Consider the following 107,714-nt stretch of genomic DNA (forward strand, 5'->3'; position numbering starts at 1 on the left):
TGGGCTTCCCCTCTCAGAGTTGTGCTGGTTACGTAAAACAATCTCTGAAAGCCCTATGCACGTTTTCTTAAAATCGCCGGCTTTACAAAGGCAGAACTAGTGAGGGTGCTGACTCTTGCTGATAAAATGACATGTTGAAATATTTACATAAAGCATTCTTGCAAATTATTCTTCCCTGAAGTCTCCAAGGAGATGCTATTGCCCATATCTTGTGTAGAATATGCTAGAATGGCTGAATTGAAGAATCTTGGTCCTTGACAATGTTGTAGGTAAACAGCTCGTTCATTCATCATATATTTACTTATTGTGACTTGGATGTTTAAATAGAAATTACTATTCATTATCGGTCAAGAAAACATTTTGGGGTTGGGGATTTAGCTCAATGGTAGAGCGCTAGCAAGTGCAAGGCCCTAGGTTTGGTCCTCAGCTGGGTGGGGGACGGGGGACGGTGGGGGGGGGGACGGTGCGGCGGCGGGGGGGGGGGGGGGGGACTGGGACGGACGACGACGACGACGACACACATTTCAAGTTCAAGAATTTGATAAGTACACATACCCAGGAAATGAAATATTCTCGCTAAAGCAGTAAGTTTTTAGACTGTTTTGTGTAAGAATGCAAACTGAAATAACATTCACTTTAAAACCTCAGTAATTCTTGATGACCTATACTTAGAGATGCGACATGGCCTTGCTATATCACTTTGAAATTGATCTGGTTGACATTTTCAACAAGAAAATAGCTGACTGGTAAAGTTAGCCTCCAATGAAATGTCTTGAGTCTGTTATTAAATTATTTTGTAATGCTGGGCCGCTTAGGCTCAGGGATAGACAGGACCTGGGTTAACTCCCCAGCATGTGTGTGTGTGTGTGTGTGTGTGTGTGTATGCATATTGTGTAGAGGTGTATGTGTGTGCAGGTACACCTGTACATGTGTGTGTATGTAAGTGTAGAGTCCAGAGGTTGATGTCACGTGCCTCTCTTCACCTTATATAGTGAACCCGGAGCTTGGTAATTCAGCTAGCCTAGCTAACAAGCTTGCTCTGGGGATCCCCTGTCCTGAGCAGTGGGATTACAGGCAGACTACCACATGTTCCCCCTCCCAGCGGTTACATGGAGGCTAGAGATCCAAACCTAAGTCCTCATGCTTTCCTGGCAAGCTCTTTGTCTACTGAGCCATCTCCCCAGACATATTTATTTATTTATTTATTTGTTTATTTATTTATTTATTTATTTATTTATTTATTTATTTATTTATTTATTGTTTTTTCAAGACAGGGTTTTTCTATGTAATTTTGGTGCCTGTCCTGGATCTCGCTCTGTAGACCAGGCTGGCCTTGAACTCCCAGAGATATGCCTGGCTTTGCCTCCTGAGTGCTGGCATTGAAGTCCATTATACCTGGCTTGCCCAGATATTTATTTATTTATTTATTGGTTTTTCGAGACAGGGTTTTTCTGTGTAGCTTTGGGGCCTGTCCTGGAACTCACTCTGTAGACCAGGGTGGTCTCGAACTCACAGAGATCCGCCTGGTCCTGTCTCCTGAGTGCTGGGATTAAAGGCGTGTGCCACCACCACCCGGTTCATGAGAGCTGGCAAGATGGCTCAGTGGGTAAAAACACTTACTGAAGAAGCCTATCAAGCTGGGTTTACTCACCAGAACCCACATAAAGGTGGAAAGTGATTACTGGCTCCAGAGTTGCCCCCTTACCTCTGCATACCTACTGTGTGACATGCTTCCTTCCTCAGTAATAATAAACATATTTTAAAGTGTAAATCATGAGCTGGGGAGATGGTTCAGGGGGTAAGAGCACTTATGCAAGCATAAGAACCTGAGTTCAAATCCCCCCACTCCCAGATAATAATTGAGCATGGTCACACATATGCCTACAACCCTAAAGCTGTCTAATGTGGAGATAGAAGGATTGATAAAGCTTGTTGGCTGCTAACCTAGCCTCCAGGTTCAGTAAAATATCCTGTCTCTTGATGGGAATTGAAACCAAGTCTTCCCGAATGTTAGACAAGCACTTTACCAGCTGAGCTGTATCCCAGCCCTATCTCTCTCCCCATCTTTTTGTGTTGTGTTTTTAGACAGAGTCTTGCCATGTTGCCCTGGCTGGCCCTGGTACTTGGCTATAGAGCTCAGGCTGGCCTCAAACTCACAGTAATCACATGTGTTGGCTAAATTTGATTATCAACTTAATGGGCTTTAAATTCAGTGTGTAAACACATATCTGGGCCTGTCTGTGAGGGATTATAAAGATTATGTTAATTAAAGTAGGAAAACCCACCCTAACTGTGAGTGGTGCCAGTCCTTGGGCTGGGATCCTGGACTGAATCAGAAAGGAAGAAGCCAGCTGAGCACAGCCTGTCACTGCTGTCTGCTCCCTAACCACAGATGCAAAACAACCAGGTCCTTGATGCTTCTGTCTCCATGACCAAGGGATTCACTTCACAGCCAAAGCAGTTCAGTAGGAACTTTGGAAGATGGTAGGCTGGTAGGCAGGCTTATGCTCAGCTAGCTTTCTGATGCAGTTCAGGACCACCTGCCTAGGGAATGGTGCCACCATCTATTAACAATCAATACAATCCCCCACAGACATGCCCACGGTTCAATGTCTTCTAAACAATTTGTTCATTGAGATTCTCTCAGATAATTCTACATTATGTCAAGTTAATATCTAAAACCAACCACAGCAAGCAACTTAATACATTCAGCTTCAGTTTCCTGAGGTCTGGGATTACAAGTGTGTGCCACTGTGCCCTGAGTTGTCTTTTTATTTTATTTGTGTGTGTATGGGTGTTTTGTTTGCATGTATATCTATGCATCATGTGCATGCCTGGTACCCACGGCATCGGATCCCCTGGAACTGGAGTAACAGATGGTTGTGTGCCACCATGTGGGTGCAGAGAATTCAACCCAGGTCCTCTAGAAGAGCAGCCAGTGCTCTTAAGGCAGAATCACCTCTCCAGCTCTCCACCTCTTTTTTTTTTAAAGTTGTGTTGTAATAGTTTTTTTTAATGTATTCTGGATACTAGACCCTTATCAAACAAGTGATTTCCAACACTTTCCCTCCTCTTGTGTGTGCTGTCTTTTTACGTTATAAATAGTGCCGTTCAAAGGAGAAAAGGTTCTCTTATTTTTTTTTTTTTGTTTTTTGTTTTTTGTTTTTCGAGACAGGGTTTCTCTGTGTAGCTTTGCGCCTCTCCTGGAACTCACTTAGTAGCCCAGGCTGGCCTCGAACTCACAGAGATCCGCCTGGCTCTGCCTCCGGAGTGCTGGGATTAAAGGCGTGCTCCACCACCGCCCGGCAAGGTTCTCTTATTTACACAAAGCCCGTTTCTTTGCTTTGGTTATTGTGATTTGTATATCTAAGAAACTGTCACCAAGTGATGGAAATAATACCTTAACGTCTTTAAAGAATTTTTATAACTTTAGCTCTTATGTTTAGATACTTGGTCCATTCTGAATTAGTGTTTGCATAGTGTAAGGCAGGAAGATCCAGTTTCATTCTTTGCATGTCATTATCTAACTATTTTCCGGCACAAATTAGGTGTGGTGCTGCAGGCCTGTAACTCCAGCACTCAGAAGCGGAGGCAGAAGGATCTTGAGCTAAATTTGATTGTCAACTTAATGGGCTTTAAATTCAGTGTGTAAACACATATCTGGGCCTGTCTGTGAGGGATTATAAAGATTATGTTAATTAAAGTAGGAAAACCCACCCTAACTGTGAGTGGTGGCAGTCCTTGGGCTGGGGTCCTGGACTGAATCAGAAAGGAAGAAGCCAGCTGAGCACAGCCTGTCACTGCTCTCTGGGCTACAAAGACAGACTCTGTGTCTAAAAATCCAAAACAATTTTGCTAGGACAATTTTATTTATTTATTTATTTGTTTATTCATTTATTCATTTATTATTTATTTTTTATTTATTTATTTATTTATTTATTTATTTATTTATTTATTTATTTATTTATTTATTTATTTTTGAACCAGGGTCTGTGTAACCTTGGCTGACCTGGAACTTGATATGTAGACTAGACTGACCTGGAACTAACAGCAATTCACTTGCCTCTGCCTCCCAAATTCTGGGACTAAGGGCATGTGCCACCATGTCCAGTTGGGATAACTTTTGGAAAAGACTTCTTCCTGCATTGAATTTTGTTGATATCCTTGTTTAGCAACAATTGGCCATAAAGCACATGGGTTTATCTCTGGACTTTCAGTTCTATTCCATTAATCAATATGTCTATGCCAGCCTCATATATTCACAACAAGAATCTCACATTAAAAAAATCAAATGTGGGCTATGGTAGCACACCCCTTTAATCCCAGAACTCGGGAGGCAGAGGCAGGCGGATCTCTGTGAGTTCAAGAACAGTCTGGTCTACAGAGTGAGTTCCAGGACAGCCAGGGCTACACAGAGAAATCCTATCTTGAAAAACCAAAAAACAGGGGTTGGTGATTTACCTCAGTGGTAGAGCGCTTGCCTAGCAAGTGCAAGGCCCTGGGTTTGGTCCTCAGCTCCAGAAAAACAAAAAACAAAAAACAAAAAAACAAAACCAAAACAAACAAACAAACAAACAAAAAACCAAAAAACCACAACAGCAAAAGAAAGCTGGTGGTGGCACACACCTTTGATCCCAGCACTCAGGAGGCAGAGGCAGTGGTCTCTGCGTTCCAGGCCAGCCTGGTCTACAGAGTGAGTTCCAGGACAGTCAGAGTTACACAGGCAAATCCTGTCTCAAAAAAACAAAACAAGCAAACAAAAACCCTGAATGTGTTTAGTATATAATGTGTTCATGTGGTTACACATGTGTGCATGTATGTGGTATAGTTGTGTGTATGTGCTCATGGGTGCACATGAGTACATGTGTATGTGGAGGTCAGTGGCTGGCATCAGATGTTTTCTCTAGTTGTTCCCTGCTTTATTTTATGTGCATGAGTATTTTGCCTGCATTACATACATCTGTCTGGTGCTCACAGAGGTCAGAGAGAGTGTGGATCCCCTGGAACTGGAATTACAGGTAGTTGTGAGCTGCCGTATAGGTGCTGGAAACAGAACCTGGGTCTGCAAGGCAACCAGTGCGATTATCCACTGAGCCACCTCTCCAGCTCCCAACTTTATCTTTTTTGGAGACAGGATCTCCCCCTGAACATAGTGCTCACTAATTGGCTAACCTGGGTTGGGCAGTGATCTCCAGCTCTGCTCTGGTCTCTGTTCCTTGCTACCTAGGATTACAGACATAGGTGACTTACACTAGCATTTGACATGGGTGCCAGAGGTCTGAACTCAGCTCCTCATGTCTGTAATCCAGCACTTGGGAGGAGGCAGCAGGAAGAGCAGAATTCGGGGTCATCTTTAGTTACATATTATATTTGAGGCCAGCCTAGGTTACATGAGACTGTCTTAAAGCAACAACAAAACAAACACAAACAAGAAAGCCAATGCAGTTAACTGTGACATCATCTTTCTCTTATATAATGTGTAATACTTTTATTGCATGAGTTAGCAAATGTTTTCTGTAAAGGACCCAGTAGTAAATATTTCAAGCTTTGTGGGACAGTAAGGTCAGTGCCTCATATCCCTGCTACCACCCTTTCCCAACCTCTTAACAATGTAAAAAGCGGGCTGGAGAGATGGCTCAGCCGTTAAAGGCTAGGCTCACAACCAAAAATATAAGAGTTCGGTTCCCAGCACCCACGGCTGTCTCTCCAGCCACCTAAAATTTTTTTTTCTTTTTTTTTTTTTTTTTTTTTTTTTTGGTTTTTCGAGACAGGGTTTCTCTGTGTAGCTTTGCGCCTCTCCTGGAACTCACTTGGTAGCCCAGGCTGGCCTCGAACTCACAGAGATCCGCCTGGCTCTGCCTCCCAAAGTGCTGGGATTAAAGGCGTGCGCCACCACCGCCCGGCTTCCAGCCACCTAAAATTAAAAAAAAAAAAAAAAAAAAAAACCAATGTAAAAAGCCAGTCACAGCTGGAAGGGTTCTTCAAAAACAGGTCTGACAGGTTTATTCATTACTTATTTATTTACTTTACAACTGGCCTGTTAGTGAGAAATTAATTTTATTGAGTTCACACTGCGTTAGATTTTAGTTACAGCCACTAGTTATAAGGATTTACCTAAAAAAAAAAATACATGGCTAACCAACTAAATCTTAAATGTTAATTTCTGTCCCCTAACAAAACCAGATTTTCAAGTGAAAGCGTATGCCACTTTACTTTTGATTATTGATAGCTCCTGAGTGAAACTGGTCTGTTGAGCTCGGGACAGAGCTATTGCACCCCACCTCCATCCCCAGGTAGTGTCTGAATAACTTGACTGCTTATAGTACAATTTGTAACTGAGGTACTGTAGTGTTTTTAACATTAGACTGGTGGGTTTTGTTAAAACCTAAACTAGCCGGGCGGTGGTGGCGCACGCCTTTAATCCCAGCACTTGGGAGGCAGAGGCAGGCGGATCTCTGTGAGTTCGAGGCCAGCCTGGTCTACAGAGCGAGATCCAGGAAAGGTGCAAAGCTACACAGAGAAACCCTGTCTCGAAAAACCAAAAATAAATAAATAAATAAATAAAACCTAAACTAAAGGCAATGAGTACTGAATCTAAACTCTCAAATAGGAAGTAATTTTTCTAAATAAATTCTGACACTAGGCTGGAGCTTAATGACATTTTTAGTAGCTGACTGGCTTCAAATATGCTGTGTAGGGAGGATGACCTTGAACTGCTGGCCTTCACGCCTCCAGCTTGCAATTATTTTTGAGACTGGGTTTTACACTGTAGCACATGCTGACATTGAACTCATGGCAATCCTCTTGCCTCAGCTTCTTGAGTGTTGGGATTACAGGTTCCAATAAAAATATCTATTTATAGGCTGCAGCGATGGTTCAGAGGTTAAGAGCACTGCCTGTTCTTCCAGAGGTTCTGAGTTCAATTCCTAGCAACCACATGGTGGCTCACAACTATCTATAATGAGATCTGATACCTTCTTCTGGTATGCGTGCAGATAGAACACTGTATACATAATAAATAAATTCATCTTTGAAGGAATCTATTTACTTCTTGGGTTTGATCAAGGTTACTATGATGTCAAGGATCCTAAAAGTTATCCTAATATATACTGTGCAGCTGTGGGCATGGGGAGATAGAAATTTTCATGCTCTGGTGTTAGTGGTGTAAACTGATATTTCTATGAAAGGTGTTAGGCAATATTTATTAGAATAAAAACATACCTACTCTTTGACCCAGTTCTTTTGTTTCTGGGAATTTACCGTGTAAGTACAGTTCAAGCAGTAAACATCTAGTCTGCATTGTTCACAAGCAAAATACTGGAAATAACCTAAATGCCCATCAGTAGAGCTCTGATTAAATAATTATGATCAAACCAGGTGTGGTGGTGCATGCCTGTAATTTCAACACTCAGGAAAAAACCAAACCCAAACAAAAAAAGGATAGGGAGTTGGAAGACAGAATGGGCTGCATAGCAAACCCAGTCTCAAAGAAAAATTATGGTTCACATATAATATATATTTCTTTAAAAGCATGAGAATTAATTCAGAATCATTTAAAACAAAACAAAACTGGGTCATATATAGCCCAGGTTGGCCTTGAACTCACAATGTAATTAAGAATGACCTTGAACTACTGACCTTCCTGCCTCTACCTCCAAATGCTGGGATTACAGGACTGCAGCATCATTCCTGGTGGGATTTTTTTCCTTTTTATTTTTAAATTTTATAAACTTTATTATTAAAAAGTCTTTCAAATAAGTCCTTGCTGTCCTAGAGCTCTCTGTGTAGACCAGGCTGGCCTCAAATTCACAGAGGTCCTCCTGGCTGTGTCTCTCCAGTGCTGGGGTTAAAGGTGTGTGCTGCTACACCCAGCAAATGTATTCCTACTTTTTGGTTAATGACTCTGAACATCTTTTAAACATTATTTTAAAAATTATATGACTGTGTCTCTGCATGTGAAGGCAGGTGTCCAAGGAGGCCAGAAGAGGGGCATCAGATCCCCTGGGATTGGAATTAGGTGGTCGTGAGCCACCTGTCACAGGTGTTGGGAACCAAATTTTGGTCCTCTAGAAGAGCAGTATGTGCACTCTTAACCACTGAGCCATTTCTCCAGCCTGACTCCAGACATCTTAAAACAGTGACAACACTCAGTACTCAACGGCATCACATTAAACCATTATTGACTTTTTTTTTTTGGCTGCTCTTTTACCTTTATATTCATAGGCATTTTTTTTTACATTAAAAGATGTCTCCATACAAAATAAGAAAGTAATACTTGTTATCACCTAGTCCATAATCTAATGTCCCCCTTTGTCTCAAAAAAAACCCACCGTCATTTATAATTGGTTAATTTGAAACTGTATCTAAACAAGGTCCACGAACATTTGCACCTTTGGTTTGGTGTCTCTAGCACCTTAAATCTGAGCAGTGGCCCTTTTAAAAGAAGTGATTTTTTTTTAAATGTTGTGGTACTGTATTATTCTTGGAGCCAAACAACAGCCACCTTCAGGAATTTAACTGTGCTCACAGGCAAAGATCCTCCCTGGATAGAAAGGGGGTCAGGAGGGTCTTGGAACCCTTACTTGGGTATCCGGGTACTCACCTAATCTGCATGTGGCCTGGAGAGGGTCTAGGGACCGTTACGGTTGTGGACTTCATCTGTGCAGGAAGCCTTCATTCCTGCTGGGTAAAGACTTCCCAGTGCAACCTTATTTGGGGGAGAGTGATCACACACAGGAGTGCAGGGTGACCTGTCACCATGTTCTGTAAATAAGCCCAATAAACTAATTTGTGTTTCAGGGAGAACTTCCACAGCATTGTACCTCGTTGAGACTTGGGGGACGGAGTCGTTCCGTCTCTGTCAGAGAAGGGATTTTTAGCAACAAATGCCATGATCTTGTTGCAGTACAATTCATATATGCACATATTTACTGTGGGAAAGAGCCGAACATTTTTTTTTTTTTTTTTTTTTTTTGGTTTATTCGAGACAGGGTTTCTCTGTGTAGCTTTGCGCCTTTCCTGGAACTCACTTGGTAGCCCAGGCTGGCCTCGAACTCACAGAGATCCGCCTGCCTCTGCCTCCCGAGTGCTGGGATTAAAGGCGTGCGCCACCACCGCCCGGCCGAGCCGAACATTTTAAGGGAACCGAATATTGTGTGTTCTGAGGTCCTGGAACCCTGGAGCTTTGAAATAAAGCGCATGTTTACAAGCCAGTTATTTTCAAATCCATACAATCCTCGTCGTACAGTAACCCTCAGTTTTACTACTGACTCAAGACAAGCCACAAATTTGGTCTTTGTAGCTGTGGCCTCTATAGCAGGGCCAAGAACAAGAGTACTGGAAGAAGGCTCTTTTACTCAAATCCCAGAAAAGTTTCCTCCGAATACGGAGAGAGGTAAGAGCAAGTGGCAGGGGAGGTGGATCGGAGAGAGCATTAGTGAAGGTGAAGGCCGGAGAGAGCGTGGTAAGGCAGGAATCAGACTCGGTGTGGGAGTGGAAGGGAGGACCGGCGTCGGTCGGTAGACAGAAGCAGAGAGGCTGTGGAAGATAGTTGGCTCAACGGCGCTGAATCCCGATAGTTGGCTCAACGGCGCTGAATCCCGCCTAGCTGCTCCTCAAAGGCAGGAGCCCCAGGGCCAACCCACCCGCGAGCGGGGCTGGCACGGAACCGGGGACGTTTGCGAGGCAGTCTGCAGCCGGTTCTTCCAGGGGCTGGAACAATCTAGGACAAGGGTACCGGGGACGGACTCCAGGAACAGACTCCACTAGCCTCACTGTGCCCCGGGCAAATTGCAAGGCGCGCCCCTAGCAGAGTGACTCAACCCCCGCGTGACGTGCCACAAGTCAAGTCCCGCGCCTCCGCCGTGGGAAATAGTCCTCAGCCCGTCCGGCTCGAGTGGGTGGGAACCGCTGGGCTCTCGGAGCGACGCTTCCCAGTGCTGTGCGCGCAGCCAATCCCTGCGAGGTAGGGCGTGGCTAACGCGCCCGGTGGATTCCTCCGCTCGAGTTCGCGGTGGTGAGGTCCGGGGAGTCGCCATTTTTGCTGCTGAGCTGCTAGTCGGAAGTCCGTCTGTTCCGTTTTCACGTCCGAATTCCTCCAGGTGAGCTTGCCCTCCGTAGCCATGGCAGCTTTGTCTACCTCTCCGTTCTACCCCGCTGCATTTACCAGACCCCAGCAGTCGTTAGGACTGTGGGGTCAAGCCGTCGGTGCCGTGTCAGCGGGGAAGAAAGGGAAAGCCCTGGCAGTCGGGGTCAGGCCTGAGGTCGGTCTCTGGCCGCGGGAGGAGGTGGGACCGCTGAGACAAGTGCTGGCTTCGCTGTCCCGGCGCCTCTTCCCCCAGGCATGGCCTGGGCTCTGAGGAGACACCCCCCTGCCGTGTCGTCGGGTCGAGACACTGAGGCAGGCCTTGTCTCCCGCCGCGGTCGCTGCGGAGTGAGTCAGACATCAGTAGCCGGTGTTCACCGAGCTCCTCTTCCGGGTGCTGGGGCCAGGCGTAGCAATCGGTATCTTGAACTTGGACCTGGAATGCGCTTCTCGCTCGGGACTAGGACTGTAAGCCGACGGCAGAGGGTGGTTCTGGCTGCTTTCTGTCTCTGCTTTGTCTGATGTTGAACGGCTCCCAAAGGAGATTGTAATTTGTTTCTTTGTTGTTATGCTTTCGTGTTTAGTTTTTTATTACGAGAACAAAGCAGTAAACTCCTCCATGAAACCTGAAAAACAATCAACTATGCCATCTTGTTTCAGTCATGCTTTTCCTTATGCATATCGTTCTCCAGCTTAATGAAACCTTAGGTGACACATTTATTAACGACCACACCCCCATACCCCTCAAGTTCGTGGGGGAACTTCACAGCGTCCTTGTTTTTAAGTCATGCAGCTTCTTCACATTCTCACTTGATAAAAATACTGCCCCACCCCCCAGATGACTTTGTAGCCCTTCTCTTTTCTTCCTGTGCCTCTGGTTTCTACACGACCTGCACTTCTAGAATCCTTAAGTAGTCTCTGGTCCCCTTAACTTAAGCTCTAATCATTATCAAGTCCCACTTATATGTAGCTTGTTGTGGTTTAAAGTAAAACTGCAAAACAAAGTGTAGTCAGTCTAAGTCATTTCAAACACAGGAAAAGTAATGCGCATTCCAGCATTCTTGCTATGGTACAAATGTCAAAAGAGTAGACAATTAGTATGAAAATTGTTACACACTCATACAAATAAGGTTTTTGTAATGTGATGGGATTGTAAATGGTAAAAGGATAATGGTGCATAGTCCCCACCTACAACATAAAATGTCTTAAGAACTTTGGGTGGTTGTGACAGGCCTGTTACCCCAGAGCTTGGAGGCTGAGGCGGGAGGATTACCTGAGTTTGAGGCCAGCCCAGGTTAGAGTGAACTCTTGTTTTAGAAAAAGCAAAGCAATCCAGTAAAAGCCAACCAAAGATGTACATCCTGAGAGTTTTCTGCGATGTGTTACATTTTAATAAAAAGTTAAAGATACTTTATAATGCCTCTTCATTGCAGTATTGATGACTCCTTCCAGAAACTGATAGTGCTTGAACGCCGAAGCCTAGTGTTTGTTGTGAATTTCACACATCATTGCTGGTTGTGTGATTCCTTCATTGAAATTTCAGTCTTTTTTTGTTGTTACTGTTTTTTTGTTTTCGAGACAGAGTTTGTCTGTGCAGTCCTGGGTGTCCTGGAACTCACTCAGAAGACCAGGCTGGCCTCGAATTCGGATATCCTCTTGCCTCTGCCTCCCGAGTGCTGGGACTAAAAGTGTGCACTACCACTCCTCGGCTCGGAAGTTTCAGTCTTGATTGGTTTGATTATACTACGTAGTATGAAAGTAAACTTGCCAGCAAACTGTACAAACAGTACTTGGAAGGGAGTTGAATTATGTTGTTTTCAGAAAGGCATCCTAGCTTCTCAGCGTGTTCTGCCACTGTGTGGCATCTCATTTTCCTCTTTCGGTTCTTTGCAGCTATGGACTCTAACACTGGTTGACTAGGATGTTCTGTGTGTTATAGTGGAGGTTTCACAGTAACTGTCGTTTCAGTGTTTGGGGGAGCAGTTCTGGACACAGCAGTCTGTTTTCCTCCCTTACATTACCTTAAGTTCCTCTATTTACACCTCTTACTAAGAATGAAGATTTATACAGATACAGAGGCTCCAAGGAACTGGGTGGTGAGAAACTAAGTTTTGTGTTGAAGATTTGAGTAAAATGAGGAATTGACAGGTGCTTAGAATGCTAAGTGAGGCTGATGATCCATGTGTGACACTAATAAAAGTATAAATAGCAGCACAGAATCACAGTAGGGTCTTTCTGTGTAAACAGGATAGAAAACTGAAAGTTGGGATTGCAGTTGCTAGTTCATGATTCATTCATTAGGCTTCGTGTTTTGATTGTTCATTGTTTAGTGTGGATTAGATTGTGAATTCCTAAGCTAGTGTCAGCTTTCATTGAAATGTCTCTTGTTCAGCTGGAATCTAGCTCAGTGCAGAACATGTAACCTAGCATATATGACCCCTGAGTATCATCATCCCAACATAGAAAAAAAAGGTGTGAATTAGCCGGGCGGTGGTGGCGCACGCCTTTAATCCCAGCACTCGGGAGGCAGAGCCAGGCGGATCTCTGTGAATTCGAGGCCAGCCTGGTCTCCAAAGCGAGTTCCAGGAAAGGCGCAAAGCTACACAGAGAAACCCTGTCTCGAAAAACCAAAAAAAAAAAAAAAAAAAAAAAGGTGTGAATTGTTAAACTAGGAAAATTATATTTAGTTCAGTTTCCTAATAATTAATCATCATAACAAATAGTAGCGTTTGTGCAAGATGCCATGCCATGCCGTGCTATGTATGCTCTTTGGTTGTTCGTGCGAGTCACTGGCGCCAAAGAAACAGTTGAAGGTCTGGGAAGGCTCAGTTGGTAAAGTGCTTGAGGTGGTAGTGGCAGCGTGTGCCTAATCTCGGCGCTGGGGAGATAGGAACGAGAGGATTTTTGGGGCCCACTGGCCAGCTAGTCTCTCCAGCCAGTGAGAGACCCTGTCTTGGAAATAACGTTGAAGGAGACACCTGAAGTTGATCTCTGGCCTCCAAACACGTGCTAGCATACACATAATTTTATAAAACTAGTTGAAGGTGGGCATCATGCACACCTGTAATCCTAACACTTGGAAGGGTGAGGCAGAAGGATTGTAGTGAGTTTGAGGGCAACTTGTGTGCAGAGTGAGGGCCTGTTTCACCTCACCTCCCCCAAAATGGAATTTAGAGGCTAGGGGTATATTACTATATTTTCTATTGTAACTCGTGTAGCTCATTTGGAGAGAACTTTCCTAGAATCTGCCTCTCTCTCTCAAATGCTGGGAATCCAGGTACGTACCACTGTTTCTTTTCTTTTCTTCTTCTTTTTTTAATGTGTATGAATGTTTTGCCTGCATGTATGTCTGTGTATCACGTGCATATGTGGTACTCTCCTAGGCCAAAAAGAAGGCACCTAGGAATGGAGTTAACAGAGAGTTGTGAGCTACCATGTAGGTGCAGGGAATCAACCCAGGATTGTCTATAAGAGTAGCCAGTGAATGCTCTTAACTGATGAGCCATCTGACCCACCCACATGTGGCATACACAACATACACAGATATGTGCATACACCTGAATAAAAATAAAAAATATTAAAGTATGTTAAAGTGTGTGTGTGTGTGTGTGTGTGTGTGTGTGTGTGTGTGTTTACTGTTTTTAGAGTTAATGTTTTTCCACTTGTGGTAGATGTAGAAATCTTACCATTATATTGGTTGTTTCACCTTCCTTCCCTTAAGTAATGGTTTTCTTTTTTGATTTTTTTTTTTTTTTTTTTTTTTTTGAGACAGAGTTTCTCTGTGTTGTTTTGGTGCCTGTCCTGGAACTCACTCTATAGACCAGGCTGGCCTCGAACTCACAGAGATCTGCTTGGCTAAGTAATGTTTTTCTTAAGTATTACATTTATGTAGATTGAAAATCCCATAAAAAAACTGATATTGTTCTGAACTGTCAAGTGTAACAGAGTTGAGAGAAGCAATCTACTAAATTTATTCATACAAATTTGTCATTTTTGTATCTTTACATGTGTTGGAGGGGGTGATGTGTGTGATGCTGTTCAGGTCAGAGGATAACTGGAGTTGGTTTTCTTCTTCCACCTTCTTGTGAGTTCTGGGGCTTGAACCCAGATCACTGGGCTTGCCAGCAAGCCCTTTCACACTGAGCTATCTCATTGGCCCTTTCCTTGGCAGTTCTGCTGAGGACAAAACTTCTTTTTCATTTTCCCTCATGTGATTATGTCTCGTTTCACCTTTAATTCTGAGGGATATTTTGCCGGATGTAAGGTTTCTGGATTGATGGTTTCTTTTTTCATTATTTTGAAAATGACTTTCTCTTTTGGTTTCCATGATCTTAGGTGAGTTTTATAGCCTGTCCTCTCCTTTCTGGTTTTGGGTTCTTGGTTGTGTTGCTGTGTTGGACACAGGTGATCCTCTCTTCTCATTCCATGTAGCTGGGGCAATAGGTTCATACTGAAATCTTTGGTCATTTGAATAGATATACTATAGATAATAGGTTATATATTGCTTTTATCTGGTTTCATTCAGTATTTAAAAAAATTATCTATGGCCGAGTGTGGTGACACACCTTTAATCCCAGAGTTTGGGGAGGCAGAGATAGGTGGATCTCTGAGTTGGAGCCCAGCCTGGTCTACAGAGTGAGTTCCAGGACAGCCAGGGCTACACAGAGAAACCCTGTCTTGGGGTGCAGGGGACACTGATTCTGATTTCAGCAGTTTGATTATGATGAGATGGGGCATAAATCTCTGGGTTGTGTTGTGTTTGGAGTTGAGTCTCTGTGTGTATATGTGTTAAGTTAGAGGAATTTCTAGCTAGTATCTTTTCAAGTAGCTTTTTTTTTGCACAGTGCAAAGCTCAAATCTAGGGCATATTGCAAATGGTTTAGCATTGAGATATATTCCCAGCCCCTCTGGAATTTGATACAAATGTTAGGCTCTTCTGTTGTCTTGCTAATATTTGAGGCTTTGTTCATTAAATTTTTCTTGAGATTATAATTTAATTACATTTCCCCCTTTCCTTTCTTCTTTCCAAGCCCTCCTGTATACCCTTCCCTGCTGTCCTTCAAATTAATGGCCTTTTTTTTTCATACTTTGTTCTTCCCTGCCCCCCCAATAGAGTTTCTCTGTGTAGCTCTGGCTGTCCTGGAACTCTGTAGACCAGGCTGGCCTGGAACTCAGAGACCCACCTGCCTCTGCCTCCCAAGTGCTGGGATTAAAGGCATGTGCCACCACTGCCTGGTGTACTTTGTTCATTTTTATTTGTGTGTGTTTATGAGTTTGGTATGTGTGTGTTTAGTGTATAATGGACATGTATGTGCAAGTGCCCACACCTGTTTTCTTGCATGGAATCCAGAAGTGGGTGTCTGTGTCCTCTGTCTTTTTTTTTTTTTTTTTTTTTTTGAGGCAGGGTGTCTCTGTGAACCTGAGACTTGAGTTTTCTTGGTGAGGCTGGAAGCCAGCAAGCTTCAGGGAGCCTGGCTCCACTTACATCAGTATTAAGGTTACAGGCATATGTGGGGTGTCTGGCTTGTTACATGCTTGCTGGGATGCAGACTTCCATGCTCATGACTGTGCAACAAGTACGTTTAACCACTGGACTGTCTCCAGTTACGGGTTTATTCATTTTTGTCAGTAGATTTTTTTAAAATCAATAATAGTTCTCTTTTTCTAATTGGTGAGTTTTATCTCTCTCTCAAGTGCACTGGCTCTTTCTTCTGTCATTTTCCATTCTATTGTTGATCCTTTACATCAGTCAAGTTTCTTACTCTTCTAAGATTTCTGTTTGTTTTTAATTATTCTTTTTGTATTTTTTACATGTAGGTAAGTGCACTATGAGCACAGTTGTGAAAGTCAGAAAAGGGAACCATATTCCCTGGAACTGGAGTTATGGAGACAGTTGTAAGTGACTATATTGGTGCTGAGAATCAAACCCAGTGCTACTTAAGAACCACAGAAATCATCGCGCCCCCTCCCCCTCCCCCCTCCCCAGGGTTTCTCTGTGTAGCTTTATGCCTTTCCTGCAACTCACTCTGTTTCCCAGGCTGGCCTCAGACTCACAGAGATCTGCCTACCTCTGCCTCCCGAGTGCTGGGATTAAAGGTATGTGCCACCACCGCCTGGCTAAGAACCACAGAAATCTTGACATTTCCCCCCAACTTAAAACTGCATTATGCCCCAATTTTATTATTTTTTGCCTTTGTAACAGTTTCCAAACAGGTGGCTGACAAGGTTGTAGGCCTTGCACTAAATTCTATAACACCATTTATTTCTTTGAATCACTGGTGACAGTTATTTTAATTAGTGATATGAGACATTTCTCTGAGTTATAGAGTCCACAGGGCAGTAACTTTTTTCTTTTTAGATTTATTTATGTGTATGAGTGTTTTGGTCAAATGTATGTCTGTGTACCATGTACATGCCTAGTATCTAGGTAGGCCAGAAGAAGGCATTGGATCTGTAACTGGAGTTACAGATGGTTATGACTGGTGCTGACAGTTGAATCCAGGTCTCCAGCATGAAGTGCTCTTAACCACTGAGCTGTCTCTCCAGCCCATTTTTCCTAACTAGTGCATCTCTAGACTGTTGTAATATAGAAGGCGTTCCGTGCATACATGTTTTAGACAGTATTTGAGCATGTAGAGCCCAGAGGTGAACCACCAGTGTTGGTCCTCAGGAGCTGTGGAACAGTTCTGGCTGTGCTGGAACTCCCTTTGTAAACCAGGCTGGCCTTGAATTCAGAGAGTTCTGCCTGCCTCTGCCTTCCAAGTGCTGGGATTAAAGGTGGGCACCACCACTGCCCATCTCTGAGACTGGAGCTCACCTAGTAAGCTAGGCTGGCTGGCTAATGATTTAGGGATCTGCCTCTCTCTACATCCCTAGCACTGGGATTACAAGTATGTGCCATCATGCCAGCTTTTTATATAGTTACTGGGGATTGAACTTGGGTTGTTAGGCTTGAGCAGCAAGTGCTTTGGCAGCTAAGCTGTCTCTGCAGTCCCCCTGCTGCCCATACCCCCATTTTCATTTAGGCCTTGCTGTACATGTGATCTGAGCTCTATTACAGTTTATAGTGCAATGTAAAGGACTCAGTAGTACATGATATAGATTTTTTACCTGGGGTTTAGTTTCTGGAGCATTTAGGTTTTAGTTTGGTGAGTCTCCTTATATTGCCCAGGCTGGAACTCTTTTTTTTTCTCCTTTTTATATTCTTTGTGTCTTTTACATCATCCATCTCCATCTCATTCATTTTCCTGTCCCTTCATATCCACCCACCTCCCTTGCAACCTCCCCCCCAAAATAAAGTAAAATAAATTTTAAGAAAAAAAAAAGGAGGAAAAACATCAGTCTGGTCATGGAAGCTGCAGTGTGACACAGTGAGTCACACAGTAAACCCCTTTGTCCGTATATCTGTACTTGGAAGTGTTCATTGCAGAGTCATTGGTCTGGTCTAGGCCCCTGGTTTCTACTGCACTGTTGATGCTGGGCCCTCACTGGAATGCCTCTTGGTTATCCTGCTGTTGTCCTGTGTTGTGGAAACCCTGTAGCTTTGGGTCTGCAGGACTGGTCCCTTCACATGCTCCAGCAGATCATAGATGGGGGGATGTTGGGGTGGGCCAACACATAACCCAGGTTCTGGGCCTGGGTAGTTGCAGAGTAGTCTACCCAAGCTGGAACTCTTAAGACTCAAGGAATCTTTCCACCTCTTTCTTCAGAATTTAGGGCTACAGATGCCACTCATGGCTTCCGTTAAAGTTTTATTCTTAGTTCTACCCGTAGTTGCTGGCTGTTTTGGTATAGGTGACTAGAAAGTAAATGATAGTAGTTATTAATGCTTTTCTTTTTTTCTTACTTCCTGTCCCTCTCTGCTTATGAGTGCCTGAGAATATGGATGCTGTTTGAATCTGTCAACACATAGTCTGCTAGAGTATTGGTAGTCTAACTCTCAGAAACCTTGTTCTCTGGAACCTGGGCTTTTACACATACAACTCCCTGGGCTTGGGAGGTTTTTGGTTTGAGACAGGGTCTTGACTTGTCAATGTGTACCACTACATCAGGCTTACACTCCCCCTTTACAAGTGTCTGGTTTGTTCTTTAGGACACAGCTTAGGCTTTGCTATCTGGAGAACCTTCCATTATGTAGCATGAATCTTAAAAGTTCTTATTAATAAAATCAAACCCAGAGGCCAGTTATTGGGGTAAATGCTGGAAGGTCAGAGTACCAGAACAAGCCACAGCTATCTCACCTTGCCAGTTCCTCTCAGCTGGTCCTGTTTCCTCAGACTGGAAGCTTCTGTATCCTCATCCCAATGGCTCTCTGCTCAACTGCTGCTCGAAGCCCGAATGCTTAACCAGCCAAAATGCTTAACCAGCCAAAATGCTTAACCAGCCAAAATGCTTAACCAGGCCAAATGCTTAACCAGGCCAAATGTTTAACCAGCCAAATGCTTAACCAGGCCAAATGCTGCTAGTTTCTGGTTCTCACGCCTTATAAACCTTTCTGCTTTCTACTACCACTCCCTGGGATTAAAGGATGCTTTCTGGGATTAAGGACGTGATGAGTCACCATGCCTGGCTGTTTCCAATGCGGCCTTGAACTCACAGAGATCCACAGGGATTTCTGTCTCTGGAATGCTCGGATTAAAGGCGTGTGCTAACATTTTCTAGCCTAAGTATCTTGTGGCTTTTCTGTTCTCTGACCCCAGATAAGTTTATTAAGGTACACAATATTTTGGGGAACACAATACCACCACAATTGTCCTAAGATGTTGGGTCATTTATTTACAATAGGTTTCTCAGTCTTAGTTCTGTTGGGGTTTTGGGCAGATGTTGTAAGGACACTGTCTTGTTCATTCTTACATGTCTAATGGCATCCTAGGCTTCTAAGCACTAGTTGGCAATAGCTTCCCCTCCGGTTATGACAATGCAAGATGTCTGTAGTCACTCCCAAGTGAGACTCTAGAATTATAGTCCTTTTCAAACACTATTATAGCTTCCTGGATTTTAACTATTTTTTTTCTTTGATAGAATATAATTTTCTTGTGAGAGGCAGAGGCTGTACTTATACTCGTTATTTTCCAGCATTTAGCTAGAGTCTGACACGTAATCAATAAATAACTTGTTGGATGGATTAAACATAATTCAGCATAATAGATGAAAGTTATTTGTGACATACAAGTTATCCAATGTAGTATGAAGGTTTCTTGAGGCAATTTCACAAAAGGAAGTATATCCTGTTATCTTCTGAAAGTGCTTTTTACACAGGCAAATACTAGTCCTAGTGTTTGTACATTTTGTGTGTTTTCTTTGTCTCTTCCTTGGTTACTTTGTCAGATCTAGCTTCTACTCGGATATTACATTGTTTTAAAGTTTTGAGTCCAGAAATAAAACTGAGAAGTAGAAATTGTACTGTCTTGAGATAGAATATACAGTGTTCAGTGCACAGTTGACATCCTTGGTGGTCGTGTTGACTGTTACGGCTGTCAGTGCAGTTCTTGGTAAATAGTGCTCTCTTGTAGAATTCCATAGAGCAGTTCCTGCTTGTGTTCCTCACCTCCCTTGTAGAAAGAACTCTCTGTGCCTGAGTAGATGTAATGGTATTTTTGTGATACTAGACAGTAATTTTTCTCAAAGGCTCAAATTTAGTAGCAATATTTGAGAAGTTAACATATATTGAATTTGGCTCTAACTTTGTCAGTCTTTTTAAAAAGATCACCATTTTTGAGAGTTTTTCTTTTCTTTCTTTTTTTAAATAGGAGTACTTCCTGCCTCTTTGTTTTGATGTTGTTGTTTTTTGGGGTTTTTGTTTTTTGATACAGTTTGTCTCTGTAGCCGTGGCTGTCATGGAACTCATGTACACCAAGCTGGCTTTAAACTCACAGAGATCTGCCTGCCTTGGCTTCCTGAGTGTTGGGACTGAAGGAGTGTGTCACCATGCCTGGCCTCCTTGTCTTTTTAATCACCCTATTTCTGTGGCCAATACCTACACACTAATTTTATCTGTCACCAGATTCTTTCAGATTTTATATCCACTTATTCCTATTGAGTCAGTTCTTTGAACAATGGTAAAATGATATGTAAACAAGATGTTTAGATCATGTCATTGTATTAGAAAAACCCTAGGGGCAGGGGATAGCTGAGTGGTAGAGATGTGCTTAGCGTGCGCATGGCCCTGCTTCAATCCCCAGCACTAAAAAGAAAAAAGGAAGGAAGCCACTCTGGTTTGTGTTACTAGTCCACCTCTAAGCAGTGCTGTTTCCTGAACTAATCTGGACTCTTCATGGTGCTGCTACTTTTTCCAGGAGGAGCAGGACAGCATGCTGGGCTCTGGCTTCAAAGCTGAGCGCTTACGAGTCAATTTGAGATTAGTCATAAATCGTCTTAAACTGTTGGAGAAAAAAAAAAGTGAGTACTGTGTCCTGTTGTGTCTCCCCTCCTCCACACCCACCCCTACTTTTATTATTTTTTTTAAAACCAGCTACCAGCATCCCAAGCTGGATCTTTCAGGCTAGTCCTATGGAGTCTTTCTCATAGCTTTGCATTTAGGATACATGTCTGCCTCTTGTATATAGTTAAATTGAAACACTTTGTTGCAGTTAGGGTTTCTATTGCAGTGAAGAGACACCATGACCACAGCAACTCTTATGAAGAAAAGTGTTTAATTGGGTGGTTAAAGTTCAGAGGTTCCGTCCATTGTCATCATGGAGAGACATGGCAGTGTGAGCAGACATGGTGCTGCAGAGGCAGCTGAGAGTCCTACTTCTTGATAGGCAGCAGGAGGTGGTCTGTCTCACTAGGCATGGCTTGAGAATAGGAGACCTCAGAGCCTGCCTCCATAGTGACTCACTTCCTTCAGCAAGGCCACACCTCCTAATAGTATCACTTTGTTTGGAGGCCATTTCCTTTCAAACCATCACAGAAGGGGATGTAATGTTGACCCCTCTGTATTTATAATCTCTGCAGCCATGGGTTCCACATCTGTGCATTCAAACAAATGCTGATCAGAAATATTTAGAGAGAAAAATGCATATGTATTGAGTATGTACAAACTTCTTGTCATTATTCCGAAATAATACATTGTAACAGCCATTTACATAGCACTTATATTATGCTGTATAAGTAATCTAGATGTGGTTTAAAGTATATAGGAGGCTAAGCATAAGAATCTGCACATTCTGTACCATTTTATACGTCCCAGGCACTTGAGCCTTCTGATTGTGGTATCCATAGGTATCCGGGAACCAATCCTTCTTGGATTCTTAGCAACAGTTGTGGGATAGTTAAGTATCCCTCTTAACTATGGCTTCTGAGTTGGAAATGTCAGCCTATATCATAGTTTCATCTATGTAGGGTGGGGAATTCTAGAGCAGTTATGATGAGAGTAGATGTGTCAGGAGTATGAGCTAGGTTACTGTAGAATACAGCATGAATCTCTCAGTCTTGTCTGTTGGGTGGAGGTCTGCCTACTGGCCAGGTTCCAGTGTATCACTGCTGTGTGACTGGAATGGGGTTTGTGTTCCAGCGGAACTGGCTCAGAAAGCAAGGAAGGAGATTGCTGACTATCTGGCTGCTGGGAAGGATGAGCGAGCACGCATCCGTGTGGAGCACATTATCCGGGAGGACTACCTCGTGGAGGCCATGGAGATCCTGGAGCTGTACTGTGATCTGCTGCTGGCTCGATTTGGCCTTATCCAGTCTATGAAGTAAGATATCTTGCCTCAGAGGCTAAACAAATCTGGAATTTGAGAATGGAGTAATACTATCTCAGTCTACATGTATCTGCAGCAGACTAACACTAGGAGGTACTTTCACATTTCCAAGGATCTTTTTGCCTATTAGTGAAAGGAAAACAGAATCTGAATCCAGTCTCCCAGGTTTGAGCGTTGGTTCAGCTTGTGTGAAGTTTTGTGGACTTGGGCATGTCACTTAGTTTCTCCAAAAGCAAAATGGAAATGAAAGGCTAGAATGCCAATTACCAGGAGCCAGTATAGTTTGTGAAATAACTTTGGAGGTCATCTGGTACATGATAAACTGATTTTGTTGGTTTTAAAGCATGTTAAATTATATATATATTTTTCTTCATTAGAGAGCTAGATTCTGGTCTGGCTGAATCTGTGTCTACACTGATCTGGGCTGCTCCTCGGCTTCAGTCAGAAGTGGCTGAGTTGAAAATAGTAAGTACAAGCGGTTTCTGTAATGTCTGTAGACTTTGGTTTGTTTTAGACGAGGTCTCACTGTGTCACTCTAGTTGGCCTGGAACTCACAGAAATCTGCCCTTCTCTACCTTTGCCTGCATGCTGTGGTTAAAGGTGTGTACCACCATGCCCAGCATTTGTAGTTTTTGATATTATTAAAAAAGTCTGGCCGGGCGGTGGTGGCGCACGCCTTTAATCCCAGCACTCGGGAGGCAGAGCCAGGCGGATCTCTGTGAGTTCGAGGCCAGCCTGGGCTACCAAGTGAGTTCCAGGAAAGGCACAAAGCTACACAGAGAAACCCTGTCTCGAAAAACCAAAAAAAAAAAAAAAAAGTCTGGCCAGGCAGTGGTGGCACATGCCTTTAATCCCAGCCTTCGGGAGGCAGAGCCAGATGGATCTCTGTGAGTTCGAGGCCAGCCTGGGCTACAGAGCAAGTTCCAGGACAGGCACCAAAAACTACACAGAGAAACCCTGCCTCGGAAAAATAAACAAACAAACAAACAAACAAACAAATAAATAAATAATTCTGTTTGTTCGCCTGGGTATCTTATTCTTGTAGTTTTGAAATAGGCTTTGTTAAGTGGTTATTCCTTTTCAGACCTTTATGGCATAGAACATTGTTTTGAGAATTTGAACAACTTTCTAAAAGGCAGATTTACGTGCCAACTTAAATTTTTTTTTTTTTAAATTTTTCGAGATAGGGTTTCTCTGTATAGCCCTGGCTGTCCTGGAACTCACTCTGTAGACCAGGCTGGCCTTGAACTCATAGATTCGCCTGCCTCTGCCTCCCTAGTGCTGAAATTAAAGGTGTGTTTCACCACCGCCTGGCTTCTCTTAAATTATTTTTTAGTTGGGTGTGGTGGCCTGTACATATAATCCCAGTACCTTGGAGGCTGAAGCGAAAGGGCGTGAGTAAAGGCCAGCCTGGACTACATTGCATGACCCTGTCTCACAAAGAGGGGGGCGGGCAGAAAACCTTACATATATTATATGCACACATATTTGCTTGTTGTAGTACTTAATCTTATTTATATACATGGGAAAGCAGTTTGCTCTCTAGCATCTTGTTTTTGTGGTACTAGGGGTTAAACTAGGGCCTCACACACACTAGCAGCTGCTCTATCACTGAGCTACATCCATTTCCAGAACATTTTTTGTTTTGTTTTTAGATTTTTAATTTTATGTGTATGAGTGTTTTCCTGCCTGCATGTATGAATGTGCATTATGTCCATGCCTGGTATCTGCAGAGGCCAGAGGAGGATGTCAGTTTCCCTAGAACTCAAGTTATAGGCACTTGTGAGTTGCCACAGCAGATGTTGTTTATTGCTGAGCCGTCTGTCCCAGTTTTCATTTTTTTGAGACAGGGTCTCCTGTAATCCAGGGTGGTTTTGAATTTGTTTTGTAGTTGAAAGTGACCTTGAACTCCTGATCTTTCTGCCTTTATCTTCCAAGTGCTGGGATGGTAGGCCTGTGCTACACAAGCCAGAACAGTTCTTTGTTTGCTTTTTGAGACTGGTTTCTCTGTGTAGCCCTGGCTGTCCTGGAACTCACTCTGTAGACCAGGCTGGCCCCGAACTCAAAGAGATCCACTGTCTCTGCCTCCCAAGTGCTGGGATTAAAGGCGTGCGCCACCACCACCTGACTCAGAGCAGTTCTTACACAATTGTAAAGCACACACTTAAAACATTTTAAGGTAACAAATCCTGTTGAGTCAACTCCTTGCTTTAAACCCCTATAGTAGCTTTCTGTTGCTCTTATGATAGAAACACAATGCCCATCTTCAGTTGTTACTGTACTCTTAGACACAGTGCCATGGTTTGTATTGTCTAACTCTATGTGCCCATCTTCAGTTGTTACTGTACTCTTAGTTCTACACTATAGGCTCCCTAACTTTGCTTCAGGTTTGTGTATTGACCATGTTTAGCCCCATGAGACCTTTACACATTTTCCTAGAACAATTCTCTTTCTATTCTTGTTGAGTTAACTTGTTTTGTTTCTTACTATGTAGTCCTGACTGGTCTCAATCTCATAGGGCTCCTCCTGCTTCTGCCTCCCATTAGGGGTTACAGAGACATGGTACTGTACCCAGCTCTTTGTTTAGTTAACTTCTCATTATCTTCCAAATGTTGACAAAACACTTGTTTTCTCCAGAGGCACCCTCATCTCACTTTTCTGCTCAGGTCTGATTTGCATGTGTACCTACCTTCCTTTAGTAGTGTTTATCCTAACTGCAGGTGGACCTTACTGGATTTTTTTATTATTAATATTATTTTACACAGAGAGTATAAGACTCCCTAAAAGTAGGAATAGTGTCTAGTTTCATTCATCATCATATTACTGTTTTTGGAGAGTAGGAGAGGAGTTTTGAGAAAAAGGTCTCATGTAGCCCAGGCTAGCCTTGAACTGATCCTCTTGCTTCTACCTCCCTAGTTGATCACAGGTGTATGCCACCTTGCTCAACTCATTGTTGTATTTACAGTATTTATCATTCTTTTTTTTTTTTTTTTTGGTTTTTCGAGACAGGGTTTCTCTGTGTAGCTTTGCGCCTTTCCTGGAACTCACTTTGGAGACCAGGCTGGCCTCGAACTCACAGAGATCCGCCGGCCTCTGCCTCCCGAGTGCTGGGATTAAAGGCGTGCGCCACCACTGCCCGGCGTATTTATCATTCTTAACGATAGTGTTTGGAGTTGTTAGGTCGTTGCTTTCTGGGTAGATGAATAAATAATGTATACTTACCAAGGTTTTATAGGCATTGTTATTTTAAACCCAGTCATGGAGATACGTTTTATGTTGATAGGAAGTGTGAAATTGCTTATGGGAGTGGTTTATCTTATAATTTTTCTTCTCTCTTTTTTTTTTTTTTGTAGGTTGCTGATCAGCTCTGTGCTAAATATAGCAAGGAATATGGCAAATTGTGCAGGACCAATCAGATCGGGACTGTGAATGATAGGGTAATGGACGTACCTGGTGAATAGGACCCAGTGGGACAGGTGGTTTTATTACCAGCGGGGCTTGGGTTGTGCAGGTGCATGGTTGAGGTAGTCGAGGGACGTCTTTTTTTTTTTTTTTTTTTTTTTTGGTTTTTCGAGACAGGGTTTCTCTGTGTAGCTTTGCGCCTTTCCTGGAACTCACTTGGTAGTCCAGGCTGGCCTCGAACTCACAGAGATCCGCCTGGCTCTGCCTCCCGAGTGCTGGGATTAAAGGCGTGCGCCACCACCGCCCGGCAAGGGACGTCTTTTATAGTATAGTGAGGGTCGGGGGCAGCTGTGGCCGGCAGTGCGGTCTAGTCCTCTCCCTGCCAACACCTGGTTGTGTGCTTGCTTTTCTCTTTTTCATCTTCTGGAGTTAGGAAGGCGGGAAGGAAAGTGGAAAGAAGGGTTGGATGACTGAAACAGGGAAGGCATTAGTGTTGAATCTTCTCTTGGTACCCGTCTCATACATAGCCAGAGAGTGTGAGAAGAGCATGGATCCTGTAATGTGCCTCTGACTGAAAAAAAATAGTTGATCTTTATTCTTATCTTCCCCAATTTTACCAGTGAAATGAGAGGAACTAATTTTGAAAAAGAAACAGGTTAGGATTAGGCTGGTTGTATAAATGCTTCTTAACATTGATCTGTTATTACAGCTGATGCACAAACTGAGTGTAGAAGCCCCACCCAAAATCCTAGTGGAGAGATACCTGATTGAAATTGCCAAGAATTACAATGTGCCCTATGAGCCTGACTCTGTGGTCATGGTAAGTTTATGCCAGAGCACAAAGGAAAAAGAGTCTCTAGGACTTCTTGGGGGTGTATATTATTTATACTAGCTGAATTGGAATGTGTAAGCCTTTGTTCAGCTAGTACCTTCTTACTTAACAATAAATATACCTGCAAATCTCACAGGCACTTAAAACATGAGCTTGAATGAGTGAAGGCATCTTGAGAATGCACAACCTTGACAGAAACATAAAAGCATGTTATTTTTGCCTTAAGATGTGTTAGACTTGTTTATGTTGCATTTGTTTAATCTCTTTGAAGCTGTGTTACTTTTCCTGCCTAAAACACCTGATTGGTCTAATAAAGAGCTGAACAACCAATAGCAAGACAGGAGAGGGATAGGCGAGGCTGCCAGGCAGAGAGAATAAAGAGGAGAACGAGAAGAGAGGGAGGAGGGAGAAAAGGAGATGGAGAGGATGCCGGGGGCTAGCCACCCAGCTCCACAGCCAGCAACAGAGTTAGAAGAAAGGCCTGTAGTATATAGAAAGCTAAAAACCCAGAGGCAAAAGATAGGTGGAAAAATTTAAGAAAAGCTGGCTAGAGCCAGGCGGTGGTGGTGCACACCTTTAATCCCAGCACTCAGGAGGCAGAGCCAGGCAGATCTCTGAGTCTACAGAGCGATATCCAGGACAGGCACCAAAAACTACACAGAGAAGCACTGACTTGAAAAAACTGGGGGCGAGGGGGAGGGGGACAGGAAGCAAAGAAAAGCTGGCTAGAAACAAGCCAAGCTAAGGCTGGGCATTCATAAGTCATAAGTCTCTGAGTATTTGGGAGTTGGGTGGTAGGCCCGCAAAGAGCAAAGAGTAAAAAAAATGCCAACAATACTACATAGTTCATTTATGTGCTATGTGCAGGTAGTGGTGAAAAAGCTGTGGAGATAGATGTAAAACAAATTCTCTGTCCTGAACTGATTCAACAGTTACGTTTAGTGTGCTGTGGTAGAAGCTCTTACGCTGACCAAACCTCCAGCTCACAAACGCCCCCAGGACAGGCAGCAGCGTGTGTCCCATCTGGCTATCTTCCCCCTCCCCAACTCTCAGGAGTATTAATGGGTGGAAGCTCACATACCTGAGTGTTCCTTCAGAGCTGGCCCTCTGTGTTCTTTCTTGGGGCATTTTTTTTTTCCCCCGAATCTGACCAGGACAGGGAGTTTTAAACTCTATACTCTGCCCTCTTCCTTCTCTTGGAGACCTTTGTAGATTCCCTTGTTCCTAGGGGATCATCTGAGGCTGTGGTGGAGCATTGCGGTGTAGTGTTTTCCCCACCTGCACTCTCCCTGCAGGTGCTGATGTTGTGAGGACTCCAGAATAAACAACTTATGCTTACATGTGTATCCTTAGACTTTCCTAGGGAACATGGCTGTGGATATGGATTAAGTACTTGTGTCTTTTTCTTAGGCAGAAGCTCCTGCTGGGGTGGAGACAGACCTTATTGATGTTGGATTTACAGATGATGTGAAGAAAGGTGGTCCTGGAAGAGGAGGAGGGGGCGGGTTCACAGCTCCTGTTGGTGGACCTGATGGAACAGTGCCAATGCCCATGCCCATGCCCATGCCTATGCCCATGCCCTCTCCAAATGCTCCCTTCTCATATCCATTGCCAAAGGGACCAGTAAGTATGTGTATATAAAGAAAGTGTGGATGTGAGCTTTAGAAAATGTTGCAGAAGAGGACATAGAAGCTCTGTAAACACACTGAGGAATTATAAGTTTCCAGGGATACAGAACAATAAGAATATTTGTATTAGCTGAGTAACCTAGCAAGTGTATTGAGGAACAATATCAGATTGAGGAAAGTCCTTGGCTTCTGCTGCAAGTACTGAAGTAGAAAAATCTAAAGATAGTGGTAGGAAAAGGTTACCAAATACCTGGGTACCTGTTGCAGTAATGCTAGTAGTTTTTTGTTTTTTGTTTTGTTTCTGAAAGTAAACTTTCCTTTATTACCAGGCTGAAAAACCCTTGTTGATAGGATGTCGGTTTTACAGTAGGTTATTTCTAACAGGAAGATGATTCAGTTTTTTTCCTTGGAGACAGACACTGAAGCACTTGAGGTGGTAATTTGAGGAATAACCCTTGTAGGTCTTTAAACTTTTAGTCTTTCTGACCACATGTGGTCCTTTTAAGCCTTTCTTTGCTTTGAGGAGCTTAAATATATACATACATACATAATGTGTGTGTGTTCACACATATTTCTTCCCATCCCATACAGAAGTTACAGATTGGGAGCAGTGTTTCTGATACTGCTTTTCTCTTGCAGTCGGATTTCAGTGGATTGCCAGTGGGGACTTACCAGGCCTTTCCTAACATTCACCCACCTCAGATACCAGCAACTCCCCCATCGTATGAATCTGTAAGTGCCTGAGCTCTTTGATAAACGGCAGGAGAGTGAATCCCATGAAGAGAGCAAAATAATAACAGGGAAGGCAAACTTTTGATCAACTTAGTATGGGTATTGCTCTTGCTTTGGGATTCTTCGTTGCTTTCATACTGCCCTGGAGATGGGGAGCGCTGTTGGTGGCATTTGTGGTGGGCATGCTATGTCAGCACTGAGGCCAGGAATCAGGAAGGAGCTGCTTTTAGGAAGTTACAGTCTCATATGGGCATGGTGGCACATGCCTATAGTCTCAGCACTTTGGGGGATCAGGAGTTCAAGGTCAGCCTGGACTACATGAGCTTATCTAAAAAAAGTTTTAAGAAAAAAGTTGTAGTGCCTACTAGAGCACTTAATCTAGATATATTTGTTTTACTAACTAGTCTGAGAATCACATTGAGCTACTGTATAACTTGATATTAAGATATATTAAAGCATCAGTTTTTTTATTTTAAGTTTTCAATATTCATGGGGAAGAATAGTAATGGTATTTGACTTAAACAAAAGTGTTTAGTTAGTCGTTTTTGGCCTGTAGTGTTGGTTTCACATTTTATTCTTACAGTTAAAACTTATATAGAGCAAACCTGTGGCACAGGTCAGTAATCTTTGCAGCTTGGGAGCTGAAGTAGATAGATCACAAATATAAGACCTTGATTCAAAATAAAGAGTCAAAACCATTGGGAAGTAGTTGAGTGGTCAGGTGTGTGTCTATCATGTAGCAGGCCCTAGGTGCAGTCCCTACTGCTTAGGGGTTTGGGGTAATTGCGTAAATAGCTCATGTAGTAAAGATGTCTTGAACTGTTTGTAAGAGCAGCTCTGCTTCACAATTACTTGTTTTCTGCCAGTCTTGCATGCATATATATATATATATATATATATATATATATATACACACACACACACACACATACATGACTCGTATACATGTCTTTGAGAGCTGTTTCCAGCCTATGGTTTACTTAGAAAACAAGTTGGTATGGAATTTGCTATGTAAATTGCTCACCTAGGAAGCTCTCCCTGATCCTTAGTTTGCTTATCATTCTTCCCATTGGTTTTCATCTCTAGTTGATGTGTTTTCTCCTGGAACTGAGTCTTTCTCACGGTTTAGTATTCCATGTATTAAAACATGGTCAACTGTGTGTGGAATGAGGTGGATCTTCATCAGTCCTTGAGGCCTTGGTACTTGTAGATTTACTAGTTTGCTTTGCCTGGAAGCTGAAAAGTGTCACAGTGTGGTAAGACTTCTCTTTCTTTTTGCTTAGCAGTTCAGAGGTTGGCATGGTGTCCATGTGGTTTAGAGAAGCATGGAGAGACTAGGAGGCATTTTCCTAGGAGCAAATTCTGTTGCTTTTGGTGAACAGCTTAGCTTTTGGAAAACACAGGAGCTGATACCAGTATTAGTACTTTGTCTAGAGATGCCTTTCATTGTCTTTTTCTTTGGTAACAATCTGTGTTTTACAGGTTGATGACATTAATGGTGATAAAAATGTTTCTTCTGCACAGATTGTTGGTGAGTGTTTCAGAAAGCTTCATGCTGCTGAATCCTCTTCTCTCACTATTCCTCTCTCCATGGCCATGGCATTCACCCAAGGACCATGTCCTCTTTTCAAATAGAATGTGTCTAACACAGAACTCAGGACTTCTTGCTTTAAAACATAAAATATTTTTCCTAGTCCCAATCTTCCAATTCTGTGTTTTATTTTTAGTCACCTAAGTTTTTTTAAGTACATTTTTATTATTTTTCATTATATATATGTATGTGGGTTTATACACGTGAGTGCAGGTCTCTGTGGAGGCTGGAGGACTTTCCTGGGGCTGCAGTGTTAGGTGGTTGTTTTTCCTTTCTTTTCTTTTTTTTTTTTTTTTTTCAAGACAGAGTTCCTCAGTATAGCCCTGGCTGTACTGGAACTCACTTTATAGACCACAAGGCTGGCCTCAAACTCAGAGATCTACCTGCCTCTGCCTCCCAAGTGCTGGGATTAAAGGCATGCCCCCTTGCCCCAAGTCTGGCTTGAAAAGTGGTTTTGATATAAGGTAGAAGCTGAACTTGGAACTTCTGGAAGAGTAACATGTGCTTTTAATGGCTGAGCCATCTCTCTAGCCCTCCCTAATTTAAAAAAACAAAACAAAACACTTTATTATTTTGTGTATATGGTGTATGTATGTCTATGCACCACGTGCATGCAGCGCCCCTGGAGACCAGAAGAGAGTATTGGATCCTTTGGAACTGGATTTAAGACTTGTGAGTGGCCATGTGGGTTCTGGGTCCTCTGGAAGAGCTTTTAATCACTGGGCCATCATTCTAGCCCTCCACCCCAGGTGTTTTTTGAAGCGACATATTGGTGTCTTAGTTAGGTTTCTGTTGCTGTAATAAAACACCATGATCAAAAGCAACTCTAGGAGGAAGGGTTTATTTTGCTTACACTTCCATATCACAGTCTAAATTGTCAAATTTAGGGCAGGAGTCTGGAGGCAGGAACTGAAGCGGAAGCCGTGGAGGAATGCTCTTTACCTGCTCAACCTCATGGCTTGCTCATCCTGTTTTCTTATACCACTCAGGACCACCCACCTAGGGGAGGCATTAGTCTGGTGGGGGCATTTTCTCAATTGAGGTTCCCTCTTCCCAAATGATTCTAGCTTGTGTCTAGTTGATAAAAACTAGCCAGCACACAGGGCAAAACAGCACAAACAATAAGGGTGAGTTTTCATAAAGTAAGCATGTTTATGTTCAGTAAGTTAAAAAATGAAGTGCTGCTAGCACCGCAGAAAGCACATTTAAAATGGGAGAAGTTGGGTGTGGTGGTTCGTCTATAATACCAGCACTGGGAAGCTGGGGCCGTAAGTTCAGTGGTGGGGCATTTGCTTAGCATGTTCAAGTCCCTGGGTTTGATCTCCAGTGTTGAAAGAGAAGGAGAAGAAAAAAAGCAAACTGGAAGACTTAATCCAGACTAGACTATTACATCAAATAGTACCAGTGTTAACATGACCTTAGCCTGCCTTATCCTCTTGCTTCTACCTCCCCAGTGTTGGCCATGATGGGCATAAACCACCATACCCAGTGTGTGCAGTGCTGGGGTAAAACCAAGAGCTTTGTGTATGCTAGGCAAATACTCTGCTAACTGAGCTGCATCCCCAGCCTCTCCAGTTTGATCTTTTTCTGTCCTCTGCCAAAGGGATTGTGGGGGTTTGGGTGGTAGTTTTGTCAAAGGATGGCTGAGTCATTTCTCTGCTATTTGTAACATTGTGCTCTTTGCCCTGATTTAATTAGGACCCAAGCCAGAAGCTCCTGCAAAGCCCCCTTCCAGACCTATGGATAATTACAACAACTTTGTACTGCCAGAGTTGCCATCTGTGCCAGACACACTCCCAACTGCTTCTGCTGGAGCCAGTACCTCAGCATCAGAAGACATAGACTTCGATGATCTTTCTCGGAGATTTGAGGAACTGAAAAAGAAAACATAGGTCTCTTAAACCAAGAAGTTGAGACTGAACAGTTCTTCCTTGTAACAATGAATCTCCATGAAATTCCGTTTCATCTGTTAACCATCACTGAGCACTCTTCCTTGGGGCTCTCTGCTGCTCTACCAATCGTGTTGCTTTCCAGTTCTCTAGTGACACTAAGAGACTAACAGCTAGAGACTGTGCCTGGAGCAGTTGGCTTCTGGTGGCTGTGTTTGCCTGTCTATCTTTCTGTCACATGGATCCTTGGTTCTCTCCTGGCCATTCCATTTCCAAAGGAGTGAGAAGTATGGTGGATAGAGTTGCCGAAGATGGCTGGACCATGGAAGAGAGGACCCTATGACATGTTTCAACCCTGACTTGTAAATGCATCCCTCTGCATGGGGGTGATTGTAGAGAGAATCATGGCCGCCATGTGTTTTCTCAAATGAGTTAGATGGCTCAGGAAGCCACTGTCACGGTTCCTGGAGGCAGGGCCTCTCATTGACCTATACACTACTCCTTGCTGCAGGGCACTGTTCCACCTGGATCCAGTTGCAAAGTTTGTTTGGAAAAGTTCTCTCTTAGTTCTACTGGATTCTCAGGGAGCCCTCTGTGGCCTTTTGCTTTATTTTTGAGTGCTGTGTTTCCCTTTTAGGAAAGAGCAGCACTATAGGAATTTGTTTTTCTCATAGCATGTTAGGTGGAAAGCATAGGTCTCTATCCAATCCTTGGTGGGCTTCCAGTTGCCTTAATAGAAGTACTCAAGTCTCTTGGGTAGAGAGCTGGAAACCTACAGGAAAGGAGGGATACGTTTTCATTTGAAAACTTTTATGATTAAGGGAATCTTTACAAACTGCTATCTTAAGTTTTAGTGCCATGTGGCTGTAGCTTACTGCTTTCCTGGGTGGATATGACTCTTTATTATGGTAACATGTGCTTCTTTGCCCCTAGCCAAAGCCACCCTTCCCCAAGAGGTTAGCTTTGGGACTGGAAGATGAGATGTTTTGCTTATGTATATTTCTGTACATACCTGTTTTAAGCAACTTCATTGTTTTTGATTGTTTTGTCTCATAGCTCAGTAGCTGCTAATAAAGATCTCATGTCCTGCTTCCTCTAGTGTTGGTCAAATGAATGGATTTTAGTGGAGAATATTTTACCCAGGTGACTCATATTAGTGTATAAGCCAGATCCAGTCTTCACTTTCCACTCCCTTAGGACTGCAGGTGTCAGGAGCTGTTGGGGCTCATTTCCATCCCTGGACTTGAGCTCAGATAGCATCTATGAGTTTGCTTGCCTGCTACTCTATTTTTAGTAAGCTGCAGTTGAGCTCACTCTTGGCATGAGTGGTGAGCATTCTATTACCTGCTAGTTGGCAGTATAGCTGGATTGTGCTATGTACTTAGCATATCATTCTCCTTATTAAACTGCTGAAGTCCATCAGCAAGGTTATGGAGACAATGGGATTTTGATTCTCCACTAACACAAAGTGTTACACTTCTGTCATGAAATGTAAAGTGTTATCAATAATACAGTAAAATGTAAGCTAGGCTAGGCAATAATGAGATTAAGATAGTTCATCTTAAGACACAGATGTCAATACCCAGTGTTGTCAGCAGGCTTCTCAGATGCAGGATTCTGGTGCTGGCGGATTCCTAACAAACTTGAGAGCTTTTGTAGTAACATATCTGTCAGTGTAGCTTCTTTCTGAGTATTTGAAGACAGAGAGAAAAGTAAGTGACCCGAGATTGTAGGTGAAAATACCAAAGATACTCCTCTAAAAAGCTCATAAATATAGTAAAGACACTAATAATGGCTTACTGTCAGATGTAGGGAATGTCTACTGAATGGTTGGAGACCAGTTGTTTATGTCTTGGCAATTTGATTTCCTAGGAAAGTAACTGAGGCCACTAAAGGAAATGTGCATTATGGCATGGCATCTTAACTTTTGTAACCCAGATTGGCCTTGAACTCAGTTCTATCTCCACTTCCAAATGTTGGCATTACAAGTGTGTGCCACCATACCTGTATTAAAGCGGTGGTTCTCAACCTGTGGGTTGTGACCCCTTTGGGGTCAAATCAACCTTCCATAGGGGTTGCCTAAGACTATTAGAAAACACAGATATTTATATCACAATTCACAAAGTAACAAATAACAGTTATGAAGTAGCAACGAAACTTATTTTATGGTGGGGGTCACCACAACATGAGGAACTGTACTAAAGGGTCACAGAATTAGGAAGATTGAGAACCACTTTCCAGTTACAGGGAATCTTGACTGTCACTTGTTCAGTTACTGGGCCAGTTACTCACCTCAAGGGCCTTCCTTTCTTTTCCAAAGACAATGAGAATGGCAGAAACAAAAAGATTAATGATCACAAGTCCCATCAAGATGATACTAGTGAGGACCAGAAACGAGCCGAGGACCGGGTAGAGAGCGATAACCTGGGAAGACAGTAAGGCCTCTTAGAGTTTACAACCTGTGCTAACATCTGGGATTTATTTCTAAGTACACAGTTGAATCTGATGAAACCAGGGAGAGAAAAAGGTTCAAAGGAAAATACTTTTGGTTTTTTGTTTGTTTTTCAAGACAGGGTTTCTCTGTGTAGTTTTGGTACCTGTCCTGGATCTCACTCTGTAGACCAGGCTGGCCTCAAACTCACAGAGATCCTCCTGGCTCTGCCTCCCGAGTGCTGGAATTAAAGGTGTGTGCCACCACCGCCCGGCTTAAGGTGCTCTTTTTAACAAATGGTGTTTTGTTTTTTTTTTTTTTCTCCTTTGTTGTTGGCCTTTTCATTGTTGCTACTAAGGCCTGTTAACCAATGACTGATTCCCTGGTGAATACAGCTGCAACCATAACAGTATACAAATAGCAGTTGCATCCTTTCTTGGGAAGAAAGCTGCTGATTTAACTTACTTAATCAGTAATCTTTGAATCACTGGTGTGCTGGCTAGTTTTATGTCAACTTGACACACACTGTAGTCTTCTGAGAGGAGGGAAACACATCTATAAGATTAGGCTGTAGGCAAGCCTGTAGAGCACTTTCTTTCTTTTTCTTTCTTTCTTTCTTTCTTTCTTTCTTTCTTTCTTTCTTTCTTTCTTTCTTTCTTTCTTTCTTTCTTTCTTTCTTTCTTTCTTTCTTTCTTTCTCTCTTTCTCTCTTTCTCTCTCTTTCTTTCTTTCTTTCCTTTCTCTCTCTCTCTTTCCTTCCTTCCTTCCTTTCTTTCTTTTTTTTAACTTTATTCTGTGTATTTTTCACATCATGCATCCTCATACCATTCATCTCCCTGTCCCTTCCTATCTGCCCTTGCAATCTCCCCCACAAAATAAAATTTAGAAGAAAAAGAAAAACCTTGTCACAGAAGCTACAATGTGACACAGTGAATCACACAGTGTATCCTTTTGTCCATATATCTTTACTTGCAAGTGTTCATTGCAGAGTCATTGGTCTGGTTGGCGTTTTCTTAATTAGTGATTGATGTGGCAGGGCCCAGCCCATTGTGGGTGGTACCACTCTAGACTGGTGCCCCTGGGTTCTATAAGAAAGCAGGCCGAGCAAAGCCATGAGGAGCTTGCTGGTCAGGAGAACCCATGGCCTGTGCATCAGCTCTTTCCTCCAGGTTCCTGCAAGCCTTGAGTTCAGGTCTTGGCCTCCATCCGTAGACTGTGAGGGTATGTAATCCAAATAAACCCTTTCCTCCCAAGTTGCTTTTGTTCAGGGTGTTTGATCACAGCAGTAGAAACCCCGACTAAGAGTCACCAGAGTGATTAATTGTATAAGTGTCACTAGTTCCACTAATTTCCTGATCACATAAGCCCTTCAATGTTAGGACTCAAATCCTCATAAGATGCCTATTTGAAGTCTCCCCTTCACTTTGTTCATTTTGTGTAAAATTACATTTATGGGACGGTGTGCCTTTTTTATAATTATCTTAATGTTCTAACCAGCATACCTAACTCAAACATAAATTTTTTGTGAAGTACCTTGTCCTCTATGTAATATAGGAAGACAAGGATTTATGTGGGTGAGGGAGGAGTAAACTCACCAAGATGTGTGTGTAGTTTTCTTTTTGTTTGTTTGTTTTTTAAATCTTTGGGTACCTGCCACCCAGCTCCCAAATAAATACATGGAGATTTATTCTTACTTATGAATGCCTGGCCTTGGCTTGTTTCTAGCCAGCTTTTCTAACTAAACTTAAATTGTCCTGTTTCTCCTCTACATTTTGCCTGTGGGCTTTTTGCCTTTCTTTATTCTATACTTTGTTTATTCTATATCTTTCTTTTCTTCTTACTCTGTGGTTGGCCCCTGGTGTCTTTTCTTTCTCCTTTTCTCGCTCTTTGCTCTCTCTTTTTTTCAAGCCTAGATTTCTCCTATTTATTCTCTCGTCCTGCCAGCCCCGCCTATCCCTCTCCTGCCTAGCTACTGGATATTCAGCTCTTTATCAGACCATCAGGTGTTTTAGACAGGCATAGTAACACAGCTTTACAGTGTTAAACAAATGCAACATAGAATACAACACACCTTTGCTCCGTAAATAAATGTTCCACAGCTTAAATAAATGTAAACACGTCTTAGACTAATTGATCACAACACGTGTGTTAACTGTGAAAAGGACTAATGCGTTCTTTCTGGCACGACCTTTGGTTACTTCGTCACACAGTTTCAGAGGGCCTTTGAGAGCCTCCGCAGCTTGGGCTGTTCTGGCAGAAGAGTGAGGGCATGGGGGAAGAGGAGGTGAGGAGGGGCACTAGTGCTTAGGAAGCAATGGATGGTGAGTAGTGCGGTGTCGTGCCCGGGCACTACTTTGAGACAAGGGCAAAGGGTGTAGGTTCTCCTTATCCTGTGCAGCGCAAGGTTGCTTAATAAGTAACCACACCGTCCCACTAGTTAAAGCTGCTAAGCCAAACAGGAATCTGAAAGGAAATGAGGCTGCTTCTACTCTGTTTATCTGTGTCTGTCTGCCTGTCCATCCGTTTGTCTGTCCATCATCTATCTGTCCATCCATTTGTCCATCCATCATCTATCATCTATCTTACCTCCTTGTGGTTAGAAATTCCCATCAAGAGGCCAACAACAGTCACTGTGGAGCTGAAGAAACTCCGGTAGTCAGAGATGCTCCATCCAAACAGCAGGTTGAACTGAACAGGAGAAAGGCCAGTCAATGGTAATAACATTTCTGCCCTGAGGTGCTTGATATGGCCAATAGAAGCAATGGAAATTCCCTGTGGCCATTCAAGTCACTGTGGCTACAAAATTTATCTGATCTCCATACTACATCTGATCTCACTTTGTATCTTAGAGACAACACAAACATCTGGGTTTAAGACATTAAATATGGGGGCTGGAAAGATGGCTCAGTGGTTAAGAGCACTGGTTCTCTTCCAGAGGATCTGGGTTCAGTCCTCAGCACCCACATGGCAGTTCACAACTGTAACTCCATCTCCAGGGGATCTGACACCCTCACACAGACATATATACATGCAGGCAAAACACCAATGCACATACAATAGAAATAAATAATTTATAAATAAATAAATGAGCAAAATAGAAATAAAGTTTAAAAACTCCTTAAAAGAACACATTAAATATGGAACATGACTAAATCCAGCTTTCCTACCTGACCTTTAAAAACCCACTGTTAATCTGATGGTTTGATGTGCGGTGGCCTTTTCTGAGGGAACAGACAGGACTCAGCCCTTGGGGAAGACGCTGGGCTTTGGGGCTTACAGTCATTGCGTAGCTGCTCAGCAGGATCATGATGATCAGGATGAAGCCCACCACCTCATCCCAGGCCTTGTTCAGTGTCTTGCTGATGACCTGCAACTGGGCATTATGTTGCAGCAGGTCCCACAGCTGCACAGTTGCCAACAGAACCAGGAAGCCCATGAGGTGAGTGACAGCTGCGTTCACTTTCAGTGCCTCGGAGAAGCTGATGAACCTGTCACCAAGGAAAGCCAACCAGCAATTCCTCAGCACAAAGCAGGAGCTGCCATCACCTGTCAGCAACCTCACCAGGGCTTCCTCTGCAGAAGGTTAGCAGCCGGGGTCCATTAGGTCAAACGCCCACTGCGGGGAAACTTTCTAGCATGGCCCCTGGGCTGGGAGCTCTCCTGAAAAGCCTTTCAAGGCAGCTCCTGGCTGACTTCTTTCCTTCATATTGATCCTAGAAATGAGGACTTGCCTCCACTGTCATTGGTGCTGAATCTCTCAAAAGGAGAGTTAGCCTAGAGACCTGCCATCATCTTGGCCTGTGTCTAACACTCCTGTGGTCTCTGACCATAGAGACACTAGTGAGCTGTCATAGCACCGAGAAGAAGAGGAAGAGATTAGCCTTCAGTTCAGTTTTGTTGTGTGAAGTACATAATCTTATGTCATAGCAACCAGTTTACTTGGAGAGCTCCTGTAACTATAAGCAAGTTGGCAACCACAGATCTTTTGTTGCCTAAGGCCTAAACCAGTGGTTCTCAACCTGTGGGCCATGACACCTTTGGCAAATGTCTATCTCCAAAAATATTTACATCATGATTCACAACAGTGACAAAATTACAGTTACGTAGTGATGAAAATAACTTTCTGGTCGGGGGCCCCCACAACATGAGGAACTGTATTAAAGGGTCACAGCATCAGGAAGGTTGAGAACCACGGCCTAGGCAGTGCCACACAGCAGCCTGGAGTTCAGCTGCCACAACCTTCTGGGCTACACACACTCACTAGCCCAGTGTAGACAGTTCAACATAAAGTTACTTAAGATGGTGCTTTGGAAAGGTTTTAGATCTCAAGCCCTTAGCTTTAGAAATACTTGATCTAAAAGTGCTCAAAAGTCCTGTATGGGTAATAGAAAAAAAAAATGCCTGAAAACAGCCACTTCTTGAAAAGCTGTGTTTTGTAATGGGTTTGTATCCGTTTTTAAGGATGCTGTTTGTCTTATCTTGGGCTTTATGCATACAAAGAAACCCTAGTTCCAAGCCCTTGCTCTGAAACTTAAACACATCATCTTCTACAGACACCTGAGCACCACAGAGCCTCTTAGCAGGGCTAGTGGACAAATAGAAAAACAAATACAGCAGATCTGGTGGGGAAATGGAAGAGAAAGAAGGACAGATCAGGAAGCCTTAGGCATGAAGTAGGTGTGCCTGTGTGCCTCAGGTCCCTTACCTGTCCCGGTCACGGCGGTATTGCAGCATGTTTTTATGAAGGAGAGAAAGACGCTGCATGTTGAGCCCCAAGATGCTAAAGCTAATGAGGATTATGCTTGTGTCCAGAAGGTTTCTTTTCCTAGTGAGGAACCCCCACCTCTGCCGTTTCAGCCGACAGCCCTGAGTAAAGACAGCACAGTCACCACCGTTGTCTGGACGATTAGCCAGGACTGCCCCTAAGAAATTAGTCTGGCCACTTGGGATTTTGGCAGGCAAAGCACATGGGCTGTGGCCGTGGGAGTGCTCTGCAGTCACTCAGACACTGCTAACAGGAAAGTTGGTTGCTAATGAAACTTTTATCAGACAGACATGATAATTCTTGGAGATTATTCAACTATTGTGTGTACTTAACTAATATACAAGCTTTAAAATTTTCCTTATCAAGCTTGGCAATAGATACTGTTTACAATAATTCCTAATTTTTTTAGTACTTTTTGCCCAGCATACTTTCTTAACATTACTTTACATAAGGGTTAAGAAACTGCATAAAGGGCCTGGAGAGATGGCTCAGTGGTTAAGAGCACTGGTTGTTCTTGAAGAGGAACCTAAGTTCAATTCCCCTACCCATATGGTAATTGGCAACCATTTGTAACTCCAGTTCCAGGGGAGCCAACACCTGAATTCTGTGGGCATGTGGTACACATATATACATGCAGGCAAAACATTCATGCACAAAATAATTCTTTTTTAAAAAACAGAAACTACATGAAATATTATGTATTAAGAACTGACTTAATTCTTTGAACATGCCAGAATTGAGTAAGCTATTTCTACTTGGTAGAAATCAGTCAACCTCTGAACCCAGGCCTTGAAAAAGGACTGAAATAGCAACTGTAATTGTAGCACCATGTCCCGAAGGCTCCCTCCAGAGAGGGTTCATCTGGCGGCTGTCCCCGCATCTGACATACAGTTCACCTGTTTGAAGGCGTAGTAACAGACGAGAAGGTAGTAGGTGACTTGTGAGATAATCCAAGTCAAGCCCCTCTCTGATGACCGGAGGGAAGTCAAGTCGAGTTGTAGAGAGGTGAAGAAAGTCCCTAATAAAAAGAACAACTGAAATCAAGAATCTAAGCGTTTCTCTGTTTCATAAAACAAAACAACTGCAACTGTTGCTGTACCATCTATTTCAACCATTTCAGTCTCCACATTCTACTTAGTATTTCCTGTAGACCTGTCCAGAGTATGAAATGAATCATAGGCAAGCTACTGGAAAAATGTCAATTTCACTAAAGTTGCCAGAGAGAAAGAATATATCTGATGGATCTCAGCTAAAGGGATAAGCCTTTGGCTCACCACCTGTAATAATAGGTGTCCTCTTTTCAACTTGGAGCACAGCGGGGATGAGAATGGAAAGTACTAATACCCCACGAATGTGGAGGTGCTTGTATGAGGATGGACTACAAGGTTTCAGATGTGACCTAAAAGGACACTGAGAATGTGAAGATTTATGGTTTATAAACTTCCATAATTTTATGAAAGGTCTTATGAATATTAGCCCTGAAACACCGGAACTGAGATGTACCCCTGGTACATTTAGGAACAAAATTGTCTTACTTTATACAGTTAAATCTCAAGATTTAAGCTCTTTACCCGCCCCCCTTTCTTTGGCAGTTAAACAAAACCCTTTAATGAACCCCAGGAGGCCTTCAGGTCCATTTTGAGTAGTGGTTCTCATCCTGTGGGTCATGACCCCTGTGGGGTCACATATCAGATATCCTGTATATTAGATATTCACATTATGATTTATTAGCAGTGGTGGAATTGCAGTTATGAAGTATCAGTGAAATAGTTTTAGGGTTGGGGGTCACCACAACATGAAGAACTGTATTAACACGAGGGCCGCAGGACTAGGAAGGTTGAGAACCACTGGTTTAGAGAGAAGGGTGGAAGCTGCTTGTTCTGCTGGTCTGGGAGGGAAAAGCTCCCAGTTAAAAGCAGTACACAGTGGCTAATGGGAGGACCTGTAAGTCGGTTCTAGGGGAGAGAGGAAGGAGGGAGGGAGAGGGTCAGGCAGACTTCCCATAAAGGAAACTACCAGTTAGTATCCGGTTATCTGTGAGATGCTGCTATGACAATGTGGACACTCAGAATGAAGACAAGAAAGAAAACAATGGGAGATGAAAGGTGTGCACATGTTAGGGATATATATGAGTATAAAAGCTAAATCCTCTTCATAGAAAGAGTGACACTTAAAACTGGGAATTCATGAATAAACAACACTTTAAAAAATTGGAAAGCCCGGCATGGTGATCCATGCTTTTAATCCCAGCACTCAGAAGACAGAAAGAGAGTGAGCTCTCTCTGAGTTTGAGGAGAGCCTGGTCTACATAGCAAATTTCAGGAGAGCCAGGGCTTTGTAGAGAGACCCTGTCTCAAAAAAATACCCCAAATAATATAAAAAAAATTTTAAAAGTAATAAAAAAATTGAATACCAGTTAAAACTACTCTGGGAAGTAGGAGGTAGACAGGCCGTTAGTTGAACTATTTGACTTAAAAAAGATCATACAGGCCAGGCGGTGGTGGCGCACGCCTTTAATCCCAGCACTCGGGAGGCAGAGCCAGGCGGATCTCTGTGAGTTCGAGGCCAGCCTGGGCTACCAAGTGAGTTCCAGGACAGGCACAAAGCTACACAGAGAAACCCTGTCTCGAAAAACCAAAAAAAAAAAAAAAAAAAAAAAAAAAAAAAGATCATACATCTGAGTAATCATTCTAATTAAATCTACTTGAATGAATGGTATATGATCAGTAAAGGAGGCCTTGTCCTGAGATAGCCAGGTTGCAGAGCAAGGAGAGGAGGCCTCCATACCCACACTGTTGGATTCCAAAATGAGGGTCACCGCACAGAGCAGATTCACATTAGCATTGAAGACTGTGAGTTCCACAAAGAGGGCTTTCGTGCAGTGATCCAGCCAGCGCCTCTGCTCCAGATGCTGCAGAACTCTGGAGACACAGGGAAATGGAGCCAGCTACTTTCTCCATCCAATGTTGTAGTGGAGGACAGTAACCTGGCACTGTCACAGACCCCACGAGAAGCCACATTCCTTGATCTAGTGTTCCTATAAAATACTTCATGACTTGTAACACCCAAACTCTCATGGTGGTAACATGGATGGTTAACTAAGAAACAAGACGTTCACAGTTGTAGTCACACCATGGTTAGAGACTGAGGAAACACTATTTGACATTTAATCTGTAAGGCAGGATTAATTTCATAAATTCCATCAACTACTATTTGAAACATTAAATATTCCTCACCAACATCTATCTAGTACCAAAAGGTGAAAGAAGTGTAGAAGTATAAATGCCATTATTTGATTGATATTGTTTTTGAGCAATTACTTGAAACAAGTTTTATATTAAAATATTGTTACATTTTGACAGCACCCCCTGTCTCCCCTTAAGCATCAGTAAATTTCATACTCAGGTTTCCTGTGGGATGATCATTATCTATTCATCTATATGCCTGTCTATTTAGAATAAGAGCCTTTCTACAGCAGAACTATAAATCATATTCCTATTTATGTTTATTTCTCTAGTGTATATACAGACTTCCTAATGTGTTTGTATGTGTAGGTAAAATTAGGCAAGCATATTATAGTTTCCTGATGTTGTGAAAGAGAATATGTGCTATTATTTGTAGTTATATATAATCTTTTTACATGTCTATTCTTAGGTGATATTTGACTGACAAATGCTTTTGGAGATCACCTTATAATTAGTCCATAACTTTTTATATCATGTAATTGTTCCCAGTGTAATACTGACCTACTTTATGAAAATAAAAATAAATTCATGATGTAGTAGTTTGAATGAAAAAAATATTGTTACATTTATTGGGGGTATGTGTATGTCATGGTGAATATGTGGAGGGCAGAGGACAACTTGAAGAAGTCAGTTCTCTCCTATTCTGGGGGACCTAGGGATTGATCTCAGGCCATCATGCTGAGAGGCAAGCATCTTTACTTGCTGAGTCATTTTGCCTGCTCAGAAAATAATAATAATAATAATAATAATAGTAATTTTTTTTGAGACAAGGTTTCTCTGTGCAGCTTTGGAGCCTGTCCTGGATCTTGCTCTGTAGACCAGGCTGGCCTCGAACTCACAGAGATCTGCCTGACTCTGCCTCCTGAGTGCTGGGATTAAAGGCGTGCGCTATCACTGCCTGGCAGAAAATAATTATTTTAATTTAGACTTTTTTCATGCGCAATGACAAAGACTCTCAGGATTCATGTATTAAATTACTCTGTAAATCCTTGGCAATTCAGTTTGGGTGTTTGAACTTTGGGTTGATGTGTACATCACAGTTCACAGAGGCTAATGTTTCCATTTATATTTGAAGATCACAGTGTGTCTAAGACAGACAGACTCACCTGAGTTCAGCTACCCCTAGAATTGAAACTAAAATCTCTTTTCAGATTAAAAACAGTCTTTTTTTTTCAAATTGACAAAACAAAACATATTTATAACTTGAAGTTGACCAAGGAATTTTTAAATTTAAAGGTGTAGTTCCAGAGGCTGGGGTGATGGCTCAGTGGTTAAGAGCACTGGCTGTTCTTCCAGAGGACCCAGGGTCAATTCCTAGCAGCCACATAGCAGCTCACAACTGTCTGTGACTCCAGTCTTAGGGCATCCAACACTCTCTTCTGGCCTCTGAGGGCACTGCACACATGTGGTGAACAGACATTTGTGCAAGCAAAATACCCATATACACCAAATAATAATAATAATAAAAAACCATGGTATATTCCCTTAGAAGTGTAAAACAGAAGTGTGTATAAGTACCAGAGACAGTACAGAAACATTACAATAGCTGTTGGAACATCTCAGCTGGGCCCACATTCCTAGCTGTCCTGTGATGGGCCTCTTGTCCAGGCCACAGACTCACCTAGCTGCGGCACTGGAGTTTCTTCCAAGTCTCACAATGTATCCTCCTCCTGAGTAAGTGGCAAATTCCCCTTGGGTGGGATGGCCTCCCAGTAACTCCTGATTCTGATAATGCCAAATACTGTCTGTTTCTGTGATGTTTGTATCAGGGGGGCCCCAGCCAACCCCGTAGTTCTCTCTGTCCTCCTGATGTTGGGGACGTGAGGTCACTTGTTCACGGAGAGATACCGGGAAGAGTGTGTCATTAGGGATGCGAATCTGGCGAAGCAAAACATTGCCCAGAAGAAAGGAGTTCCCATCAGTAATAAATCCTAGTGAGAAAGTAAAAGAAACAATTAAAAAATTGTCTTGTTGCTAACTGAATGAGACAATCCAAGTACACTTCATTGGCAATTTTGAAAACATTTAGAGACATAAACTAATGCAGTCAGACAAAAAGTATAAAAACAAATGAAATTGTGTGCCAATTTGTAAATGATATGTATTATCTAGATAAACTAAGAGGATCAATGGAAGTTGTATTAACTTAAAAATGATAATTTATTGGGGTTACTTGGCACAAACTAATAGTATTCATCTAGCTATACCCCTTACAACAGGGGCAGGAATAGACTATCTCATTTAAACAGGAACCCCAAAGATAAACCTAACAAAAGATGGAAAACTAGACACCCATTCATTCCTCAGCAGCACACTTTCTGTGCTGACACTGACGGAGCCCTGTTCTAGATGCCGGGAACACACGGTGGATGCAGGGGCGTTCCCACCCACCGAGAGCTCACAGGTGAGGACCCAGGACAGGCAGCCCACCATATTCAGGTGTCAGGAAGCAGTGTTTGTGAGGAGCGACAGTGCTCTTAGGATGGCAGGGAAGTTTCTCTGGTGGAGAGGGAAGGGAGAGACCCAACAGAGCATAATGTAGATGCCAGCAGGGGACAGCAAGTTCTAAGACTCCCAAGGTGATGGCGTGATTGATGTACTTAATGAAAGTGACAGGCGCATCAGTGGCTGTGGGGGAGCACATGGGGGTTAGAGGAGGAAGAGATGAGGTGAAGGATGTAGGTCAGGGCTGGGCGGAGCAGGCCCTTGTCAACCAGAGGGATTTGACATTTATTCTAAATGTCTCTGCCGGGAGATTTTGAACAGTGGACTCACAGCTTTATGATTTAAATATGTAGAGATGAAGAATGGAGAAAGGGTCGTCTTTACGAAGGTGAAAAATGGGGCCTTGGTTTAGTTCTAACTTACATTTCTCTTCTGAGTGCGGGCTGCAAAGTCTTGTACTGTTCCAGAGCCTGTTGTAGAGTTTGGAAATGCTTTCACTATGAGGCTGCGGGCGTGGGCAACTCTGGTACTTTGCTGATAGGATTACTTATTGACACAGAGCAATCTGGAAACACTGTTTTTCAGTGCTGATGATTGACCACTACTCTACATCCCAAGGCCTTGTTTCTTTTGTTTTGTTTTGAGATAGTTTCAGTATGTAGCCCAGGCTGGCTTCTACTTCCCAACTGCCAGGGTTTCAGATATGACCCATCACATTCAGTTGGCAATACTTATTTTAGGCTTATTATTGTTAGAGTGTTTGCCTGCATGTCCGTATGTATACTACATGCATGTTTGGTGCCCGAGGTCAGAAGAGGGTGTCAGATTCCCAGAGACTGGAGTACAGACAGTTGTGGGTACTAGTAATTGAACCTGGGTCCTCTCCAAGAGCAATAAGTGCTCTTAACTCATGAGCCAACTCTCCCGCCCTGGCAATATCTTTTTTAAAGTTAAAAATGTAGGACATAGCCGGGCGGTGGTGGCGCACGCCTTTAATCCCAGCACTCGGGAGGCAGAGCCAGGCGGATCTCTGTGAGTTCGAGGCCAGCCTGGACTACCAAGTGAGTTCCAGGAAAGGCGCAAAGCTACACAGAGAAACCCTGTCTCGAAAAACCAAAAAAAAAAAAAAAAAAAAAAAAAAATGTAGGACGTGCGGGCACTGGTACTGCCCGCCTTTAATCCCAGCACTCGGGAGGCAGAGGCCGGCAGGTCTCTGTGAGTTTGAGGCCAGCCTGGTTTATAGAGTGAGTTCTAGGACAGACAGAACAGTTACACAGAAAAACCCTGCCTTGAAAAAAAATGTAGGAGGCTGGAGAGATGGCACAACAGTTAAGGGCACTTATTATTCTTCCAGAAGATTGAATTTGGTTCCCAGCACCCAAGTCGAGTGATACTTGCACACATGTGGTACATTCATAAAAATAAATTAGAAAACTGTTGTGTGCTATTATGATTGTGTTCTGACAAATAAAGGTTGCTTGGAGTCAGAGGGAGGAGCTAGCCACTAGCTGATCAAAATTAACCATAGAGGTTTGGAGGACTGTAGACAGATAGGAGATGGGAAGTGGTAAGGTGGGGCTGAGAGGGGATCTTGGCCCTTTTGAGGGAGGGATAGAAGAGGTAGGAAGTCACTGGTGGCTGCTCCCCTGCTTCTCTGGTCATTCAGGTTCTTACCCCATATTTGACTCCCGATTTTTTATTGGTAAAGAATAATTAGATGAACGCTTCAAAAAACTGTATATATCAGGACTAGAAAAATGGCCCAGTGTTTAAGAGGAGTTGCTGCCCTAGCAGAGGACCCAGATTCAATTCCTAGCACCCACACAGTGGCTCACAACGACCTGTAACTCCAGTTCCAGGGATCCAACACCTTCTGACCACCACAGACTCCTGCACACACACAGTACACATGCTTTCACATAGGCAGCACACACACATGAAATAAAAAACAGATGAGACTGGCCTGCAGCAGTTTTGAAAACAATGATTTTTAAGAGCTGAGTGAGTAAAACATGCTAGTGTTGATTTTTAACTGCTTTTCACACTGTGCCTACTGGACTGGGTTTCTATGGTGATATTTTATTTGTGCTGAAATGTGATTTTATTTGCATGTTAATAAAGTTGCCTGGAGGCCGGGCGGTGGTGGCGCACGCCTTTAATCCCAGCACTCGGGAGGCAGAGCCAGGCGGATCTCTGTGAGTTCGAGGCCAGCCTGGACTACCAAGTGAGTTCCAGGAAAGGCGCAAAGCTACACAGAGAAACCCTGTCTCGAAAAACCAAAAAAAAAAAAAAAATAAAGTTGCCTGGAGATCAGAAGTCACAGCCAGCCATAAGCGGGAGTCAGGTGGTGGTAGCACACGCCCTTAATCCGATCACATGGCAGGCAGAATCTCTGTGGTCAAGGACACATCCAAAGTAAGGTGACCTCAACTTTTAATCCCAGTACCAACCATAGAGACCTGGAGGTCTGTATAGACAGGCAGTGACAAGGAAGTCATGTGGTTGGGTTTAGAGCCAATGAGAAGGCAGAACAGAAAGGCAATAAAAAGACAGGACACCGGAAGAAGGTCTCTCTCTCAGGGGAAGGACAGCAGTGAGTGGTAAAATAAGGTGGACTTAGGTCTTGACTACTGCTCTGATTTCTGGGCTTTTAACTCTGCATTTGGCTCTGTGTTCCTTATTTAATAAGACCATTTAGAATTTCATCGACAGATTTCTTTTTAAAACGAAGTCTTGCATAGTAGCCTCAGATCCCGACTCTACCTCCCGATTGCCAGGATTATAAAGACCATCTGTGGCATGCTTGTTATCTTCATCCTGAGGTCTGTCCATTACTGGTAGCAGTATGGCAAAGCTCTGTTTCCCCAGGGGTGACAGTCAGCGCTTCCTCTGTCAGTACCATGTGCAGACATTATTTATTCTGAGTACTCAGATCTGTCATATAGGACAGGGCCTGAGATTCTTCCCATTGAATGGAGGAATCCAGAGCAAAGGTTGAGAAATCTACCCAGGATTCCACACTGATCAGGCTCTCAGTCTGCTCTTTATACTGTGGTGCTAAACCCCATATTGTGGTGCCATACCCTATCCTGTGGTGCTATACTGCAGCCAAGGAGGCCAAGAGGAGACTAGCCCCTCTATGACCTCTACTTTTGCCATCTTGGCTTCTAATCATTTTGTCAATATTTTATTCAGCATAGAGTTATGTATTACAAATAGAATGTTCCCTGAGCCTAAAACTGTTGTCATCCAAAACTGTACTTGAAAAAAAAATCACCATACAACGAGTAGGAGTTGCCTTCTGTAAGAACGCTCACACACCCAGCGCACTGGCAGGAGACTGAAAATGCTTGCTAAGATGAACATATCCTTCAGTTTCTCTTCAGGAACATAGGCGATGTCCTGAATCTCACCATGAAGCCACCAACCCTGAGGTAGATGGAAATGATGATTCCCAGAATTCAGCTTACTCAGCAGGCCACAAAGTTATGTCATGGCAAAGCTGGGTAACTGGCAACAACCCAAACCACAGTGAATAAGAAGTGTCTTTGTACATGCTGCAGGATAAAGCTTGGCAATGCTTCTTTTTGAGGTTCTTTGAGGACATAGATCTCATTATGACCATTGACCATTTTCCCCACAAGATAGGGTTTCTCTGTGAAGCTGTCCTGGTTCTTAGACCAGGCTGTCCTTGAACTCACAGAAATCTGCCTGCCTTTGCCTGAGTGCTGGGATTAAAGGCATGTGCTACCATTGCCTGGCACTGATTTTTTTTTAAGTCAGCTCCTAGGAAAGGTCCCTGCAGACTGTAGATATCCAATGCATGTTTGTGGGACTAAACTGGGTAAGCACACAGACAACTTACACACAGTCAGAGAGCCTGGAAAAATGGCACACGTGGCCAAAAGCCCATCCCATGTAAAGACCATTCTTATTAGACCACATTCCTGTACTCAGGGTGTGGCTGAGTCCCAGGGTCCCTGCAGTTACTTTTATGCTGTACGAGAATCAGTGCTGATTCCTGTGTCATGCACCATTGGGAATCAGACTCCACGGATCACCATGAGTCGTTAACTGAAGCTTCTTGGATGGAGTCTAGCGTCTTGCAGTGTCCACAGAGGTGTGGCCCATTGAGAAGCTGACTGACCTTTCTCTAGTTTTCCATGGGTTGTAGTAGAGGTCTCGTACCTCCCGTCTGCCCCAGAACTGTCCTTACCTCTGTAATCCCCATATAGGCTAGGAAGGAGGGTGTGGTTGGCCCATGGGTAGAAATCTTCCAGAAGTTTGATTTCTGATAAACGGTGAGAAAACCTCTTCCAGATAGCTTGATGGAGGAAAAACTGACTGGAGTCCCTTGCAGAGTAGACAGTAGCCATTAGCAGGCTCAGAAAGAGGATCTGGACTGGTTTACAACCAAAAAAAAAAAATCATCTGAGCGCGTTACTTTAGAAATCTAAACCTTTTCATTTTTCTTGCACTTACAGACTTTTGCAGGTCAAAAACAGTCAAAATGGAGCTGGGCATAATGACACAACCTTTAATCCCAGCACTTGGCAGGCAAAGGCAGGTGGATCTCTGTGAGGCCAGCCTGGTCTACAGAGTAAGTTCCGGGATGGCCAGAGCTACATAACGAGACCCTGTCTCAAAAAAGCCAAAAACCATCCAACCGAAAAAAACCAAAAACCAAAAAATCCAGGAGTTGAGATGGGCAATTTCAAATAGTTCAACCCAATGGGTATGAACACACACACACACACACACACACACACACACACACACACACGTACACACACACACACACACACACACACACACACACACACACACATACACACACACACACACAGAAATATATACATATGTTTTATATATATATTTCTTTTCCAGAATCATCCTGTCAATAATCAGAAATTTAACTCATGACTCATAAGATCCCACGTGTTTATACTGTATTTTGATTCTTAGACATAAATGCTCCTTCACATTCTGGCTTCACAAAAGGAAAGGCATGAAAAGAAAAGAAAAGAACAATAACAGTCATCGTTTTCTGTTCTTTGGTTCAGGGGGGCCAGTAGTGTACTGAGTATGTTAAACCCAGCACTTAGAAGAACCATTTTCCAAAGCAATTTCATTTCTCCCCCAGTCCAGAGAGTATGTAAGTTGTGTCTTGTTTCCCCTTGGCAGGTGGAGCCCTCTAACTCCACCTCGGTAAGACGTGAGGACTGGAAGCTCGGGGCTCTTCCCATTGATCACATCACCTGCATTGCTGGAATTCTAAATTTCATTTTCAAAGACACTTTTCTGCCCTCCCCTGTCTTCCATCTGATTCTCCCCTGCCCTCCCTGCTGGCCAGTGTGTACAGAGGTGCATGCTGCTACCACCCCTTCATACCCAGAGTACCACCAGTCAGCTTGAAGAGCTGCTTCTTCCAGGCTGTCTTTGGGTGCTTGGCCAAGCTGGTCATTGCTGGGGCAGTATAGATGGGATTGTTCTTATCTCTCAAACCAGGTGCTGATGAAGAACACTTTGCTGTCAAATATTGAAATATAGGCCAAATAAATGTTACATTTCATTATGTTTTGTTGAGCGTCTACCATGAGCATTTCCTGTTGAATGTTGGAGGGGCAGATAAAATGTTGTCTAAGCAACACATCTCTATCTATGGGGGAAAGGCCTGGGTTTTCCTTCTTAAACTCCCAACCCACTGGGGCCCAAACTTATAAAAGATAATAAAAATTGGTTACTAGAAAAATGAAATTCAGTACTGTGGTGATATATTGTGTACCCTAATAAAATTTGCCTGAACACCAGAGAGACAAAGGAACAAGCTACTGCCACATCTCACCTCGCCAACTCCACGAATCCTCTGACTGAATGCCTCTGAGTCTTCAGTCGAAAGGTCTCCAGCCAAAAAAGCTCCTCAGCTGAAAAGGGCTTTAGTTCCTGTCTCCTCACGCCTTATATACCTTTCTCTACCTAGCCATATTACTTCCTTCTTAGTGCTGGGATTAAACGTGTGTGCCACCACTTCCTGGATCTGTTTCTCTCCTAGACTGAGTCAATCTCATGTAGTCCAGCGTGGCTTTGAACTCCAAGAGATCCAGATGGATCTCTGCCTCTAAGTGCTAGGATTAAAGGTGTGTGCCACCACTGCCTGGCCTCTGTGTTTAATTTAGAGGCTTGTTCTGTTCTCTGATCTTCAGGCAAATTTTATGAGGGTAAACAATATATCACCGCATAGCACAAGGATGGGTGCATAGCTGAGCTGTAGAGTGCTTGTCTAACATGCATGAACCTTGGTACCACACGAAACAAACCCTAGCATGTTCTCCCTGCCCCCCTTTTCTGACAATGTCTCTGTTGTCAGAAACATCCCAGGCTGGCTTCACATGGATGATCTTCTCCAACTCAGCCTCCCCGATGCTGCAATTACAGGCAGGCACCACCACCACCCATTGGTAAGGGTTTTCTCTCAGTGCTGGGAATCCAGTGCAGCACCTCACACACGTCAGACAAGTGCTCTATTGAGCTTGTCCCTAGCCTTTTCATCATAAACATTAGATTCAGTAGGCACAAACTATTCCGCTGTATTCTTCTATCTTGAACTAGAGACCTGGGCTTCTACTCAGGGGAGTGCACTTTGGGAACATTGTTCTCAAGTTTAACATGCATAGACATCACCTGGGCTTCTTCTCAATGCAGATTCAGGGATAAAGTCCCACACTGAGCATCGCTAACGAATCCAGGAAGGGACAATGGTCTGCTCTAAAGACTATACAGAACAGAAGAATGTAGGATTTATAGCAAAAGGGAAGGCTAGGGATTGAGGTAGGGAAAGAGACAGAGAGAGGGGAAATCGAAGAAAACTCACCAGTATACAAAATACGAAACCATCACTGGAAAATAAACAAAACCTCTCCAAAGAAAGTTGAAGATGGTGTCATAGAGGAATTGGTATTTGACTTTTCTTTTTGGTGCTGGGACTCACACTTCAGGGCCTTTTGTATGCCAGCAAGCACTCTCGCCCTGAACTATACCCACACAACACATGTCTTAAGGGCAGGTCACAGATCTTCAGAGGGACAAGGACAAGACCTTTGAAAAAGAAGTCACTTCACATAAAGAAAACAGTTCAAATGCATAAGAAATGAAATGAAGACAAGAAAGGCATTTCAAGTGAGAGTTTTTAATTTGTAAAACCTCACTAGGAATGGAATGCCTCGCCTTTAGCATGTCCACTGTTGAGTTTAAGCAGGCGATTACTAGCTTTGGGTCCACCACGTTCTCCTCCATGTCGTACCCCTTCCTTCCCTCAGAGAGGTAAGCTTTTCCTGAGTTTTAGAGATTATTCCTGTTTGTTTCTTCAGCATTTACAGAAACATTTACAGGGGATACACACACCTGCTCTAGCCAACACACGGATAACATCGTGCTAGCATCTTTGAGTCTTGCAGTTTTGCCTCAGCATTGTGTGTGCAACATTCCTCCAGGTGATGTCTTACAGTTTTGCCTCAGCATTGTGTGTGTAACATTCCTCCAGGTGACGTGAGTAACTTCAGTCAGATTTTTACAGGCTGTAAAAAGGCCCCTCAGACTTGGTGACTGAGCGTGGGGAGTTAGAGTACCTAGGATTACTCTGATGTGTAGAGCGTTGCGGGGTGAGGCCACCTGACAGAAATGAGAAAATACAGAAGAGTGGATTTGTGGGGCAGGCGGGCAGCTCCGTCTGAGACAACTGAAGGCATTCAGGTAGAGATGACAGGCAGTACAAGTGCCGTCTGGGGCTCAGGGAGGAGAGAGACATGGAAGCACTGGTTTCCAGGGGAATGTGAGTTTGTGACACTGGGCTCTCTGGGCGGAGATCAGCCAAGTGACAAGGCCTCTGAGTAAACTGGAATCTGAGGTAGCTCGAATTCTACTGTTTTTATATGGTTTGGTCTTTGTAAAATTAAACAGTAGCTGGGAAGATTTGAATTACCCCAAAGTGCTACGATTCTCTTGGCGTGTTGTTCCTTGTCTCTGTTAAGCCATGGCGTCTGGTTCGCTGTCAGTGAGAGCAGGAATGTGAGGAATGTCACCTGGAGACAAGAGGCATGGGGGAACTCCATGAGCAGGTACTGGAAGGCCCCAGACGATAATGTCACACATACAGGTGAGGGTGGAGACTCATAGTATGTCCCGTTTATTTATTTATTTATTTATTTATTTATTTATTTATTTATTTATTTATTTATTTATTTATTTATTTATTTATTTATTTATGCATTTATTTATTTATTTATTTATGCATTTATTTATTTATTTATTTATTTATCTATCTATCTATTTATCTATTTATTTATTTATTATGTATACAGTATTCTGTCTGCACATGTCCTTGCAGTCCAGAAGATGGCACCAGATCTCATTACAGGTGGTTGTGAGCCACCATGTGGTTGTTGGGAATTGAACTCAGGACCTCTGGAAGTAGTAGTAGTAGTGCTCTTAACTGCTGAGCCATCTCTCCAGCCCTGTCCCGTTCATTTATACATTTATATTATCGTGTAGCCATGGCATCCCTGTGGAGATCAGGATCACTTCCCAGAGTCAGTTATCATCTTCTACCATGTAGGGTCCAGGGATCAAACTCAGGTTCCTTTACTGACGAGTGACCTGACCAGCTCCTTGTGTGGGCATTCTCATGTTAAGAAGCTGTTAACTTATTTACACGTTGTCATGATTTTATGTTTTAAAAAGTTCAAGTTTTAGAGAAATACAAATTTTAGAGCTAGACAGACGAAAGTCATGTGAACTTTGGAATTTTCTTTTTCAGAACAGATGAAACAATGTTGGCCATCACTGGTAATTTTTGATGCTAGGTAAGAGACTTGAGACTTCATTATGTTATTTTCCATACTTTGATGTTCTTTGACTTTTCATTAGTTAAAAATTTAAATCTTTATGTGTTCCTTAAAAATTTTTAAAGATTTATTTATTTTATGTGTATGAGTGTTTTGCCTTCATTTATGTATGTATACCACTTGCATGCCTGGTACCCACAGAGGTCAGAAAAAAGTTCCACATCCTCTGCAACTGGAGTTATGGACATCTGTGAGCCACCGTGTGGGTGCTGGGAATCAAACCTGGGTCCTTTGCAAAGGCAGCCAGTGCTCTTAACTGCTGAACTATCTTTCTTGCCCCAATTCTGTTCCTTTAAAAAAGTGGTTTGTGGTTGGTTTTTAAAAGTTATCGTCATTGTTTTATTGTTATTGATATTGTTATTACCATCGTGTGTGTGCATGTTATGCAATACTTGTGGGAGTCAGAGGACAGCTTCATGGAGCTGGTTCTCTCTCTCTCTACCTTCATGTGGGTTCCTGGGATCAAATTTAAGTCGTTAGACTTAAGTTTCAGACAGCAAGTGTCTTTACCTGCTGAGCCATTTCATCAACCACAATGTTTGACCTGGAACTCACTCTGTAGACCAGTCTGGCCTTGAACTCATAGAGATCCATCTGCCTCTGCCTCCCGAGTGCTGAGATTAAAGACATGTGCCACCAACGCCTGGCCACACTGTTTGATTTTTAAAAACTGCCCCATCTTCAACTTTTTTTTGCCGTATGTATGCTAATCTATTAGTTGCTAGTCATTTTCTGTTGCTGCTTAACATAGATCCCTAACAAATATCACTCTGCCTGTTGATTTATTTACTAACTTTCAAAACACTCCGGTTTACACACACGGCCTCAGTTTCTCCAGCTTCCTACAATTGTAGTGGTCTGTCCCACTCTTCACATACCTTTAGTGGCTGGCTGACAAAGATGTCTTGAAGCACCGAGAGCATCATCGAAATAACCCAGCTGGTGGCTTGGTCTTTGTTCAACTCCAAGCTATAAAGTGTTACAAAAAAAGCCGAAGCCAGGCTAACGACACCTAGGAGGAGCCAGCAGATGTACTTCAACCATTTGAACAGGCCGAAGGACACAGGCACCTTCCTTTCTTCCGGGCTTAGGATGGGGAAACTGGTTGAGTGCCTGAAGAATAGAAATTGAAGGATTCATCTCTGGCTAGACACCAAGAGAAAGCTTACGGGTAGTGACAAGAGCCCAGAGTGCTTACCTGCAGGACCCTTGCTCCCTGGGAAGAAGTTGTGTTTCCAGGAGTTCGTGGAGCTTTTGAAGTTGGCTAACTGCTTCTGAGAAGTCATAGGGCTGGTGAACCCGAGCAGCACTGAGCTCACTTAGGTGCGAGTTCAGTCTCTGTAGAACTTGGAGCAGGTAGCGGCAGAAATGGTGGTGGTTTTCAGAAACGACTGCGGATTTAGTTCAGGTGGACATGTTCACAAATGGGAGATTTCAATAAACGGGGATCAGTGATGGAGATGAGTAATTTATTAGGTGACAGTAAAGCTAACGTTTCCCAGGACTGATGGAGATAGGCTCCAGCACCTGTAGTACTACTCCCCCCGAGGGTGCAGACCCATCTCACCATTGTACAGTTCTGAACTTTGACCCACACACTTTTAAAACTTTACTGAGCTTTCCCACATAAGCTCCAGTACTAGATAGACTAGTACATGCAGCCTAGATAGACTAGCAAGCGTCCAAACTGGATTCAAAATTCATAAATCACGCATCCTCGCCACTCAAGGGAAGAAAAAGATGACATGACAGGTTCAGTTGGTGGAATATGGGATCTAAATATTTTTACGTTTTTATAATTAGTACTGTAGTTTTATCACAAGATTATCTAGAAGTCAAGAGACCAAAGCTAACGGTCCAAGACTGAAAGCTTAAGGAAATTAAATAAGCATAAATTGCCTTGTGCTGAAAGGCAAAAATGACTAAGAACTGAAGGGGATGCATGGGAGTGGAGGCGATGCTAGAAGCATTACTAAAATCACTGGACTTTACCGTCTTCCCATCGGGATTCTGTCTGCTGGTGGCAGCCTTGATCTCCTAAGTGAGAATAAATGAGGCTGGAGAAAAGCGTCACCAGCTTGTTAATATCACAGGAACTCCATGAAGACTGTTCACACTCCGAGAGCAGATGTGTGTTTCTCCTGAGCAGGAATCCCACAGTTTCCTTTAATTCCTGGATATGGAACCGAGTTGAGAGGCTTCAGTCTGTCTTACAATGCAGCACTGGACACAATTACAGATGGCTAGCCTGTTTCTTTCAGTCAAGGGCACATCTTAGCATAAAGAAACCCAGTGCTTCATTTTCTAATGTTTTCAGAGAAGAGTCACCCCACAGTGCCTTCAAAACCATTTCTATCAGAGACTATAGAATGGAAGAGGGACAGTTTGCTCAAACATGGAAAACTAAAACAGCTCCGGGGTAGTATGTGTTCCCCCATGTTGGGGTCCACAGAGGTTTCCTAGAGAGATCTGAGCTTGCTTTACACATCAGGGTTACATAAGAGGAAGGATTGACCCGGTGCATGGTTACCAGGTGTTTGGAAGGGACTGCACTTGGCTGTGCTAGGGGAAGGTCTTTTGCTCTGTCTCTCTCCTCTATATTTCTATCTAAATATTTCCCACTCCTCCTGGCTCAAGAGTACCCCGGGGGAAAAAGTGGGGGTGGGCTCCCCACAGCCCCACACTCAGTCTCCAGAACAGTTCATAACCTTGGAAGAAAGCTAAGAGTATGACTGAGCACAAATCAGTGGACAGGACTTAGGGGAAAGACATAAAAGGGACCAGGGCTCATTCCTTGTGAGCATCTCAAGGAGTCCTCCATGACTCCCACCACACAGAAGGGGGAAGGCACTTCACATATCAAAATTAGATCTGAAGCTTACCGTGACCACCTGTGTAGGAGAGGGAGATTCATAAGCAAGACCCAAGGGGCAGGCAGCCTGGGTGGGAGGAAGTGGGGGCAGAGTTTCTGGTGGGTGAATCAGCTGGAAGAGCCGCCCAAAGACAAGATGGATAGGGAAGAGGATGATGGCAGTCTGGACGCTGATGAGTATCTCTGACCAGGTCACAGCAAATGGACCTACTGAAAGAAAAGCATGGTGTCAGCTTCCACCCTCCTGGGTTAGAGATACTTAACGTGGGAACTTATCTGGAGGTAGAAAGTGTTCCACAGCAGTAAAGATCCTGGTATGTTCCTAAGACAGTTTTATTTATCAATGAGAGCATGAAGAGAATGTGCTAGCATATAATATCAGGGCAGTGGACAGGGAAATGAGGGCACACCATGACTCGATTCCTAACCCTTAAAGAGGGAAAGACAGCCAAAATATTCCCCACTGCAGACAGCACACCTCAGGGCTCATGCTCACCCCTCTTGGCAGTGGTACCACCCATCTTCCAGAACATAACATTGATGACCATGTCACAGAGAAGTAGTGTCATACAGCAAGAGAGCCGCTGGACTCTTGTAAACTGGTTCCAGGGATGTCTAGTTGCAACGGAGAGCCACAGATAGTCCTGAGTGAACTTTTCTATGATCGTGGAGGAGAACAGGTGTCTAAAACGGGAAATTAGATGAGAAAAGACACAATTTGCACCGTTATTGTATGTTGTGTGTATGGGCTCATGTCAAGTGTGGGGTCAGAGGATAATTTGTAGGAGTCAATTCTCTCCTTATACTGTGTGGGTTCCAGGGATTGAACTTAGGTCATCATGCTAAGTGGCAAGCACCTTTACCTACTGAGCCATCTTGCCAGCCTAAGCTTTTACTTTGAAGCAACCTAGACTAAGGCATGGTTTGTCCAGCAACAAGATGCATAGCAACTTCTTGACCTCCACTTAACACCTTCCTGATCAAACCCTCAGACAGCATGTATTACATGAGATTAAAACAAATTTTAAGATTTATTTTATTTTGGATGCATGGGTGTTTTACTCGTATATATGTCTGTGTACCACACACATGCCTGGTGTCCACAGAGACCATAAAAAGGCACTGGATCTCCTGGAACTTGAGTTATGATGATTGTGAACCACCGTGAGGGTGCTACGGATTGAATCTGGTTCCTCTGCAACAGCAACAGATGCTTATACTGCTGAGCCATCTCCCCAGCCCTGTGTGAGCTCTTTTATCATATAAGATTTAAAAATAAAAAAAATCAATCTCATCATTTGATGATCTAAGAGTTTTGGTTGATTTCTTTTCTTCAAAAGCAGAATTCTGTTCAAGATACTTTAGGACATTCACTTTTGAATTACCTTCTGTATTCCCAATGTGGAGGAGCTGTAGGTAGTGTGTCAACTGGAGGAACTAAGAATACCTGACGAGACCTCACAATGACATAAACAGGGCTGGAGGGCGCACATCTTCAAACCCAGCACTGCAGGCAGAGGCAGGCAAGTCTCTGTAAGTTCCAGGCCACTCAGGGGTACATAGTGAGACCCAGTCTCAACCCTCCCCCACAAAAAACAGCCCCCCAAAACACCAAAGAACCTCCCCCAAAGAATAAAAATTATGAAAAACACAGAAATAAATCCAATTTGATTTATTTTGTGAGATACGGCATGTGTGTTTTGTAGAGGTTAGGCTTAGACCCCTCAGCCTCATTCATGACAGGAAAACACTCTGTCACTGATACACTGACCCTGAAAAATATGCTCGAGAAACAAAAAAGATTATATACACAAATATGGTTGAAGAGAACATTAGTGAACTGGAATCCACCCAGGCAGAGCTGAGTTTGGTTCCCAGAAGCCATGTTAAAAAAAAAACCAGGTGTGGTGGTGTGTGTGTGTGTGTGTGTGTGTGTGTGTGTGTGTGTGTGTGTGTGTATGTGTGTGTGTGTATGTGTGTGTGCATGAGTGCACATGTGTCTAATCCAAGCCCTAAGTGGGAAGAGATAGGTGGAGCCCTGGGGTTTAAGAGTCAGTCAGTCTAGCCCATTTGGTGAGCTCCAGACTAGTGATAGACTCTGTTTTTTAAAAAAAAACAGGGTGGACAGTCAGCTCTGACCTCCAAAGCATGCATGCGCGTGCGCACACACACACACACACACACACACACACACACACACACACACAGAGAGAGAGAGAGAGAGAGAGAGAGAGAGAGAGAGAGAGAGAGAGAGAGAGAGAGAATGAGAATTACCCGGAATCAGCCACAGAGAACATAAGAACAAATAAATGTACAGATACTGCTTAACAACACGAGGAGTGCTGAGAGCCCCCAGCACAACCAGAGGATGGCAGGTTAGTAGTATGTTCAGAGTTTACACATGAGAGTGTTTTTCAGAATTCAAACATGACTGTGTATATTAGAAGGACATTCTTATTGCCACATAGGATGAAAGAGTGAACCACAATATGAAGAATTGTGGCAAAATTTAGAACAGGAAGAACAAATCCCATTTCCAAAACTATTCTTTATCCGACATGACAGGGAGTTCACCCAGAGCAAAGTACATTTTTGCTAGAAGCCTGGGCAGAAATATTCAGAGGTAGTTTGATTTTACACCTGTTAAACAATGGGTTAACCAGAAAAGAATGAAACAAAAAAAGCTAGGGCATGGACATTCCAAAGGGTTTTGAAAATCTTTGATAACATTCCTGGAATCTAGAAGCCATATGACTGTGTAAGGCTGAGTGCTGTGTGTGTGTATGTGTGTGTGTGTGTGTGTGTGTGTGTGTGTGTGTGTGTGTGTGTGTGCATGTGTGTGCTCAGAAAACCCTCCAGGAATTCCTAATGATCACTCTTGGATGCCGGATGGGAAGGCTCAGGCATGGTTGCAGACAGCCCTCCTGTACATGGGAGGCATGGCCCACTGTGCCCACGGAGCCCTGCAACCAAGAGCGGGAGGCTGGCTGGAATCCAGGGATCTCAGGGAATGGTCTAATTTTCAGTCGGGCACGAGCACTACGCTAATACTACGCTAACTGTGCAAACATGCCAATCGTTGCACATGACAAAGAATCTAGACCTCACAGAATCAGTGCAGAGTCATCACTTAGTTCACAAACAGCATCAAATACAGCCACGCTGGTGGGGGAGCAGAGAGACAACTGACTCCTGGAGCATGCTGTAATAAAGATGCTGTTTTTAACACGTCAACACATGAGAATATCTAGGGAAAAGAAAGTAAACAGATGGCCTTCGAGGAGGCCAAGACACTGTATTTACTAGACAAGGGCTGCTGGCCCAGGCTGACCTGGAACTCACAATCCCCTGCCTCAGCTTCTGAGTACTGGGGTTACAGGTGTGCACCAGCACACTTGACCTCTAGACAAAGACTTAATCAGCTACTTTAAATCAAAGAACTAAAGGGGATTACGTTATGAGAACCAAAAAGAAAATAAGACCTTAGTCTTACTAAATAGGAGACCATGATAGTGGAAATTACAAGGAAAATGAGAGTTGAAAGATAAATAAGTGAAATGAGAAACTCACTGGAGTCTTTGGCAACCTGTTATCCTTTGTCTCACAACATGCATATCCTCGGAAATTCTACATCTAGGTGCCTAAGAGATTTCTGCACCACACATCAGGTACAAGACAATCCCTGCACAGTGACAAATCTTATTGGTCACCTAGCCCATGGCATTTGTTTCCTCTTTTTTTTAATTTTTTAAAAAAAATTTCAAGACAGGGTTTCTCTGTGTAACAGTTCTAGCTGTCCTGGAACTCACTTTGTAGATCAGGCTGGCCGCGAACTCACAGAGATCCGCTTGCCTCTGCCTCCGGAGTGCTGGGATTAAAGGTATGCACCACCACCACCCGGCTATTTCCTTTGGTCTAATAACATCCTTCTCTGCAGTGGCAAGGAACCATGGGACGCTCTCCCAGGCTATGGATCATGACTATTCAAAGCGGATCTTAGCCAGTTTGTTATGCCATTGTTTATGGGTTTCAGTTTGGGCCAAAGTAACCCAGGGGGACTCGATGTAACCAGCTATCACACACCAAATGTGATGGAGGACACTGGCAAGGTCAAGCCACAAAGCCTTTGCTGGTGCAGGCCAACCATAAACTTTATGTTCCCATGGCAATTTGAATACATTTTCAAAATTCACTTGAACTTCTCCCATCAAATAGTAGACTGTCTCTCCCCCGGGAAGCTCTACAGAGTAGGGGTCACAAAGAGCAGGAACTGCTTAGCTCTCCTGAAATGCCAGTCTAGGAAAAGCTGGTCACAAGATAAAACACCCAGCTAGCCTGAGGCTGCCATGCTGGGGCAGCCATGTGTAGGTGCTGTGTGGCTGACAGCTGCCACCACCTGCCAACCATGGTGCCAGCAAGAAGTTGCAGATGGCTACAGACCCAGCCAATCAGAAGGAACGCAACTACCCAGGTATGCCCTCCCCTTAATTTCTCAAAATCATAACAAAAAGAGAACGCTTGTTGGAGGAGTGATTTCTTCTGTAGCAACTGAATGGGAGCGGCTTCTTAGAAGTAACGGAACCTTGATGTTCCCACCACACAACGGGAGAAAAGGGAACATTCCTGAGGAGAGGTTATGGGCCACTTTTCCCCCTTCATATTTAGGCGTTTTATGTATGTTCACATGCTTGGCCTCTTACAGCCACTCATTTTGTCCTGAGGAGGGAAATGTCAAAGAAGAGTCCAAAATTGTGAGTCACTTACTGATGGGGAGACAAGGAGGAGTAAACAGCTGAGCTATATTCTTCTAAGTGTATATCAGCGTCTGTACTAACAATTGTACCTGAAGGAAGAGAGTTCCTTCCTGGAGGCCGGTGTGAAGACCCTGTCACGCTCGCAGTTGCCCAAGTCCACGGCCAGCCAACAACTGCACTGGAAATGCCATTTCTTCTTCACGGTCATATCACTGACAATCACTTGGCTTACATACCTATAGTCAGATAAAGGTCACCATGTCAGGAAGGAGGGCAGTGACTGCTTGCTGTGTGGTAAGAGGTTATCTTGCACTTGCAGTGAGTACCCAAGTAAGCAACTGATGCTTTGCAAGACAAGAATGATAGGCAGGCAAGCCAGTCCCACTTGCTGCCTTCAGGAAGTTCATGTTCAAGATGCTGACTGCAAATTTTGCTGCCTGAGAAGATGCATTTGTGCGTGCGTGCGTGCGTGCGTGTGTGTGTGTGTGTGTGCATCTCTCTTTGTTCTGTGTGTGATAATGATCTATTACTTCTTAAAGTATCCCATGCGCCTCTATTTTTCATCATCAATGTTCAACATTTATGACTTCTCACCTTATCTGGGTCTGTAGCCGCATCAGAACTATAGACCCTCAGATCTTAGATTTGATCCTCTACCTATATGTTTTTTTTCAAATGTGTGCATTTTCTGTGCATAATGTCGTGTGCACGTGCTACAGGGTGCATATGGAGATCAGAAAGCAGCCTTGGATGTCAGTCCTCTCCTTCTACCTTGTTTGAGACAGGGTCCCTTGCTCACAGCTGCATCCACTAGGGATTCTCCTGTCTCCCCCTCCCATTTGCTGTAGGAGTTCTGGGAAGACAAATGCACATTACCACGCCTGACTTTGGGTGGGGATTCCAACTCAGGTTGTCACACATGCATGGCAAGCACTTGTGACACTGAGCCACCTCCCCTACCCCTCAGCTACAGTATTTCAGCCTTTAACTATATCTAAAACATAGTAGAACAGCAGAATGATACACAGAGTACCAGTCGGCACTTCTCAGAGGCATGATGCGCAGCGCAGTGGTTAGCGCCTCCTGACCTCAGGTCTACAAAGGTTTTAGGGTGCCATGAACTACAATCCATACATGAGACGGTGAGCTCCACCCGTCACTATTGTGCACGTTCTGACTGCTCCATGGACTAGCCCCTCCCACAGTTCTCCCCATCTCTTTGGGGGTCTCTATTCTTTGAGACACAACAATCAAACACTGAAATAAGGACAGTTAGTAACTCTACCACGGCTTCTAAGCGTTCAAGCGAGACTCTCTTACAGTCTCTTCCTTTAAATCAAGAACTAGGAATGATTGGGCTGAGTGAGGAAGGCATTCAAAGCTGAGACAGGCAGGACACTGGTGCTCCTGGGCCAAATGGAAGCCAACTTAGGACCAGGAAGGAGAAGGTCTTGAAGGAGATGAAGATCACTACTCTAAAGGACACGCGGATGAGAAAGCAGAACAGGCTTCATGTTGATGATGGAGAAAATTTTAGTGTTCTGGGCAACATCAGACCAGACACAGCATTCCCGAACCCTTATCCAAGCAACACTGTAACTCTCTTCAGTTCTCTGAAGATTCCCAAAGGTCAGGAAGCAGCAGAAGAGGCTCGCAGAGCCTGGCTCATGTGGTTTACAGCAAGAAGCTGCTCCTGGACACGCGACGCAAAGGGAAGGAACAATGTCAACGAAGAAGATGCAGAAGGAAATCTAGAAGATCCAGCTACGACCTTGGATGAAGAGGGCTACGCTCAACAGGTGTTCAATCAGATGACGCTGCGCTGCATGGGAAGAAGGAGCCATCTTGGATTTTCATAGCGGACAGGAAAAGTCAGTGCCCAGTTTTGGTGCTGCTGGTGACCTGAAGTGGTAGCAAATGCCAATTTGCCATTCTGAACATCTTATAGTTCTGGGAAATTAGATTGAATCTGGACATGGTTCAGCAAAGCCTGGATGCCTGCACACCCATTTACAACAAGGTGTAGTGAATGTTTTAGCTCGTCGGTAACTACTACTCAGAGAAAGTTTTCCTTTAAAACCACAATAGTCACTGGGAACATACTTGGTCCCTAAGATCTCTGACAGAGATACACAGAGAAGTTAATGCTGTTTTCATGCTGGCTAACCCAACATCCATTGTGCAGACCACAGACCAAGGAATTATTCCAACTTGCAAGTTCTATTAAAAAATACACTAGAGGGGCTGGAGAGATGGCTCAGAGGTTAAGAACACTGATTGCTCTTCTAGAGGTCCTGAGTTCAATTCCCAGCACCCACATGGTGGCTCACAACCATCTGTAATGAGATCTCGAGCCCTCCTCTGTGTACATAATAAATAAATCTTTAAAAAAATACACTAGGCTGGGCGGTGGTGGCGCACGCCTTTAATCCCAGCACTTGGGAGGCAGAGGCAGGCGGATCTTTGTGAGTTCGAGGCCAGCCTGGTCTAGAGAGCGAGATCCAGGAAAGGCGCAAAGCTGCACAGAGAAACCCTGTCTCGAAAAACCTAAAAAAAAAAAAAACACTAGAAAGAGATTTTTGGCTGATTATGGTGATGTACACCTTAACCCCAGCACTTGGGAGAAAGAGGCAGGCAGATATCTATGAGTTCAAAGCCAACCTGGTCTACCTAGAGAGTTCCAGGCCAGCCAGGGCTACATAATGAGTCTCTGTCTATAACAAAAAAGATTATTATTTTTTTTTACTTTATCTGTATGTATGTGCACCAGATGCATTCCTGGTGGTAGTGGGGATTGAACCTTTAAGAATATTTTGTTAATTAAGAAGACCCTCTACACACACACACACACACACACACACACACACACACAACCCAGAAGAGCTATCCAAACCAACAGATGTGAGTAACAACACAGGACTACAGAAACCGTGAAAGGTGACATGACCCCTCCATAGACCAGAACTCAACGACTGGACTCAAAGACATGGAAATGGCTAAAAGGCCAGATGCAGATGCCAAAGGGTTTCTGGTAAAACGATGACCGATCCGAAAGAGGATGCAAAGCAGCAGATGATTCAGTCCAGGACCGGGAGAGGAAAGTCAGGAAATGAAGAGGAAAGTCAGCAACATGGGTTACATTGAGTCCTGTCTCAGACAGAAGACTTTAATCTCATTTTCAGGCACCCTTTTGTTATTGTCACCATTACTATGTGCTGTTGACAGTTATGACACAATAAAAATGAGGGCGAGGCTCGTCCTCCATTACACACACACACACACACACACACACACACACACACACACACACACCACTGTACTGTCAGCTTCCATATTTCTTTCTGGGTTTTGTCCTCTGCAGACAGGAATCCAGCAGCCACTTGTTAGGGTTTGGCTGAAAGCATTATTGTTTACCATGGTAACTTGCTGGTCTCTCGAAAGGCTACAAGGGACCTAGAAACAAGAGCCAGTGAGGTGGCTCGGTGGGTAAAGGCACTGGCCACCAAGTCTGACAACCTGAGTTCAATTTCCGGAACCATCTGGTGGAAGAGGAGAACTGACTCTCAGATTATCCTTTAACCTCCACACATGGGTGAGTGGTGTGCACACACACATACAAAATAAAGAAATAAGCCAGGTGTGGTGGTGCACGCCTTCAGTCCCAGCACTCAGGAGGCAGAGGCAGGAGGATCTCTGTGAGTTCAAAGCCAGCCTGGTCTACAGAACGAGTTCCAGGACAGGCACCAAAATGACAAAGAGAAACCCTGTCTCAACCCCCCCCCCCAAAAAAAAGAAATAAATGCAAAAAAATTTCTAAAGAAAAAGTGAGCCAGCCCAGGGCAGGTACTTACCAAGAAGGGTTGTTGCCAGAATTGTCATGCCACAGCCGAAGGCCATGCAGGTCCCCCAGCCAGGACCCAGTGGAGAGCAGGAAAACATCCAGGGCTCCACGCTCGAAGACTGCCTTCTGCGGGTCACATAGGTGGTGGGGCTCGCTGTGCCCCTCTGAGCCATAGAGGGTGATAACAACCTAACATGTGGCCAGAAAAGATGAAACAGGAGGCACTGTGACCCTGTTCTCTGGGGTTTTTCCTTAAGCAGAAAGAAGCAGCCATTGGAAGTTGTCAGACAAGGACAGAGGGTTCCTCACATTGCGCTTTAGGACTAGGCAATGCCAATTCCTGTGATTCCTTTTATTTTTTTAATTTTTTTATTTTTTTTTTAAGATTTATTTATTTATTATATATGCAATGTTCTATCTGCATGTATGTCTGCAGGCCAGAAGAGGGCACCAGATCTCATTTTGGATGGTTGTGAGCCACCATGTGGTTGCTGGGAATTGAACTCATGACCTCTGGAAGAACAGCTAGTGCTCTTAACCTCTGAGCCATCTCTCCAGCCCCTGTGATTCCTTTTAAAGCGCTATTGGACCCCAAGATATTGCCAAGTTAGAGCGTGCCCCATCACAGAAAACACACAGCAATGCGCGTGGGTCCTGCTAACCTGGGCTGTTGTAGCAGCCCTCCTTCGATACCCAGTGTAGACCTGGATAAGGTAGTGGAATGCAGAGTTGGGGTCGTTGTCAGCCAGGACGGTCACCTTCACCTGCAGGAAGAGCAGACGCAATGAGCTTGCCAGGTCTTGACTCAGGAGGGCCCCCGCTGGGAACAGGCTTCTCTGTGGCAATGTTGGGACCCCATGGGAAGCAGTGGGAGGTGATGTCACCAGGCAAGCACACACAGGCCAGCAGAGTGACCAGAGGGATGAGGTCTGAAACTCTAGGCTCTGTCTTCACAAAGAAACATCCTCAGAATCACCTGACTGGGCCTTGGGCAATAAGCCCTCCACCTCCCTCCCACTCAGGTGGGAGTAGCATGTCATGTGGAGGACGCCCAGGGAAACTGGAGCTTCAGACAAACGATGAGGGTCATGGGGCCTGCTAAAGATTCATTTGCTGTTTATATGTTCATATGAAATGCAAATTAGGTTGCTGTCTTTTTTTAAATTTATTTTTATTTTCTTTTGGTTTGTTTGAGACGGGGGTTTCTCTGTGTAACAGCTCTGGCTGCCCTGGAACTCACTCTGTAGCCCAGGCTGGCCTTGAACTCACAGAGAGCCACCTGTCTTTGTCTCCCGAGTGCTGGCATTAAAGGCTTATACCACACTGCACAGCCTGTCTTCTATCTTTATTTACTAAAGCTGGTGGCACTGCACCCAGGACAATAAGAAACAGATACTCCACCTCCTAGAACTTCCAAGTATAAACAAGAGGCTGCAGTGGAGATATTGGGAGAGCCCTTGCCTAGCATGTATAAGGCCTTGAATAAAAAAAAAAAACACAAAATAAGAAATGTATAAAACATACATTAAGAAAAAGATGTCAAAGAATTTCACTGTTTAAAAAATTGGGGGGGGGGCCTAGAAAGATAGCTCAGAGGTTAAGAGCACTGACTGCTCTTCCAGAGGACCTGAGTTCAATTCCCAGCAACCATATGGTGGCTCACAACCATCTGTAATGAGATCTGGTGCCCTCTTCTGACATGCAGGCAGAACTGTATCTATAATAAATAAATCCTTAAAAAATTTTTTTTTCTAGTCATAGCTAGGTGTGGTGTCACTTGGAGGCAGAGGCAGGTGGATCTCTGTAGGCTCCAGGCTAGCCTGAACTATATAGTGAGTTTCAGGCCCACCAGAACTACTCAGTGAGACCCTGTCTTAAAAGAAATTTACCCAGCCAAGGACGGTGGCTCACATCTGTAATTTCAGCACTTGAAGATTACTGTGATGTCAAGGTCAGCCTGGGCTATATAATGTGTTTCTTGGGTCAGGTTAGGGGACAGTATGAGATCATGTCTGAAGACACAGAAAATCATTTTTCAAAGTTTGAGCATTTATTTCTTTGTGTGCAGGGTGGGGCACAGGTGTACCATGACACACAAGTGGAGGGCAGAGGACTTGCTCTTTCCTTTCCATCATGTGTGCACTGGGGATCCAGCCAAGTTCATCAGCCTTGATGGCAAGGACCTTTACCCAGTGAGCCACACCCTCAGTCTCAGAAAAGAATTCTTTACTGGTTTCCTGTAGGTTGTAGTTATGTTAAATTATAATTTGACTCAGCATAAGTTTTTCTAGTTATAAGGTGAGATAAATATGAGTCTGGTAGCTGGGCAGTGGTGGTGCACGCCTTTAATCTCAGCACTCTGGAGGCAGAGGCAGGTGGATCTCTGAGTTCGAGGCCAGCCTGGGCTATAAAATGAGTTCCAGGACAGCCAGGGTTACTCAGAGAAACCCTGTGTTGAAAAACAAATAAACAAAAATATGAGTCTGATTTCAGTTGAGTTCCTAGGACAGCTATTTTCTGGTTTATTTCTAATCTACATGACTCCTGTGACAATCCAACCTTGGCACCAAACAAACAACAATAACAACACAAAAAAATGAAAGAGAGAAAAAGAAAAAAAACCTACTTTCTTTTGAGATAGTAGATATGCAGAAAAATTGAATATGACCCTACCTGAATTTCCCTGCTCCCTGGCCCACGATGCCTACATCTCCCTATCTAACTCAACACACTCAAGACACCATGGCCTTTGGAGTCCAAGCCTTCTCACCTTCTGCATGTCTGCTCGATCCTTCCTCCAAGCCCATGTGACTAAGAGACTATAGACTCCTAAAAGGCTGGCCAGCAATGACACCCCAACAGGGTTGTTGGTCACACGAAGCAGCAGTTTGATGGTGTTTTCCACATCCACCGTCCTGGGCAGGATGAAGAAGTCACTGCTGAAGAAGGTCAGGTGGTTACAGAGACACTGTGTCTTCCAAATGGTGCTCTTCGGGCCTGCCTGGAAGTAGACCAAAGATGCCGATTCTGAGGTAGAGTGCTAAGGAGTGGCAAGCAGGAAATGGAAACACCAGTGGCGTTGAGACAGAAGGATGCAAAGATTGGTTTCTTTTTTTTTTTTTTGGTTTTTTGAGACAGGGTTTCTCTGTGTAGCTTTGCGCCTTTCCTGGGACTCACTTGGTAGCCCAGGCTGGGCAAAGATTGGCTTCTATACGTTTATTTATCATGTGTATGTGCACGGGTGAGTTCTCCCCTTCTCCCCTTTGGGTTCTTGGGGTTGCACTCTGACTGGCAGGCCTTGGATGTGTGGCATCTTCTTCGCTGATGACCCATCACTGCATCTCTAGTTTCTAACGTGGCACCTCATGTGGAAGGCGTCCATCGAGCAGGTGCAGAAAGAACGAGTGTGCACAGCAACCCCAGGGCCGTGGCCGCCCTCTACAGAAGGGAGGGACAACAGTGAGGGCACACAGCTGGCCCCTATTAGCCCTGAGTGTTTTCTTATCTTTATGACTCTGAACGAGGCCAGGTGTAATGGCGTGCACGCCGATAATCCCAGCATAACCGAGTGGATCTCGATGAGATTCAGGCCAGCTTGGGCTACATAATTAGACCCTACTCAATTAGTCTCAAATAAAACAACAACAACAACAAAAACCCTCTGAATTATAAAAAAATAATAACTTTGATAAAGCTGACTGGTACGTTTAGAACTTTTAAATTATTCCCTGTCATTTTCCATATGGTATAACGTTTCTTCATAATGTGTATTTTAAAATTGCACCAGTAAGTATGAACAAATGGAAGCTAGCAACGCATGTTTGAGTTGGTGCATTGAAAGCCTGTAACGTGGGCTCAGTGGCGGAGTGCCTATCTAGCAAGTGTGAAGTCTTGGGACTGCTCCCCTCCACTGAAAATGTTGCCTCTGTGACTAATTCCTTAATTCTGCTGCATGATGCTAAGTCTTGCTTGCTCAGGCCCTCCTCCGGCCTGGGAACATCCCTTTCCTTGTACTCAGAGACACAGCATCCCAGAGGGACTCTATGGGCAGAAGCATCCCAACGGCTCTGTCATCAACGCTTGCGTCCCGAGAGCAAAAACCTTGAATCTTGCTCCTCAACGCATGACTCACCCACAACCACCACAGCAGAACCTTCTTCTTAATATGCTCCTGGTTGGGGGATTTGCCTGAGAAGTAGCTACCAGACATTACTGTTTGAGGCAGTAGCTTTCCTGAGAATTCAGTTTTTTCCTTGCCAAGCTCAATTTTTTTTTTCTTTTTGGTTTTTTGAGACAGGGTTTCTTCATGCAGTTTTGGTGCCTGTCCTAAACTTCGCGCTGTAGACCAGGCTGGCCTCGAACTCAGAGAGATCCGCCTGGCTCTGCCTCTCAAATGCTGGGATTAAAGGTGTGCACCACCACTGCCCAGCTTTAATTTTTTTTTTAAATTTTAAACACAGGGTCTCACTATGTAGCTCAGGCTAGCCTTGACCTCATGATCCCCCTGTTCTGCCTCCCAAGGGCTGGGGTTACACACAAACACCACCACACACAGATCCAGTCTCAGACCTTGGAAGAATAGCTTCATGATGACCAGGGCTTTGCCAGTAACATTTACCAGTGTGGTGTTACTGAAGTAGACATTAGATCAGGCTGGCACCCACTGGATCAAGGATGTGCAAGCTGGGTGTGGTGACGCATGCCTGTAACCTTAATACTCAAGGAGGCCAAAGCAAGAAGATCAAGAACAGGAGGCCAACCTGGGCTATGTAGTGAGAGGTATGATGTCTTCTGGAAGGGCCAGACGCCAGGGACAAGGTGGTAACTGTAAATGTGGCAGTCTGTCCTTGCCTGTCTGTGGTGTTCAAGAATCTACAATGTATTCTTCTTTTTTTTTTAAGGCTTACTTTTCTTTTATTTGTGTGTGTGTGTGTGGGGGGGGGGGGCGGGGGTTGAGAAGCCAGAAGAAGCCATTGGATTCCCTGGAGTTAGAGTTACAGGTGGTGGCTGTGAGCCAACACATGGAGGCTGGGAATTGAACTTGACTGAGTCCTCTAGAAGAGCAGAGAATGCTCTAACTGCTGAGCCACCTCCCCATCCGCTTTCTATAACATATTCCCAACTGGAAAAGTTTTCTTCTGTCTAGCAGGAGGCTTGGTTCTTTTAGCCACAGCATATTTAGCAAGCAGCTTCCACATCTACTTTCTCTCTTCGTCTATAGCTGTCAGCTGTCACTCAGTGCCCAGCACAGTCAGACTGGCATGCCACTGCGTTGAGATGGGAATTAGAAAAAGACAGCACGGACCTGCTGTTCTAGAGACACACCTGCCCGGCTACCACAGGCCACCCTCCTCTCTGTCCCCAGGATGATTTGCTTTCCTTCAGATTGCTGTTGTTTCTGACCTATCCCCAAGGAGGGAAGGGGAGAGGTGCAGCTAAGGTTTCAGAGAGCCCCCCTTACTTGGCATCCATCGCTCCTCCATGTCCTGTTGTTTCGGTCCCAGAAATAGCACTGGGTGATGGCCGTTACCACCGAGACCAGGATAGGTGTGCACTGTGTGGCCTCTGTACTTTTATTTACCACGGCCATGATGTAGTAAGTGCCATTCCCATACTGCAGGCTCTCTGGTGTCAGCACCCATGTGTACTCCTCATCTTAGGACAAAGAAGGATCATGGGTTATACTTCCGATGGGATAAAATCCCTTCAGATCCAGGACTACTATTATTCATTACTGTTATCTTACAAATGAGGATATAAGTCTAGTACCAGAAATGTGTGCAAAAAAAAAAAAAAAAAAAAAGACCAGTGACACAATCCTGAACTCTGCATCAGATCCATTCCAGTAAAAGAATCATGTTCTTTTGATATGTGCACGTTTATGCCTAATGAACTGGAATGCACTATGAGTTTTAGAAAAATGAAACCATCACACATGGGCTGTGTGATGGTTTGAGTAAGAACGGCCCTCATAGGCTAATATATTTGAACGCCTGGTCAGCAGGGAGTGGCAGTACTTGAGAAGGACAAGAGGGTGTGACCTTGTTGGAGTAGGTGTGGCCATGTTGGAGGTAGTGTGTCACTGGGTATGTGTTTTGATGTTTCAAAAGCCCAGTGAGGCCCAGTGTCTCTCCTCCTGCTTCCTGCAGATCTGGATGTAGAACTTAGAGCTACTTCTCCAGCACCATGTCTGCTGTGGTCATTCACAGCAATAGAACACTGACTAAGGCAGGGAATGTAGCTCAGTGGTAAGAGTGCCTGCCTAACACATATAAACCTAACATATATGCTGGGTTTGATCCCCAGCACCAATAAACCCATCATGGTGGTACAAATCTGTAATCCTAGGTAGCTAGCGCTTGAGAGATGGACACAGGAGGATCAGAAGTTCAAGGCTATCCTTGGTTATATAGTGGGTTTGAGCCCAGCTTTGGATACACGAGACTTAAAAAAAAGGGGGGGGTGGGCTTCGAGCTAGTTTAGCAGTTAAAGTGAAGTGTACGGCAAGCCAGCAAGAGGATCAGAGTTCAGCTCCCCAGAGCCCACATAAGTGCTGGGTGGATATGGCAACCTGCCTGTAATCCCAGTCTCAGAAAGGTAGAGGCATCCCCAGGGAAGCTGGCTACCCACACTCATCATCCCGGCAAGCTCTGGGTTTGACTGAGACACCTCACTTCAAAGAATAAGGTAAGAGAATGACTGATAAAGATGTCCAACATCAGTGTCAGGCGCCCCCTGACTCCTCCACAACCCGCTCTCCCATTACACACACAGGCACTTGAAGAGAACAACGTCACCGCCCACCTTAGGTGACAAGCTCTGGGATAAAGGAAGGACGAAAATGCAGTGGTTGCAGGGAACTGGGTTTCCCATGAGCCCCTGTGTCCTGTCCTGGTGGCCGTCAAGGATTAAGACAAGGCACTTTATCTCCCTGGCCTCAGTTTCCTCGTCTTCACAGCAAAGGTCCTTCCAACTCTAAGTGACTCTGTGACTTTCCAGTACATTTCAAAGTTACATTCATAGAGCATGGTGGATCAAGTGTATCTAGGCATCACTCATGGGTCTCAAATATTTGTGTGTGTGGTATATATTTGTCCATATGTGTGTGCACGTGTGCATGTGTGCTCTTGTATTTGGGAGCCAGACGTTGACTCTGGGTATCTGCCTTGATTGCTTGTCACTTTAGGGTCTCTCACTGAGTGAGAACCCATCAGTTCGGTTAGGCTGGCCGGTTGATGAGTTCTAGGGATCCGCTGTTGTCTCCCACCAGTGATAAGAGCATCCATAGTGAGCTTTCTACATGGATGCTGGGGATCCAAACTCAGGTCCCAATGCTTGAGTAGCAGACATTTTATTCATGGAGCCATCTCTCTAACCTCTCAGAATTTTGTTTTGTGTAGGTTGGCCTCCAGCTTGCTATAAAGCCAAGGATAGCTTTGAACTCTTGATTCATCTGCCTTCCTCTCTCAAGGGCTAAGATTACAGGCCCCTATGCTCAACTGTGCAGAAAATTTTAACTACTGGTATTATTTCAAAAATTCTTAGAAACAAAACCAGTGGTGCTGGGGATCAAATCAGGGCTTTGTGCGCAGTAGGCAGGTACTCCATCAACTGAGCCACACCCTCAGCTCTGCTTCCAAAGATTCCTAACTCCTCCAATAATGTCATTCTGTCTTATATCAAGACTTACTGTCTCTGACCCTTTCCCAAATCTAAGACTAAAAATGGAAATTGGGATATGTATTATTTTATATACATTCATCTATATCTTAGTACGCTTGAAATGATATGGTCTGGCCCATGGCACTAGAATGTTATTTCTTCAGCTGGTCTCAACTTCTTTTCATCCTAATGATGGAATCCCAGCCTTGCCATACTAAACATATGTTCTACCACAGAGCTATGACCCAGTCCTTACTATGTTTATGAATGTTTTCAACTACACTGAAAGTTGAGTTTTATAGTGTATATTCATGTTATCATTGAGTTCTACAATTAGCATTTAATAAAATTTGCTTTATCACATATATGATCTATCTCTCTATATAAGTATATATAGAGCATATATCTATATCCTTCTATGCATTACATAACCCATCTTTAATTAAATAAAACAAGGTACACATATATAGAGAGGTGAATGCTTGGAATCCTGGGAATATCTACTGATAGTATATTGTGTCAAGGTTACTTCCTGGTTGTGAACTTGTAGCTCAGCCTTTGGGGAGACTGGTTAAAAAAACAAGCATGCTGCTTCATCTTATAGCTGTGTGTGAACCTACAATTACCTCACAATCACAAGTTAAAAAGGAGAAAAACATATCAATTAAGTTTCAGACATCTGATGGCTGATACCTTTCTGCCACACCTGGTCCCTCGGAAGGCTGGCATTGAGGTAGAAGTGAGTGTGGTCAGGCTTGTCCTGGAAGCCCAGGTAGAGTGTCATCAGAAGGGGACTTTCCGGCTCGATGGTCACAATGAGGGTTTTCTCCACAGAGGTGATATTCACTGTGATTATGAAACGGTCTGTACTTGTGTTGAGGTTGGTGGGCTGGGTCTCCATGCTGGCATTTCTCCAGAGCACGATCTAGAAAGAGAGACACTTTATTTTTTTGTTTTGTTTTGTTTTTCGAGACAGGGTTTCTCTGTGTAGCTTTGCACCTTTCCTGGATCTTCCTCTATAAACCAGGCTGGCCTCGAACTCACAAAGATCCGCCTGGCTCTGCCTCCAGAGTGCTGGGATTAAAGGCGTGCGCCACCACCGCCTGACTTGAAAGAGAGACACGTAATCCTCCAGGTTAAGATGGGCTGTCAGGGACCGAACATGGACCATGGAAAAGTACTAGCTAGGCCAGAGAACAAGCCCCTGCCCTAAACCAGATGCCCCCAAAGATAAAGAACAGGTCAGGTAGGTCAGGTAGCATAGCAACAGAACAATGGGGTCTGACCAGTGACCTTACCACCTAGCACAACACCCTCATGACTTGCACGTCCCCCTTCACCTGCACGTACGGCACGTACTGCACCCCTTCCCTCCTTCCTGCCCCCTCCCCCTCTCATGCTATATAAGCCTTGCTGAGGAGAATAAAATTTGCAGCTTGATCAGAACACTGTCTTGCTGTCTTCTCTCATGTCTCCCCGTCCCTTTCATTCTCTCCCGCAGGTGGGTTGCCCCTGTTGAGACCCCGCTGGCCGGGGCAATGGGCCTTTCTGCTTCCTTTGTAGTTATGAGGTAACAAATTTCCCAAGGTTTCTTTGTTGGGTCTTAGTAGGCAGCACAATGCCAGGGATTAGTAGAGAAGATTACAATCTCTAGAGGCTTCTCCTGGGACTGAGTAAGGTCTATCTCTTTGTGAAGCTTCCAGAGATGTGCAACAAAATACTGGCCCTGACATGGATCCTTTTTTTAAAAAAACAGGGTCTCACTGTGTAGCCTTTCTGGCATAGAGAATTTACTATGTATCCTAGATAACCTCGAATCCACAGAGATAGCTTGCCTCTGTCTCCCAAGTGCTGGGATTAAAGGCATGTGCCATGTACTTAGCTCTGACATGAATCTAAAATGCTAAGTCGTTGTATCTTTCCATGCTCTTTTCCAGCATGTCCTGTTTCCATCAAGAAACTGGTACCTCAATATCTTCTATTAAATCGTGGACTTGGAGCGAGTGATAACCAGAGCTCAGTAATACATTTCCAATGCTTCCAACAATGTTCTTGTCATCTGAAGTCTCAAAAGGGTTGAAAGCCAGACCTGTTACCTGGAGAGGAAGCACATTCCAGTTCCTCCAATTGCCAAGTTGTTCTTAAAGGAGAGCATCCCTGCCCCCCAACAGGTTACAAGGTAGCAGCTCTAAATCAAATGCTGGGATTCTCCAGCAACGTGAGAAGTGAAGAAGGGATGCTAAACATTGTAATGCTGAAGAGAAACAATGAAAGACCCTCAACATCATTTGCACACATTTGCTCTCTGGAAGCAAGGGTTCTACACCCCAATACTGTTGGTGTTTTTTACACTGAATTGTTACGATTCAGATAATCCCAGCTTTGTCAGTAGTTGAGATCAATTCAAATCACAATACAGAAACACAGTTAAAGTCGCATATCTGTTTAATGCTCTCTATTGGATTTTTTTCAAGACTTGCAATGTAGCCCAGGCTATCCCTGAACTCTGAATTCACAACAATCCTTCTGCTGCCTCTCAAGTGCTAGGAAAACAGGCATCTGCCATCAAACCTAGCTATATACTAGGTGTGTGTGTGTGTGTGTGTGTGTGTGTGTGTGTGTGTGTGTGTGTGTGTGTTACATACATATGAGTCCATGGGTGCAAGAGCTTATGGCAATGAGTAGGCATGTAGAGAGCAGAGCAGGATACTGAGTATCTTCCAGTGCTCTTTGTCTGGGATTCTCACTGAAGTAGAAGCTTGTGGTTTTGGCTAGGCTGGCTGACCAATGAACTCTCATATGTGCCTGTCTCTGCACCCCAGTGCTGAGGTTACAGGCACACACAGCCAGGCCCACATTTATACGGGTGCTGGAGATTCAAACTCAGGTCCTCTTATTGACAGAGCATGTGTTCTTACCCACTAAGCCATCTCCCCAGCCCCTACTGGATCATTTTTAAGAGACCTTTCTCTTCTCAATATGAAATATACATTAATGCCCACAGTCTTCCTTATGTGGCCCGGATGATGTGTATTCTCTCCCCCTACACTCCCACACAGCCATCATATACCGTTTTCATTCCCATCTCAGTCAAGTTCATACTCACCTGAAGGTTCACTCCTGGGTGTTTATTCAAGAGCTCTTTCAGCGCTTCTGCTGATGGAAAACCTAACCTCAAGGGTGCAGGGTCACCCAGAGTATAAGTGCTCAGAGGCAAAGATGATACATTTTGGCTGAAAGAATTTAAATGCCAATCAGTTTCTGTACACCCTCTAAAAGTCAAAACCAAAACAAAATAACAAAATTTCCCCAGCCCTCCAGCCGGTTAACCTGCTCAACAGCAGAGTAGCAACAGGAGAGGTCAAGGTCACTGCCGACTCAGGAGACAGGCTCCGCTGGCAAAATGCTTTGTGGATCTCTCCCAGGGCCATCAAGGACATCTCCAGCATGTCTGCAACCTGCATTTAGAGTGAGATTCCTTGTGATCTGTGGGATGTTACTGAAATAGTTCTGATGGGGTTCCCAGGGGAACTGGGATTTTGATAGTGGTGTAAAGAAAGGGGAGGGAGCAAGCATGGACTTTGGAACCTCACAGAAGTGCTCAGAGTCTCACTAACAACTTTGCATCAAACACACACACACACACACACACACACACACACACACACACACACACACACACACTTGCCCCATATTGGTGAAAGAAACAGCTCTTATCTCAAAGGGGATGAGAGAGTTCAGTCTGGGGCTAAGTATGAGTGACCAAGGCCCAGGTCCCCCAAATTCCATGTTCCATCATGGTGACAGCTGGATGGAGTCGTTATGACAACAGAACAAAGGAAGTCTTAAATGGAGGAGTTTTCAAATACACTGGTGGAAACAGCAGATAGGAGGGTTGAAGAAATTGGGAACTCTGTTCTATAGTCCAGAGCTGCCGTCCGGTAGCATTCTCAGCTTTTTGGTTAGTAGGAGCTAGGTGTCTGTTTGGACATTTCAAAGGATCTACTGGTCACACAGATGCCAGGTCACATGCAGACAACACATAGTTATTAAGAGGGCTAATGATGGCCCAAGATAACTTGGCTCTGAACTTGTACCATTCCAAACTCCTCCCCCCCCCCATCCCCGCAAGTTCTAACCAGTTAATCAGCCCTGTGGACGGTTTAGTGTGAGGAGTTTCTATTCACACCTCTGATAGGAGTTTCCCTCAGTGTTCTCGATAGGTGCTGTGTGGGGTGGGAGGACAAGGTGTCCTGTATCCCAGGGTGACCTCAAACTCACTCTGCAGCCAGATATCACTTAGTATTTCTGATCCTCCCGCTCCAATCCCAAATGCTGTGTATGCTCAATCTGTGGGGTGCTGTGGATGGTTCATGGGGCTTCTTGCAGCACAGGCAAGCACTTTACCAGCTGAGATACAGCCCCAGCAGTATGATTAATACTTAAAAACAGCTCTGTTGAGATGAAATTCCCAAATGTGGTAGAACTCACCCACTCAGAATATATGTTTTACATCTACATATGTAACCAACACCACAATCTAGCTTTTAAATTCATCCCCCTAAAATAAACTGGCCTACTCTGACTTCTACAGACCTAATGCTTCTGGACATTTCTCAAGGTGAACTCCAATAGATGGCCTTTCATGTGACATGATGTTCCTGAGGGTTACCCATACTGTATCGTGTATTAGTACGTCATTCCTTCCTGTGGCTAAACAGTCTTTGTGTGAATGTGCTGTATTGTAATTTATCCACCACCCCTCAGATCACACGCAGTGGGACTGTTTCCACATTGGGCTCTTTTTCTGCTTGAAAAACCCTCTTTTGAACATATATTTTTTTTTTTTTTTGGTTTTTCGAGACAAGGTTTCTCTGTGTAGCTTTGCGCCTCTCCTGGAACTCACTTGGTAGCCCAGGCTGGCCTCGAACTCACAGAGATCCGCCTGGCTCTGCCTCCCGAGTGCTGGGATTAAAAGCGTGCGCCACCACCGCCCGGCTTTGAACATATTTTTTGTGTGGACCTGCTTAAATTCTCTCCTGTACATAATACCAAAGAGCATAATTGCTAGAGATGCAGCCAGATTATTTCTCACACTTTGATGGGCTGCTGCATTATTTCCAAACACAACAATTTATCATGGTTATAGTGTCTTAGCATCCTTGCTAATATTTATTATTGTCTCCCTCCCCGCCCCTCTGATGTTGATTTAAGAAAGAATCTCAGGCTGGCCTCAAACTCAGTGTGCTGCCAAGGATAACCTTGAACCCCTCAGGTCCACTTGCCTCTGCCTCTTGAGCACTGGAATCACAGACATGTGTCACCATACCTGGCTTGTCCATATTTTTTGGTGTGAATTGTTATCACCCTCTTTTCCCCCTTCCTCCCTCCCTTCCTTCCCATTGTCTTCCATTCTCTCCCGTTCCAAGGCCTTGCTACACAGCCCAGGCTGGCCTTGAACTTGCTATCCCCCTGTCTCAGCCTCCCTAGTGCTGGGATAACACTCTATCCAGCTTCTTAGTTTTAGTTTGCATTTTCCTAATAGCTAAGGGTGTTGGCTATCTCATCGAGGGTTTATGATGTGCTTTACTAAATCCTTTCACTGATTGTGAAGTGAGCATTCAGTAGCCTCTGTACACTGGTTGGGTAGAGAAAGAGGCCAGAGAAGACTCAGCAGTCTCTCCAGCAGAATTCTCTTTTAAAGACTGGGGAGAGGTTGTGTGGCAGAGCTGGCCACTGGCATACCACACACTCACCTCAGCAAGCTCAGTGTCTTGCTGAAGAATCTGCTGACTTCCTTTCTTGGTTGTTATTGTACTACCAAGAGGCTGAAGGGGGCAGACAACAGCCGGAGTTTTGAAGTTCCGACTGTCATCTTGCTGAAATGGGATCATCATCAGCTGCTCACTCAGGTCAAGGAGTAAGTTGGCCACGCTGACCTAGGGGCGTCAGAAAGGAAACACATGTAGCTGCTTGTGCCTGTTTTAAATTTATTTGTGCCTTCTTATAAGCAGTGCAATATTCTCTCCCTCCCCCTCCTCTCCCTCCTTTTCTTCATGTATGTATATATGTGTGTATGGTGTGTGCCCATATTCATGTGGGTGTATGTGCATCTGGAGGCCAGATCGATGTCATATATCTTCATCAGTTGCTCTCCACCATGTTTTTTGAGACAGGGTCTCTCACTGAACAGAGGAGTCTTACCAACTGGCTAGCCCAGCTGACCAGCAAACTCTAGGGTTTTGTCTGTTTCCACCTTTCCATCAGTAGATTTCCAGACATGCAGGGCCACATCTGGCTTTTACATATGTGCTGCAGATGTGCACTCAGGTTCTCAAGCTTGTGCACAGGCACTTCACCAGCTGAATTATTCCCCAGCCCCACATCAATATCCATTCCATAGTTCAAATGTATTTTATAAGAAGCAACATCACCATTTGGCAGGCAAGGAAAATATACGATTCCATGCCACCTATGGGGGAGGATTGTGTTTAATGTTATTCTAAGGAACTTGGAGTGCTAAGTAGACAAGCTGTTTAAGTGAACAAAATCAAACTAAAAGACAGATGCTTGGGAAAAGAGCAATGTCTGGCCAAATGCTGAGAAGGTGGGCTCTTTGTGAAGGCATGGGGGGCAACATCAAAAGTTTCCAGATATCCAAAAAACAGAGACCAGGGAGAAGTTCTAAATACAATAGAAAACACCAGTTCTCTTTTATGCAGGAGGAAAAAAAAGGCTAAGCAGCCAGGTGCAGTGATGCATGCCTGTAATCCTAGCACCCAGGAGGCAGAGACAGGGAGATTGCAAGTAAGTTTAAAGTCAGCTCAGGCTGCATAGTGAAACCCTGCCTCAAACCAACCAACCAACTAACTACAAAAAGGAAATACTAGGCAAGTTTGATTGGATGGTTACTGGACACCCATTGTAGGTACTACTATTTTTGTTTTGAAATGTTATCTCCTTTCAAAGTTATATTTATTAAAAGCTTCTGTAAAAATCAAAGACATAAACTGGGCAGTGGTGGCACATGCCTTTAATCCTAGCACTCAGGAGGCAGAGGCAGATGGATTTCTGTGAGTTTGAGACCAGCCTGGTCTACAGAGTGAGTTCCAGGACAGCCAGGGCTACACAGAGAAACCCTGTCTCAAAAAAACCAAGCAACCAAAAAAAAAAAATCAAACATATTCAGAAGTTTACACTGGCACAAAATATTTGAAGTATGGTTAACAATTAACAACAGTTTATGGTAGAATATTATTTTAAGATATGTTACACTTTTATTACGTGGAACATTTGTTTAATGATGCAAAGATGTGCTGCATTCTTTTATGTTTTTTATGTTACATTTGTTTAACTCTGTGGAGCTGTGTTACTTTGCCTGTCTAAAACACGTGATGGTCTAATACAGAGCTGAATGGACAATAACAAGACAGGAGAAAGGCTAGGCAGGGCTGGCAGGCAGAGAGAAGAAATAGGAGGAGACATCTGGGAGGAGAGATTGAGAAGCAAGAAAAGGAGAGAAGACGCCAGGGGCCAGCCACCCGGCAATACAGTCAGTCACAGAGTAAGAAGTAAAGAAAGGTATATAGAATGGAGAAAGATGAAAGCCCAGAGGCAAAAGGTAGATGGGACAATTAAAAAAAAACTAGCTAGAAATACGCCAAGCAAAGGCCAGGCACTCATAAGTTAAAAAAAAAAAATCTCCCATGTGATTTATTTGGGAGCTGGGTGGTGGACCCCCAAAGAGCAAAGAGTTAAAAACAACCAGCTACAACAGTTAGCCTTAGTAATAAAAGCCTCTAATAACAAGACCAACGGCCCAAAATGAAGAGTGAGCAGGACGGATGATGGCACAAAGCAATTTGGAGAAGGAATAAAGGGGAAGGGGCCATGTCTCAACGCCAGAATCCATGCTTAGGTTCAGAATCAAGTAAAACGGTCAACAGAAATGAAGTCATAAACACCCCTGCGAGTATACAAGCACAAAAAGGGAGGATTAGCTTCCGTAGAAATCAATACACTGCCACTTTACCTGGTGGTTTTAATTAATTAACTAATTAATTAATTGTCAACTTGATAGGAGCTAGAGTTATTGAGAAGAGGACTCTCAATTGAGAACATACTTTTATAAATGGGTCTAAGCTGGGCAGTGGTGATGCACGCCTTTAATCCCAGCACTCGGGAGGCAGAGGCAGGAGGATCTCTATGAATTCGAGGCCAGCCTGGTCTCCAAAGCGAGTTCCAGGAAAGGCGCAAAGCTACACAGAGAAACCCTGTCTTGAAAAAAAAAAAAAAAAAAAGAAGACGGGTCTATAAGCAAGTCTATAGGGCGTTTTATTGATTAACGATTGGTGTGGGAGGGTCCAGGCCATGGTGGGGAGTGTCACCCCTGGGCAGCTGGTCCTGAGTTGAATAAGAAAGCAGGCTGAGCAGGCCATGGAGGACAGGTCAGTAAGCCAAGCTCCTCCATGGTTCCTGCTTCTTCTGTTCCTCCTCCAGGTTCCTGCCTTGGCCTCCCCTGATGAAGGATTGTAACCCATAAGCCAAATAAACCCTTCCTCCCCAAGTTGCTTTGATTATAGTGTTTTATCACAGCCATAGAACCCTAACTAAGATACCTTCTTCTTCCTTTCTTGCTTTTAAAATGGGCAAAAAATGGGAATGTGGGGCTATAGTGGAAATGAAAACCGTACCTTTTTGGAGAACAATTTGGCCATATCTGTTGCAAGTCTAAAGGCCTATCATTGCTTTGATGCAGCACTCAGAATTAGTTTTGCAAGTACTCAATGTATTTACAAGGATGCACATAGGTAAGCTGTTTCATGAATAAACAAAAAATTCAGGTGACTATTAGTCAGCCAATATATGCAGACAGGTGTGGAAAGGCAATTTGTTAACTTAAAACTTAAAAGGTGCCAGGCAGTGGTGGTGGAGGTGGTGGTGCACACCTTTAGTCCCAGTAGGAGGCAGAGTCAGGCAGATCTCTGTGAGTTCAAGACCAGCCTGGTCTAGAGAAAGTTCCAGAACAGCTAGGGTTACAGAGAGAAACCCTGCCTTGGGGAAAAAACAAAACGAAACAGTCAAAGGTCTAAAAATATCTGTATACTTTTAATTCATTTTAAAAATGCTCGTGACTTAGGAAACAGTATCTATATATCTATATATCTATATATAGATTGTGTTTTCTCTGCTTTGATTTTCTTCCTAAGAACGTGTTTCTGTAATTGAAAAACACAGATGGAATGGCGATGCGGCTCACTTGGTAAAAACACTTTTAGCACGCGGGAAGCCTCGGGCTTGACCCCCAGCACCACATAAACTAGTTGTGGTGGTGCATATCTGTCATATTGGAACTGGGGTGGTGGGGGCGGATCAACAGTGTAAGGTCATCCTAGGCTACACACCAAGTTTGAGACAAGGCTGGGACACACAAGACCCTGTCTCAAAATAGAAAAAATAAAAATAAACACCCCCCCCCCCAGCAAAAAACCAAACCAAAGAACCAGACCGACCAACCAACCAACCAACCAACCTACCAGAACTTCAGAGACATGCTTATTGTGGTGTATTTACAAATGTCAAAAAATAGAAAAAAGAAAGTTGAATCTCTTATGCTACCGCCTTTTTATGCATAAGAAGCAGCCTGATCAGTTATGAGGAAGCGAGCATGAGCGCAGAAAACGGCAAGGCCAGGAGCATTCCGATTTTGATGCCTGTCCCAGGACCATTCCCTTCTATCTACGGCGAGCCGCGCGGCTGTCTTTGTTGCCTGATTTCTCCTAACAAACGTATTAAAATGACGTAACCTGATCAGTAGACTGAGAATACCATCGCCAATCAATGCACTCATTTCAGACTTAAATTTGTATTTGCCAATAGTCAGCTCTTTCCATCCAGTACTTTTACGGTGCCCAGTTCTGCAACGGCACGGTCTCCACATCCTTCCCTTCACCGAGTTCCTTCCCTCCCCATTTCTGATTACCTGAGCTGGTGTAGGAGATGTTGGAGGGGAGTTTCTCAGTCTCTGGAGGATGTCACAGGCTTTCTGGAATTCACTGTCCACTTGAAAAGCAGGTATTTCTGCTGTCTGCTCTGTGACCTGTTAGGAAGAAAAGATTTTTGTCAGGCTGGAGAACTGGCTCAGTAGGTAAAGGCGCTTACTGCTAAGACTGAAGGACCCCAGTTTGATCCCTGGAACCCACATGGCAGATGGACAGAACTGATTACTGCAAGTTCTGTGACCTCCATGTGAGTAACACGGCACATGTGCACACCCCCACTCCCATACACACACACAAATGTAATAAAAAATTAAAAGATAATATTTTATCAAAATTATTTATACAGATTTATCATGGGAGTTTGGTATACTATGTTAATGGCCACTGACCAAGGATGACGTTCTGAGTTTCATGAACTGCAGGCTCCAAAAGGGCCGTTACTTTCAGAAGCAAGTGGGTGAAATTGATTTTCATCTCCTTCATACATGAGAGAAGATGAGTAAGAATTCTATAGAATGAAAACTCCAAAGGCAAATGAGGTTTAAGATTACAGGAATGAGTTCACAGAGAGCTTTTTTTTTTTTTTAAACTCTTTTCTCTTTTGGGAGCTCACCACCCAGCTCCCAAATGAATCACACACAGAGGCTTATTCTTAATTATGAATGCCCGGCCTTAGCTTGACTTGTTTCTTGCCAGCTTTCCTCAACTTAAGTTTTCTCATCTACCTTTTGCCTCTGGGCTTTTCCCGTTCTCTTACTTCTGTAAATCTTACTCTCACTCCGTGGCTGGCTGTGGTGCTGGATTGCGGGCCCTGGAGTCCTCCTCCCTCTCTGGCTACTTCTTTTTTTTTTTTACTCCTCCCAGATCTCTCCTTCTCCATATCCTCTCTGCCTGCTAGCCCCACCTATCCTTTCTCCTGCCTTGCTATTGGCTGTTCATTTCTTTATTAGCCCATCAGGTGTTTTAGACAGGCACAGTAACACAGCTTTGCAGAGTTAAACAAATACAACAAAATCAAAAGTAAAACACCTTCAAATAATTCTACAACAGAGAGCTTATCTAGCAAGTACAAGGTCCCTGGCTGAAGCCTCAACACCGGGGAAGAGTTCATGTTGAAAAGGGAAACCCTCGAGCGGCAGCAGAGACCAGAATAAATAATAAATAATAAAGACCAGAAACTGAACTATTACCCGCTGAGGAGTTAGTGAAAACAAGGAGATTAAGAGCTTGGAACAGGGATGCCTTTAATCCCAGCACCCGGGAAAGGAGCCATCTCCGTGGGACTCCACCAGAACTGATCTGAACACTCTGTCTGAGGCCAACCCAGGGCCCAGCTGCCAATCCTGCGAAACCCAACAACTTGGAGGTGTTGGTGAGACTACCCTGCTCAGCTGAAATCCATCCCAGAGAGGATTCAGAATTCTACAGTCTGCAGTCTGAAGAAACAAGATCAGCTGAGGAGTTGACGAATGAGCAAAACGTGACATGAGAACATAAAAGAAGGCACCGCCCAACCACCGAACCAGGTCACCAGAATCATAAGCCTACACTACACCGACTGGGAACAGGTAAGCTCCCATCTCCAGACCGGCAGATCAGGTCTCTAGCCCCTAGGTCCTACCCATCGGAGTCCCAGGGACCAGACAGCTACCTTTCCCTGCTCCCTCACCAAAAAACAACAACAACAAAAAACAAAACACACACACACACACACACACACACACACACACAAACCCCAACCAACCCCTATGAACCTAACAACCACGAAACCATAAGCCCACCCTGCACCAACTGGGAACAACTGCTCCCTGAGACAGCACACACTAACACTGATTGGACTAAGCTGCTCCCGAAGAAACAGAGCCCAACAGCACCGATTTAACCAAGAACTCCTAGTGAACCAAGACTATCAATTAGAACAAGAGAGGCACCTTTAGACACAGACACTGCCTGCACCGAGCAGAGGAAGAGATGAGTAGACGCCAGTGCAAAAATACAGGCAACAACATAAAGACCTATATGACAACATCAGAACCTAGCGATTCTACACCTGCAAAACCTGAACATACTAAGGCAAAAGAAGCAGAAGAAATCAATCCTAAAAATTACTTTAAGAAGATGATAGAGGCTCTTAAAGAGGAAATGAAAAACTCCCTTAAAGAGGAAATAAAAAATTCCCTTAAAGAAATGGAAGAAAAAACAAAAAATTGGAAGAAATCAAAGAAAGCCAAGAAAAGGTAATTAAACAGATGAAGGAAACAATTCAAGATTTGAAAATTGAAATTGAGACAATAAAGAAGACACAAACTGAGGGAATGCTGGAAATAGAAATCCTGACTAAATGAACAGGAACTACAGAAGCAAGCATAACCAACTGAATGCAAGAGATGGAACAGAGAATCTCTGATGTTGAAGACACAATAGAGAAAATAGATTTGTCAGTCAAAGAAAACACTAAAGACAAAAAAGTCGTAACACAAAACGTCCAAGAAATTTGGAACACCATGAAAAGACCAAACCTAAGAATAGTAGGGATAGAAGAAGAATACCAACTCAAAGGCACAGAAAATATATTCAACAAAATCATAGAAGAAAACTTTCCTAACCTAAAGAAAGAAATACCTATGAAGATACAAGAAGAACACTGCATTACAGAACACCGAATAGGCTGGATCCAAAAAAATGTCCCTCACCACATACACTATCAAACACTAAAAGTCCCCTCACCATCAAAGCACCAAACATACAGAACAAAAAAAAATATTAAGAGTCGCAAAGGAAAAAGACCAAGTAACATATAAAGGCAGATCCATCAGAATAACACCAGACTTCTCACTAGAGACTATGAAAGCTAGAAGGTCCTGGACAAATGTTATGCAGATACTAAGAGACCATGGATGCCAACCAAGACTATTATACCCAGCAAAACTCTCAATCACTATAGACAGAGTAAACAAAGTATTCCATGATAAAACCAGATTTAAATAATACCTATCCACAAATCCAGCCCTACAGAAAGCACTAGAAGGATAAATCCAACCTAAAGAAGCTAAACACACCCAAGAAAACTCAGGCAATAGATAATACCACACCAACAAATACCAAAGAAGGAAAATGAAACACGACCACAAAAAAAATAACAGGAATTAATAATCACTGGTCATTAATATCCATCAATATCAATGGTCTCAACTCACCTATAAAAAGACACAGACTAACAGAATGGATAAGAAAACAGGATCCATCCTTCTGCTGCATACAAGAAACACACCTTAACTTCAAAGACAGACACTACCTCAGAGTAAAGGGCTGGGAAAAGGCTTTCCAAGAAAATGGACCTAAGAAGCAAGCTTACCGGTATAGCTATCCTAATATCTAATAAAATAGACTTCAAACTAAAATCAATCAAAAGAGATCAGGATGGACATTACATATTTATCACAGGAAAAATCCACCAAGATGAAGTCTCAATTCTGAACATTTATGACCCAAATACAAAAGCACCTACATTTATAAAAGAAACATTACTAAAGCTTAAATCGCACATCAAACCCCACACACTAGAAGAGGGAGATTTTAACACACCACTCTCACCAAAGGACAGATCTACCAGACTGAAACTTAACAGAGAAATAAGAGAACTAACAGATGTTATGACTCAAATGGACTTAATAGATATCTACAGAACATTCCTTCCTAACACAAAAGAATATACCTTCTTCTCAGCACCCCATGGAACCTTCTCAAAAATCGACCACATGCTTGGTCACAAAGCAAATCTCAACAGATACAAAAACATTGGAATAACCTCCTGTATCTTATCGGACCACCATGCCTTAAAAGTTAGATTTCAACAACAACAAAAATTATAGAAAACCTACAATCTCATAGAAACTGAATAATGCCCACCTGAAACACCAATGGGTCAAGGAAGAAATAAAGAAAGAAATTAAAGATTTCCTAGAATTCAATGAAAATGAAAGTACAACATACCCAGACCTATGGAACACTATCAAAGCAGTGCTAAGAGAAAAATTCATAGCTCTAAATGCACACATAAAGAAGATGGAGAAATCTCATACCAATGAATTAACAGCACAACTGAAATCTTAGAACAAAAAGAATCAAACTCACCCAGGAGAAATAGACGCCAGGAAACAATCAAATTGAGGGCTGAAATCAATGAAATAGAAACCAAGAGAACAATACAAAAAAAAAAATCAATGAAACAAAGAGTTGGTTCTTTGAAAAAATCAACAAGATAGACAAATCCCTAGCCAAATTAACCAAAAGGCAAAGAGAGAGCATCCAAATTAACAAAATCAGAAATGAAAAGGGAGACATAACAACAGACAACGAGGAAATCCAGAGAATCATCAGGTCATACTTCAAAAACATGTACTCCACAAAATTGGAAAATCTGGAAGAAATGAACAATTTTCTGGATAGATACCACATACCAAAGTTAAATCAAGACCAGATAAACTATTTACATAGACCAATAACCCCTAAAGAAATAGAAACAGTCATTAAAAGTCTCCCAACCAAAAAAAGTCCAGGACCAGATGGTTTCAGTACAGAATTCTACCAGATTTTCAAAGAAGAACTAATTCCAATACTCTTCAAATTGTTCCACACAATAGAAACAGAAGGAACATTACCAAACTCTTTTTATGAGGCTACAATTACCCTGATACCCAAGCCACACAAAGATGCAACAAAGAAAGAGAATTACAGACCAATCTCCCTCATGAACATTGATGCAAAAATACTCAACAAAATATTGGCAAACCAAATCCAAGAACACATCAAAAAAAGTATCCACCATGACCAAGGATATTTCATCCCAGGGATGCAAGGATGGTTCAACATATGAAAATCTGTCAATGTAATACACCATATAAACAAACTGAAGGGAAAAAAACCACATGACCATCTCATTAGATGCTGAAAAAGCCTTTGACAAAATCCAACACCTCTTCATGATAAAGGTCTTAGAGAGATCAGGAATACAAGGAATATTCCTAAACATAATAAAGGCAATTTACAGCAAGCCAACAGCCACCAACAAATTAAATGGAGAGAAACTCAAAGCGATTCCACTAAAATCAGGAACAAGGCTGTCCACTTTCTCCATATTTATTCAATATAGTACTTGAAGTTCTAACTAGAACAATAAGACAACAAAAGGAGATCAAAAGGATACAAATTAGAAAGGAAGAAGTCAAACTTTCACTATTTGCAGATGATATGATAGTATACATGTGACCCAAAAAATTCTACTAGGGAACTCCTACAGCTGATAAACTCCTCCAGTAAAGTGGCAGGATACAAGATTAACTCAAAAAAATCAGTAGCCCTCCTATACACAAATGATAAAAGGCCTGAGAAAGAAGTCAGAGAAACATCACCCTTTACAATAGCCACAAATAATATAAAATAACTTGGGATAATACTAACTAAACAAGTGAAGGACCTGTTTGATAAGAACTTTAAATCTCTAAAGAAAGAAATTGAATACATCAGAAAATGGAAGGATCTCCCATGCTCATGGTCAGGTAGGATTAACATAGTAAAAATGACAATCTTATCAAAAGCAATCTACAGATTCAATGCAATCCCCATCAAAATCCCATCACAATTCTTCACAGACTTGGAAAGAAAAATACTCAACGTCATATGGAAAAACAAAAGACCCAGGATAGCTAAAAGAATCCTGTGTAATAAAGCAACCTCTGGAGGAATTACCATCCCTGACCTCAAGCTCTACTATAGAGCTATAGTAATAAAAAAAGCTTGGTACTGGCATAAAAACTGACATATGCCAGGTGGTGTTGGTGCACAATTTTAATTCCAGCACTTGGGAGGCAGAGGCAGGTGGATCTCTGTGAGTTTGAGGCCAGCCTGGACTACAGAGTGAGTACCAGGAAAGGCACAAAGTTACACAGAGAGAAACCCTGTTTCGAAAAACAAAACAAAACAAAACAAAAAACAAAAAAAACCCGACATAAAGACCAATGGAATCGAATTGAAGACCCTGACATTAATCCATGCACATATGAACACCTGATTTTTGACAAAGAAGTCAAAACTATACAATGGAAAAAAGAACGTATCTTCAACAAATGGTGCTGGCATAACTGGATGTCAATATGTAAAAGTTACAAATAGATCCATATCTGTCACCATGCACAAAACTTAAGTCCAAGTGGATCAAAGACCTCAAGATAAATCCAGTTACACTAAACTTAATAGAAGAGAAAGTAGGAAGTACTGTTGAACGCATTGGCACAGGAGATCACTTCCTAAATATAACACCAGCAGCACAGACACTGAGCACAACAATTAATAAATGGGACCTCTTGAAACTGAGAAGCTTTTGTAGGGTAAAAGACACGGTCAATAAGACAAAAAGACAGCCTACAGAATGGGAAAAGACCTTCACCAACCCCATATCTGACAGAGGACTGATCTCCAAATCAAATAAAGAACTCAAGAAACTAGACATCAAAATACTGAACAATCCAATTAAAAAATGGGCTAAAGAGCTAAACAGAATTCTCAAAAGAAGAATCTCAAATGGCTGAAAGACATTTAAAGAAATGCTCAACATCCTTAATCATCAGAGAAATGCAAATCAAAATGACTCTGAGATACCACTTTACACCTATCAGAATGGCTATGATCAAAAACACTAATGACAGTCAATGTTGGAGAGGATGCAGAGCAAAGGGAACACTCCTCCACTGTTGGTGGGAATGCAAACTTGTACAACCACTGTGGAAATCAGTATGGCCGTTTCTCAGGAAATTGGGAATCGATCTACCTCAAGACCCAGCCATATCACTCTTGGGTATATACCCAAGGAATGCTCAATCATACCACAAAGATACATGCTCAACTATGTTCATAGCAGCACTATTTGTAATAGCCAGAACCTGGAAACAAGCTATATGCCCATCAACTGAAGAATGGATTAAGAAAATGTGGTATGGTACATATACATAATGGAGTACTATTCAGCAGAGAAAAACAATGATAGCATGAAATTTGCAGGCAAATGGATGGAACTAGAAAATATCATCCTGAGTGAGGTAACCCAAACCCAGAAGGACAAACATGGTTATGTACTCACTCATAAGTAGATACTAGATATAAAGCAAAGAACAATCAGACTGCAACCCACAGAACAAGGGAGGGTATATAGCAGGGGCAACCCTAGGATGACTGTGGCTTATAATAAGTTTTAGTTTTACTCAATTACTGGGCAAGCCTCAATGAAACATTTCACTATTAGGATAAGAATTTATACTGTATCAAGCTGATAATAGAAAAATAAATAAATAAAAATAAATATAATAAAAAAAAGAAAAGGGAAACCCTCAAAGTACTGTTGTAGCAGGAGGTGAGGTGCCAAACACTTCCCCAGACAAACTGAGCAAACAGAGCAAGGCCCTAGCTTACAAAGCTTCTATGCTTGAAGTCCAACCTTCACTGATTCCCATGTAAACCCAACTGCTTGTTTGAGCTGGAGAACAGCCCGCTTATCACACACATCTTCAAGAGATGTTTACCAAGGCCCTACTGCACTCTGTAGATGCTGCGTTAGGTGGGAAGAGAGTAGCCGGTGGGTCATGATCCTGTCCGTCTTAGTGAGGGATTCTGTGGCTGTGAGGAAACACCATGACTAAAAGCCAGCTTACACTTCCACATCGTAGTCCATCACTGAAGGAAGCCCGGGACAGGAACTCAAACAGGGCAGGAACCTGGAAGCAGGAGCTGATGCAGAAGTCAAGGAGGGGTGCTGCTTAACTGGCTTGCTCTCATGGCGTGCTCAGCCTGTTTTCCTACAGAACCCAGGACCACCAGCCCATGGATGGCCCCATCCACACACAATAGGCTGGGCCCTCCCCTATCAATCACTAATTCAGAAAATGTCTTACAGCTGGATCTTCTGGAGGCATTTTTTCAATTGAGATTCTCTCCTTTCAGCTAATTCCAGCTTGTGTCAAGTTAACATAAGACTAGCCAGCACACCACCCTCGTGGGCCACATGGTCCAATGGGTTATACCTGACTTTGTGGGAGAGGTCACTGATAGAAGGAACTGGACTGAGAATCACTGCATTGTGGCTTTGACAACTGAGGTGCAAACCAGAAAGGATGAGGATATGGGCGAGCTGTAGCTGCCACCCCATGTCCCAACAGAGGATGGGCTTTCCAGATGCTATCCTAGCTAGAGGCAGCTGCAGGGACACATACCTCATTTGGTATTTTAGAACCCAGATGGGCCACATCATGGCACATCTTAACATTCATGTAGCCCAGGCCTTAAACCTGCAATCCTCCAGCCTCAGGCTGCTGAGTACTGGAATTATAGGCATCGGCTACCTCACTTGGCTGTTTAATTTTCCCATTGTTGCACACTTAACACATACCTGGAATTGGGCAGCATTGCTAAATTCTCTTAACGGGTTCTAGTAATTTATCTGTAAACACTTCTGGATATTCGTTCTACATTTCTGGCTTCTCTTTGTTTAAGGAAAGGAGCCCCATTCTTGGTTGAAGCTATTGCAGGCTAGTCCTTCCTTAGTGGAAGACCATGTTGGGACAAGGGTGAACATCTAGCTTCCATCACCATGTGAAGCTGATCAGAGCAAATGGGATGTTTGAATGGTAAAGTGTCAGGCTGCATATAAACCGGGTTTGAAGTTTTAAAAGTCGGAGTGGAGAATGGGATCCTGTCAGTCACCCTGTCTCAGTGGCTCCTGCTTTTCTCCTTTGATACAGTGGAGAGGCTAGCAGAGGTTCTTGGCCCCCCGGGGGTGAATATGTGAGTCCTAACTAAGAATGAGCCATCAAGTGTAGCAATGCGCACATAACCCTCAGGTTAGATTTGTTTCGTTTTTGCTTCCAGTGACAGTTCTCCTGGGAGGTGACAGGGTGACCATCAATAGTGCTTTGAAAAGTGACTCTGGAGATGCCATGAGAGATGGACATACATGCTCTCCTCATGACTATTTTTCCAATACTGGTGACTGAACCCGGGCCATGCATATGCTGGGCCAGTGTTTTACCACTGAGATACATCCCCAGGCCTTTCAGTGTCGTGAAGTTACCCAGTCATCTTCTGTTTTCCAGGCTTACCTGATAGGCTGGACTCAGAAATGACCTTTGTGGACGGGTGGAGATGACCGCTGGGTGAGCGTCTTCCTTTGCACTTGAGGTGATGTCTGCCAAAGATCTTACAGCAGGTCTTGTGGACTCAGGCCTGGTGACCTCTGTTGCAACAGGCCATGGTGGGCTGCTGGGTGCAGGTGTGACTGATGTCACCTGTGGTGGGCTGTTTGGTGCAGGTGTGGCTGATGTCACCTGTAGTGAGCTATTGGATGTGGGTGTGGCTGATGTCACCTGTAGTGAGCTATTGGATGCCGGTGTGGCTGATGTCACCTGTGGTGAGCTGCTGGGTGCAGGTGTGACTGATGTCACCTGTGGTGGGCTGCTGGGTGCAGGTGTGGCTGATGTCACCTGTGGTGAGCTATTGGATGTGGGTGTGGCTGATGTCACCTGTGGTGGGCTGCTGGGTGCAGGTGTGACTGATGTCACCTGTGGTGAGCTATTGGATGCTGGTGTGGCTGATGTCACCTGTAGTGAGCTATTGGATGTGCGTGAGGCTGATATCACCTGTGGTGAGCTATTGGATGCTGGTGTGGCTGATGTCACCTGTGGTGAGCTATTGGATGTGAGTGTGGCTGATGTCACCTGTGGTGAGCTATTGGATGTGGGTGTGGCTGATGTCACCTGTGGTGGGCTGCTGGGTGCAGGTGTGGCTGATGTCACCTGTGGTGAGCTATTGGATGTGGGTGTGGCTGATATCACCTGTGGTGAGCTATTGGATGCTGGTGTGGCTGATGTCACCTGTGGTGAGCTATTGGATGTGGGTGTGGCTGATGTCACCTGTGGTGAGCTATTGGATGTGGGTGTGGCTGATGCCACCTGCAGTGGGCTGCTGGGTGCAGGTGTGGCTGATGTCACCTGTGGTGAGCTATTGAATATGGGTGTGGCTGATGTCACCTGTGGTGAGCTATTGGATGCCGATGTGACTGATGTCACCTGTGGTGGGCTGCTGGATGTGGGTGTGGCTGATGTCACCTGTGGTGAGCTATTGAATATGGGTGTGGCTGATGTCACCTGTAGTGAGCTGCTGGGTACAGGTGTGGCTGATGTCACCTGTGGTGGGCTTCTGGGTGCAGGTGTGGCTGATGTCACCTGTGGTGAGCTATTGGATGTGGGTGTGGCTGATGCCACCTGTGGTGAGCTATTGGATGCCAATGTGATTGATGTCACCTGTGGTGGGCTGCTGGATGTGGGTGTGGCTGATGCCACCTGTGGTGGGCTGCTGGGTGCAGGTGTGGCTGTTGTCACCTGTAATGGGCTGCTGGATGTGGGTGTGGCTGATGTCACCTGTGGTGGGCTGCTGGGTGCAGGTGTGGCTGTTGTCACCTGTGAGCTTCTGTTCGGAGATGTAATTATCATCTGTGGTATGACTTTTGAAGGTAATAAGGAAAATGGGAGGATGGGAAAGCACAGTGTCTTAGACTGAAAGATAAAAACACATAAAGGAAGAGGCTGAATCTTGTTTTACCAAGTGCAGCATCATTGGGGCAGTGTTCTGTCTTCACTCTGGGCCTCTCATGTCCTATGGGATACTGCTGTCACACCTCTGAGAGGACACGGTCCACACTGTACATTTAGGACAATGGATTCCCTGCCCACCATTCAATAACTTATTAAACATTTACCATGTTCTAGGCCATGTTCTAGAGGACTAGGGGCATGGAACAAAATGAACATTGGTGTCTGGCCTCTTAGGGCCTCAATGGGAGTGGAGACTGATGGACAAATTGTATCAGGTACTGAAAACATGCTGTGAAGGAAACATCTAGGGGAGCAGATGGAGGAGAAAGACTGCGCTTCAGACTGGAAGTCAGAGGTGAGAGTGAGGACAGGGAAGAAAGAAGTGGGTTCTGCCAACATGTCTGAGGACATCTGAGGGGGGCAAAGCCTGCTGGGTGTATTTGAGGAGGAAGCAGGAGGCCAAAAAAGAAAAGTGGTAGGGGATGGGGTGGATTGAGCAGCGGGGATGAGGGGCGTGTCCAGTGTCAGCAATCAGGATCCCTCTGACTCCTGTGTGAGGTCGGACAGGGAAGGAAGGGGCGAAGGACCTGGAGAGATGAGGAGGCCTAATGGAGTGGTACAGACTTCGTTGTCTCCCTCAAGGCAGCCTTTCAAGGGATGACAGCTTGGGAAATGCCAAGAAGGGAATTTTATTTCACCTTCATCTTTTTATATTCCTCAAAACACTTCTTCAGTTAACACAGGACCAAAGAAACAAAGCAATTTAGATAGGCCCCAGAGGTCACCATGCAGACCACTAGGAAGAGAAGAGCCTGAACTCGGGCGCTGCATTGACCGTTGCTGCCTTCCCTTCCCTCTGACTCCTCTCCCTCTTTGACTTCCAGATTTTATTGTATGCACATGTGTAGCTAGAGTTTTCCTGCCTGGCCCACAGTCAGGACAAATCTCTCTCACCTGCCAGTCCCACAGCCACTCAGACCTGACCAAGTAAACACAGAGACTTATATTGGTTACAAACTGTATGGCCGTGGCAGGCTCCTTGCTAACTGTTCTTACAACTTAAATTAATCCATTTCCATTAATCTATACCTTGCCACATGGCTCGTGGCTTACCAGGATCTTCACATGCGGCTTGTCATGGTGGCGGCTGGCAGTGTCTCCCTGACTCAGCCTTCCACTTCCCAGCTTTATTCTCCTCCTTGTCCCGCCTATACTTCCTGCCTAGCCAATGCCCAATCAGTGATTTATTTATTGACCAATCAGCAACACATTTGACATACAGACAATCCCACAGCACACATGTTTCTAAAAGATGCTGCAAGCTCTCTGAATGAAGCAGAGGGCAAACAAACAGCAGAACGGAACCGGTCATCACATCTGCACAGAAGCACAAAGACCAGTGGCTAGAACAGCAAGGAGCGGGTCATCACATCTGCACAGAAGCACCAAGACCAGTGGCTAGAACAGCAAGGAGCGGGTCATCACATCTGCACAGAAGCACCAAGACCAGTGGCTAGAACAGCAAGGAGCAGGTCATCACATCTGCACAAAGGCACAAAGACCAGTGGCTAGGACCATCTTCAGATCACCTGCTAGCCCAATTCTTCCCTTTCTAGAAAGCTGTGCCCACGCACTCTGAGAGACAGTAAAATCCTGGCAGGACCCACTGACAGGAGAGATGAACACTTCACATGTATCTTTGGATCACAGTACGTACAAGATTAGTAGGAGCATGCTGGTGACATGTGGCTGGCGGAGGGACATCTCCTAGAGAAATGAGAAGGTGAAACTGTATATGATTAACTTGAAGTCATTTGGAAAACACCGATTTATAGTTTTATCTAGCTACCATGATTGCTTGCTTACTTGCATGTCTCATCAGAGGCTGGCGGTTGAACCTAGAGCCTCCTGCATGCCAGTTAAGTACTCTGTCACTGAGCTAAGTCCCCAGGCCACTCATTATTGCTGTCTTTCTCCTCCCACATTCTCCATTAGGACAGTCATCACCTGAAGCAGCCAAGTCACTCAGAACTTGGGGTATTGGTGGCCTAGACCACCTACAGAGCCAGTCAGGGAATGGCTGTTAGAGGACCAGCTACAGAGGTCAGAACAGGACAGGCTCCTAATTGTGTAAGAGCCTTGGTGCTATTACAATCAAATTTTTTTTAGGCAGTGTCTTAGCGTTTCTATTGCTTCAATGAAACATCATGACCAAAAGGCAAGTTGGGAAGGGAAGGGTTTATTTGGCTTACATAACAAAGACTATTGGGGTCCAGCCCCTCTACAGCCTTTTCCCAGAGTTCCAGAAGAGATGCTACCAGTGGCAGATTAATTAATCTGAGGGATTATCAAATAAATCTACGTATATGAAACTCTTTAGTCCATTCACTTTGTTCTTCTGAGTTAGTTCTCTCTATCTACAGCTTCTTTTCTGCTCTCACGCTTAGCTCCTTTCTTGCCTGATTCTCTCTACATTTTTCTGCTCTTAGTTCTTTTCCATCTAGTTCTTCCCCATCTAGTTCTTTCCATTGTAGTTCCCCAATCTAGTTCTCTCAAGTCTCTGAGGTTTACAGTTATATACTCATGCAATCAGCAATGCTCTGGCCAAAGCAAGGTCACACGGCTTGAATTCTTACAGGGTCAAAAGGAGGGGTAAACAGTAATTGTCAGCTATCGTTAGCAACACAAAAGGGAAATGACTAATGGGGAATAGAATCAACTGATGGCTAAACTGGGTAAAGAGATCTGAGAAAAGAGGTTTGTATGCTCAAATTGTGTTAGTTAAGGGGCTGGAGAGATGGCTCAGAGGTTAAGAGCACCAACTGCTCTTCCAGAGGTCCTGAGTTCAATTCCCAGCACCCACATGGTGGCTTGATCTGGCGCCCTCTTCTGTGTATATAATAAATAAATAAATCTTTTAAAAAAAAAGTGGTTAGTTAAAATGTTAAGAGTCTAAGACACTAAGTCATGAGTGAAAATAAAACTGCATTTTTTTCCTTTGGAGCCATACTTGTCTCAGCCTAATCTTGGCTGTGCCATTTTCTGTCAGGGCAGGGGTAGCTAGGCAGCCTGTGTCACAGATTGATGTACCTGGTATGTAAAAGCCTTTTTGCTCTGAGTTAATTGTTAGAGGGGAGGTCTGGAGATACCACTTGGGCTATGGGAGAAAAGAGAGTTTAAGCTTAATTTGCACAAGAAACAAGGCTTTGTACCTAACATCCACCTGGCCTTGGCAGTTGTCCCTGTATGGATCTTTACCTTATTTTCAGGAGACTAGCAGGGGGTCTGGATGCTTATCTATCTGCAGTTTGTCCTTGGATGTTTGAGAAGTATCTCAGAAAAACTGCTTTTGTCCAGAGATGGCCCTCGCCCTGGATACTTGCTGAAGGAGACAATTGCAGAAGGTAGATATCTGATTCTATTGCTAAAAAGGGGAAACAAAAGCCTGGAAAAAAGAAGTCTTGTTGTGTGGCTGTTGTCAACACAGTTGGGGGAAGTTATCCAATACCTTAATTGTATTGGGAAAAACTGTGCCCAATGAATGATCAATCACACTATTAGAAGTTCTTAGAGTCAAATGGAAAAGCTATAATAGCCCACATGAAATTCATAGCAGGAAACAGCTAATATTCAAAAGCCAATATCACCAAGACTCCTTAAGTCTTGGCTGTGTCCTCTGGAAAGGCCTTGGCTTCTTCCAGGTATAGCTTTGTCAAGGTCAGATGAACTCCTACTACGTATTTCTGTGGCCCGCAGCACTGATACTTCAGCATTGCTGCTCATCACTGAAGGAAGTCAGGACTGGAGCTCAAACAGGGCAGGGCCCTGGAGGCAGGAGCTGATGTGGAGGCCATGGCGGGGAGCTGATTACTGACTTGCTTCCCATGGCTTGCTCAGCCCATCTTCTTATAGAACTCAGGACCACCAGCCCAGGGATGGCACCACCCACCATGGGCTGGGCCTTTCCCCACTGATCATTAAATGAGAAAATGTCTTACAGCTGGATCTCATGAAAGCATTTCCTCCACTGAGGCTCCTTTGTCTGACGACTCTAGCTTGTGTCAAGTCGACACATAAAACCAGCCAGTACAGGCGGCCAATTAGCGGTGAGGAGTAGTTTATGGCTCCAGAGGAAGTTGTCGGGCCCACTGTGAGTCTTAGTTACCCCTGTCATGACCGAATGGCTGCCACCACCAACTTCACGGGGGAGGACTTTATTTAGACTCGTCATTGCAGTGCGGGTGTGGCAGATCTGGTCCAGTAGTTCACCTCGTGGAGGATAAGTAATCAGAGGGGAGACAGTCAGAGCTTTTCAGCCTTCTCCAGAGGAGAAGGCTCACACCCGTGGGACAGTGTCACCCCACACTCTAGGTGAGTCTTGTCTGCTCACTTTATGCTCTCTGGGAACACTGGTACAGATCTACCCAGAGCTGTCCATCACTGTTCTGCTAGGTGATTCTAACCCAGTCAGGCTGACAGTGAGGACTGCCCCTTGAAGAGAGTTTGTGAACTACAAAGATTCTGTCTTCAGTGTGTTTCTCCTGGCTTGTCACTGAGTAAATGCAAGCTCTCTCCTTTTACTCTCCTGGATTAACATCTTGGTAGTAAGATGGGATAAAAGTCAGGGGATGTTAAGGAGACGCGGAGAGAGGAAAGGGAGCCCCTCGCCTGGAGTCTGGTTGCAGTCTCTCATGGGATTAGTTAAGAATTTGTTTTTTAAAGGTTTGTTAAGGGAGCCTCACAGCTCACTGGTTATAAGAGCACTGGCTGCTCTTCCAGAGGACCCAGTTCGATTCCCAACAGCCACACGGCAGCTCACATAGCAAAGGGTTGGGGTGTGATTCTGTTGTATAGTGCTTGCCTAGTATGCACAGAGCCTAGGCTTGATTGCCAACACCACAAAGAAAGAGAAGGGGTGCGCAGTCTGCAGGACTGAAATCAGATATGCGGACTCAAGCAGGCCACGGCTCCTTGGTTCCAGATAAAACAACTCATTCAGATTTACCTCAGCTCCGGGCACCTCCAGGGAGGAATGGATCACACACTTGAGAAGGAACGCATTACCTGAGATCTCGTGTGTCTGTCTCTGGACTCCTCTATTTTTCTTGAGTCTCGGTGGACTGTGTTCATTTCTCCCACTGCTTGCACCATGCTGGGGAAAGGCCTCTGTGTGGAGTCAATAGAAAGGTTTGTCTGTTGGCTATGGCTTTGGCTCTAAGCTCACAAATTACATTACAGACGCACACGGTAACCAGGAAAAAACAAACCAATATTATTAATCATTTCCATTAGATAACAATATGGGGATTCTGAAGCAGCCCCTTTGATCTGACCAGAGCCACATCTGGCTGTATGCTACTGGACACCTAAAATTGAGTCTAGCTGGGCCAACAAGTGAGCAACAGAGGATTCAATGCCCAGCATGAAAGACAGGCCAAGTAAAACATCTTCCCTTTCGGTTTTCTAACTTGGGTCGGTAGAGCTCAGGGCCCAGAAATGGCAGGAGTGGCTTTGGTGGTGGTCCAGGCAACATGCACTTTGCCATTGAGCCATACTTTCAGCCCAACAGTGACATCCTGGAGTGCCTCATTTTCTACATACATACATACATACATACATACATACATACATACATACTATATACATACATACATGTTCCTCAAGCGTGCAAATTGAACACTAGAGAAAATCATGTAACTACACTGGCTACATCTCAACTTAAAAAATTAGGACCACAATCCTTCTCAGTCTGCATCTGCACTGCCTGGTGATCAGCAGTGTGTCTACTCTATTCGATATTGTTCTTGCATGACTATTTTTCACTTCCTTAGTCAGTCTCCCACAACCAGGAGCCTTCTATATCCTACTTAGAGCAGATAGCAACTTGCTTTTTACTTTATTTCACTGTGTGTGTGTGTGTGTGTGTGTGTGTGTGTGTGTGTGTTGGACTGAATGAGGATGGCCCTTATAGGCTCATATATTTGAATACTGGGCCCCCAGTTGTTTGAACTGCTTGGGAAGGATAGGAGGCGTGGCCTTGTCGGAGAAGGCATGTCACTAGGGGTGGGCTTTGAAGTATTAAAAGCCCATGCCGGCTGGGCGGTGGTGGCGCACGCCTTTAATCCCAGCACTCGGGAGGCAGAGCCAGGCGGATCTCTGTGAGTTCGAGGCCTCTCTCTCTCTCTCTCTCTCTCTCTCTCTCTCTCTCTCTTTCTCTCTCTCTCTCTCTTTTTCTCTCTGCCTCATGCTTGTGGATCGGATGTGAGCTCTCAGCTGCTGCTCCAGCCACCTGTTACCAAAACAACAAGAACAAGAAACCAGAAGCTTTTATTGCTTTTATGGAATACTCTTCTGGTTCTTTTCTGATCTTGAGCAATTTATTTTGAGAGAATTATTAAATGATTCAAATTTGCTAGCTTCACTTTTTCCCTGACACATCTTTATTTTTTTTATTTTGGGGGATTGCTAAAGTCCTTGATCTAGATATTTTTATCATCTTTTTAATGTGTTTTGTGCTGATAGAGTATCACAGACTCAGTAATTTATAAAGGGCAGAAATTTAGGGCTGGGAGTGTGGCTTGGCGAGGGGTGCTTGGTTAGCATGAACAAGATCCTGGATTGCATTATAACATAGAGAGAAAGAAAAGAGGAAGGAAAGGAGGAACAGGGAAGAAGAAAAAGAAAAGGAGAATGAAATAACCAGAAATAGCCGGGCAGTGGTGGCGCACGCCTTTAATCCCAGCACTAGGGAGGCAGAAGCAGGCAGATCTCTGTGAGTTCAAGGCCAGCCTGGTCTACAGAGGGAGTTCCAGGACAGCCAGGGCTACACAGTGAAACCCTGTCTCAAAAAATAAAAACAAACAAACAAAAAAGAAAGCAACATCAACAACAACAACAAAAAACAAACCAGAAATACTTTTTTCTCAGTTTGGGAGCCAGAGAAGGCTAAAATCATGACTCTGGCATCTGACGTCTGGTGAGGGTTGCATCCTCCAGAGCAGGGGACAGCAGTGGCCTCACACGAGGAAAGGGGATGAGACGACTTATCACCAAATCCCGGCCCCAGGGGAGGGGACCTGATGGCCTAGGAACCTCTAAAAGGCTCCTCTTCTTTGACTTTCCATTAGTAGAAGCTGGATTTGGGTGATGCACTTAACACAGCGATACATACATAAAACATTTAGTGGCCCAGTGATGGGACCATAAGACAAAGTACATTCAGAGGGCTAGCTGCCCTTTCTGCCCTGTCTCCTTCCTACCCATCAGCCTCTAGTACCAACTTTTTTTTGTTGTTTTGTTTTTTGAGACAAGGTTTCTCTGTGTAGTTTTGGTGCCTGTCCTGGATCTCACTCTGTAGACCAGGCTACTAGAGATCCGCCTGCCTCTGCCTCCTGGGTGCTGGCATTAAAGACATGCACCACCACCACCCGGCCCAATTTTTTTTCTGTTCTGTTCATAAGTGTGTGTGTGTGTGTGTGTGTGTGTGTGTGTGTGTGTGTGTGTGTATACATGTTCATGCTGTCTTTTAAAAATATTCCACTCTATACATTGTTCTTTACTTTGCTTCATTCCCCACTAGAGAGCCTATATTGCAGAGATAAGTCCATTGCAATTTTCAGACATGTGCACATCTAAGCCCAAAAGTTTAGGCATCATGTTGGACATGGGGGCTCATGCCTGTTATCCCAGCACTTGGGAAGTAGAAGCAGAAGGGTCAGAAATTCAAGGTCATGCTTGGACACCTAATGAGACTGAGGCATCACAGGGTGAGGAGGATTGTATTTGTAGAGTCCAAAGCCAAGAATTCTTGAGACTGTCCAAAGACTCAACTGTCATTCAAAACTGATGCCCATATCATCAAGCAGGCTACATTAATTAAAAATTGCTTTTTTAACCTGGAGGTGGGCTTGCTGAAAAACCTTCCGTAGTGACCACAGGTGACTAACAGTGGTAATACAGCTGGTGAACATTATAACGGGAGGCAGCTTTCGAGGAGGAACCAATGGCTGCTGACTGGTGAGGGATTCAGACTTGCTACTGCGGCCTCATTCATGGCAGCCAGCTGCAATGTTTGCAAAATAGAAGGGCACAGCACTAAGAACCGGAATGGTGAAGCCTGAGGGCCTTGAACCGGAATGGTGAGGCCTGAGGGGCTTGAAGCTAGGCGCTCACTGCATTGAGACAGTGAGTGCTTTCTCTCCTCTTCCTCGAGGAAGGCGATTTTCTATTGGGACAGAGAGATGCCACAATGAATTCTGTCTTTGCTAGTCACAGACACCTCACATGTTAATAAGAATGTATTTGTACGTTTTTAAAGCAGAATGAAGTGGACGGGCATGGCAGGACACACCTTTAATCCCATGCTCTGGGAGCAGAGGCAGGAGTATCGTTTTGAGGTTTGAGACCAGCTTGTTCTACAGAGCTAGTTTCAGGACAGTCACAGCTACAAAGTGAGAGACTCTGCCCCCCCCCCCCCAAAATGTGGAATGAAATTTTGTCTAGATGGTCTGAGATATCCTAAGGACATCAAGAATCTACTGGGCCACAACTAAATGCTTTATAAAAACAGAGGCCATTGCCAGGAGTATCGCTTAATTAAAAAATGATAGTTATGCTGGAGAGTTAGCTTAGTGGATAAGTGTGTGCACTGTTCTTGCAGAGGAGTTGAGTTTGATTCCCAAGATCCATGTCAGGAAGCTTGTATCTGTCTATAACTCCAGCTCCAGGGGGAATCTGATGCCTCTGCCCTCTGCCCTCTACAGGAACCTGAATTCATGTGCACACAGATAAAAATCACACACACACACACACACACACACACACACACACACACACACACACACACACACTGTACACATGTGTGCACCGATTGGCCATTTTGATCTCCAGCTCCAAGGAAGCACACTTCCTAAGAGATGATGGCTTCGTTTGTCTTCTCATTTTCATAGGCCACATTCTCTTTGCTTTCTCATATTTTGTCTCTACAACCCGGTGCTGACCAGACTAGGGGTGCACATTCAGAAAGTGAAAGCTGCTAACTCAGTTTCTCTTGCACTTCAACCAAGTCAACCACGAGAGGACTTCAACTAGCAACTAGCATAGTGGGATGTATGAGGACATCTAAAGGGGAGTGTTTGTTGTGATAACTAGTATCATGAAAATAAAAATTGCAGGCTGGAGAGATGGCTCAGAGGGTAAAGGCACCTGCCACCAAGCCTGAGGACCTGAGTTCAATCCCCAGAACCCACATGGCAGAAGGAGAGAACTGACTCCCACAAGCTGTCCTTGGACCTACATATGAACACTGTGGCACAAGTGTTAACCCCCACAACCCATTCCCACAGGCACACAGAAACAAGTTTAAAAAGATAATTAAAAATAGAAATTCCTGTATCTATCCTACGATCCATTACAGACTATTTAAAATGAATCCTCTCATGTGCATTCCTTACGCAAAATCAGTTTTGAAACTGAAACTGAAGTAGCTTCATCACTCACCAGTCTGGCAGATGAAATGATGCTTGTTTGAGCATTTGTCCCTTGTTGAGATGCTCTCATTAGAGCGTGTGACCACAGAGGGGCACTCGGGGGGCCCGAAGCCAGTGATATCTTCTGGAGGGACATAAGACTCAGTTAAGTCTCATTCTTCAAAGTCAGGCAGGAGAGATGGCTAAGTGGGCAACTGTGAGGACTTGAGTTCAAATCCCCAGAGCCCCCGTAGAGCCGGGCATGGTAGCCCATGTCTATAATCCCAGCACTTCTAGGTGAGATGGGAGGTGGAGAAAGGAGAGTCCCCAGAAACCTGTGGGCCAGCTAGCCTGGGGTATGCTGTGGCAAACAACAAAAAAAGACCTTGCCTCAAACAAGGTGGAAGGTGAGGACAAGTATCCGAGATTGACCTCCAGCCTGCAACACACACACTGTAGCACTAATGTGCACATGTGTGCTCTACACAAAAGCCTGATTTCCTCTGGCTTCCAACAAATGAGAATTTATGACTTCTCCCTACATAGTATAGATTACTCTCCAATACTCTATGCTTCAAATCATAGAGCTTAGAATTAATTACCTGGACATTAATGGAGAAATGATCACATAAAATTTCTTGGATTTTTTTCTCAAAAGCTGCAAGATTATGGTACCCAATTTTTTAGAAAGACAATAGATAGGTAATTTCTCTTCTAGCTTCTGTTTTAGGAAATTTGGAGCTAAGGATAACAAAGACAGTCACTGTAAAAGATTTTCCTCTTTGGGATCTTGCATAATACGAGCCAGTTGTAACCTGGAAAGGCAACATTCAGGAGGCTGAGGCAGGGGGAATTGAGAGTTTGAGGCCAGTTTAATATCAAGTTTCAGGTCATCCTGCACTATAAAGCAAAAACGGTCTCAAATACAAAACAAAACTGAACAAAACCCCAAACACCCCACATTAAACCAAGAAAAACTGCATCATACACGAAGATGGGAACTAAGTGTCAGATGGGCTCTGACAAAAAGCCCGCTGCCTTTCTTCAGAGACAAAGGAAGGCTGCGGTATGAAAGGGGACACCCGCAGAGAGAGACGATGCTCCAGCCCACATTTTTTTTTTTTTTCTGTGTACAAAAGCTGAAAGAGTAAAGTAACTTTTTTCTGCCCTAGAACAAGGCACAGGATGTTTCTTTCCTCGACACTCAGCACCAGAGCCCTACCTGGGTGGCTTGTCTCTTGATGCTTTCTCAGTAGTATTAGGTTTTCCCCGACCCACCAAACTGTTTCATTTTTCAGGGAGCTTTGAAGGAAAGCCTGAAGCGCTGGGTTCCAAGTGTGAGCCAGGCGTCCTCCCTGGTTGCTGCGGCAGTAACTCTCGGCTTCCTCGAAGCTGAAGCAGAGCCTGTGAAGCCGATAGCAGTTGTTTTTCCCAGGCTGCTCATGGTTGTTCAGCTGGTGTCCCAGAAGGACACCTACTCTAACGTACAGCCAGAGCCAGGACCTTCTCGGGAAGAGCATTTTCTCTCTGCGCCGTGAGTGAGACCACGTAAGGAGGCTCAGCAGCTGCCTGGCCCTTTAAAGAGGACTCGGTGAGTTGGTCATAATCATTTGTATTGCTCTTTTGTGGGTTGGGAACGACCTGACAAGGAGAAAAAAGGTTTTGCTTTGTTTAGAGAGCCCAAATGGAGTTCTTACCTGCTGCAAATAAATAGCAAACAGCCAGGGCACCCATGTCTCCATCTGTGTCTACATAACCAGATGTGTCTGTCTTTAGCAAATAAAGATCCATTACGAAGCTAAGTCTTTCTGTAAGCAGGGAGAGGCGGATATCTAAGGTGGATATTAGGTGGATATCTAAGCCAGTGTTACTAGGCTTGGTGATTTTAGTTTTTACAGCATGGGGATCCAACTTGGGACCTCATGCATATCAAACAAGCACCCTAGCAGGGAGCTGTGTCCAGAAAAATTGTTATTTTTATAAAGAGGAAAACTGTTCTTATTGAGTCCTATGATGGAGTTAAACATTTTAAAAATATTCACTTATTTTTATTTCATGTATATGGGTGTTTTCCCTAAATGTATTTATGGTCACCGTGTGCACGCCTGGTACCTGTGTAGCAGAAGATGTCGAGTCCCCTGAACGTGGAGCCACGATGGTTGTGAGCCATCATGTAGGTACTGGGAATTGAACCTGGGTCCTCTGCAAGAACAAGTGCTCTTAACTACTGAGCCATCTTTCCAGCCCCCTATGATTGATTTAAAAAAAAATATCTTCATCAGCCATTCATCTGGCAAAGGATTATATCCAGAATGTATAAAGAACTCAAAAAATTAACAAGAGAATAAGTAATGCAATGAATAAGTGGGCAAATGATCTGAACTGACACTTCTCAGGAGACATGCTACTGGCTGACAAACACAAGGGGGGATGCCAATCATCCTGTGTTAGACAGGGGTTGATGGAGCTGTTCTAGAAACAGAAAGAATAAACTGGCTTTCCACCGGAGCAGATTCTTCTTTTGCCAGCACGGTGAGGGGTGATGGTCTCTTCACAGGAACAGGGAGCACGTGCATGTGGTGTGGGGGCTTGACGTTTTATAGGACATGAAAAGGGGGACCTTTGGGGATGAAGGAGTCCGATCCATCGGCAGGTCACTTTCCCCTGTTGTCTGGAAGTGGCAGATGCCAGTGGGTTTGCTGTGTGGATCTCCTTATCAGAAAACTCAATTGGTGTCATCAGTCAGTCAACTTTTGTGCCCTGAGCTTCTCCGTCCATCTGACGCTTGTAGGTCATTAACCCTTCATCCTTAGCCACCAGGAAAACGCAACCCACAGCTACAGAGATTTCATTTCACCTCACTTAGAATGACTATCGGCAAAATGGGGGCTGTACATTGTTGGTGGGAATGTAAACAAGTGTGGCCTGCAGAAAATAATGGGGGCGGGCCCTAAAAAACAAACTCAGAAGAACTGCTATATGACCCAGTTATACCAGTACTAGGTGTGTACCCAGAGGGAATGAAGTCAGCATCGAGAAGAGAGCCTGGGTGTCCACGTTGATCTGAGTACTGTTCACCACAGCCAAGCCAGCATCAGCCCAGATGACCAGCTAAAGAAGAGATGGCGGAGCTATACAGCAGAGTTTTATGTGGTCGGAAAAAAGGGGGTCATGTCATTTGCCAGGAAATGGATGGAACTGGAAGTTTTCATGTTAAGCAAAATAAGACGATCAATTATCACACGTTTTCTCTCAACTGTAGAGGCTAGAATTTAAAGGCAATCTGAAACCAGTAGAGGGAAAGTTCAGGGGACTAGGCAGAGGGAGGAGAAGGAGAGGCCAAAACAGCTTAAGTTGGGAGTATGAACTGGACTGAAATGGGATATATTCGGGTATGGAAATGCTACAGTAAAGCTCATCAATATAATGTTAATGTGGATTGTTATAATACACATTCTATAAAGAACAGAATGTGTTACAGGACACACCTGCTAATGTGATGTAGTGAAGCGGATTAACATGTCTGTCATCTCAGAGCTACCCTTAAAAATGCTTTTGTGACAGAGCAGTTGAAATCTATTCATGCAGCAAGACTCCCTTTCCCAGAAGGATTTTAAAGTATAAGAAAATAAAGACTATTGCTGATAAATCTCTAGGTTTGTGTGTCCTCCATATTTGCTGCCACTGGGATTGGTTCAGATGGCTGTATCCTATTTCCTAATGGGATTGGTTCAGATGGCTGTATCCTATTTCCTAATGGGATTGGTTCAGATGGCTGTATCCTATTTCCTAATGGGATTGGTTCAGATGGCTGTACTCTGTTTTCTAATGGGATTGGTTCAGATGGCTGCATTCTGTTTCTTAATGGGATTGGTTCAGATGGCTGCATTCTGTTTCTTAATGGGATTGGTTTAGACGGCTGTATTCTGTTTAAGTGTACAAAACCAAAATCACGCATGAACTGTATTTGAAAGCTCTTACCTAGTCATTAAAGCCAGATAATAGTTGATGAAAGAGTGAATAAAAAAACAAACAAAACTAGAAATCAACAAAGTCCACACTTGGCTGAACCAAACAGCAGATCTGTGTGGTTCTGCCTTATGACTGCACAGTCTGCTTTGACTGTGGCATGCACAGTACGTCACGCCATTGGCAATCTTCAATTCTCTCATTTCTTTTTGGTTATTGTTTTGCTGAAAAACCTTTTGTTTATAGCGCTTACCACTTGGTTGTCACCTGCTACACTCCTTTAATTGATCTGTACAGCTGGTTCTTTTCTTTTATGCCAGAAACTGATCATACATGCAAGCAAATGTAGTACTGAAATGCCCTGGCAGCTTTCAGGGTTAAGACGGTCATCTGAGCAGCCCAAACAATGCTTCTTTTCTCTCCACATGTGTTTGGTGTGTGTGTTACTGGGACTGAATTCAGGACCACGTGCGTGAACTCTACCACTGAGCTACATCCTCAGCTCTTAATGCCATTATGAGTTTTGAAAATCATTGCAGAAGCAGACAGCTCTCGAGTCAGAATCTGAAGACTATCCCCTTCGTTGGAAAACACTGCAGTATTCTATTGAAGGGCATTGTCTGGTCTATACTTTCAAAACGTCTAATTATGGAAGAAATGAAATTATTAATGTACTTAATAATGAGAGGAAGAAGGTTCAGGTGAGGAATGCATTGAGTTGAACCAGGAGTAAAAGGCCATCTCACTTATAAAGACAAACTCATGAGAACACCCAGACTAAGCAGAGAAACCCTACACACCAGGAAGGCATGGGATACTATAATACAGTCCCTAGAACAAATAGTCAAGATGACTAGACCCAGCAA

The 107,714-nt window shown here is 43.9% G+C and overlaps 2 protein-coding genes across 4 annotated transcripts; one reads left to right on the forward strand and one right to left on the reverse strand.

Moving 5' to 3' along the window:
- The first annotated feature begins 9,968 nt into the window (after nt 1-9,968).
- Ist1 (IST1 factor associated with ESCRT-III) lies at nt 9,969-32,953 on the forward strand. 3 transcript variants are annotated; one of them, XM_052727666.1, is made up of 10 exons: nt 9,969-10,100; nt 20,380-20,482; nt 21,600-21,780; nt 22,164-22,251; nt 25,140-25,223; nt 25,898-26,008; nt 27,431-27,643; nt 28,288-28,380; nt 29,863-29,911; nt 31,670-32,953. In XM_052727666.1, the coding sequence occupies exons 2-10, from the start codon at nt 20,395-20,397 to the stop codon at nt 31,861-31,863; spliced, it is 1,101 nt and encodes a 366-aa protein (XP_052583626.1). In that variant the 5' UTR covers nt 9,969-10,100; nt 20,380-20,394; the 3' UTR covers nt 31,864-32,953. The 3 variants fall into 3 exon arrangements, with proteins under 3 accessions (XP_052583626.1, XP_052583627.1, XP_052583625.1); XM_052727665.1 differs by lacking the exon at nt 9,969-10,100 and adding an exon at nt 15,904-15,979; XM_052727667.1 differs by lacking the exons at nt 9,969-10,100; nt 28,288-28,380 and adding an exon at nt 15,902-15,979.
- Nucleotides 32,954-33,065: 112 nt separating this feature from the next.
- Pkd1l3 (polycystin 1 like 3, transient receptor potential channel interacting) lies at nt 33,066-93,367 on the reverse strand. The gene is given in 30 exon segments (XM_052727664.1): nt 33,066-33,546; nt 34,153-34,284; nt 36,877-36,978; nt 37,568-37,778; nt 38,996-39,156; nt 39,952-40,073; nt 41,843-41,976; nt 43,922-44,231; nt 48,962-49,147; nt 50,137-50,274; nt 52,724-52,823; nt 54,524-54,758; nt 54,844-55,036; nt 55,638-55,818; nt 56,528-56,727; nt 56,996-57,201; nt 61,361-61,507; nt 65,123-65,301; nt 65,775-65,876; nt 67,883-68,113; nt 70,574-70,767; nt 73,468-73,699; nt 74,742-74,870; nt 75,881-76,007; nt 76,105-76,232; nt 78,537-78,713; nt 82,757-82,857; nt 83,680-83,706; nt 91,918-92,926; nt 93,005-93,367. Coding segments are annotated over 30 exon segments (5,811 nt in total). The 5' UTR covers nt 93,311-93,367; the 3' UTR covers nt 33,066-33,435.
- Between the last annotated feature and the right edge of the window lie 14,347 nt (nt 93,368-107,714).

The sequence above is a fragment of the Peromyscus californicus genome, unplaced genomic scaffold, assembly GCF_007827085.1.
Source record: "Peromyscus californicus insignis strain IS unplaced genomic scaffold, ASM782708v3 Scaffold_8__1_contigs__length_139910024, whole genome shotgun sequence".
Classification (NCBI taxonomy): Eukaryota; Metazoa; Chordata; class Mammalia; order Rodentia; family Cricetidae; genus Peromyscus; species Peromyscus californicus.

What these genes read in the sequence shown, in the direction of transcription:
- Ist1 (XM_052727665.1), top strand. An exon ending in AAGTGGCTGAGTTGAAAATA is followed by an intron (nt 22,252 to 25,139) that starts GTAAGTACAAGC and finishes TTTTTTTTGTAG; the next exon opens with GTTGCTGATCAGCTCTGTGC. An exon ending in TCGGGACTGTGAATGATAGG is followed by an intron (nt 25,224 to 25,897) that starts GTAATGGACGTA and finishes CTGTTATTACAG; the next exon opens with CTGATGCACAAACTGAGTGT.